General features: G+C 39.5%; 1 protein-coding gene across 1 annotated transcript; it reads left to right on the top strand.

Annotated features, from left to right (window-relative positions):
- Positions 1-7,021: 7,021 nt before the first annotated feature.
- Positions 7,022-109,307, top strand: LOC114662141 (hephaestin-like). Its single transcript, XM_028815495.2, has 22 exons — positions 7,022-7,146; positions 9,825-9,938; positions 12,942-13,190; positions 25,445-25,665; positions 40,198-40,410; positions 43,425-43,604; positions 43,693-43,947; positions 73,674-73,842; positions 74,272-74,411; positions 74,564-74,695; positions 75,813-76,024; positions 81,595-81,745; positions 82,013-82,225; positions 86,739-86,949; positions 95,242-95,381; positions 95,581-95,712; positions 99,581-99,687; positions 103,576-103,801; positions 106,288-106,427; positions 106,579-106,741; positions 107,535-107,567; positions 107,782-109,307. Exons 3-22 carry the CDS (start codon positions 13,015-13,017, stop codon positions 107,985-107,987), a joined length of 3,420 nt encoding a protein of 1,139 aa, XP_028671328.2. The 5' UTR covers positions 7,022-7,146; positions 9,825-9,938; positions 12,942-13,014; the 3' UTR covers positions 107,988-109,307.
- Positions 109,308-144,179: the final 34,872 nt, after the last annotated feature.

The following is a 144,179-nucleotide window of genomic DNA, read 5'->3' on the forward strand; positions in this document are numbered from 1 at the left end:
GAGGTCATACCAATCCCTTATAGCTCTACCTGAAAGGACCCAAGAACCCCAACAGGCCTATCCCATAGGGCTACAATTCCCAGCCTGCCCTGTGGATATTACTATGGGTGTCCCACCAGTGGGATGCTTCCACCTTGTGTATGTGGAAAGAATATAATTTTGGTTGGCAGATAACTCTTGTCCTTCTGTTGTGGCTTCCTTTTCTGTCCGGAAGACATTCTTCATACTGGCCAAGACACCCATCCATTCCCCATGACACTCACAATTGTCATGGGTGAAATTTAGCACAGCGTCTGTTTATTATTATTTACTACCATGTCATTCTGTTTTGATATTTAGCACAACATCTGTTTATTATTAGTCTCTACCATGCCTTTATGTTTCTGGATGGTTTTCACAATCATGTCTCTTAAGTATTAGTTGGTTACCGCAAAAGAAAGCAACTGTGGTACCAGAGATAGAAGAATTTATTGTCAGGCTACATGGATGGATGCTAATTTCAATATTGTTGCACCATGACTTCTGGGATTCCCAAAGTTAGGAACATTTCATGGTTTCGTAATTTATTTTATCTGTCCTTATTTTCACTTCTTTTTGATAATTCTTTTTCTGTTAATGGGTATGTTATACTCTAAGTTCATTTCTGCTGTTAGTTTTTTTGGGATTATGTTATTTATAAGGGTTCTAAAAATATTCTGAATGTTCCTGCAATGCCATTTTATGCATTTTTGTTCAATCAGTTGCTATGACATTGCTATGCGTGTCATCCAGGGTCATGCTGTGCCTGTCGTTGGGGGTCAAGAGTTTAAATGTCAGGTTCATAAACTTTCTGGTAACTGACATTGGAGCAGCCATCTGTTCATTAAATTGCCATCACAGAGGAGGTACAGGTTTATTGCAACCTGAACTATACACAGTCTCTGCAGCTTCTTTCCTCAAATTATTCAGACCCTAAATAAACTTAAATAGGGCTACTCCTAACTGTTTTTGCAACAAATAACTGGTAACTGTGCTGTTTGTCTGTTTGTAAATACTTCATACTTGCTTTTGATTTTGATGTCTATATTGTGTTGTATAGTTTTTCTGTCTTACTTAACCAATGAAGTTTGTCAATATTTTGTTCAAGAACTTGTTGTATTTGCACAGTGGCTTAAGTCAATTCTGGTATGTTTCACACGTTAGCAATAAAGTGATTCTGATAATAACATTTTTTTGCTGTATAATATAGTATGGGATGGCGAACTCCAGGCCTTGAGTGCTGCAGTGGCTGCAGGTTTTCATTCTTACCATCTTCTTAATTAGTGACCAGTTTGTGCTGCTGATTACTTCTTTTAATTAACTTGACTCAGGCCCCATAGTTGTTTCTTTTTCTTTAATTAGCAGCCAAACAATAATGAGACACTAAACAAGCCACCACATGACAAACTCCCCTGTGCCCATTACACAATATCTGAAATTAAAGAGAGGTGATGGTTTTGGTAAGATTGATCTCTCAGGTCACCAAAACATTTTGACGGTGCTCTTAGAAAGAACAGAAAAACAACAGTTTTCGAAATGTGTGCTGTGGCAGAATGAGAGGAGCAACAAGCCATGGAATAAAATAACGGGTTTAATTAACAGCAAGAATTGGCTTCTCATTAAGAAAGTGATTGGAGTGAAATTGGTTGGAGTTTGAAGCCCCAGTTTATCTGGTCATCTGTTATCTCATTTCACATCTCATTTCTGCTTGGTTGTCATTTAATGAAGAAAAGAATCAATTCAGAAGGCTGAACTCTTCTAACTGGGCTATTAAAGTGATGGGGAAAAAGTTAATTAGCAGTGAAAACTGGTCACTGATTTGGAAAAGGGTTAGAATGAAAACCTGTAGCCACTGCGGCACTCCAGGCCTGGAGTTCACCACCCCTGATATAGTTTAATGGAATTCAAGCGTCTCTGATTTTGATTTTTTTAACAATCTCAGTTTTGGTGTAAGTTAGAATGGACTCTTAGTTAAAGAATCTAGGCTTGACTTTTGATAATGTTTAATCTTTCGGTCAGACAATTGTTTTTTGCTTGTCCCTGTACAGGCAATAGCACAACAGCTGTCTACCATAGTGATTCATGTAGCACATAAATAGCAAAAGAGGATGCACACCTCTAAACAAACCACTGAATTGACCTCACCCTAGACAGCCTAATCCCAAATCAAAAGCAGGCTTTGGGGTGCACAGACCTGAAAATGGGGTTAAGGCTTTTAAAGTTCAGAAATGCCCTTTTAAGAACAGAGGTAAAACTGTTAAAAGAATCTGTAATCCAAAGGACAAATAAAAACAAAGCTATTTCATATTTAAAGATTTTATTAAAGAAATCAAAAAGAACACAAAAAGGCCCATGAAAATCCAAAGTGCAGTGCTGAAACTACAGTAAGGACTCTCAGCTGCATAACCAGGTGGCCCTGCATCCTTTGAATCCAGATAAAGGAGACAGGACAAATAACAACAAAAACTACAAATAACAAAATGCACAATAAATTATAAATATCACATTATTACCTAAATACAATAAAGAGAAAATGAACCCAAGAATTTGATTAATGACAGAATATACAAAACAATATTCTAAAAACAAAAACAAATAAGAAAAACAGAAAATACACTTGAAATCTGTGTCTTAGTAGTAGTGCTCAACATTGAAGAAAAAAATTATCAAAATCATAAATTTAAAATGAAATTAAAAATACAAATACAAAATAAACAAGCAAAATGAAAGCAAAACTAGAATCTGCATGATAAAAAGTCTCCAGAGAAAAATACAGTAACTTCTGAAAAAGTGTATTCATAAAAGAAAATTGTAATTCTCTAAGACTGTCAAGATTTTGTGAATGGTCAGCTGACTGTTCTGACAAAGTAGGAGAAGAAGGAGCAAATGTTATGTAGAATAGCCTGTAATATCTATCTTGTAGAATGTGCCTTCATTTTATTGAAGCAAATATTGCTTCAGATTATAAAATAGCAGTCACAGCCAGTATAAACTTCAAAACTCATCTATGAATGATGGATGATCATCTGGCTACTGTTTCTGGAAATACAGCCTTCTGCTCCCCTTTGAAGAAAGAACATACAGTAGATGAACCATTAACAATGTATCACTCCACTGGGCTTGTTATTTGGGAGTGAAACACTAGCATTAAAAGCTAATTACACATATTGCTCCTTCTGTACCCTATGTTATTAATTTTCTAAGGTCATGGTGTTGTGGCAAAAAATTGTCACCAGAAGGCTTTTTACCTGAAATGAAGGCTATTAGGAGACTCGGGATAGGCAAACAGAGTCTATAGTTTCATTGCAATAAAATAACCATAATAATAACAAGGACTCAACCTAATACGGCCAAACTGAGCTGAGTCCCAAACAGTTCAAAACCCAAAACTTATATATCATTTTCTTATCACTTTGACCTCGTTCAATTAGCTCATTCTGCACCTGGCTTTACTGTCCATTGTTCCTCTTTAGTTTCTGTTTTGCTTATTTTTGATTGGTTTAAGGCTGGGCAGATTGCTTCCTCTTACCATCTTTGGGCTTTCTTATGTGATTTCTTTTCCTAAGCCTTCCAAACTTTTTTATAATGGTGGCCTGAAGCTTAAGCTTTAATTTAAAGTGAACTATGGCATGTGCCTTTATTTAATCATCTGCTTGGCATGCTTGGTTTGCATTAATTTCTATGCTAAAGTTAATTTCTAATATATTCTTCTATATTTATTGCTAGTCTGAATTTACTAATGTTTCTTTCATACATTACATCAGTGTGACCTTGCTTATAGCAAAAGCCTTTTGTTGCCTTTCTGCTGATTCATCAATCCAGCTGGTTTCTTTACGTGCCTACCAGAGCCATCTTTTCCCTGTGGTATCGTTCCTTTAGCTTCCTATCCTTGGACACAGGTCTTCTCAATCTTCTTATCCTGTTCTAAGCTGGTTTCTATACATCATTTTTGTTCTTTTTTCTGTTCTTTCCCACACTAGCAATTCTGCTGTAAACTTAAAAAAATAATGCAAAATGACTGATTTTTTACTTTTATTATTTACTTGACCGATCTTATTTTCTTAACACTCTAATTTATGCTTAATCTAATGTTCTAGAAGCTTTTAATTACTTTTATTGGCTCTTTATGTTAATTTGTTATTTTTATGCTAATATAAAAAAATTTCCTTCTACAATGGTTGCTGTGGAAGGTAGGGGGTTTGTTTATTTTAAAGCCCCTTCTAATGGGCACACTATCAATAATAGGAGATGCATCTGATGAGGGAAAAGTATGAAACAAATACTGTAAGTGTCATTTTTTTTCTCAAAAATAATTGATAATCCTTTGGAGTCAATCCATGATTTTTGTCCTGTAACTCTCAATACACCAATATGTGACAGCTCAAAAGCCTCTTTGTGATATATTATTTTTTTGCATATATTGCTTTTCAATGTCCTGATACATGAATGTAGATGGATTCTGTGTGTAGTGAATGACCATTCCATCACCACTAAACAATAGCTTGAAAGGTCTGGAATTAAGACCAGTAGATCAAATATAAATCAGAACAAATGCCAAGGTCAAAAACCAGAAAATCAGACCAATATTTAATCAAACCAAAACAAAATTGTAACTCATAGTCAAAGAAACAGCAAAAAGTCGTAATTCTGGCAAAACAATAACTAAAAATTTGTACAGGGACATCTTACACTTGGATAATGAGGATATTCACAGTGTTAACTTTATACAGGGAGATGCTAATGGGTGGGCCTCGAGTTATGATGTGTTACTCACATAATAATGAAGTGACAGAAACAAAATAAGTACAGTGCATACCTTGATAGATGTGTAAATGATCCAATCACATTCGGTGTTGGAAATGGATGCCTTCTTCTTGTAAACACAGATCGACACCATGCTCCACACTGGCAATGGTATCTGCAAGCATTGTAGGGATGATGCCAGAAATTTCCTGTTCAGTGTTTTACTGTAATTGTTCCAGTGTACAAGGCTTGTTCTTGTACACTTTTCCTTTCAGCCTTCTCAAAAGGAAAAAATCCGGAGGCAACAGGTCCAGGGAACCAGGTGACCATAGTCCCTTTGAAATGACCCAATTGCCAAAAACCATTCAATTTGCACCATGCTGAGAGCTGATATGTGACAGGTTGCCCCATCTTGCTGGAAATAATCTTCACTGATCTCACGGTCATTCAGTTCATTCACAAGTCAAAACGTTCATATACTTATCCAGGAATACTGTGATCTTTATTTTGTTCGAATTGCTTAATTATTAAGACAGTAATACATCATAACTTGTGGCTCCCCCCCATTAAATTCACGCTGTACTATTGACCCGGTGATGTCATGTGTTCATACTAATGGTTCATTTCTATATCAACATCAAGACAACACTGCCACAAAATAGCGGTGATCAAAATAAACAAAACAGTGTCAGGTGAAGATGCAAAAAATGATCAAGCATATCAAAATGAAGACAAAGAAAAAATATTTACAACATGTTCATTCTACAGGGGACTGACTACAGTGCAGCATGTGTACTTTAAACATTCTTATATTTCATCCTTGGGTGTGTCAACAGTTTATCGAGAAGCTTTGCATCCATAGAAAAGTCAGCAGAGTAATTGCTTTTAGTAACTCAGAATGCCAAGTAGGTTTTCAACTTTTTCATCTTTTTGGGCCTTTCTTTTGTCAGAACTTGAATATTTTCAACCTCCTTGGGTTCACATGATATTCATGTTCCAAGATTAGTTATTAAACATAACTTATTTGCCTCTTGAAATGTTGCATGTTTCAGGTTTTTTTAGTATACTAGTCATAGCAAACGCCAGGATATCAGTCAGTAAGTCAGTCATTTTCCAACCTGCTATATCCTAACACAGGGATACGGGGGTCTGCTGGAGCCAATCCCAGCCAGCATAGGGTGCAAGGCAGGAACAAATCCCGGGCAGGGCACCAGCCCTCTGCAGGATATCATCTAGGGCTTTTATCAAAATGGTTCCAATATATTTTAATGTGATATCACAAAGTATTTCTTACCTATGTAGGTTAGGTTAATTTGAGACCTTAATTGGCATGGCAGGTTTATCTATATATAAATATTGCCTATTATTTACTGGTGTTTCTTCCAGGGAGAGTCACTGTCTAGTTGCCATTGATTTTAGTGTAGGCTCTGGGTTTCTGTCACCCAGTTTGTTGGAGCAAGCAGATTAAGTAACAAAATTGATGGATTGAAGTCTTATTCAATTGAACTTTATGGTATCCATCTTGAATAATTTGTTATGTTACCATTTATGAACTTCAACCAACTATATGTTCTGTTAATGTTCAAATAAAGTTGTTGATATTTACTTTCCTTCTTTTGGAAATCAAAATATCTTGCAAAACACATTGCAGTCTCTTCTACCAAGCCCAGTTCAAAAACAGGAGCGATCTCATTATACAATAAGTTAGGGTATGGAGAGGTAAAGATGTGATGCTGCTCTGAACTCGTGACACTTAACTAGCACCTTAATTTCAATTCAGAGTCACAATGACATCTACAGTATTTTAACTTAGGTGCAGTGATTTCATTTATAGTTTAAAGTAAATGTACAAACTGAGATGTTCAAGAATGTCCTAGGCATCAGAACACTGGGGTAACCCTGCACATAATTGCAGGACAGTCCGAGGAACATGGGAAATGATTCTTTGATAAGCTCCAGCCAAGTGATGTCTTTTGTAAGCTACGAATATACTGTATTGTTAGTTTTTTTTATGTTAATTCTTGGTGAGGGTGACAGATCTAGGTGACCCTATATTGAGTCCCAGTACAAAGGCTCCAACACTCCAGCTTTCAAACAGTGCTACACTGTAGTAGCCATTATCTGGGCCTCCCTTGCACTATAAAACTCCTGGATTATCAAAGCCACATCCCTGCCTGCACTTCTTATTGATCTTTTAGTCTGTCTGTGCTCACCCAGCATAAAGTAGAGGAAACTCTAGGTTATACATTAATCAGCGAAAAGCTTTCTGAAAACTTTGTACTTTTAGACCTGGCCTTCCTGAATAAGCGGTTCACTGAGCTGTTGAGGAGAATTAGAGTGGATTGAAGGTATTTGTATACATGACTGGCCACAGTTCACACGCTGGTAAGTTACACTTTTTAATATGCAGAGTTTAAATTCTTCTCCAGGTCTGCTAAGAAAGTAAACCTGATGTGTTGTGAAATGCAGGATCTGAGTGACTCATTCAATTTTCAGGTTTTCATTCAATCTGAGAACTTCATAAAGCCATGTTAGTGTGAGTGGGTATTCATTCATAGCAAATCTGGTACTGTTTGCTGTGTGTTTTATGACTGAATAAAACTGCATTTTTAGAATACAGTTCAACTCAGGAACCAAACTATAGACCTACTGCTTCTAGGAAAGGTTACTTAGCAAAAGACTCAAATAAAGATTAGAAAACAAAGAAAATTTATAAGCCAGTGGGTGTCCATTCATCCTTTTTCTGAACCCTCTATATTCCATCTCACGGTCATGATGTAGAGCAGCCTATTTGAATTAAGTTAGGCACAAGGATGTGGTGCCAGTCCATAGCAGGATACACTCGCATCAGATTAAGTCAGAGAAGCCTATCACCACTAGTCACATTAAATGGGAGTGCATCAAAAAACCCACACAAACAACATAAAAACATTTCAAAGACATTCATAAGGCCGGGAATTGAACCTGGCTAAAGCACTAGCCACTATATCAATCACAAGTAGATACAATGATAACCCACTGGTTTTATGAACGCATTTTTATTCCATTACAGAGTTCATGGAGAGTTGGGGTCTATACCAAATGTTTAGGGGCCAAGGTAGCTACCAACAGAGATGGAACACCAGCCCACCACAAGGCACACACTCACTCCTATGCCAAATATCTTTGGAGAAGGCAATCATCCTAATGCATGTTTTTGAGATGTGGGAGTACCCAGAGAAGAACAGAATAGACAATTTGTGCAAACTCCATTGGCTACATCAGGATTTCAACTTGCCTTTTGGAACTATAAGGTAGAAGCTCTAAGCAATGCAAAATAATGAAGTCAGACTATTCATCCATCCTATCCTGACAGCACTGTTCACATAACATAACCTTCCCAGTCAGTTGCATGGTGCCATCATACATGCATACACACTCAGTTATAGGGTTTCATTTTAGAGTTGCCAATTAACCTTGCATTTTTTTTTAATTATGATGAATAAGTAGGTATGCCAAGAGAAACCCTATGCAAGCACAAGAGAGCAAACTCCCCACAGTAATTAAACCAGGATTCAGTCTCAGGAGCTATGAGGCAGCAATGTTCATCACTGGGAACTATGCCTTTGTAATAATGATCTAATGTCATAGGGAAACCAGGGTTCAAGGGGCAAGGGGTTGCCAGGCAAGAGGAGCTGGCAACAGATATTGGCAGGGCCTTTGATGGCAGGAGAAGAGCAGGAGCTAAGAGATGTATTGTAGGTGAGGGAGTGCAATGTAAGGAGCAGTCCCATGTGCCGCTTAAGTAAAGAGTTCCTTAATTAATTACACTGCAGGCACAGATGCAAGTGATGGGCTGGGAAAATTTGCTCAAATAATCATGGGGCAACAGTTTGGCCCAAAATGGAACAGGTGTCCCCTGATGTTTATTTGGTCAGAAGAGGCAGACAGTTCTAGGGCCATTGAATTTGCCTGCCTCTTTAATTTGTATTAGTGTTTACAAATATTGGAATGCTTGTAAGATCTGAGAAGATAACTTCAGGATTTATACAGGTTGTTTTGATCATTAAAATAATCTGGAAAATAACCCCAGAAGTTACTCTAGGGTGGAATTTGAAGGATGCTTCTAGTGATGCATTGAGTTCAGTGTCGGGAGATGAACTAGGCATATCTTGATGACAATAAGAAGAGAGGGTAAGATTCAGAAAGTGTGAGAGACAGAAGGGGGATATATCAGGGCTTATTTGTAATACTGGAGACAAGTGACATAATTAAGGAGGGGCTTCTGGGGCTTTAGCCATGGTCTCAGGCTTCCAGACCCTCATCTGTGAAAGCACCGTCACCCTGTACAATTGGCTTAGCCTTCCAAACCCTAATCTTTGGGAACTCAGCCCCCCTTCTTGATGTTCTGTGTTCTGACATACATGGAAGACTATACAAAAACTCTATGGTGGAACTCTCTCCACCTACACTCTGACTGCACAAAAAACTTCCTGGATACTCATGCTCCCGTTTTTTCCATCTAACATATATGTTGGACTAATGTCATTAACAGTAGGGGTGCTAAGTGCTGAAGTTAGCAACGTCCCTTATGGAGAGGGGGGCCCACGTGGTAAACTAGGTTAAAGATTCATATGGGTAGACCCAAAGTGCTTGTGGAGTTCCATTGTTTTTTTTTGTATTCTCCTGATATGTATTATGTCCCTCATATTAGAACACAACAAAACATTCTTAAACCCTCACTTCAGACATTTTTCCCTTGTGTTAGTGTGGTTTAATAATACATGTATTATTGTTATTTATGACCTGCTTAATCTCATTCTGCATCAGTTAGTGTGCTATAAGAGGTCCCTCTACAATTATTATAAATCGCATTAAAGAATGTATAAAGTTCAATCAGTTTAATCTTTGATTCATTAGATCAGAGAATCTTGTTTTTCATACTCTAAGAGTCCTTTAGATGCCTTTTTAGGAACTCCAAGCACCCTTTCTAGTGTCGTCTGCCCACTCTGCCATAAAGCCCAGATTAGTGCAGTGTTGAAGTGGTAGTTGACATTCTACAACTTTATTTCATCTCCAAACAGGTTCTCTGGAGCTTGGGCTGAGTGAACATCAGGTTCTTGATTACCTCTCTTACCAAGGTCCTTCTCACTCAAATTCTCAGTTTGGCTGGATGGTCAGCTCTAAGAAGAGTCATGGTGGGTTCAAACATCTTTCATTTAAAAATTATGAAGGCCACTTTGGTCTTGGTAACCTTCAATGCTAGTTTTTTTTTTGTAGCATCCCCCTCTGCAGGTAATTCCTGTGCCCTTGTGACTTGGTTTTTGCTCTGATACACCTTGTTAACTGTGGGACCTTTCATAGACAAGTGTGTGTCTTTCTTAATCAAGTGCAATCAAATGAATTGACCACAGATAGACTCCGAACAACGTGTAGAAACATTTCAGTGATGATCAACAGAATGGGATGCACCTTAGCCAGATTTCAAATGTCATTGCAGAGGTTCTTAATACCTGTGTCAGCATGATAATTCAGTTTTTTTTTTTAACTAGATTTGCAAAAATTACTAAAATTGCTTTGTCATTCTGGGGTATTGAGTGTTGCTTGCTTTAGTCAGTTTTCTGGAGTCATCTTTCAAATTTTGAAAGTGATTGGAGAATTTCAGCAGCTGCCCAACACAGCAGAAACACCTGTGTTAACACTAGAATTACCAGAGTCTACGAAAAAACTCATAGATCCGGCCCACCTTAAAACCGTTCTCACCTCTCTTTTGTCTTCTAAATGTGCCGATTAAGACAAGTAGCAAAAAGCCAGCTATTCCTTCCCCCACCATCGCAAAACGTTCACTAAGTTTTCCCAGCTCATGCCTTGTTTGATTATCTGGGAGTGACTGAACTGGAGTTTTAGAGTGGAAATAATAGATCGTTATTTGGAACACACGCATTTCATGTGTGTTCCGTTTCTACAGTAATCTGTATAAATACATTGTTAAAACAGAAACTTTTTCATATTTTAGTAATAAATGTTACAAAATGTAGGCATAAACTATACAATGTGTGAAGCCTGATGGCCAAACATCAAATAAACACTTTCACAAAAGGTTCAAGGATGTAACAACACCTTCCATGGTGTAACGCTGAGATTTGCTGACTCAGAGCACAGCAGCCCTGCCGCACTGTAGAGACTTTAGTTCGATTCCCCGCTGGGGAGGAAGTGTTTTTTTTTCTTTGTAGCCTCAAACGGACATAAAATTTATAAATTGGTATGCACTGTAAATCGTTAAGTATAAAATGTCGATCGCGGTTATTTCTGTTGATTAATTCATGCTTTTTTACTTAAAGTCAGAACAGGAGCTTATTCAGCTTATTCAGCTTCTGATCTGACTCTAAGTAATAGCGCCAGTATAAATCACACCCAATCTGACGCTGTTCGTTTTCAAATAATATTGCATTACTTCAACGATGTTTTCTGATTGGTACTATTCGTGTCATAAAATGATTTCTTCAAAACGTCACATATATTTGTTTTGAGATAATGAATAGAGCTGCAAATTACAGGTGCTTGTTCAGTGTAATAGAAACCATAGCACAGAGAGGTGTGTTCACTGCAACAAGTACACATGTCGTAAATGTAGGAAGGGCGCTCCTTGGGTGAGCTATAGTGCGTCTTTATGTGAAAACAGCAGTGTCAGATGGGGAGTGTCTGATGATTGCATATAGCGCTAAAGTTACTGCTCTTTACTTTGCTTTCCTCTGCATGTCCTGGAGTACAAAAGAAACAACATACAGCAACATGTGGGGACTGGCAAGATTGGGGGAAAAAAAACATGCGGCCATATGTATCGTGATACACTGCAGAACTATAGCGCGTCTTTATGTGAAAACAGCAGTGTCAGATGGGGTAGGGAAGGATCCTGAACGCGACTGAGAGAATGGAAAGTGAATAAAAAAAAACAAAAACAAAGCTAACCTTTACAAATATCATAAATTACACCGGCTGTTACAGACTGAAAACAAATGTATCTTTTTATTCTAAAATAGTAAAAATAAGAGCAGTTCACTTCTCAAAACTGAGTCGAGCAGGATCGAACTCGTGACCTTTTGATTCCCAGTCAGCAAATGATACTGTTGCGTCATGGGGCCGATGTAGTAAATGAGTGTTAATGTCGCACACTAAGGCAGCTTTTTTTTTCTGCAGTTATATTTTTGAATAAAAGCGCACTTGTTCTGTTATATTTGTATCTTTCGTGAAAGTGTTTCTTTGATATTTGGACTTCAGGCTTCATACATTATATAGTTTATGCCTACATTTTGTCATTTACTACTAGAATATGAAAAACGTTTCTGTTTTAAAAATGTGTTTACACAGATTACTGCAGAAACGGAACACACATGAAATGCGTGTGTTCCAAATAACGATCTATTATTTCCACTCTAAAATTCCTCTGCACTCCCAGATAATCAATCAAGGAATGAGCTGGGAGACGTTCGTGCATGTTCTAAGTCGGTGGGGGGATGGAATAGTCGGCTGTTTGCAGCTTGTCTTTATCTGCACATTTAGAGGACAAAGGACGTTGGCGGAGAGGTGCGAACAGATTTAAGAAGCGATTTAAGGTGGGCTCTGGTAATTCTGGTGTTAAATTAACAATTACAAGTCCATATTCAGTTCATACCAATATTAATCAAATACCTTTAATTTTGTGATGAAGCTCTTTGGATTTTATGATGACTCTTGCAACAATTTGTGTCTAAAAGTAGTTCACACCAGAATAAAGCCTGGTTCTTGACTGGACTGATCTAGCTATCTGATTCCCACAGTGTCCTTTATGCATTTGGATGTTTGATCATTGAGGATGACTTTCAATTACTTCCTTGATGTATGAGAAATAATATGCAGATGACCATCTTGGGATCAGCGTTGGCAAACCTCCTTTTGTTTCCACTTGGTCCATCTATCACAAAGATCTAACAGTCACTCCCTCTCTCCCTGTCCTTCTGCTCTCCTTTGCTTCAGACTACTGTCTATCAGTCAATTTGTGGCTCTTCTGAGCTTAACTGATGGCCCGTCCAGGCAGGTACCGGTTTTCACTGCCTTTCACTTGGCCTCCCACCCCCTTTTCTTCATGTTGCTCTCAGTGACTGAGTTGAAATAATCATAGAAGTCAACTAGTATCCACACTCAAGGCCTGCTTTGTTTTACAGCTGAGAGGCTCCTGGAATGTGAAGAAGTGAGTGAAAGCTACTGCCCTTAATTAAAATCATACTGGGCTGTCTTATGCTGACAAGAGCAGGCTGGCCAGCAGGAGACATGAAGGCTGCTGTACTGCTTTTGTTTCTCAGCATTGCGCTCCCTGTGCAAGGCAGCACCCGTCTCTACTACCTAGGAATTGTTGAAACGCAATGGGATTACTTCCCCAGTCGGAGAGACCCCCCGGACTTTGGCAAAGCAAAGTGAGTAAATCTGTTTGCATTGAATGGGTTTCAGGTTTAGAAGTTGTGAAGATTTTCTCAGCCGTGCAAGGAATTGCTTTTTCTTCTCACATTAAGACATTCATTCACTTTAAAAAATAAGAGGTCATACATGGCTGTACCTATACCTACTCCTTACATACTGCTCTAGGGCACTAGGTCAGATTTATATTTCCTATCACATTTCACTGTGGCATAGTTAGCTACATTGCACCCATAAATATTTTCAGTATGACTTTCACACATCATCTATAAGGCAGGGTCCAGAAAACATATCTAATCTGATCTAGATTTGTTGACTGGGCACACTGGGCCTCTCATTTTTGAACTATTATTTCAACATTCGCCACCCCTTTCATCCATCCGCAGGAAGAAATCTAAAGCGAAGTACTCAGAGAAAATTCCATGGAGTGACTGGTATTTTTTCTTTTTCTTTACAAAAAGGCTAAAATGAGTGATTAATGAATGGGTCATGTAAATAAAATCTTATGATATTATGACATATAGATATAACCTCTTTTCTAAAAATGGAGAATGCATGTGCCCTCTCAGATTCTTTTTGTATGAAACAACCGCAGTGTGGTGTTGAGAAAAAAAGGGAAAAAAGATTTATAGAATAAATTGAACATTTGAAGTCGGGGTGATTAAGCAGTTGATTGCAGTTTCTGACATATGTGGGTGTTTAACCAGCCTTACTTCTCTCACTTTACACAGATGCCTCATTTTATATATACATCCTATTTTGTCTTTAATTCACTTTTTATTTTATAGGGTGCCTTTGTACAGTGCACACCATCTTAAGCGACTCTTGAAAGAAAATAAAAATACTATAAAAGTAACACAAGTCAACATGGTATGTTAAACATAATTTAATCCATTTACCTATCCATTTTCAAACCCACTTATTTAATTTATAGAGTTGTGGCAGGCCAAAGTGTGTAAGAGCAGCATGAAGTGCAAGGCAGGAATCAGTCCCAGTCGGGCTACCAATGCATCACCTAGCACTCTCGCAAACACATTTTCATGTAGTTTATTGTCACTAGTTAACTTGCAGGAAGAAATCTAAAGTGAAGTACTCAGAGAAAATTCCATGGAGGAAAAAGCTCTACACAGGCGCTGAACCTGACGCTCTCATACTATAAGGCATTAGTGTTAACTACTTAACCACAATAATGCCTTCAGAATATTTTAAATCCATCCATCCATCCATTATCCAACCCGCTATATCCTAACTACAGGGTCACGGGGGTCTGCTGGAGCCAATTCCAGCCAACACAGGGCGCAAGGCAGGAAACAAACCCTGGGCAGGACGCCAGCCCACCGCAGAGCACACACACACACACACCAAGCACAGACTAGGGACAATTTAGAATCGCCAATGCACCTAACCTGCATGTCTTTGGACTGTGGGGGGAAACCAGAGTACCTGGAGGAAACCCACGCAGACACGGGGAGAGCTTGCAAACCCAGGAGGACCCAGGAAGCGAACCCAGGTCTCCTAACTGCGAGGCAGCAGCGCTACCCACTACACCACTGTGCCTCCCCTATTTTAAATCCACAATAAATAATTTAGCAGTACTGTGATTCTCTTAATAATGTATCTTTATGTTAATTTACAAAAAACAAAAAGTGTAAGATGTATATCATAACTGATTAATTGATTGATCTGGTAATCTGCTCAAGTTCTTCATTAGCACTGTAAATGTAACTCAAGTAAATCCTAAGCCACTTATCACCAAACAAATAAATAAACTAGGGGATTCATGGTAGGGTGTTGGTTACTACTGCCTGTCTGCTTCTGTTTGAATCCCAGCTCAGTCACCGTTTGTGTGGAGGTTGCATGCTCTCTCCATTGGTGTAGTGGTTTATTCCAAAGACATGCATGTTAAGATAATTTTTGGCACTTAAGTGGTGTGGAAGTGTGCATGAATTTTTGTTGCAATAGATTTGTACCCCATCTGGCACTGGTTTCTGCATTACACCCCATACAGCGTGGCATAGGCCAACAGATGGGAAAATTCTTCAAAATCGACAAACATACCTGTATGCCATGATCATGAATGCACTTAACAAAAGATTGACTGAGAAGATTTTTTTAAGGTGTTTACCTCTCCTATGTGGTATGTGTGGTCTATTAAGTGTAAAATCATGGAGTCCCACATTAGGAGGACCTTCTCGGGGTTAGGGTTGCACTAAAGAGGGTCCTGGGTTAAATGATTGAATAAGGCAGGAGAGCAGTAAAAAGTTGTTGCTCTATCCATTTATACATATATGAATCAGGGTAAAAAAAGGTGTAAAGAAAAATAAAAGTTGTAAATACTAAATTGGGACTGAAATCTATAAATCTAATATTCTTATAGAAATTTTTCCCAATATACAGATTCCAAATGTGCTGCCTGAGCTCTGGGCCAATCTCTCCATACTGGCCTCACTCCATCCCCACCCTTGGTTGGCCTCATGCTGCCCCCTAACCCCAGTCCCATATGTGCCTGAAGGAATGTATATTAATGGCTTACTTCCTGTATATTCGTGCAAAGAGTGAAAGCAAGAGTGGGGGTCTGACTAGCAGTGTGGGAAACTGGGAAGCTGCCAGATTTGGGATGAGCACCAGAGGAATTATGGAACTGATAATAGTAGCAAAATTGTAACTTTTATAAAGAAGTTGACTTCTTTTACCTTTCAAAGACCAAACACACTAGAGGAGATAGTTTGATTCTAAGGCCCTGCCCACATTATTACGTTTTTAATTAAAAATGCAACAGTTTCCTCCTTTTTAAAGTAGAACATTATAAACTTCATCTTAAAATTGATGTTTACTATAGTTTCTCAAATCCCGTTGTAAGTAAAGTTTTTTTTTTTTTTTTTAATATTTTTATTTTATTAATTTTCATTGTAATCATTCCATACAAACAGATCAATTTATAACCCAACAAATTTGAAAACAAATCAAACCCCACCCCTGAGAAGGAGAGCTTAGCTAAAGGAAAATTTCTTTAAGCTTTTTAATAAGGCAACATTAGACAAAAGAAGGGGAGAAGTAAATATCTATATAAATAAGAGATGGAGAAGGGAGTTAAATGCAATAATAGTTATTTCTCTTATTCTAAAATAATATTGATTAAATCCTGCCATGTTTTGAAAAAATTTTGTACAGATCCTCTAACTGAAAATTTGATTTTTTCCAATTTCAAATAATATAAAACATCGGTTTCCCACTGACTTATAAGAGGAGAATTAGGATTCTTCCAATTTAACAAAATAAGTCTGCGTGCCAAGAGTGTAGTGAATGCAATCACCGTTTGCTTGTCCTTCTCCAATTCCAGTCCATCTGGAAGAACACCAAACACAGCCGTTAGTGGGTTAGGAGGGATTGCGACACCAAGGCTGTCTGAGAGGCACTCAAAAATTTCTGTCCAAAATGATGTTAGCCTGGTGCAGGCCCAGAACATGTGACCCAGTGAGGCAGGAGCTTGGTTGCAGCGCTCGCAGGTTGGATCCTGGCCTGGAAACATTTTGGACAGTTTTAAGCGAGACAGATGAGCTAGATATATCATTTTTAGTTGAATAATTCTATGCTTTGTGCATATAGAACTCGAGTGAATTCTCTGCTTTGCTACCTTCCACTCCTTTTCTGATATATTGATTAAGAGATCTTCTTCCCAATGTCCTCTTGGATCTTTGAAAGGTAGGGACTCTAATAAGATTTTATATATTGCGGAAATAGTGTTTGTTTCCTCGGAATTGAGCAGTATTTTTTCCAGCATTGTGGAGGGTGCAAGGTGGGGGAAATCGGGCAATTTCTGTTTAACAAAATTTCTAATTTGAAGATAGTAAAAGAAATGTGAAGTTGGGAGGTTAAATTTTGAATGTAATTGTTCAAAAGATGTAAATATGTGGTCTATATAAAGATCTCTGAGCATTTTAATCCCAAAACTTTTCCAGGTATTAAAAACTGGATATACTTGTGAAGGTTGAAAGAGGTGGTTCTCTTGCAGAGGTGCCACTGATAAAAGATTTTCCATCTTAAAATGCTTCCTAATTTGGCTCCATGTTCTGAGTGAGTGAAGCACAATTGGGTTATTAGTATATTTGCGATAACTTTCATTTATTGGAGAGCAGAGCAGGGAGTATAAAGAAGTACTACAGGATTTTACTTCTATTGCGGACCAAGCCTGTGTATGTGCATTTATTTGTGTCCAGGTTTTTATGGCTAGTATGTTTGCTGCCCAGTAATAAAACTGAAAATTAGGTAAAGCCATGCCACCTTCTGCCTGAGGTCTTTGTAGGGTCGCTCTTCGGATACGTGGGTGTTTTGAGTTCCAAATGAATGAGGTTATTATTGAATCTAACTGTTTAAAAAACGATTTATTGATATATATTGAAATGTTTTGAAATAAAAAGAGAAGTTTAGGAAGGATATTCATCTTAACAATGTTAATTCTTCCGGCTAGAGTGAGATGAAGGGTTGACCATCTATGCAAGTCTTGCTTAATTTTTTCCATACAGACGCCAAAATTTTGTTGATAAAGAGCTTTATGTTTACTTGTGATATTTACCCCTAGGTATTTAAACTGATCTGCTATGGTAAAAGGTAGGGTGTCTAGTTTAATATTATATGCTTGTGAATTCACTGGAAAGAGTATACTTTTATTCAGATTAATTCTAAGACCAGATATCTTTTGAAATTCTGTTAGTGCTGTTAAAACAGCAGGGACAGTGTTTTCTGGGTCCGATATATATAAGACCATATCATCTGCATATAGAGAAATTTTCTGTTCCAGTCCTACCCTGACAATCCCCTTTATCTGATAAGAATTTCGGCAGTGAACCGCCAGTGGTTCAATAGCGATTGTAAACAACAGTGGCGACAAGGGACATCCTTGTCTGGTACCACGTTCTAGTTTAAAGTAGTCTGAGCAAATGTTATTAATACAAACTGAAGCTTCTGGACTGGTATACAGTAGTTTGATCCAAGCACAAATATTCGGGCCAAACCCAAATTTCTCCAATGCAGTGAAAAGGTAATTCCATTCGATCATTTGAAATGCATTTTCTGCGTCTAATGATAGTAATATCTCTGGGGTGTTTGATTTTGCTGGTGAATATATAACATTAAACAAGCGTCGGAGATTTGAAGATAGATGTCGGCCTTTAATAAATCCAGTTTGATCTTGTGATATTACGGAGGGCAGCACTTTCTCCATTCTTCTAGCTAGGATTTTTGAGAGTATCTTAACATCATTATTCAGGAGTGAAATTGGTCTATATGATGCACATTGTAACAAGTCCTTATTTTGTTTAGGAAAGACGGTGATTAATGCTTGTCGAAATGTTTGAGGTAGTATTTGGTTGTCTTTAGCTTCTGTAAATGTTACCAATAAGAGTGGAGCTAGCTGAGTGGAGAATTTCTTATAAAACTCTACGGGGTAACCATCAGGGCCTGATGATTTCCCGCTTTGTAGTGACTTTATAGCGTCTAGTAATTCTGTTAGCGTTAGAGGTTTATCCAGTTCCTCAGCACTTAAAGCATCTATTTGTGGTATTTGTGAATTATCCAGAAATGCATTAGATTGCGTATTGTCTTCTTTGGGCTCAGTGGAATATAAAGACTTATAGTAATCTCTAAATGTGTGCATTATTTTATTATGGTCGATGATTTCTTCTCCATTCCTGTTGGTGATTACTGGTATTGCATTGTGAACTTCTTGTTTATGAATTTGTTGAGCTAAAAGCTTATTAGCTTTTTCTCCGTGTTCATAGTAATGCTGTCTAGACTTATAAATAAGTTGTTCAGTTTCTTTAGTTGTTAAGATGTTAAGTTCTGTATGCAGGGCCTGCCTTTTCCTGTGAAGAGCTTCACTTGGACGCCTGGCTTGTTCTTCATCTATTCTAGTAATTTCATTTCTTAGCTCTGACACTTTCTTGGTTTCTAATTTATTTCTATGGGAAAGATATGAAATAATCTGGCCTCTTAAGAAGGCCTTTAAAGTTTCCCAGAGTGTTCCTGCAGAAACCTCTGTGGACGTGTTTGTCTCTAGGAAGAAGCTGATTTGTTTGGATATAAATTCTGTGCAGTTCTCGTCTGCCAATGAAAGAGGGTTAAGACGCCATCTGCGAGGTGAGTGTGAGGGGCTTAATGATTTTAGCTCCAAGACTAGAGGGGCATGGTCAGAGATAACAATTGTGTCATATTTGCATGATTTAATTGTAGGCAGGAAATTATTATCTATAAAAAAATAATCAATTCTTGAGTAGCTATAATGCACTGGTGAGTAGAACGAATATGTTCTTGAGTTTGGGTTAAGAAACCTCCAGGGGTCTGATAAGTTGTGATCATTTAAAAACTGTGTATTTATCTTTGCAGTATTAGATGTCGTCCCCCCTGTCACAGGAGTCCTATCTAAGAGTGGATTTAAAACACAATTAAAGTCCCCAGCCATTATAATTTTATGAGTGTTCACATTGGGAATGGATGCAAATAGATTTTGCATGAATTCCTTATCATCAACATTGGGTGCATAAACATTTATCAAAATCATTTTATTGTTATATAAGTTGCCCATGACCATCACATATCTCCCTTCAGGGTCCAACACTACCTCTGATGCTACAAATGGCACTGTTCTATGTATGAGAATTCCCACCCCTCTAGTTTTCTTTATAAAGCTAGAATGGAACATTTGGCCAGTCCAGTCTTTTTGTAATCTGAACTGATCCTTGGTTAGTAAGTGGGTCTCCTGTAGAAATACTATTTTAGCGTTTAAGCCTGTTAGGTGAGAGCATACTTTCTTTCTCTTTAATTCGTGATTCAGGCCTTTAACATTCCAGCTCACAAAGTTAACTGTCCCATCATGGAGACATTGATTCTGAGTTTTTAATGTCATTTATAGTTTTAATTGGTAATATGGCAGTTTTAATCTTAGTTTCAAGATTCCCCAAGAGTTATTGCATTTTAGCCTATTGTTGCATTGATATTTATAATTATAAGAATTACAAGAATAGATTAGATATAACCTGCTCTCCTTCTCTCCCCCCTTTATCCCCCCACCCCCCCATTTTGCCTCCCCACATGAGGCTAGATCCCACTTCGCGATGTTCCAGTCCTCTGACATACGAAGAGACAGAGCACGTCCAAAACAGAACAAACCCCACCCTGCAGCGGCGTAACAGAATTAAAACAGAGATATCTTTTGCAGTTAAATTCTTAATACTATCTGCCGAAAATGTTCTCATTAACAATATTTAAGCTTGAAATAATCTTCAGCGCTTTTAAGTTAAGATATTAAGATTTAAAAAAAAAAAAAAAAAAAAAAAAACAACCCTGGGAATGATTTTAAAAACTAGTCTAGGATAAACCTGGTAATTCCTACTGTAATAGTATAATGGTAATTATATAAATAGTAGAACAAGCAATAAACCAAGGGTATGAAGTTAAACAGTCTACTTTAAGGTATAGTAAAATAAAAAAAAAAATAAAAAAAATAAAACGAATCCTACTTTAATCACTTCCACATTTTCACACTCACGTCTATAACTCTGATTAAAACATAAACATATAACATATAAAGTCCAGATAAAAAAAAAAAAGAAAATAAGGGATGTATAATTATAATACCAGTCTCATTAAACATGGATCCGGTGATCAGATCATAGGTCCTTCCCGTGCCTTGATAGAATACGGCTCTTTAATTAACTTTCAAAAAAGTGTCGGAAACAGCTTCTTTAATTCTTTTTCAGCTTCTTCTTTGCTGAAGAAAATATAATGTCGATCTTGAACTTCCACTTTCAGTTTGGCAGGATACAAGAGGCTGTATTTGATATCGGCTTCCCGTAGCATCCTTTTAATGTCGATGTAGGATCTGCGTTTTGCAGCTGTTGATGGTGAGAAGTCGGGAAAAATACGAATAAGATTATTTTCGAATATAATCTCTTGCTTGTGTCTGAGAAGTGCCATCACATCAAGCTTACATCTTAGTCGCTCGAAGCGGACAATAAAAGACCTAGATTTAAAGGCGCTTGGTATCTTTGTGCGATAAGCCGTGGCTATCTCATTGTCGAGTTTAAAGTCATCTCCAATTATTTTAGACAGTAATTCTACTGCAAATTTCACTGGGCTTGAGCTTTCTCGTTTCTCAGGTATACCCTCAATTCTTATATTATTTCTTTTGCACCCATCCTCCAGGGCTGCAAGTCTGTCTCCAAGTTTTTTGCATTCCGAGTTCGCAGCTGTGGCTTTTTCATCGGCGTTAGATGCCAGTTGTTCCGCTGTTTCCACTCGAGCCGTGAGTCCCTGCTTAACGTCTTCCAGCTGATCTGAAACGTCATTAATATGATCATCAAGCCTTTTCAGTTTGGAATTAGTTTCTTCAATGTGTTCCACTAATTTCTCCAACATGCCTTTAAAGTTCACGTCAAAACGTTTAAATAAACGCGTTTCCTTATCTTTGTTATCCTTCTTGAGCTCAATGGCCACCTTCTTAAGATCATTTGTGTTATCTTTCTTAAGCTCCTTCATGGCCGTAACCATGGCAGTGGACTGTGTAGCGATCATCTCTTTCTGTGTAGCGATCATCTCTTTCAGTTCGGACAGTTCGCTTCGGCTTTCGTGCTCCGCAAATGAAAATGCAGCTCCTGTTACAGGCTCGCGATGAGTAGATGAGAGCACGTCCTGCAGAGCCCTTTCTAGTCTCGAATGATCCTCAGAAATCGGCGATCCCTCGCGACCTATATCACTTGCGCCTTCGCTCCCATTTTCACTCTCGACTGGAGACGATACAATGGAGCGGGGTCCCAGGAATTCTGCGCACTCTTCTGCCTGTTCCAGGTCAGTCTCCGTGAGGCCATACCTTACACTTGCACTCAGGCCGGAAGTCTGTCCGGACTTTGATGCAGCTTTAAGTTTCTTTTCTGGTTCTTTCTGACTTTTCTTCTTGTTACTCATGCTTGTATATTGTAGTGGAAGTTCCTTGGTCGGGTTAAATACAGGATACCTCTAAATAATATGAAATACGTGGGAAAATAAAGCCGCTGCTAGCGGAGCTCTGCTTCAGGCGTCCATCTCCTATAAACGGACGAAACCAAGTCCCGTTGTAAGTAAAGTTAAAGGTTTTGTATTGTATGTGTTCCATGACCCACTTATTAATCACTACATGCTTCTTAAATGGGATTTCTCTTATGCCAACAAGAGCCCACAGGCAGTGATCGCCACACAGAATACATTACATTTATGATATTACAGATCTCTGAACACTTTAGAATACTAAGATGTATACTGGATATCATTTTCATGATGAAATGCATTAAAGCATGTATAAACATGTGAGGATATGGTGGTGGTGCAGCGGTAACAATGAACTGGCTCCCAGGGATTGTTCCTGACTCCTGCAAAATGCAGCAGTGCTGTGTCTGTCAAATGTACCAACCTCCCATTCCTGTCCTTCTGTTTTCTTTCTCCACATAACCAATCGCCACACAATAAGCGTCTGTAAAAAATCTAAAATCAGCTATTACCTTAGAACGCAGATTCTTCAAAACTTTTAAGGAACATTGAAAAATCTTTGTTATACAAGTTTAAATTATTCCATCCATCTATCTATCCAGGGTCACACCCGTGTCAGCAAGCATACAGAATGAGGCAGGAACAATCCCTGAATGGTGCGCTAGCTCATCATAACTGCTGCGCCACCATGCCCCCACATGTTCAATTATTAACAGTATACATTATTTAAATGAAGTTAACTATTTATCTGTAAAATGTGTGATATAGGCGCTTGGTTGGCGCTGACCCGAAACAGACTGACACCAGAGGCAAATGTAATATATATACTTTAATGCATTTCATATAAAAATTATATCAAGTATACATCCTAGTATTTCATTAGCATACAGCTCCAAGAGGATAGCCCTTGGAAATCTAAATCGACTTAGAAGCCAGTCATAATTATCTGTAAAAATGTGTTCTCTTCTGTTGAACTGAACTGAGTTCCTTTATTGTCATTGTTCAATGAGATTCAATATGCAACTCCTCCATAAACTTATTTTCCTCTAAAATGATGCAGTAAGTAATAATAATAATAATACGATAAAAAATAATGAAAAAATACTATATGAAAGCATAAGTACAATATACATATGCATATAGTGCAGATAGTGTAAATGGTTCATAAAGTGGCCCAGGTTGTGCAATATTACTGTTGTAGTGCAAGTTTACAGTGAGGTAATTGTAATTGTAAGTACAAACAGTTCTACTGGGAGCACTTGATGGACTGATTGATTGTGTTTATAGCTCTGGGGATAAAACTGTTTCTGAGCCTCGAGGTTCATGCAGGAAAGACTGAAGCATTTGCCAGATGGGAAAAGTTCAAACAGATTGTGGCATGGGTGAGTGGAATCTATATAGATGCCAGTGGCTTTCCTGTAGCAGCATGTGCTATAAATGTCCTCCAATGCTGGAAGCTGTATCCCGATAATGCTTTATCCTATTGACACAACCCGCTGTAGAGCTTTCAGATCAGCTGCTGTGTAGCTGTGACACCACAAACACATACAATGGATTAAAATACTCTCAGTGTTGCACCGAGGGTAACAATGCTAAAGCAACTATAGTATTTGGAATGGTTTGGTCATTGCGTGCACCATTATATTGTGAATTTCCCCTTGGGATTTGTGAATTTCCCCTTGGGATTAATAAAGTATCTATCTATCTATCTATCTATCTATCTATCTATCTATCTATCTATCTATCTATCTATCTATCTATCTATCTATCTATCTATCTATCTATCTATCTATCTATCTATCTATCTATCTATCTATCTATCTATCTATCTATCTATCTATCTATCTATCTATCTATCTATCTATCTATCTATCTATCTATCTATTGTTACATAAGGATTACAATCAAGTGTCTTCCTTATCCTGCTTGACCACCTGTCTGCTCCATGTTAGAGTATCACTATGTTGCTATTGATTCTGATTATTCATACTCGTACAATAAGGTGAAATCAATCATCAGTTGTGAATTAGTGTCAGTGGATCTCGCTATCCTGACACTTCATGATGAGAGAATGGGATGTTGTTCCTCAGTTTCCATTAAACTGCGCTTTAAAAGGAATGAAACAGTTACTTCTGATTTAGATCAATTGATAGATCACTAGAATGAAATGAACAGTCATCTTTAATGCAATTTGTGAAATACATTTGGAAATGGCAATACTTTGATGTTAAGTTGTATAATTTTTAACTGGTATTTCAGTTCAATGAAGAAATCATCTTTAGTTTATGTGTATTGTAGCCAAAAAATTAGGAAACGAGCTAGATTTTTGAAAAATTTGCATCCGTGGTGAGTTTTGGGACGAGTTTTGAAAATTGACATCAATGTTCTGAAACTAGTACCAAAGTGATTATAAAAAACTGTATTACGTGTCTTCTCTCTGATTGGGCCCTGCTCATTACAATGTCTCATTCTCTGATTGGTTACCCTTCATGGAAGAAAAACATATTTCTACATAGCAGACATACAAGTGTTGCTTTCCATTACGCTTGTTGTGTTGCTTACCTATATGCATCTATACTGCATTTTGTACAGTTTCAATGCTGCATTCTTGTACAAAGACACATAATTTACCAATTTGAATGCTGCATTAATGCACAAAAGAAAAATAAATTATCAATCACTACAGGTCTGTGATAAATCCTGTGACTGGTGGCATTACCATCCATACAAGGATTGCTGGTTTTGGGTAAGATATCTATGCTGCTTGATTACATTTTCAGTCATTTTGGGTTGAACATATCTTTCATAATGTGAAAAAGCCAGCATGGTTTTGTTTAAAAGTGCCATTTTTAAAATAAAAACGTTGTAGTTTGGACATAGCCTAAGACACACAAGGAGCAAGCATTAAAACCTTTGTATAATTGGCTTTGGCAATTGTGATTAGGAGTTGTGGGTTAAGGGTTAGGGCTCAAATTTAATTTATAATGTTCTAGCTTATTTTGTAAAGTACCTAGTGATGGCACTACAAACATTTATTCAATTTCTTAGTACAGAAGCAGCTAAATACAAACCAGGTATGCACATTTGCATTTGCCGATGAGGCGTACCTTGCGGTAGTACACTCTCTATGAAATCAGTTTGTGTGTTATTTAACATTCACCCTCAGAGTCTGATTGACCTTGCTAGGCAGGAGTCTTAAGTATTTCTTGACTCTCTTCATTTTGGTTTCTTTCTGCAGTTGCACACACGGTCTTGGCAGCATATTAAAGAAAGCAGTTTACAAACAATATCATGACGCCAGCTACTCTGTGGAGGTGAGTCAGCCAGCTTGGCTTGGCTTTCTGGGCCCAATTATCAAAGCAGAAGTCGGCGACCAAATTATCATTCATCTGAAGAATTTTGCATCTCGGCCATATTCCATCCATCCACATGGCGTCCACTACGAGAAGGATTCAGAAGGCAAGTATAATATTAAACATTAAAGTCTGCTGTACTGAACACTTGTCTTTTATGATGTTGAAAGCCTGCAGGCAGCTGCAGTCCCAAAAGGGCAGTTAGATAAATAGAGTGGTTGAGAACATGTTAGGGGGAAGAAAAAAAAAAACAATAAGGAAAAAATGAAAAACCAGAGAACTCATGCATGCTGCTGGAATAGAAAATTGGAAAAATTTTGACATGAAGCCACCCCTCTCTTCTAGTTATGAGAAATAATGGGCAATGCTGAAGACAAATAGGAGTTATAAATGCATCTCCTATCCAGCCAGGGTTCATAAAGTGTGAGACCAGGAAAGATCTTTTTCCCTTGTAAATAATGAATGGAACAGGATACATAGTGTAGATCAGGGTATTTATTAGTCTAAAATTTTTATAATTAATGTAATAAGGTTTTTAATTCCAGAGGGGGGCCCCGGTGACCCGTGTCCTGGTGAAGGAAAACGGCGTCCAAATTTTTTATTCATCATAGAAGGTCTGTTGCGTTTGACCGTGTCCCTCGGGGAATCCTGTGGGGGGTGCTCCGGGAGTATAGGGTACCGGATCCCCTGATAAGGGCTGTTTGGTCCCTGTACAACCGGTGTCAGAGTTTGGTCCGCATTGCCAGCGGTAAGTCAAACCCATTTCGAGTGAGAGTTGGACTCCTCCAGGGCTGCCCTTTGTCACCGATTCTATTCATAACTTTTATGGACAGAATTTTTAGGTGCAGCCAAGTTGTTGAGGGGGTCCGGTTTGGTGGACTCAGGATTGGGTCACTGTTTTTTGCAGATGATTGGCACCCTACCCGGGATTGGTTCCCTGCCTTGTGCCCTGTGTTGGCTGGGATTGGCTCCAGTAGATCCCCGTGACCCTGTGTTCGGATTCAGCGGGTTGGAAAATGGATGGATGGATGGATGTTATCCAGTTTGCTTCATCAGGCCGTGATCTTCAGCTCTCTCTGGATCAGTTTGCAGCCGAGTGTGAAGCGGCTGAGATGGGAATCAGCACCTCCAAATCCGAGACCATGGTCCTCAGCTGGAAAAGGGTGGAATGCCCTCTCAGGGTTGGGAGCGAGATCCTGCCTCAAGTGGAGGAGTTCAAGTATCTTGGGGTCTTGTTCATGAGTGAGGGAAAAATGGAACGTGAGATCGACAGGTGGATCTGTGTGGCGCCCGCAGTGATGCGGGCTCTGCATCGGTCTGTCGTGGTGAAAAAGGAGCTGAGCCGTAAGGCAAAGCTCTCAATTTACCAGTCGATCTATGTTCCTACCCTCACCTATGGTCATGAGCTATGGGTAGTGACCGAAAGAACGAGATAGCGAATACAAGCGGCTGAAATGAGTTTCTTCCACAGGGTGTCTGGGCTTTCCCTTAAAGATGGGGCGAGAAGCTCAGTCAACCGGGAGGGGCTCAGAGTAGAGCCGCTGCTCCTCCGCATCGAGAGGAGTCAGATGAGGTTACTCGGGCATCTGATCGGGATGCCTCCTGGACGCCTCCCTGGTGAAGTGTTCCAGGCACGTCCAACCGGGAGGAAGCCCCGGGGGAGACCCAGGACACAGTGGAGGGACTATGTGTCCCGGCTGGCCTGGGAATGCCTCGGGATTCATCCCGGAAGAGCTAGAAGAAGTGGGAGAGGGAAGTCTGGGCATCTCTGCTCAAGCTGCTGCCCCCGCGACCTGACCTCGGATAAGCAGAAGAGGATGGATGGTTGGATGGATGGAGGTTTTTAACAAAGGTGGATGAATTGAATGGGATAGGATGATTAATCTTGAAGAACTTTGGTCTGCTCTCTAGGGTTCTGGTGAAGAGATGGGTTATGAAATTCTATCTTACTTTGAGGTTAATACACTCTTCCTTGATTACATTTAAGTTTAAATCTGCCAACTAAAGTGAAATGTAAGTTTAGTCAGATTTTGTTAATCTATTTCTTATTAGTTTGAATTAAAAATTGATCTGTTTTATACAGTATAACATCATCACAAATGTAGAGATTGAACTAACTAGAAATATAATTCATTACATATATTTTAAAGAGTTATTTAACAGAATTTGACTATTAATCATATGGCATAAGTAGATTGGAGCCCTTTTTATTATTTTTATTGACCTTAAAGATCAAATTAGAATATGCAAAACAAATCCAATCAATAATACAATCAATACAAATGTAAAGTGCCCCTATAAATAAAATACATTTTTATTATTATTATTATTATGAAGTATACAAAAGGAAATTAAGATGAATCACATCAAAATCAACATTTACCTACCCATCTTACAGAGCTATGTGAGCAAAAAGTCCATTGTAAGATAATTCTTCACATAAATTAAAGCAGCAAATGGAAAAGAAAACAGAGGCCCATCAAGCTTATTTTAGAACAATGTTAGTACATTCTTGCCAAACTTGGAAAAACTTGGCAGCGTTCCTCAAAAAGAAAACTTGATTTTTCTAGTTTTAGATATTATAAGACATTGCTTTCCTACTGAGTTATACAGGATGGGTTAGGTTTCTTTCACTTGAGCAAGGTAAGTCTACATGTAATCAATGTAGTTTAAAAAATCATAGTTGATTTATCGTTACATAATGTTATCCCTTTCAGTGTTACTCTGAACTGTACCATTAAAGGATTAGGCATAACTTTAAATCCAACAATTTAAATTTACCCCACAATGGTCTTAATTTAGGATAGTCCCAAAACATATGACCTAGTGAGACTAGTGCTTGATACAATCATTCACGTATTGGGTCAGGTTCCTGAAATATTGTGGATAGTTATAATATTTATATTATGTGAATGATGCTCAGTTTTAAGTTGGATTACAGAATGCTTTGAGCAGACTGATGAATAGTGTATTCTATGAGTTATTGAATTCCATTCCTCATCTGAGATATTAACTGACATGTCTCTTTCCATCATAGCCTAGGATCGTTTGGATGTTCAGACTGTAAAAATAATTGATAAAGTCCAGAAATACAATCAATAATCTCCTCATTGATGGATAAAAGAAAGGGCAAAAAAGGCTGTAGCAAGATATTAATGGAAGATTAACATAGAGAGGCAGGTTTCTTAAGACAAATTTTCTAACATGCCAATAAAAGAATTGGCATGTTGCAGAAATTCCATATTTAAGGCATAATTGATCAAAGGGTGCATATACACTGTCAATACAGAGGTCTCTGAAAGTCTGGATACCTAATGATTTCCACAAATTAAATTCTGTGTAGGTTAAAGAGAGATGGAATATTTGAAGTTTAAATTACTTTGCTGTTATTTTAAGAGAAAACACAATGGATAATAAAAAGACTTAATTTATTCTGTAATATTATGAAATATCATGTTGAGAGTAAGAAAATGATGGCATAGAATATATATGTGTTATCACTTTTAAGAGTTTTTGAACAAAAACTAATAATAAAACATGGTATAAATGGATATAAATGGACCATCTAATTATTCATATTCATTTTATGACCTGTACTAGGATCAAGGTCAGTCCTTTTCAATTTTGTGTCTCTCTTGTAAGATCACTTGTTACTCAGTTACTCTTATGAATATAAAAAACAGAGAAAAACTGAAAAGGCTTGGGTATCTGTTTTATTGTGTTATCGGATCACCTGTAACATCCACCAAACATGAAAGGTAAAAACTAAACTCTTAGGTTTTTTTTCCTAATGGAGGATAAAAAAATGTAAGACCCAGTTTTACAACTGTTACCTAAAACGTCTTACCTGTCTCATCGTCTGTATTGTATCCCATATATGTAACCCTAGGGCCCTCTAATGGCAGGCTGTTTGCTGACTAGAACTGCCTTTACTTTCAAATCTTTAGTTCAAGCCAATTTTACCACCAACAGAGATGTCCCCTTGTGCCCATTAATGGACCATAGCCAGGCAAGGAGTGGATAATCTAGCTTCGTAGGCTAATAGTAATCAGAAAAAGAGGCACTGGCCTTTAAGCTTTCATTTGCAAATAATATTTGTTTGCATTTTAACCAATAGCAGCAAATATAAGCAATGCAAAGTATAATACAACCTGAGTGGGTTCATGCAGTCTTCATTCAGACCCAAATGACATATCCAGATGGTCCAGTCCCTTAGTTACAGATAATACATTGTTAATTGAAAAATGAAAAGAAAAAGATTTATTGCTGGAGACAAAGCTCCTTGGAAAGTGTCCAGGAGTTAAACGACTTAAAAAGTTCCATGAAAGCGCCTGTGGCTCATCTCAAAGTGTGCATTTTTGCAAATGAGCGGAACTCTTTACAAGTGTCGAGGAAAAAAAAACTGAACCAAAAGTTTCCATTTTTCAAGCAGTAATTGAGAGAAAACATTTTTTGAAAAAAGTCTCTCCCAGAATAAGATCCTGGCTTACTTGTTTTCTTTTTGTTAGCAGAGCGTACAATTTCTCCAACACACAAAAATGTTGTTAAATCATTATCCTAAAGTCAAGGCAATTTTCCCATGGAAATCAAAAGCAGCACTTTCTAACTAAGAAAATACTTTAAATTGTGCTTTGTCTTTCAGCTTTCGCAGAATACACACACCTGTTCAGCATGATGAGACTTTCAAGTTTTGACTTATTATCTAACATCTGTCAGTTGAAAAAGTTAAACTATTTGCCATACCGGATCCAAAGGACCCTATGTTGCCAATTCGCAAATAATATTTCAGAATTGAAAATTAAAGATTGAGGGCACTTTTTGAAACACTAATGCTCCTACTAAACTTCTCCTGGTCTTTCACAGGACAATTTTCTGTTCCATTTGTGCATTGAGAAATGTTGCAGGGAGGAAGGGGTTGATTAGAGATGCCAGTAGGTCTAGTGCTTGGTGGTCTAGGTGGTCAGTTTTCTGTCAAAAGAGTAATAGGGCAAATAATTAAGGTGCATTGCTTTCATCATCCCCTGCACCCCATTCAAAATCTGTCCTTGCAAGATCTTACGAGTGCTCACATCTATCTCATGTTAATCCTTTTTAAATGAACCCTTCCACTGTACTGCTTGAATTCTTTCAGTCAGTTCGGAAGATTTGTCCATTTGTTTTACTCCCTAATTCAGACTTGCTCCTTTAGCAAAGAAAATGTCTGTCAAAATAGGTAATGCATCTTATTCACACAGCAAGTGTTTCTCAGAATGATTGACAATGATTCAAGAACAATAACTGTCATTTTGTCAAAGCTGTCTTAAATTTGATTGATGGAAACATAATAAAAGATAGCTCACGACAAAAATGAACAAAGGAAACCAAAAATAGTGATTAATTGTGAGCAACGTGGGACTTACTCATGAATCAATGTTGCAAAATTCAAGATAGGGAGAACACAAAATGAAAATTAACTAAAGAAGACAAAACCCTACTGACTCTCTAAGGCTTTCTACTTGGGTCTTAACCGTTGTATATCAGGTAGGGTGGCTCGACCACTTGCCCACCTTCTCATTCCTATAGTAAGCACTCCCTTCTTCAATTCTTCTCTTTCTTGTTCCCGCTCTCTTTTACACTTTTTCTAATCCAGTCTCCACTCCTTCCACTAGTAACCCCTTCCCCAATTAATTTCCCATTGTTTAGCTTAAATCTCCATTGATCTTCTGGGTTCTCTTCGAGCTAATCCCACAATCACTTACAGTATCAGAGATGGCCGTATAAAAAGTGTGTGCTTAGTGCACAGTCACAAAAAGGTTTAGGGATGGCCACCCTGTATACTTGAAAAAAGATTGAAAAAATATAAACATGTCTTCACAGACAGGAGTCCAAAACCGAACTGACTAACAGGTTGAAAGCCGCTTTATAAATACGGCTGAAAGGAGGAAGAGGTGGACTCAGGGAGGCTGGAACAGGAACTGAAGTGGGAAGAAGATGGATTCTGGGTATCAGATATGATGTTATCAGAGGGTGCCAGAAATGACGTCAACAGGGCCAGACTGGTGGTGATGTCATTGAGAGGCAGGTTCTTCGGCTGATCTGCAGAAGGACAAAAGGAGAAAGGATCAGGTGACAGTGCCAACCCCTGAGCCAACTGAGAAATAACACTATTTGAGCTTGTAAACCGTCTCCCAAAGCCCAGATCTATCGCGTTGGAGGGCCTGAACCTAAATGTCATGAACCAGAGAAAGAGCTTCACCGTTGGCCTGGGGAGAACCCTGACGATAAAGGACAGAAAATTTACAAGGTTGGAGGTCCAAAAACCAACAAGTGACATGTGGGTTGAACTCCTTGTGCACTATCATCCACTGTAAAGCAGCATGATCATTGACAAGGGTGAAATCATGGCCCAAGAGGTAGCACCTCAGTTGTGTTACTGCCCATTTTATCAGCCAAGGCCTCCCATTCCACTCCTGCATACCTGGTTTTCCTGTCCAGCAGTTTCCAACTCAGGAATACGATGGGGTGTTCGACACAGTCATAGCTTTGGCTTAGCATGGCACCCAGTCCTGTGTCCGAAGTGTTGGTCTGGAACATAAAAGGCAGAGAGAAGTTAGAAACCATTGAAACATGTGCTGATGTAAGGACATGCTTCAAATCATGAAATGCACCGTCAGCTTTATTGTCCCATACCACAGCATTGGGGGCCTGCTTCTTTTTTAAATCTGTCAAGGGCACTGCAATTGCTGAGATCTGAGGTACAAACCGGCAGTAATACCTGGACAGCCTAATTCAATGGCAAATGGCATTTACCTTTGAACACTGTGGTCTGACTGACCAGCCAACACCAGGGAGCCTAAATATTTGGCCTTGTTCAATACCAAGGATACATTACTTAGAATTGATTCGAAGTCTGTCTTTTACAAAGCCTGGAGCTCAGCCTGAACCTGCTCTAAGTGTTTGTCTGATGTGTCTTAGAATACTGTAGATGACTATGTTATCCATTTAGGCAACACTATAGGAATTGTAGGGCCGTAGCACTTCATCCACCAGAAGTTGGAAGGATGGCAGGGTCCAAATGGAAGAGCACGATATTGCCAGTGCCCACTAGGGGCGCTAAATTAAAATTAAAGGGCCGTTAAAGAAACCTGCCAGTACCTGTTTGTCATGTCAAGAGTGGTCAGGTACAGTATTACGCTTTTCCAAGAGGCTCGAGGAGGTCGTCCACTCATGGCATCGGGTAAATATCAAAATGGGACACCTGATTAAGTTGACGGAAGTCATTGCAGAACTTTCAACTTCCGTCGGGTTTGGGGCCAACACAATTGGGCTGGACCAGAGACTATGACTTTCCTCAGTTACACCTAGTTCCAACATTCGTTTGATCTCAATCTCCACTTCATTATATTTTGCCTCCTGGAGGTGATAAGGCTTCTCCTGGATGATTATCCCAGGGTCTGTTATAATATAATGTTCAATCAGTGAGGTCTGACCTGGTTTCTCACTCACTACCTCAGGGACTGACAGGATGACTGCTTTGAGTTCCTGTTTCTGTTGAGGTGTCAAATTAGGACTAAAGTTAAGGGTGTTTTTACAAGCGAAAAGAGAACGGGGATGGCCAGAGTAAGGATCGGGGTCCCTATCCCTCCACGGCTTCAGCAGGTTGACATGATGAATCTGTTTGCCCGGGCGACGATTAGGTTGTTTAAACAGATAATCAACAAGCCCGTTTTGCTCCTTAAGTTTGTATGGGCCCTGCCAACAACAACAACAACAACATTTATTTATATAGCACATTTTCATACAAAAAAGTAGCTCAAAGTGCTTTACATAATGAAGAAAAGAAAAATAAAAGACAAAGTAAGAAATTAAAATAAGACAACATTAGTTAACATAGAATAAGAGTAAGGGCCGATGGCCAGGGAGGACAGAAAAAACAAAAAAAACTCCAGACGGCTGGAGAAAAAAATAAAATCTGCAGGGGTTCCAGGCTACGAGACCGCCCAGTCCCCTCTGGACATTCTACCTAACAAAAATGAAATAGTCCTCTTTGTATTTAAGGTTCTCACGGAAGGACTTGATGATGATGGTCATGCAGACTTCTGGCTTTTAATCCATCAATGTGCCATTACTTTAGAGTATGAGGTAGGAACAAGTACAATGACACGGTCTCCTAGGTGGAATTCCCTAAGTACTGTCCCACAATTGTAACATCGAGCCTGTGCTGCTTGTGCCTTTTCCATGTTTGTTTAAAGATACGTCTAATTTTGGAGGATCTGTTACAGAACTACATGATATATTCCAGAACGTTAGTAGAAGGGAGGGCCTCCTCCCATGCTTCTTTTATGATGTCTAATATCCCATGGGGTTGATGCACCTCCCGATAAGCAAAAAGTACAAGGGGGAGTAGCTGATCCCAGTTCCTCCAGTCCTCACTGACCATCTTATGTAACATTTGCTTGAGAGTCTGATTAAACCTCTTCTACAAGACCATCAGTTTGGGGATGATACACTGTGATCTTTAAATGTTTGATCTTGAGCAACTTGGCAACTTCCCTGAATGCCTCTGAGGTAAAAGGCATCCTTTGGTCTGTTAAGACTTCTTTTGGGTTTCTGATATGCACAAAGATCCCTACAAGTTCCCATGCGATTGTTTCGAATTGGCTACTCTCAACAGGACAGCCTCAGGAAAGAGAGTAGCATAATCTATGAGGATGAGAATGTATTTATGTCCTCTTGTTGAGGGATCAAGGGGTTCTATGATATTGACCCCTTTACTTTCGAAAAGGTGTCAATTAGTGGAAGGGGAAACAACAGTGCACAATCCTTTTTAGGAATCCGACATAAATGACACTCTGGAAAGGAAGAACAGAAATGCTGGATCTCTTCATGGATTCTCCATCCATCCATGCATCCTCTTCCGCTTATCCGAGGTCGGGTCGCGGGGGCAGCAGCTTGAGCAGAGATGCCCAGACTTCCCTCTTCCCAGCCACTTCTTCTAGCTCTTCTGGGAGAATCTGAAAGGCGTTCCCAGGCCAGCCGAGAGACAGTCCCTCCAGCATGTCCTGGGTCTTCCCCGGGGCCTCCTCCCGGTTAGATATGCCCGGAACACCTCACCAGGGAGGCGTCCAGGAGGCATCCTGATCAGATGCCCGAGCCACCTCATCTGACTCCTCTCGATGCGGAGGAGCAGCGGCTCTACTCTGAGTCCCTCCCGGATGACTGAGCTTCTCACCCTATCTTTAAGGGAAAGCCCAGACACCCTACGGAGGAAACTCATTTCAGCTGCTTGTATTCACGATCTCGTTCTTTTGGTCACTACCCATAGCTCATGACCATAGGTGAGGGTAGGAACATAGATCGACTGGTAAATTGAGAGCTTTGCCTTACGGCTCAGCTCCTTTTTCACCACGACAGACCAATGCAGAGCCCGCATCACTGCGGATGCCTCACCGATCCGCCTGTCGATCTCACGCTCTATTCTTCCCTCACTCGTGAACAAGATCCAGAGATACTTGAACTCTTCCACTTGGGGCAGGATCTCACTCCCAACCCTGAGAGGGCATTCCACCCTTTTTCGGCTGTGGACCATGGTCTCGGATTTGGAGGTGCTGATTCCCATCCCAGCCGCTTCACACTCAGCTGCGAACTGATCCAGAGAGAGCTGAAGATCATGGCCTGATAAAGTAAACAGGACAACATCATCTGCAAAAAGCAGTGACCCAATCCTGAGTTCACCAAACCGGACCCCCTCAACACCCTGGCTGTGCCTAGAAATTCTGTCCATAAAAGTTATGAACAGAATCGGTGACAAAGGGCAGCCCTGGTGGAGTCCAACTCTCACTGGAAACGGGTTCAACTTACTGCCGGCAATGCGGACCAAGCTCTGACACCGGTTGTACAGGGACCGAACAGCCCTTATCAGGGGGTCCGGTACCTCATACTCTCGGGGTACCCCCCACAGGACACGGTCGAACGCCTTTTCCTTTTTTTTTTTAAATTTTATTTATTAATTTTATTGTAATCATTCCATACAAATAGATCAATTTATAACAAAAAAAAAAAATTGAAGACAAATCAAACCCCACCCCTGAGAAGGAGAGCTTAGCCAAAGGAGAATTGCATAGGGCTTTTTAATAAGGCAACAATAAACAAAAGAAAGGAAGAAATATATATAGGTAAATAAAAAATGGAGAAGGAAAATAAATGCGGTGATAGTTATTTCTCTTATTCTAAAATCATACTGATTAGATCCTGCCAGGTTTTGAAAAAATTCTGTACAGATCCTCTAACTGAGAATTTGATTTTTTCCAATTTCAAATAATATAAAACATCGGTTTCCCACTGACTTATCAGAGGAGAATTAGGATTCTTCCAATATAACAAAATTAGTCTGCGTGCCAAAAGTGTAGTGAATGCAATCACCGTTTGCTTGTCCTTCTCCACTTCAAGTCCGTCTGGAAGAACACCGAACACAGCTGTTAATGGGTTAGGAGGGATTGTGACCCCAAGGCTGTAATGGGTGAACGGCTGTAAGCCTTTTCCAAGTCCACAAAACACATGTAGACTGGTTGGGCAAACTCCCATGCACCCTCCAGGACCCTGCTAAGGGTGTAGAGCTGGTCCACTGCTCTACGACCAGGACGAAAACCACACTGTTCGTCCTGAATCTGAGGTTCGACTATCCGATGGACCCTCCTCTCCAGGACCCCCGAATAGACTTTTCCAGGGAGGCTGAGGAGTGTGATCACTCTGTAGTTGGAACACACCCTCCAGTCCCCCTTCTTAAAGAGGGGGACCACCACCCCAGTCTGCCAATCCAGAGGCACTGTCCCTGATGTCCATGCGATGTTGCAGAGGCATGTCAACCAAGACAGTCCTACAACATCCAGAGCCTTGAGGAACTCCAAGGTGTATCTTATCCACCCCCTGGGGCCCTGCCACCAAGGAGTTTTTTGACCACCTCGGTGACCTCAGTCCCAGAGATGGGGGAGCCCACCTCCGAGTCCCCAGGCTCTGCTTCCTCATTGGAAGGCATGTTATTGGGATTGAGGAGGTCTTCGAAGTACTCCCCCCACCGACCCACAACGTCCTGAGTCGAGGTCAACAGTGCACCATCTCCACCATATACAGCGTTGATACTGCACTGCTTCACCCTCCTAAGACGCCGGATGGTGGACCAGAATCTCCTCGAAGCCGTCCGAAAGTCATTCTCCATGGCCTCCCCAAACTCCCCCCATGCCCAAGTTTTTGCCTCAGCAACCACCAAAGCCGCATTCTGCTTGGCCTGCCGGTACCTATCAGCTGCCTCCAGAGTCCCACAGGACAAAAAGTCCTGTAGGACTACTTCAGCTTGACGGTATCCTTCACCGCTGGTGTCCACCAACAGGTTCGGGGGTTACCGCCCCGACAGGCACCGACCTCCTTACGGCCACAGCTCAGGTCAGCAGCCTCAACAATAGAGGCACGGAACATGGCCCATTCAGAGTCAATGTCCCCAGCCTCCCTCGGGATGTGGTCAAAGTTCTGCTGGAAGTGGGAGTTGAAGCTACTTCTGACAGGGGACTCTGCCAGATGTTCCCAGCAGACCCTCACAACACTTTTGGGCCTATCAGGCCTGACTGGCATCCTCCCCCACCATCTAAGCTTACTCACCACCATATGGTGATCAGTTGACAGCTCCGCCCCTCTCTTCACCTGAGTGTCCAAGACATGTGGCCGCAGGTCCGACGACACGACCACAAAGTCGATCATCGAACTGAGGCCTAGGGTGTCCTGGTGCCAAGTGCACATATGAACACCCCTATGCTTGAACATGGTGTTCATTATGGACAATCTGTGGTGAGCACAGAAGTCCAATAACAAAACACCGCTCGGGTTCAGATCGGGGGGGCCATTCCTCCCAATCACGCCCTTCCAGGTCTCACTGTCATTGCCCACGTGAGCATTGAAGTCTCCCAGCAGAACAAGGGAGTCTCCAGAAGGTATGCCCTCTAATTATGGAAAAGAGTCAAATCATGAATCAGAGAGAAATCATGCATTCTCAGCCAATAAAATCTGTGTTTAATCTTCTCTAGTGTTTTGGTGGTTCCCAGAGGGGCACCTAGGAGATGGGTATGTGCTAGTTCACAGACCTGTTGCTGGTGGGTCCACGGTACCAACAACAGTAACCTCGTTTCCCCCTCATGCTCAGCTACCTGATATAATAAATCATTGTTAATAACAAAGTGGAGTCTGGATGGCATGGGATTTAAAGTGCATTGACCATTCACTGAGACTACTGCATTTTTGGCAAACTTAAGGGAATCATCATTCCACTGTTCCTATTTAAAGGATGCCGAGGTTTGCAAAAACTGAAACTGCAATGTAGTAAGTGGGTCTAGACTGTCCTCAGTGCGTGGAGCATCAGACCGTGGCATCAAAGACCCAGGCTCTGTAATTCCGGTGTGTTCGTTAGGACTTCACACTGGGTAGTCATGTGACTGCTTGTTGTCAGCGGTGTACACAGCATTGCTATAGTTTGGGGTGGTTTACTAGGCCCAAAGACTTAACAGGTGGGTTTTGTGTCATACTGCTTTTAATCTTAGACCAGTCTCTGCTGAGTATGACAGGAAAGGGTGGATTTCGCAGCACCAGTACCTCTACAGCCCTTTTCATAGCTGATCACACAGGTAGCAGACCAATACCACCGATTTTTCCCATCAATACAGGTCAGACTGATCTTTACCTTAAGCTACTGTTGCAATAAGACATAACTGTGAGCGAGTGTCTATGAGTACAGTTACCCTATAGCCATTCACCACTCCTATTCCTGTTCAAGGAAAAGATAAGGAGTTAGCAGTGTCACAAAAACGACCATAGGACACTGAGAAGGTTTGGGGCAGCCACCCGTATAATTTTTCCCATCTGCAAACTTGGGTCCAAAGAAAAGACATGTTCACATAACTGAGTCCAAATCAGAACTGACTAACTGGAAGCAAGATGGCGGCTTTAAAGGCCAGTGGAGGAAGTGATGTCATCAGGACCGGAACCAGAAGTGACGTCGTTGGCTGCCCCTGAGCCGGGCGGGATTTTCCTAGAATTGTCTGTAAAACATCAAGAGAGAGAATTAGTGTACTTCGCCACCCCTGGTCCGGCATGGAATTACATGTGCTCAAGACCTTTAGTTGTCTCCTAAACACACGTGGGTGACAGCAGTAACACAGTACTTTTCACCTGTACCCTAACTACACTCTGTTGGCTTGCTGAGTTGCAGGCAGTTGGGGATGGTGTACCCTGGCTCCCCACACTTGAAACAGCACAGAACTGAGGCGTGCTTCTCCATTGGAAACTGTTCCTATTCTCTACATCACGGCGTGAAGGCTCAGGGTTAGCGATATGCCCCTGTTGGGATTGGTGCGTGGACATTTCTGCATGCTCGGAGACCTGGTTGACATCCTATGTCTCTCCACTGTATCAATCAAGGCATTCAGGTTATTATAGGCTTGCCTGTGGACTGGCTGGGTGAGAAAGCCGGGGAGGGCGTTTGCCCGTAGGTTGCAGGGAACTTGCTCTTTGACTTCTTTTGAGCTGTTAATGTCTGGCCTTAGCCAGCACCCTGCTTTTCTCCACAAATCATACTCCTGAGGTCTTGTCGGCTGCTCTGCATCTAACCTCCACTCATGGCAGTGCCTTGCCTGCTGGTCAACGGAAATGCCATACCTTTTATCGTGGCTTTGAGAGTATCATAGTTGACGGCATATTCAGTCTTGAGGTCATAATAGGTCCGTTGTGCTTCACCCTTCCAGAACGGCTTTAATATGTTAGCCTACTCGGTGTGCTTCCAATGGTGTCTTATACTGTAGCTGTACACTCAAAAATTAAGAGATGCGACTCTATGTCTTTGTTCTCTTGTAACAGCATCAGTACCTGGGAGGAAGCCCTTCACCAATCCTGTTGGAGGGTGAAGTGTGCTTGAGCCCGTGATTCCGCCTCAGCGAGCTGGATTCTGGTTTCACCCAATTGGACCTTAAGTCCCTTTATTTCTGTAGCCATGCTGTGTAGCAACAAAGTCAGGTCTTGCTCTTCAGTCATTTTCAAGCAATAATCCTACCGACTACGGCAATGTAATAAGAATGATGAAGAGTCACAAAAAGGTTTGGGGATGGCCACTCTGTATACCTGATAAAAGATCAAAAAACAAAAAAGTAAACACATCTTTACAGACAGGATGAAAGCCGCTCTATAAATATGGCTGAATTGAGGAAGAGGTGAAGTCAGGGGGGCTGGAAGAGAAACTGACATGGTAGGAAAATGGTTGCTTTGTTTAATTTTTAATTTCATTTGTTTTCTCTTTTGCACACATCTCCCAGCTTAATTTAAGAAATTGGTTAATTGTGAAACTCTAATTTTGACAGGCTGCTGTATTTATGATTCACTTGCACATATTAAATGGATTTATCATCACAGGTTGACAAACATATAAAATAGTCTTTCTAAATATGATGTCCTACTTTAAGCATTTATAGGTGGTTGCTAAATTAAAAGCAATTCTAACATTTTTAATTGCTCTTAAAATATACAGTAGTTTCATTAGGCCAGAACTGGAAATATGAATCACCAAAAACCATGCTATTCCAGATAAGTTGTGTCATCATCCATTAAATAATTTATTTCACTCTAGGATCTTTGTACCCTGACCAGACCTTTGGAAAAAATAAGCTTGATGATGCCATTGCACCCAGTGGGTCCCACACTTACACATGGACTGTGACAGATGAACATGCACCCACGGAGGATGACCCAGGCTGTCTGACGTGGATCTATCACTCTCATGTGGACGCTCCACGGGATATCTCCTCAGGACTTATTGGGCCATTGCTCACCTGCAAGAAAGGTGAGAAAAACATGCTTCTGTGAATGTTTAAAAGTTATTTTATGCACTCATTTTATGAACATCTCAGTTCATTTAATATAGGATTATAGGGTGTTGGCATCTATCCCAGTGACATTTGGTACAGGACACAAAACAATTACTAAATAAAGTGCTATGGCACACACTCCCACAATCATTCATGCTGTGGCAATGTAGATGTTCCACACTAACAAGAATGCAGGAGAAATCAGAGTATCACGAGAAATATCCACAAGAACATATAGAGAGATCATTCAAACTTGACATAGACAGTGGCCAGGCTAGCATATGTAGCCCGGAACTGTGAGACAGCAGTGTTAAACCACCATGCTACCATACTTCCAAGATCATTTTAGAATTTCGAAAAGATGACCAATTGAAAGGGTGGCACGGTGGCGCAGTGGTAGCGCTGCTGCCTTGCAGTTCGGAGACCCGGGTTCACCTCTCGGGTTCTCCCTGCGTGAAGTTTGCATGTTCTCCCCGTGTCTGCGTGGGTTTCCTCCGGGCACTCCGGTTTCCTCCCACAGTCCAAAGACATGCAGGTTAGGTGGATTGGCGATTCTAAATTGGCCCTAGTGTGTGCTTGGTGTGTGGGTGTGTTTGTGTGTGTCCTGCGGTAGGTTGGTACCCTGCCCGGGATTGGTTCGTGCCCTGTGTTGGCTGGGATTGGCTCCAGCAGACCCCCGTGACCCTGTGTTCGGATTCAGTGGGTTGGAAAATGGATGGATGGATGGATGACCAATTGAAAATATGGCTTGAGTCACACTTTGCAAAACATCATTGACATCCTCAAGTGAACATGGTTGTGGCTTACTGAGGATTCATTGAGCCTTCACCCAAACCATTCTCTTAATGGTTATATGGAAACAAACAGGGAGCTGATCATAAATGCTCTGGTTACCTACAAGGAAGACAAAAAGTGATTCTCTGTATTTAATGTTTGGGAATAAAAAAAGAAAGCTATTTATTGTTCTCCTTGATTCCTTAAGGGTTAGGGTAAAGGTTAGTAGCTGCAGCTTTTATCCTAAATGACCATTTCATCTCAGGCACGTTCTTCCTGGTAGACAAACCTACACTTAATTAAGCCTTTTGTTGTTGTTATTTTTTCTGAACTCAGTAAATAGGTTCACAATTATACCTAACTTATTTAATTATAATGTCTTTACAAGTTTAGCAATTTAGCACACTGATCTGTATCCAGCCTCTTTAGAAATAATGGCTTTTCAGTGAGGCCCATTTCCAGTTTACAAGTAGGCATCCACGTGACATCATGCAGCAGCATTGGCACTTTATAACCCAACGACTTTATGAGGTCTACCATGACTTCATCATAACTTAGGAATCCTCTTCTAATCAAGGATTCACTGGTTGCACTGCATGTGGACGTGCATGTTTCAGGACCCATCTTTTGAAAAAAAAATGCAAAGTTAATGAGCATTCCTGCTCCCACTGACTAATGAAAATCGGAACAAGAGGCTTAATTAGGCAACTAGTCTAATTAATGGCATGCCTCTCATTAGAGAGTGTGACCAGAATGAAAACCAGCAGATACTGCAGCACTCCAATAGCTGAGCTTTAATGAGTTCTGAAAAAGGGAAAAATGGATTCATTAAGAATGGATTGCTATCAGAAGACAGAATTAGCTTCTAAAGACTAAATGGAAACCAGGCCTTCTAGAAGATGAGGTCAAGGTCATGAGAGTATAAAGTTTAGAAAACTCAAAAGAATGCAAAAATAAATAATATGTTTACTGGCCAATAATTCCATGAGTAATATTTGAATATTCTCATTATGAGACAGGGAAGACAATTTCTTGTTGGAGTACCTGCCTTGGCAAGCACTGCACTTTTGTTATGCTCACACGTTCCTGAAGACGTGATTTCCTCGAGCTTGAGAGGAGCTGTCAAGTCCTCCCATGGAGCTCTCTTTATAGGGACTTCAATTGTCTCAATCCCAGTCAGAGTATGCTATACCACTGTAGCTGTATGTAATCTGGCATTTCTTTATAAGAAGGAAATATTTACAAAAAATAAATCAAATGTTCCTTTCATTCCCCTGAGGCACACTAGCATAGGGATTCATTTATCTGTCTTCCCCATCTTCTACCCATTAACCTCAGTAGCTATTCTCTCTGCATTGGCTTGCTAGATAAACTGAAAAGTTACTGAACCACTTTATCCACTTAGTGATTTTCTGTGATTATTCCTGTTACCTCTGCCTGGATCTTCCACATCTCCTTCCATTCAGGTCCATGCACCATCATCTGCCTCTGGCCCTGTCTGCATGCACGTTATGCACGTTCATGTTGCAGGTTATACCTTGTACCACTTATTTGGGGTCAGATGTAACCCCAATGGCTCTCATGTTCTACAACCAGACAGATGGCCACAGCTTAAATATAAACATAATAGATGGATAAATACCACACAGGTACTACGTTTCCTTCAGTAAAACTTGCAGTAAACATCTTAGTATAGTTAGTCCAAGAATAATTATATGAACTACTTTTAAATAGATAGATAGATAGATAGATAGATAGATAGATAGATAGATAGATAGATAGATAGATAGATAGATAGATAGATAGATAGATAGATAGTGTAACTAATAAGGTCCTCCCCCTACAGCCCCCTCTGATGGTACCCAGTGAGTCAATAGGGCTGCACTTCTGAACTTCAGCTCCCATGCACCCCTGCAGGTGTCCAAACTGGGGTGCCTCAAGGACCACTGCCATGTGGCCTCCTGTTTGTGCTGGTTCATCCCTTGTATACTCCTGGCCAGGTAAGAAGTCATTCTCCCATCCAGCTGGGATGCCCATCTGTTCTCCATGGTACGTACAATAGATAGATAGATAGATAGATAGATAGATAGATAGATAGATAGATAGATAGATAGATAGATAGATAGATAGATAGATAGATAGATAGATAGATACTGTATGGTGTCTGCCAGGGTAGTGGCTCATATTTTTACAGTTTATTTACTCCTTCTCAAAGGTATCCTAGATGGCGTGTCTCTAGCTCGCCTGGATGTTGACAAAGACTTCATTTTGATGTTTATGAACGTGGATGAGAACTTGAGCTGGTATCTGGATGAGAATATTGAGAAGTTTTGCAGTGATCATGAAGATGTGGACAAAGAAAGTGAAGATTTTACAGCTGGCAATAAAAAGCACTGTAAGGTCATCCCCTCTACCATCCCCTCTCACATTATGTATATTTCAATGATGCAGGTGCTGTGTTCTAACTTCTGCTTTATGTGCAGCTATCAATGGATATATGAATGGGAGTCTACCAGGTCTGGAGATGTGTGTTGGAAGCACTGTGTCCTGGCATCTGTTTGGGATGGGTAGTGAGGCAGATGTTCACACAGCCTTCTTCCATGGACAGACCTTGACGGTGAGGCATCAGCGCACAGATGTTGTCAGCCTCTTTCCTGCAACCTTTGTGACAGCCAATATGCACCCCAGCAATGCCGGAAAGTGGCTGCTGAGCTGCCAGGTTAATGAACATCTAGCAGGTAAACAGCTCTTATTTTTATATCAACGTTGCATTGTGTACTGTATATTTAACCATTCAAGGCAAATTACCTCTTTAGTATTTACTATATTTAAGTGTGTGTTTAAGCATGTAAATGATGTAAGATTTTTTTACTTTACTGTTACTATATAAACACTTCAAAGATAGATAGATAGATAGATAGATAGATAGATAGATAGATAGATAGATAGATAGATAGATAGATAGATAGATAGATAGATAGATAGATAGATAGATAGATAGATAGATAGAACTTTACTATTTCAGAGAATACCTTCACTTGCTCGGGCAGTCATAGTGCAGAACAAAATCCAGCTCATGTTCATGGAGAGGCAGAGCCTGTTTTAGCAGCACTGGGTGTAAGGTAGGAAAAAGTATAATAAATGCAGATTATTAAATATGTGCAAGCCCTAGAACTACACACAAAATATACCTGGTAAACATTTAATATATTTTATCCCTAAAGAAATATTGTCTCTTTTTCAATGTATCTGTTATTATTGGCTGAGGAAATGAAGAGTGGACACAAAGGAAGAAGACATTACACAGCCTCACAGCCATGCACAAAACAATTTCTGAGTAGTGCCTTTTAACACACTTTTGTTGAATGAGCTGGAGGCTAAATGACCTACACAATAACATGGAATGGAGAGAATGGGAAAAATTACTTTTGTTGCCCTATAATTTTGCTATTATCTTCTTTCTTTTCTCTGCCCCGACTGCGTAAAGTTTAGTCCTGTACAGCCGCTGGCCTTCACTATCGGATTACTCAGACATCTGCTATCCCCTGAATTGGTGTTACTCCTCCAGCAGCAGATTACAGACATTAAATGACCTGAGTGTCTCTTTAAAGAAGAGCCTGCTCTGACAGGTCTTTGCTATCCGCCCAGCCCATTCGACTGTTCAGATGAATCTCCCTGGTATTTATAAGTCTGTACTACCTCTATTACAGTGACTGTCCTCTTGGCCTCCCTGGCACATGAAATATCCCTTCCAAGTCCTTTATCTTTGTTATATTCAGTTACAGATGGTTGTTTCTGTGCCATACCTCATCAGCTTTTTATTCTCATCTTCCCCACTATCAATACAGCCTATAGCATAGAAGACTATTATGGCTGTAAGTATACAGTGCGTATAATTCATAATTGTTGTATTTGTAATTAATTTCGGTCACTTTTGAAGAAATCTGTTTTCAGTTTGACTTTAAAGACTCTTTTTACTGTTGATCAACAACAAAAAACGCCAAATGAAATCCACTATGATTAAATGTTTTATAACTATTAAAAGTAACAACTTTCAAGGGGTGAATACTTTTTTAGGCGATTTTAGCCATACCTCAGTGAAAACTGCTATACAAGAATAAATTAAATTGAATATTTCTTTTGTTGATCATATTTAATTAAGAGCTGCACTATTCTTGGACAGCATAATGGCACAGTGGTTAGTTCTGGTGCCTCATGGATCCATGAATTAGGTTTGAATCTTGCTCCTGGTTGTAGACTGTGTGGAGTGTGCATGTTCTCCACATGTCTGTGTGTGTGTGTGTGTGTGTGTGTTTGGGTCTTATTCTAGGTAGCCTGTTTTTTTCTGCCAAATATGGTGATGTGCATATTAGGCCTTGTGTATGTGTGCATGAAGGGACCTTGTAATAGGCTGGTGGCTCTGTGTGAGGCCGGGCTATGCTCCATACACTAGCGTCTCTAAATTAGATTTGTCATGTTTAGAAACACAAACTATTCTTGCAGAATTGAAATGTTTAAAAATTCATTGATTAGAATCAAAGTGCTGTAACAAAAGTTAGATGCCTCAGAATTCGAGCATGTGTTGTCAATGCCATAACATCCTTCACATTTAGGAAAAGGAAGGTGCCAGATAAGAAAATGTGCCAGAATTTCAAGTAATATAGACAATGTTCTTCATGAATCCCAAACTGTTTGGTAAAGCTGTAGTGTAAAACAAGTCAGTAGAAACATTAGATGATGACCCAGTCGATCAATTACTGAGCGGAATCAATCAATTTTTATTTTTAATAAGTGCTTGGCTAATCAGTTTATGATTAAAAATATGACCTGCATACAAGTGCTATATAGAAATGGTGTCATATTTTAAAATAAAGATAGTTTAAGAAAATGGATGAAGCCTGAGAATTCTTCAGTAACTTCTAAAGGAAGCAAACCAGAATTTTACAAGTTCTTGACGTGAATGGCACAGTGAAGTGTTTGTGAATGATTCAAATCAATGTCTACAGTGAAAGACCCAGGCAACTCTTGGGAGAGACGTACCCATTCTTAGCTTGTGCCAGTTCTTTTAGTACTTCCGCCCTATTAGGAATTTAAACTCAATTAACAAAGTGTCCATCTCCTCAATGCCAACAGTCCACTGCCATTTCTGATACAAATTGCAAATTGCATTACTTATTCAGATACAAATGATCTATTGCCATATTTGCAAAGTAAAAGCAGCTGAATACTATACCTCCATTATCAGTAGCTGACTGCTTGCTTCTTCTGCTGCAATATCAAGTGGAACTAAAGTAATTTTAGCAGTCACCCCCTCTCCACCCCACCACACACAATCTCTTTCTGCTGCCATCAATAAATCTCTGAATTCCTGTTTTCACTCAGAAAAGAGCTATGCATTTCCATATCCGCTCAAACAGAATACAAGCCATCCATTCTCATGAATACTAATGTGTATTTAAATAGCTCATTATCATATCGGCTTCAATATCTATAAAATATTCCATTCCATTATCTGTTATATTTTCATACAGTGACCCACATGGGGAACGTAAGAAGTTTTATACATTTGGGGCAGACATTCACTCAATGAGATTATTTAGTTTGCTAATAATTAAACTACATACTTCAGAATCTCATGTTGTTTAAGTTGTCAAGGACTTTATTTCAGCTCCGCAACTCAGTAGTGTGATTCAGATTTCTAAAAGTTATCACTTTCATTCTCACCACTCTCTTCAAGTACACTATAAACCTATGTAAACCTATAATTATTATAAGTACCAGGCAGGGTTATCCAGCATCCCTCCTCAGAGAAAATGTGGACCCTTACCAAGCAGGAAAGCTGGAATGGAAGAACAGCAATGGACTGGCATCCCATCTTGGATGGGTATGGGACCCTTACCTGGACAGGATGACAAAACAAAGGAGCAGTGGGGGAAGGCTCCTATTTCAGAATATTTTTCTCTTCTGTTCAATATACAGCAGCATCTCAGGACCAAAGTAACCATGTGGACATCTGCAGGGCATGATGGGAATTGTAGTGCTGTGTCAGCCCTTCTGGGTCCCATGTGTGCAGCCAAGGGGTGCTATGGAGATTCATGATCCCTGTTTCTCAGAGCTTCTCCTTTACCCAGAAGTGCTTCCATCGGGCTAAGCCCTGGCACTAGAAGTACACTTGGGTCTGACATTAAAAGAAGCTGTCCAGCATCCTCCAGAGTTGGGAAGAAGGAAGGCAACAATCACTGGAGGGAGTTAGACAGAGAGAAAAGAGATGGAAGGAAGAAGAATTTGCTGGTAATTGTGTTTTTGCAACCTTGGAAGAAATCTGTGTGAGGTATTTTGATAATAAAATGAATCTGTGACTGCATTTGTATTGATTGTGTCCAGGGTTTGGGGCTTGGTGGCGCCACCTATCTGTCACAGTATTTAGATGAATTAATTCTGCAGCATTAACCTTATCAATACATCTGACAAATTTGAAGACCTGGTCAACAGAGTTGACCTGCAATAGTCACCAAAATGTTTTTCGTAATGAATTCGCTGCAGACAATATTTGACAAATTTGTCCCTTAAAATTCAACATTAAGCCAGCTTAGGTGAACTTTTTTTTCCCCAGTTTCCCATGATGCTATATGAGGCCAGTGTGACTATAAGAGCCAGTCTTAGAAAGTTAAAAATGTTAAATTCAATTACGTGTCTGCTTAATTTCAATAGGATATCAGTTTCGCATAGTTATTTGGACTATTGTATAGTCTTTTACCCCCTGTAATTTAACATGAAATAGAACTTTCTTAGCTATATCTGTAAAACTGAGTTTTAATTAAGCCAGCTATGAAATATTCTCACTGCTAGCATGAACTGTTAGATTAGTTTACAAATAGAGCATTGGCATACAGTTTTCTGACCAAATGTACCGCTATTTATGTAATATGACTGTATGACCAAACACAGGGAAAAATAAAACAATATAAATAAGCCTTAAACAGAACTTTCTTTAAACAAGAATTTTTCTTTTCTTTAATATCAATTTTTTCACTATTTTTGTGGGAATTGGTTTGCTTTGAGATTTTACTAAAAGTATTAAACCGAAGATACAGTATTTGATCTGTGGAATTATATGAACACATATCACACTATTGCCAGAATTGTCCTATGAAGCAAACAAAAAGCTACAGAACTTTGGTAATTTGGGACAAACATAGCTACAGTGACAGCACAGGGTTTTAACAGCCATGTCGGACAGGGGTGTCACTACTTGAATTGCGCTGCCTCCCTGATTTGTATCGAGCATGTATAGAACTTTCAGACATGCATAAACTTTATGGTGCTGCCTGATCTGCTTCACATGTATGTGAATAATTTGTGGCATATACATGCATTCTTGATGTCACTATCCAATTAGCATTTCAGAAAGGTTTGCACCATGCCTGCATTTAAAAACAACAACAAAACAACCTGCAGTCTTTTTGACTGAGGTCTACATTAGATAGATAGATAGATAGATAGATAGATAGATAGATAGATAGATAGATAGATAGATAGATAGATAGATAGATAGATAGATAGATAGATAGATAGATAGATAGATAGATAGATACTTTATTAATCCCAAGGGGAAATTCACATACTCCAGCAGCAGCATACTGATACAAAAAGCAATATTAAATTAAAGAGTAATAAAAATGCTGGTAAAAACAGACAATAACTTTGAATAATGTTAATGTTTACCCCCACCGGGTGGAATTGAAGAGTCGTATAGTTTGGGGGAGGAACGATCTCCTCAGTCTGTCAGTGGAGCAGGACAGTGACAGCAGTCTGTCGCTGACGCTGCTCCTCTGTCTGGAGATGATACTGTTCAGTGGATGCAGTGGATTCTCCATAATTGATAGGAGCCTGCTGAGCGCCCGTTGCTCTGCTACGGATGTCAAACTGTCTAACTCCATGCCTACAATAGAGCCTGCCTTCCTCACCAGTTTGTCCAGGTGTGAGGTGTCCTTATTCTTAATGCTGCCTCCCCAGCACACCACCGCGTAGAAGAGGGCGCTCGCCACAACCATCTGATAGACCATCAAATTGCAGATGTTGAAGGACGCCAGTCTTCTAAGGAAGTATAACCGGCTCTGTCCTCTCTTGCACAGAGAATCAGTATTGGCAGTCCAGTCCAATTTATCATCCAGCTGCACTCCCAGGTATTTATAGGTCTGCACCCTCTGCACAAAGTCTCCTCTGATAATCACGGGGTCCAGTAGGGGCCTGGGTCTCCTAAAATCCACCACCAGTTCCTTGGTTTTGGTGGTGTTCACGTGTAAGTGGTTTGAGTCGCACCATTTAACAAAGTCCTTTATGAGGTTCCTATACTCCTCCTCCTGCCCCCTCCTGATGCAGCCCACAATAGCAGTGTCGTCAGCGAACTTTTACACGTGGCAGGACTCCAAGTTGTATTGGAAGTCCGATGTATATAGGCTGAACAGGACCGGAGAAAGTTCAGTCCTCTGCGGCGCTCCTGTGTTGCTGACCACAATGTCAGACGTGCAGTTCCCGAGACGCACATACTGAGGTCTGTTTGTAAGATAGTCCACGATCCATGCTACCAGGTATGAATCTACTCCCATCTCTGTCAGCTTGTCCCTAAGGAGCAGAGGTTGGATGGTGTTGAAGGCGCTAGAGAATTTCAGAAACATAATTCTTACAGCACCACTTCCTCTGTCCAAGTGGGAGAGGGATCAGTGTAGCATATAGATGATGGCATCCTCTGCTCCCACCTTCTCCTGGTATGCGAACTGCAGAGGGTCGAGGGCATGGCGTACCTGTGGCCTCAGGTGGTGAAGCAGCAGCCGCTCCATGGTCTTCATCACATGTGACGTCAGAGCGACAGGCCTGACGTCATTCAGCTCACTAGGACATGATACCTTTGGAACTGGGGTGATGCAAGATGTTTTCCAAAGCCTCAGGACTCTCCCCTGTTCCAGGCTCTGGTTGAAGATGCACTGTAGAGGACTCCCCAGCTCCAGCGCACAGGCTTTCAGCAGTCGTGGCGATACTCCATCTGGACCTGCTGCTTTACTGGCACTAAGTTTCCTCAGCTCTCTGCGCTGCTGTAATTGTGGGTGGGGATGTCTCTCCTATGCTGGTATCAGCAGAAGGATGGGTGGAGGGTGCAGTACTCCGAGGTGAGAGTGGGTTAGGGTGGTCAAACCTGTTAAAGAAGTTGTTCATCTGGTTTGCTCTATCCACGTCTCTCTTGATGGTGGCACCCCGCTTCGAGCTGCAGCCAGTGATGATCTTCATCCCATCCCACACTTCCTTCATGCTGTTATCCTGTAACTTCTGCTCCAGCTTTCTCCTGTACTGCTCCTTCGCCGCTCTGAGCTGGACTCGGAGTTCCTTCTGCACCTGCTTGAGCTCATTCTGATCACCGTCTTTAAAAGCCCTTTTCTTCTGGTTCAAAAGGCCCTTCATGTCACTTGTAATCCAAGGCTTGTTGTTAGCATAGCAGCGTACAGTTCTTACTGGAACTACAATGTCCATACAGAAGTTGATGTAGTCAGTAATGCAGTCAACTACCTCCTCAATGTTCTTAGCTGACCATAATGAGAATATTATGAAATAACTTTGTTGTTCTGCATAGATTTATTGTTCGTTGTGTCCTTATTTCTGGCCTAACCGTATTATGCTCCTTGCTATGTAGCGTAGATCAGGTAGTGACAGAGACTGGCTCTGTGAGTGTTAATTAGTCATAGTGACAGAAGCTTGGGAGGTACATAGAAAGTTAAAGGAGAGCATTTTGTCTCAGGGAGGCACAGTGGTGCAGTGGTTAGCACTGCTTCCACACAGTTTTGGTCACAATAATCAGTCCAGCATACAGTAGCTGGCCGATGCTTCTCTAGCCCTTAGAGACACTTGCACCATTATAATCCACTCAACTGTAATTCAGTTTCTCATTCCCCACTGACTTTAACGTATTTTGTAGAGTGTGCTGAAACTTTCCAACATTTCCACATTTTCACCAAACTCAAGGTGATACAAATTCAGAGGAGTTTGCTTATCACTATTTTGTTCTTTATTTCGCCTTATACAATTTCTTGTATTAGGAATTTGGTAGTTTTCGCATACCCCTTGGGGTCAGAGCGCAGGGTCAGCCATTGTACAGCGCCCCTGGAGCAATTACAGGTTAAGGGCCTTGCTCAAGGGCCCAGCAGAGCAGTGGCCTTTTGGCAGTGACGGGGATTCGAACCAGCAACCTTCGGGATACCAGCGCAGATCCTTAGCCTCAGAGCCACCACTCCGCCCTTTTTTTTTTTTTTTTTTGTTTCATTTGTAGCAAGGTGAGCACAATGTAATGAAAAAGTTCCATAGGCAACCTAACTAGAAAATTATACAGTTGGACCAAAATGTGATGTATATACAGTTATGATGATATTACCTGGCATTTCTTGCCTTGTTAACTACTTCAGCACACATTTCAAGTGGAGAGGAAGAGGAGAGCAGGTTAATTAAAACTAAACAGGGATCCTGTGCCTCTTTTAAAAGGCTGACACAGGGCTTATGGATATTATACTGTGTGCAGTTTTGTGTTTTGTACCCTTATTATCTGTGTTTATTTGCTAGTTTAATGCTGTCAGATTATTTTTGCAGCTATTAGACTTTGCAGGGCATGACATTTCATAGCACACAACCTGGCATTTTTGACAGCCTCTTAAATAGAGCGGTTAGGAGGAGCTCACTCCAGAGCATTTTGATGGTAGGGTAGGATGGTACAGGGACTGGCAGGATAGAGATGAGGAGGTGGAAATTCAAAAAGAAACAAATAATGATGAGGTAGACTGTCAAGGTTAAAGCATATCTAAAATAAACTATATTTTTATGAAGATAAATAGTGTTAAATTTAAATTCCTTATTTTTTTAGTAACTTTGCCTTTGTAGTTTCATTTACTGTGAGGTGCAGTTCTGTTATGACCCTAATAGATTATTTTCATGCAAAATGGATCTCAAGTTGGTTAACCCGCAGGAGACAAAGAGTACAGATAAGAGGAAAATGCTCCACGTGGAATGAGGTCATCAGTGGAATCCCTCAGGGGTCTGTCTTGAGACCGTCACTTTTTCTGACTTATATTAATGACATTGATTTCAGTATAATTAGTAAACTTGTGAAATTCACAGTTGATGCTAAAAGTGGAGGAATGGGCAGACACTGAGGAGGCAGGAAAAAAGAATTCAAGTAGACTTGGTCAAGCTTTAGAACTGGATGAAACATCTGGAAAATGCAGTTTAATGTAGAAAAGTGCAGAGTGCTACATGTGGAAAATAGGAACCTATTGACGGGAGACAATGTCATACAGGAAGCAACCTCTGAAAAGAATTTAGGGGTTTATGTTGACACACCATATAAGCATTATGCAGAAGTGTTCAAATAGACAAATAAAATGTTAGGTTATATTGTAAAAATTGTTCAGTATAAATCAAAGGATATTATTCTCAGAGAAGAGCAACTAGGTACATTCCAGAACTTAAAGTTACATCCTTAGAAAATTAAACCTGTTTAGTCTTGAGCAGAAGAGACTGCATGGGGATCTAATCCAGGTCTTCAAAATTCTCAAAGTCATTGGCAAAGTAGATCCAGCAGAATTTTGTCAACTTATTGGTTAACCACGTACTTGATATTAAGGACAAATGTGTTTATTGTGAGGCCAGGAAGCATTTCTTTAGGCAAAACGTTGTGAGACTCTGAAACAAACTACTGAACCGTGGAGTTGAAGCAGAAAGCTTGACAACCTTTAAGAAGTACCTGGATGAGATTTCAGGACAGCTTAGCTATTAGTTACACAAACAAGCTTGTTGGACTGAATGGTCTCCTCTTGTTTATCAAATTTATTATGTTATCTGTTCTAAAATCTTTTTGTGAATTGTATTTATTTATGCATTAATGTGCTCTTTATATAAATACGTACCTATTTTGACTGTTTGTCACGATTATGATGGCTTATGTTCCTTCAGTGCTGTCTCATTGTACTGTATGTGCCAACAGATCAGTGCAGACTGGGGTCACACTATTGTCAGCCTGCTCTTCTGCAGAGTTAATAAAGTTGGGCAGATTCAGCAGGCCAGACCTAAAACATGATCTAAACAACTCATGTTAGCACAGTTATGGTGTAAGAATTACATTACCAGTCTGTCTTGTCACTGTAGGGGCCTTTCAAAACAAAAATGACTAAGCAAGGCTCTGACTTTTCTTTATGACTTTGTTGTTTCTTTAAAATGCATAAAGAATAAAGACAATAATGAATGTCAAGGGTGACTATGAACTTTATCTATGGATGAAAACTTGTAAAAAAGATTAATTTTAAGTCTCGTTTAAAAAAAGAAAGAAGGGTATGCTAGTTTCTGGCAGGACTGGTGCAACAACAGCTTGGTGCCCAAGTAAAAGAAATATTCAATATCTATAAAAAATCCACAAATGACCCTGTCCAGGAACCTCACACCTAGCCCCCTCACATTATGCCCTTTAGTTTCTTGCAGCACATTCTGTATCTTCTTTAAAAACTGTCCATTTTCAAACCTTAAATCAGGAGTTGGATGGAAGGGTGAAATGAAATGATAGATGATTGGATTCATAGAGAGATGCAAGCAGATGCTTTTTGTATTATGCTGTGTTAATGTTGCATTTAATTTTTCATATTACATTTTCAAATACTGTATTCTGTGCTGTGCGCTTAATAAGAATAAACTGTACTAGAAATTGAAATATTACTGTCCATCCATTTTTAAATCCTATTTTCCAGTTCGGTGTGTTTAGGTCAGTACAAGTTGCTCAATGCAGGTGACCTCTTATACTGCTGACCGCCTTTAGTCACAGCTAAGGAATGGTTCTATTCAGGGGGCATAAAAATATAATACAGTCTTTTATGAGCTAGTCAGTGTGGAGGAGTACATAAAAAGCTGGGCTGTAAATCACAAGGCTGCAGCTTCAGCTCCACACACTGACTCACTCTGTGACCCTGAGCAAATCATTTCACCTGCCAGGGCACACTCTGCATAAACATGGAGACCATTGTGATTGTAAGCTGATTTTGCTACTAACCAGATCTTCATCTTTTGTGCTCAAATATTTTATGATGAGCAAATGAAATTATTACTTAGATTTGACAACATAATTAAATTACAAATCCTCAAGAACAGTCAGTAAGAAATAATAAAAGTCAGTAACTGCTTATAAGCCATTGGCAAAGTGCCAACTAAAGTGGTGATACTATGGCAGAAGAAGCTCTGATCAAGAGCAATTTAATTTTATTAGCTTGTACAATCTGTTAACCCCTTAGTTTTTCTGATTAATGATCTGGTCTATTTGTCAACACAAAGGCAAAGTCTGAGACAGTATAAGTCACCCTAATTTAGGGTGTTCATAAGAAATGTAATGATTTACTTCATGAGGTAGAAGTACATAAACAAGAACTGTTGCATCAGATATTTGAAATATTAAAATATGTGCTTCAGCTTAAAAGTCTACTGTCTACAGATTGTAGATTGTAAAAGACGTTTGTCATTTTCATCTTCTCATAGAGATACATGAATGGCTGCATCTGCAGTAAATGATGTGAGCGTCAGTAGGCTTTGTGGCCTAGGAACCAAATTGCCCAAACTATTCTACAACATTTCAGTAATTATTTACAACTCTGTTGCTGATATTTCTGATCATACAACAGGTCATTACGATAGCAACTGACGATAAGAATTCATAATTAATTACAGAATTACGATATTTGAGGGTTCCTCTAGAGGGCCTCTTTCTTTTACACGAGTTGGCTCAAAAACTAATCAGCACATCATCATCTCATAACACATTTTACTTTCGACTTTGGTATTTTTCCATCCAGTCATTTTAGCTCTAGAACGTCCTCAAGAACCTGTGACACACACATACACAAATAGACACACACCCATCATCAAGATATCAATGTTTTCAGTATCAGGGGATCCTAAAACGTCAAGATCTGTAGAAAACCGGAGATCAAAATTTTTCATGAATCCAAAGCTTTCGCTCCCTCCTATAGATGATAGGTTAGGGTGAGGGAGGGCACAAAGCAAAAATAACAATACATTTGTAATAGATGACCTTGAAATAGTCTAAAGTGACAACCACATGCTTACGTTTAAAATTTGTCATTTTCAACCTTGTGACTTTTAAAGGGCTAAGACCACTGGTAAAGTACCAGATATTACAAATATTATCATTATGATAGCAACATTGCATAACATAAAATAACACTCCACACACCTATATTACCAATCTCTATTTTTTCAAACCTTTGTGAAAAGGAGTTACTTTGACTCATCATATTTACACTAGGGGGCTGACCACTGGACCTTCAAGTACTTGTGAACATTTTTGCTGAAGATATCTGTTGGCTTATTCTCTATCAAAAGGATGCAATTTCCAGCACAAAATATGGTCCAAAAATGGCCTACAAATGAAATTTCTTTGGGTACAGAGGGCCAAAACAATGGGGCATAAAAAGACTTGATGTCTTGCCTAACTAGATATCAAGATGAGTCAAACAGTACATCATATGTGGGGGATTTCTTGTACTAGTGAGTCAGAAGGTTATGGATAATAAAACTAAAGTGATTTCAATTTGTTCCTAAGTAATTCTTATGAAGACAATAGCAAGGTCATTCCACCAATAGCTTAAGTTCTCTGATAACAGTTAAGATAACAGTTTTAAGACCATTGGCATAAATAGAAGCTGCAGTCCTCTTTCTGTAAAGGCACATCATTTCCTCAGTGGCAGGTCCATCCACTTCTCAAGTACACAATGGAATATTTTAGTGTTTTGTCAAGACTTCTTCTTTCGGCTGCTCCCATTAGGGGTTGCCACAGCGGATCATCTTCTTCCATATCTTTCTGTCCTCTGCATCTTCTGTTACACCCATCACCTACATGTCCTCTCTCACCACATCCATAAACCACCTCTTAGGCCTTCCTCTTTTCCTCTCCCCTGACAGCTCTATCCTTAGCATCCTTCTCCCAATATACTCAGCATCTCTCCTCTGCACATGTCCAAACCAACACAATCTTGCCTCTCTGACTTTGTCTCCCAACCGTCCAACTTGAGCTGACCCTCTAATGTACTAATTTCTAATCCTATCCATCCTCGTCACACTCAGTGCAAACCTTAGCATCTTTAACTCTGCTATCTCCAGCTCTGTCTCCTGCTTTCTGGTCAGTGCCACCGTCTCCAATATAACATAGTTGGTCTCACTACCATCTTGTAGACCTTCCCTTTCACTCTTGTTGATAGCCGTCTTTCACAAATTACTCCTGACACTCTTCTCCACCCATTCCACCCTGCCTGCACTCTCTTTTTCACCTCTCTTCCACAATCCCCATTACTCTGTACTGTTGATCCCAAGTATTTAAACCCATCCACCTTCGCCAACTCTACTCTCTGTATCCTCACCATTCCACTGACCTCCCTCTCATTTACACACATGTATTCTGTCTTGTTCCTACTGACCTTCATTCCTCTCCTCTCTAGAGCATATATCCACCTCTCCAGGGTCTCCTCAACCTGCTCCCTACTATCGCTACAGATCACAATGTCATCAGCAAACATCATAGTCCATGGGGACTCCTGTCTAATCTCGTCTGTCAACCTGTCCATCACCATTGCAAATAAGAAAGGGCTCAGAGCCGATCCCTGATGTAATCCCACCTCCACCTTGAATGCATCTGTCACTCCTACTGCAGACCTCACCACTGTCACACTTCCCTCATACATATCCTGTACAACTCTTACGTACTTCTCTGCCATTCTCGACTTCCTCATACAATAGTAGTAAACAGAGCTCTTCTCGAGGCATCCTGTCATATGCTTTCTCCAGGTCCGCAAAGACGCAATGCAACTACTTCTGGCCTTCTCTAAAGTTCTCCATCAACATCCTCAGAGCAAACATAGTATCTGTGGTGCTCTTTCTTGGCATGAAACCATACTGCTGCTCACAAATCATCACTTCACTTCTTAACCTAGCTTCCACTACTCTTTCCCATAACTTCATGCTGTGGCTCATCAATTTTATCCCCCTGTAGTTACTACGGTCCTGCACATCCCCCTTATTCTTAAATATCGGCACCAGTACATTTCTTCTCCAGTCCTCAGACATCCTCTCACTTTCCAAGATTCCATTAAACAATCTGGTTAAAAACTCCAATGCCATCTACCCTAAACACCTCCATGCTTCGACAGGTATGTCATCTGGACCAACGGCCTTTCCATTTTTCATCCTCTTCCTTACTTCCTCCTTGCTAATCCGTTGCACTTCCTGATTTACTGATTCTCCACATCATCCAACCTCTTCTGTCTCTCATTCTCTTCATTCATCAGCCTCTCAAAGTACTCTTTCCATCTGCTCAACACACTCTCCTTGCTTGTGAGTACGTTCCATCTTTATCCTGAAATGAAGGGATTGTGTTAAAAAATGCTTTAGTTGCCTCACATTTTCATGCAATCGTTTTGTTCACCCCACTGAATTAAAGCTGAAAGTCTGCACTTCAACTGCGTCTGAGTTGTTTCATTTAAAATTCATTGTGGTAATGTACAGAACCAAAATTAGAAAAAAGTTGTCTCTGTCCAAATATTTATGGACCTAACTGTATGTTTCGATTTAAACACTTTAAATTCCTCAGTTTGTCTGAGTTTCTAAGCTTTACAGAATTAAAATTACCAGCTGCAAAGCCATTTAATAGCAGTGATCCTTGTAAGCCATCCATATTTTTCACTGTTTATTAAAAGTGCTACTCTTCATTCCTGACAACTGCAGAGGTAGCTGCCATCAGATTTTATTTTATTTTGTTCTATTTTATTCACTTGGAGCATGAAGATTATTATATACAGTATAACCTGTCTAAAGTATGTAACTGTCTAAAATGTTTCATTCTTGTTTTTGGTTCCCTGTAATTTTCATTTTTATTCTTATATGTTTATATTTCTTATTTTGTCAATCAAATTGTTACATTACAATTTAGTAAATTTGCTTTATCATGCTTCACATCATAGGGTGGTGTAATGCCTTGCAACAAGGAGACCAGTATTCACGAACTGAGTGCCCCCAGTGTGGAGTTTACATGTTATACCCGTGTCCTTGTTGGTTTCCTCTGGGTGATTCTCTCTCCTCCCACAGTCCAAACACATGTAGGTTAGATACATGGTCATTGTGTTCACCCTGTGATAGGCTGGCACTGTGTCCAGATGTTGCTTCTGCTTTACACCTGATGCTTGCTAGGATAGGCCCCAGCTGCCCCTTGACCCTGCCCTGGATAAGCAGGTTGAAGAATATGGATGTTTGCTACCATTTTATGTTTTGAGATTCCTTGGGTTCAACCATTTTGTGCATCTGGTTGCTATGATTCTACATGGTTGCTAGGCACGTAACCTACACACTATAATACCTGTGGCTATGATGTGTAAGAAGGCCTCTCACGTTAAGCAAGCATCTGAACTTTGAGATCTGGGAATACTTTAATTTAGATACTGCAAAAATGCATCTATTACTCATTTACTGTTACAGTATGTAACAATTCCTTAGCAAAGGCTTCTTTTTGTTTTCATATCACTTACAAAACATCAGCATAGTGGCTTTTCATACCTGTACAGTGTGGTATAAACACATGATGATATCGTTACTTATGAATATGAAGGATTCACAAGTCTTATATTGAATTAAGCAATATCAAGAGAAATGTGTCTCAGTTAAGCCACTTCAGATCACTCCAAAGTTACACTTTGTTAGTCAGTCACATTGCAGAGATGCTTTGTAAGTATTATGAACACCAAAAGAAGCGTATGTTAAGGTCTTGTTACATAAGAGGAAATGAGTAATAGATTGACTTTTGCAACACCTAAAGTGTTACCACAGATCTCAAAAATGAAAGATTATTTATCAAAAACAAAATGTTTAAGAACAATTCTTAAGATTTGTGATTTTAAGTCTGGTTTTGGGAAAAGATAACACGATTCTCCATGTGAAGACCTGCCTAATGAGTGGACATTCCTTTTGCTTTATGCTTAAATGAAATATTTATTCATCTCTGGTGCTCCTCTTGTTAATATTTTGTCTGTTTGGACACAATTCTCTGCCCAATTTGAACATAACATGAATAAAATCAGGAGCAGGAGCTGGCACAAGAAATAAATAGCAGCAAAGCCTTTGCAAAGACTGTTTGGCACCCTGCAAGTGGGTGTCTTAAATTGGTTTCAGGACACTTAATCTGACAGTCTTTATTAATCTTCCCATAAAAAAGGGCCAGCATATTTACAAGAGTAAGTTGGAGGTCTTTTATGGCCAACACAAGAACAGCAAATGAGAAAGGAAAGAGGGTGGTTCACAAAAGTCTAAGAAATTAGATGAGCTCAAAGTCAGACTCCAATGTCAAACACAACCTTGAAAACAATTTACAGGAAGAATTAGCTTTCTGAAACTAAGGAAAATGTCTTCCCTTTTACTTAAATAAGACAGGCGCCACGACATCATACATGGGATAGGCCCCTAGCAACATGCACATGCATATATGTGATATTTAAGTACAGGGGAAGACATTTTGTTTAGTTTCAGAAAGCTAGTGAAAAATCCAAGTGGTGGAGCGATCACATCATCAGCAGATGACACAAGAATGACAGAAAACAAATAGAAATTAAAAGTGAGATCTAAAAGTTAAAACTGGAAAGGTGTCAATTTTTAAAAAAATTAGCCTGCAAGATGAGTAATCTGGGTTATGTTATTCTGTGATTATTTTCATTTTAACTCATCCAAACATCTATCCATTTTTTTTTTGTATCCCACTTTATTCGAGTTGAGGGCCACATCTATTGTATGTTACTGCTTAACAAGGACTCTCGCACTGGTTTGGGTGTTTTTTCTTTTTATTTCTTCTTTTCTCTGCTATTGAACTTGTTATTGTGAATATGGTTTTGTTTATTTATTTAATATTTTGTTATGATAATGTTATAACTAGTAATTCCTTAAATTTGTACTGGCTCAAGGCGAGACAGTAAAAGATTTTAATGAAAAGGGATTGGGAAATGAGACATGGTCAAGGAAACAGGCAAAAGTCAAAACCAGAAAAGACAGCAGAACAGTTGTCAAGTTTAAAGCACTAAGCAAAAATCTATGTTTTTTAATCAGAAAAATATTAGTTCATAACTGGGAAAAGACAAATCAATATAACGCAATGCACACCGACATGAATCCTAATAACAAATATGTACTCTGGAATGGAAAGTGTCAGTCTTCATGCCAACACTCCGAATAATGTCACATGTCGCATATTTCCAGGTGACTCAGGGAAAGATCACCAAGTCAATGGTCAACACCCTACTATAAGAATATAACGTCGCAATAAGACAATATCAAAATTAAACTTAGCATATAATTTATTAAATGAATGTGAAAGTAATGTTCCTTGGGATCAAAAACCCCGTACTTCATATGTAAAATGTACTCAGATCCTGTAGGGAAGGCCAAACAAAAGAAAGAAAAGAGCACATTATGAAAGAATTATATTGCTTGTACTCTTTATGTGGAGCCCAGGGGGTAGGATCAAACTGAATCTGCAGACTGGAGGTCAGCACCAGTGCCATTTCAGTGCAAGCAGTATATGAAATGGCTGCTTGACCACAGATGTTATCGCCTGTTCTTTGAGTTTTGATTTTGCATTTATATTTGGATTTCCTGGTTATTGACTTCTGACTTTCATTTCAAGGTACTGTTTGCCGGGTTTGATTAGATTTGTTCACTTCCTCTTTTACCTTAGAGCCTGCCTTATACCTTTTAATTTATTTTATCCTTTGCTTTTTTGCACAATTTTTGAATTTGATTTTTAAATGTGAAAGGAAATGTGTTTTATTTTCCTGGATTAGAGTTTTTTTAAGGTTTTCGTCTCTCCTTTTGGGGATTTTTTTGATTTTGAAGACTTTGTCCACTGTTGTTTGGGCCTGTGCAGCCCAGTAAACCTTCCACTTGAGCTGGGAGTGAGGCTAAGTCTAAACTTTGAATTCACACCAGTACAGCAGTGCAGATCTGGTTTTTTGTTTTTGAGGCCTTCACCTTTTCTAATGCTGTAAACAGGCAGAATCTGATACATTGTGCCTAAGATGGAAAATAGACTGGCCATGGGCCAAAAACATAAGGTGCAGATAGGATTAGGAGAAGAAGAGTGAAGAATTTGTAGGCAAAACTAAGGAACAGCTGGATAAACAGGTCAAGGTATGAAGCCAAAAAAAACAGTAAAAACGTAAAAACTTAAAAACAGTGCAAAAGCCAAAAACAAGGTGCAAAAATCAAAGTCTAAAATAACAGTTAAATTCTAACTAATACCAACAAGATTCATAGCAATTGTCACAGACCGTGGCCATGCAAAGTCACATACCACACCCACGTGACAGGCAAAAATGTTCATTATTATAAAGGACATGGCTATGGCCAAGAAAACTAAAAGTGGTTTTCGTAAGAAAATATTGAAATTCAAGCATTATTACCCATTCACCTACTTTTATACCTTCTTATTCAGTTCAGGTTTTCAGGGAGCTGGCACCTATTCCAGTAGCACTTAGTACATATATGAAGACAACAGTGGGTAGGGTGCCTTTGTATTCTAAAAGAGATTAAAGTAAGATGGACAGTGTGGTGTGGTGGCTAAGGCACTGGACTTTGTTTTACCATGGAATGGTTTTGGGGTGATTCTATCCAACATTGTTATGTAGACCCTAAGATAAAGAACTTTTGTTGTCTTATTCTTGTACTGACCTGGGACCTTATGTATAACGCCGTGCATAGAATTCACACTAAAACATGATGTACAGACAAAAGTGGAAATGTGTGTACAAACAAAATATACATAAGTCTGTGTGTACGGCAAGTTCCACACACTTCCCCTTTACAAATCCTAACAAACATGAAATTTAACGCATGTGCACACACCTAAAGCCCCACCCCAACTCCTCCCTGAATTTCACATATTTTAATATGCAAATCAATAGAAATATCAAATTTTCTTCAATGTTTGGTTAAAAAGCAATGGAAAAGGCACTTGAAAAGAAGAAGAATTTCAGTGAATGAGAAGTGGAGGCAAGGAAATATGTACTATTTGTTGGTTTACACAGTGGTATAAGAATTAAAAGCGTGGTGGAGACACTCGAAAGTTCAAGTTCAGAAAGATGCACAGTGCCTGAAAGAAAAAAGAAGTGGTCAGATATCACAGTCGATGTGAAAAGGCGAACTGCAGCCCACTGTCTCTTTATTCTGTTTCAGACAATATTATAAAAACTGACTCCCATGTGATGATGGTCAGTCGGTGATAATACTGCTGTGCCAAGTATGTTTTCGGGCGCTGGCTACACATACACCTCTGCCTCATAAAAATTGTTGGGAGGCTATCTGGCTGTGCGCTGATGGACTGTTCAGCAGTCACAAAATGTCATAGTGGATGCTACAAGAGATGTGGCCAATTACCTAAGGAATATAAGGGCTGTACTCAATGATACTGACCACAAATTAAATGAATTGGTTAAAAAATAAATGCTGCATTTGATTACCTATTTTTGCATTTTACTAATTACATTCAAACAAAGTTGGAACGCTCCCCAATCTGGCTGATCATTTGGTGGGTCAGAGTCAGGTTCATCATAACGCATCTGTTCAGGTACATAGCACATCACTATAGAACTAGGGTGTGGTACTGTGTTAGCCATTATTGATGTGGTGAGAAGTTAAGCAAAATTACACCTTTTATTGGCTAACTAGAAAGATTACAATATGCAAGATTTTAAGGCAACTCAGGCCCCTTCTTCAGGCAAGATGTAATCAGTGTATTATAAAGCAGCACATTAATAGAATGGAAATGCTTTCTATTTACATACATTAAGCAAATTCATTCTATGAAGGTGCCTTTATAGCATAGTGATGGCACCAAGAGCCACAACGGATAGATTCTCTCCTCTTTACTTGGAGGTGACTCGCTATTCTTAAAAGGACTGATTGCCTGTTGTTGCACTAGTTGGAAGAAGAACCTGCGACTGTACGGAGTTGCTGTTTTTAATAAGCTTTCCTGCTATAGATGATATAATGCCAGCTAATTCCTTTGGCGATTCATCCCTGACTGATATAACTTGTCCAGCGTCGTTGCAATAGTAATGTGTGTGCAGATGACAACACCGATTGCATTTGGAAAACCAGACATTGCTGCAAATTGCACTTTTATGTTTCCCAGTTCAACCACAATGTAAGGAAATATTATATATCTGGATGACAAGCGGATAATACTATCCTATACAGCTGGCATGGCATGACTCAGTGATGACTGTAAATAACCAATCAGTCAACAAGTTCAAGTTGAAAAGCTCCTGAGGCTAAAAATCTGAAAGTGGACAGAACTTGCAAAGGAGCAGGTAGAGCACAATTCCTCAAAGTCTGCCTTTGTAAAGTTGGTGCCAGTTCAGCACATAGCTCAAAGAGGATAGCTGTTGGAAACTGAAATTGACTTAGAAGCCAGTCATCATCATCTGTAAATACGCACTCTCTTCTAATTCTTACATTTACTTTGTCTTCTAACAACACTAAAATAGCCATGGTAGTTGGAATAATTTGGCCATTCCATGCACCATTATATTGTTACAGAATGATTACAATTAAGTGAATTAAATTTGTAAACGATATGCAATTAATTTTGGTGTATTTGATAAATCCCACATTATAGATGTGAATCTAAAAATGAAAAGTGGACCATAGAAACAGTAGCACTGCTTTGACACTGGGTACCATCAATTTGCAAAACAGAGCAGAAAAGTGCATACACAAGGGGGGGACCCTGCTGTGAACAAGTGTGTGGCTTTACACCAAGTTTAGTTATTATGCATCTCGAAGTGATTGTGGAAACGGGCGTACGCAACATTTTTGTGCGTAAGAACCTTTTATAAAATGAAGACCCCTGGTCTAGAAGGAGACATGACAATGTAACTTGAACACATTGGGTTTGTTGACCAGCGTTGTCTATGACAACTCCTGAAATATCCAGGTTATACTGTATTTTGATTTGCCACATCCATTTACTTTAATTGTTTCTGCTTTTTGACACACTAAGAATATTTAAGAATGTTAAAGACCATAATAACTGAATAAAAGTTTCTTACCTGCTCCCCTAGCTTGCATTTAATATTTGCTCTATTATGCTGCTTTGGGTATAAATGAATAAAGAGAAGACATCTTTTAATAGGGAAGTGAAGCTGCCAGTTCTGTGTGCAGAGCGAATCCATTAGTTCCAGGTGGAAGTGCATTGTGATTCCTGGGCTGTGTCTCCTTCCAGGCCAAGTTAAGGACATATTTGTGTGTATATATGATGAGGTTAGGACAGAAGTGATGTCATCAAAACAGGACTGGAAGTGGATATTGTTGTGGAGTTGTTTTCCAGAGTGAGATTTGTTGATGGTGCGAGTAGGTTGTTTTCTTCCTTGGTTCTATAAGAGTAGAAAGAGAGGCATTATTACCACAATACAACCCCCTGTCAGATAATAAATCGCTCACCTCTGGGCTTGTTGACTGTCTCCTAAGCACACGTGTGTGACAACACCCATCATCCAGTCAAATGATATGCATTTTTTTGTTAAGCTGTTATTAACATTTACTTCTATTAAAGTCAGCAATACAACACATTCCCAAAATTCTGTCTTTTTGAATTGAGGACATGGCTCTTGACCAATGAATGAAGGGAAGAGGTGGGTCCTCATGTCTTCCGCTCATTTGAAAGTGCATGTGCATTCCTTTCTTGTTCACAAAGTGTTTTCCTGAAGAGGAATATTGAAAAATATTTTGTTAAAAATCCATGCTTGGAATGCTGTGAGCAAATTAATGGATGACTTTACGTGTGGAGAAGTAATGTAAGTTTTTTCATTAGATATTTTTATATCGTTTGTTGTTGTACCGTGTTGGTCACCTACTGTGACCATTGAATCATGAACTTTCTTACCTACTTTCTGCATATTTCAAGATTAGATTGTTTTCAGGTGGAGTATTCCTTTAATCTGACAATAAAAAATCTATAAGCTGCTGTAACATATTCTACTCTTGTGATTTGCCTTAAAAAAAGATGTCATCCAAGTATATACAGTAAGTTTGACAATGTATATATGGCATAACATTTGGGTACATTTAAGGGCTGCACAAGCACTGTGTTCTTCAATGGGCTGAGTTTAGTAGGCCAGTTCTAGAAGCTTCTCAATTGATTTCAGGGTTGCAGGGACCAAAGACAATTAAATTAGGACTAGGAAAAGGTTTGAAAACAGGCCTGGACAGGGACCACTATCACTCACACACATACACACACACGCACACACGCACACACACACGCACACACACCATATTCACACACTGGCAATTTGCATTTGGCAATTAACATAACCTAAATAAATAAAAAAAAGAAATTATTATTTTGTAATTCTTTATAGCTTTGTGCATGTCTGGCCATTATAATTTTAATGATATGGGACTTGCAATGCTTTTCATTTATGACAAATTTTAAGGATTGACAGAAGTGAAAGGCAAACTTTATTACTTTGAGTGACAATTATGGATACCTGGTGAATGTGGCACTGTACTGGTAAATTACAGTGTGACCACATAGGATTCCATACCGTGTTTGAAGTGGAAAGAAGTAAATGTCAGTACTGTGTGTTTTTGTCTACTTCTTGGTCATCCTCGTGATGCTATTCAAATTTAACACAAGATCTTAATCAATAATTTCCTTGTAGAATTTCTGACTATCTATTATATGTATATTACATCAAACTGGGAACAGGAGTATGGGGTTGGTCCCCTCTGAGTTTTGTATGTGCTTTTCAGAATATATTTCAGTAGAAAAATGTTTTGTTAGATGGGCAGCTTCTTAAAACATTTCGATATTCTTCAGTTATTTGTCATAATGTATAGCCTGAAATTAGAACTGTCTTTGTCATCTGGGTGTCTGTCCACTCTACTAAATTAAACTGAGAGTAAAATATTAAATTATTATAACCTGGAGATAATGGAGGTGTGAGGTTGGTTTAGTGTATGGTAAATATTGACTAAATGTTTATTTGCTCTGTGCACAACAGCATACATGCCACAGGGTACCTCATTCATATTTAAATAACCTTTTGTTTTCCTTGGTTGTATTTAATACTTGTACGGTTAATAAAATCATTTAAATTACGTATTACAAGTTAAAGCTTTGGCAGGAGTGAGATGCAAGCAGAGGTTTCTCCGCATGCCCAGCTGAGGACTGCCGTTTTACTGTATGTGTGTGCAAGCGGGCAGTGACAATAACTTCCTTCCCACACGTACAGTTTCTTGGGATTTCATTAACTTGTTTTGTAGATCTGTTTGCTATCAGTGGAAGCTATTGGATGTGAAAAAGAAAGAAATATACAAAATATACAAGTTGGTGTAACCGCTATCAAGATAAAATTGAAACAGTGAATACATTCATAGTTGAGGTCACACATTTCTCCAGTTTAAGACAGAAGAGTTTTCAAATTCATTATTACTTTTCAAAGGTAGATTTTGAAATCTCATTACTATGTACAGTGTGATCTGTATAAGATATCTCAAAAATGAACTGCTTTGACAAATTGCCCTGAAGATTTAGCATGACACATTTCAACAAAAGTGGTCCATGTGGGGCCAAGTGGTTTAATGCAGACAGACAGACAGACAGACAGACAGACATGGCTATCACAATAGGTACTCAAGACATTATATGCATACGCACCTAATAATGGCTTCAGAAGCAGTCCAAGGTAATGTACAGTGTGGCAGTGTCTCTACACTCACAGCGAGTAACTTGTAAATCTTGATGGTGTGTTCTGATCTTATTGATGGTGGACACTTACTTGAAGAATGATTACAAATTGAAAAAGCTGGAGGACTTGAATTTAATTACAAAGAGAATTTAATTGGTGGTACTTTTACAATTTCACTCTTGCTGAGTGGATGACAGAAAGAGAGAGGAAGATGTGCAGATTATTTATTTATTTTTGTGCAGTTGCTATCATTTGTTTGTCCTCTTATATTCAATGTATCAGTGCATGCTCCCTTTGTATTATTCCCCATTTGGCTAGTTAATGTGTACTGTGATGTCATGTCATCCTGCAAGACTCATTTAAGTACCAGATAATGACTTTAGCACAGGAAAATGGAAACTCTTTGTCTCAAAGGCCCAAGTCACATCTTGCAAGGACTGGAGCTTAATCAAAATATTTTTCTGGAGAATATTGTAATTGACACTCTTCTGTGCTAACTGACTTTTCCTGGCAGTTTGCCTGCTCACTCATTATGACATTTTTTCAAAAATAAAAGGCACATAAAAGGAGCCAATGGGCTTTTAAGCATGCCTGATATTTAAAATGTTAGACAAAATGTGAGGGTGTTTGCAAAGGAAGGGGAATAATGCTTTGCATTGATAATTTTTTCAGCCCTCACACATGCATAGATTAGTACACAATGATGGGCTGTTAACACACTTACCTATTCCTCGAGTGGTAGTTTAATTTTCCAGTTCTAGCTTTGAATGTGATCTTTTTTAAACATGAAGGGATGGCATTATAATTGGCTACAGATGAAAGGAACAAATAGTATTTTAGCATTCCCTTGTGAGGCTGGAAGGAGTGAGAAATAAAGTCAAAGAAAAGTGACTCATTACTGACTGATAATGTAGAGTTAAAGCTAAATGGACCTGGTTGCAAACTGCCAGACTTGAACTTATCTACCTGTCTACAGGTTGAACAAATTAACAGACTGCATTACCACCAGCTTCCGATAGTAAGCAGGTAAAATGACCATAGATCTATCATTTAACAAAACCAACAAGCCACACCACAAAATGCCTGCTAATATGTCACCAGAAGCAGCACATCCAAGAAACCCACAGCCCATGAGTTGTGGCTAAGCAGTATCCATAGTAATTAGACTGTTCTTAAAGAACCTGTCCAAAAGCCGACGTCCTACATCCTCAACTAAAACTTTAAAGATTAATGCAACTCAGATGTGACTACACTGACAAGTCACATTTTATTATCCTAAGTAAAACTGAATTCAAGCTTGATAAGGCAAAACCTTGAAACCACACTCTATTACTCCAGGGTGAAACTGGTCTATAGCCTGATAGGACTAAATATGCCACATCTCTGGCTATGCCCAATGCACTTAACTCATTCCAGTAGGACCAAACCAATAAACCACAACTAGTCAGTTCTAGGTAAACTTGATGCCCAGCTGAATATGAACCAACAAACCCTACTTACTCATTGTTATGGTCAAGCCAAGATTCCTCCTTGGTTTTTATTGCTTCTTTTAGTTTTCTTTGTTCACTTTTCATTATCATTCATCATTTTTCCATTGTTTATTATAATGTTGTTTTGTTCATTTATTATTTGCCTAATGATTTTTTACCTATTAAATGTATTCTGCTAAGTTGTTTTATAGTATCTATAGCCCTTTTTGGATGGGATTAGTTTAACACCAGGAGGATTGGTAGAGTAATAATTACAGGACGACCTCTGTAACTTTAAAGCTTTATTCAGATGGGATTAGTTTTTACACCCAGAGATGGCGTAAAGTCAGTGATTTACCAGTGGTACTTTACTCTGTACCAGCATTTCCCTGTTCTTTTTATGTCAGTTCAGACCACTTCAGCAGCCCTTATTTGTAAGAACAATATGCCCATTTGCTTCTCCAATGGGGGGCAGCCCCGCATTCACTTGCTTTTCTGTACAAATTGTGTATATCGGTGCACCAGCGGACCTCCAGGGGGATGTAACACCCCTAGTTATTCAGCATACACAACAAGAAGTACACCAACAGTTCTTTTTTCCACTTCAGGTCCTGGGTAAAGTAATTATTACCAGGGGACCACTGAAACTTTAGTCCCATTTGATTCACTCACATTTTGATTTGCATGGGGACTAGTTTAACCTGCGGTTATTTTTTATGGATTTTTTGGTGAAGGTAAAAATCTCCATCATTTTTATTGAGACATGAACATGCACTCCATGATAAGTTACTGACATGAGCAATTCAGACTGAACTAAAATTACAAAGGTCCTCAGGTAAAATTTACTTTACCTCACCTCCTGGATCAAAGCTATGTGTGTTTTTTGGTCCTTTTATATTTCTTGCATTTTGTAGGTGGATCCCAAAGAGGTGGGCAACCTGCCCATCACCATTGACCATCTGCCCCTTCCATAGAAAGGCAGGCTGGAAATTAAAGTCCAGGGTAGTTTATTTTGAATATGCCCTGGTGGATTTTGGTGTCATTTATGAGGATTGTATTTTGTTTGATTTTGATCTTTGGCTTTAAATTAATTGTTACTTCTGTTTGTTGTTTTTTCTGGTGGAAGTCATACTAGGGCTCAATTGCTTTGGATTATCCGTTAGGCAGGCCTTTAATCTTATCTAGCTATCTAGTGAACGAGAAAACTACTTAACAGATTTATATTGGGCTTTTTTCTATAATTTGCTTGAACATTCCGGTTGATTTTGCAACTTCTCTCATTACACTATGTATCATGGTTTGCTTGCGGTACCGATTTATTTGCGCAAAGACAAAAGACATGCAGTGGGTCAAGGTTACCTCCTCACTCAAGTGCCAGGCTCGGGGCATTCCTTACCTCTGTTTAGCTAGCGAATGAGAGAACTACTTAACAGATTTAGATCATTTTTTCTATAATTTGACAGAACATACCGGTTTTTCTGACTTCTCTCATCACGCTAAGAATCACAGTTCGCCTGCAGGAGCGATATATTCACGCTAATCCGAGACAGAGGCTGCAGACCAAGGGGAGGGGGAAGCATGACATCAGGATTTGGGAGCTGGACAGGGCCCTCCTCACTGTCCTATGCAGGCGGAGCTGTGGGGGGACGGCTAGTTATGTTATAAAATGGAGTCTCAAACAAAGCAAAAATGATTGTGATGCCTCAATAATGCCCACAAAGCTGCTCGGAGCTTTCAATGGCCTGTTTATATATAGCCTGTCCCTATGGCAGTCTCCAACTACCAACTTCAGGCTTCAATCTAAGCAGGCACCAAAAAAAGAGAACTAGCTTTAAAAGTTCAAAATACGAAAACAGTCCCAAAACATATCAGAATGTCCCAGAATAACTATAAACTCTGATTTGTAGAGACAAGTTAAATAAGAATCCTTATAAATTAAAAATATAACAAAATACTCAAACGGTCAAAAAAGGAAATCCAAAACAAACAAGCCCAAGGCCGAAATCCAGAAAACAGAGCAAATAAATCACAATTAACCTGAAAATCCCTAGAAACAGCAATAGCTACACTAAACTCCAAACAGCACTCAATGATCTGCTGCTGAGATTCCCTCTCTAGCTCAGTATTTAGCCTGAGAGAGATGCCAGCATCTAGGTGTTGTTTTCAGAGTTTTAACAGCCAAGGAATCTAATTTTGCAAGCAGAATTTTAATTAGGACATCAGTTTAAAAGTTGATTATTTTTTACTGTCCTTCATGGCGATATTTTGTTTTGACTATAAGCACCACCATTTTGTGGCTGTTGTGTCACCTGTTTCCATGGGGATTTTCCCATGATGCATCAGGTCTGCACTGTTTGTGATGTCATCGGTAAAACAGTATAAATGTCACCCCTAAACAGTCTCCAGTATCTGAAATTGGACCAAAACTAGCAACTCACTTCTTTGTGCTCTTGATTACCATTTATTTGAAACAAAGCTCTGTTTTTTTTATTTATTTTTGGTTTGCGATTTGCTTCTGATATTTCTCAGTTGACATACAGTTTTGACCTTTGCTTTGCTCTTGACTCCATTTGTTCTCTTATTCCTCACTCCTCACTTTTTAAGTGACTGCCCTTTTCTCAGTCAATACCCCACCTTTTTGGGTATCACCCACATAAAACAAGGAATGTAAGAACTTTTAAAGAGACAGTATGTAAATGTTAAGTCATAAGCAAACATAACAGAAATGACATCAAAATATAAAAAATAATATTTCAAAAATAACTGAAACAGCTATAAAACATAAAATACAGTACATTCAGACTGCCACGTAACAAATCAGGTCTAGGGTTTTTATACATAAATGTACATAAAGAATTCAATTCTTTTATTTGCTTTACATTTTTGAATTGAAATTAAACTCATAATGATTACCATCTTGATTTTCATTGTTTATGTGACGCATTAGTACTGGTCTCGTGACTGGGTTGTCGTGCTTGTAACATCATGAGATAATACATACTGTATAAATATAATGTGCATTCAGGTAATCAATTTAAGAAAACAAAAACCTTTTGTTATTAGTGATTTCTAACTTCAAAGCAAGTAGGTCCTAGTGTCAGGTTTTAGTCTTTTGGCTTTGAACTCTTTGATCTTCAACTCTTGATCTTTGCATTCTTGATCTTCGACTATTGATCTTCCCCGTTTGGTTTTCACTACTTAGTTTCATTTTGCTTCATGGTGTTTTTGACCCTTGATTTTCTATTTTTGACTTGGATCACTGTCTCTCACATCATCTTTGAGTCCTTTAGCTCACAATAATCCACAGCACCTTAACTATCATAACCAGCCAGATATGAGCAAATCAAAAGTACACAAAATGTCAGAGCTAGGTGGTCTTTGACCACAACCTCAACAGTCAAACAAACCACCCTTAATATGTCAGCCCTAAGTACACTTAAATTCAGCCAGTGTAAGAGAGCTCAACCTGGCCGGAATGCCTCTGTGATGGAAGAGTAGGGGAAGGCAGATTTTCAAGGACACTGCCTCCCCCAAAATGCTAGATGGCAGTTCCCCTGGAATGTAATGGTGCCCCGGATTCTTGCAGGGCATCTTGGGACTTGGAGTTCGGTTCCTGAGCCCTGTTGGGTAGCTTTGAGAGGACTGTAGGAGCCATGCCTCATCCATAGCCCGGAAGTACTACCAAATCATGTGGACGGGAGCCGTGAAGCTGATTAAAAGACTTTAGTTCTCTGTCTGACCCAGAAGTGCTAGCAAGTCACATGGATGGAAGAGTAGAAGCACTTCCGGGTCAAGAACTATATTAAGGACCACTGAAGATCAGCAAGCGAGCCAGAGTTGGGAGGAGTAGGACAGAGCTTGCTGGAAGGTGTGGAGGAGAGAATTATAGTGATTTGTGTTTATTATTATTATTATTATTATTGAATTTCTTGTCTATTGTGGCTGTGGTGCTTTGGGCACTATTAAAGAGAAGAAAAGCATTAAAATACTTCTCATTGCTTCTACCCTGTGTCCTGGGCGTCTGTCTGTTGGGTTGAAAGGGGCAACAGCGACCCCTAACATCCACACCAGATGTAGCAAAATCAACCACCCATACCAGGTTTATCTTACATACACTTGACCATCAGTCCAGTATTCTTGGACACGCAATGGCTTGCCATACCCATAGAATCAGGAATATGTGTGACTCCATTGAAACAAATTTTCTGACAGCCAAGAGTATGAAAAAAGAAACTCTACATGATTTGCCACTCTGGAAAGTTTTAATTGACCATGTGCACTAAATTTGACTAACAGTTCCGGATAATGAATTAATATTGCAGATGTATATAATAACAATTTTGCCCAAGATCAAGAATAGCAAGAGGCTACAAGCTCCAAAATCAACATAAAGAAATTTGTAATTTCATTGTAATGTTTTTTTCACAATGACAATAAAGGCTTTCTATTCAAATGTAAATATTTGTTTAAGTAAGTCCATAATCTTGTATCAGACTAAACAGCCAGGTTATATTACACTAGCAAACAGATGATAAAATTAACAAATCCATAAGGGTGAAACACTAACAGTGCCCAAAAATAAAACAAGGCCTGAAAGAGGAAATCCACAACTTGAAAACCCAAAAATAAAAGCAAAGGTTAAAACACAAAAGGGGGGCTCTGGACAGAGTCTGTTGCAAAAGTAAGAATGCAGATTGTTTAAGCTGTGCCACTAACTGAGGATCCTTATTCCCACCAACCCCCTTTAATACTCCACAATCCTCTTTCATGTTTTTCAAGGTGATAAGCAACATACACAGAAGGGGTGTGGGCCAGAGGCTAAAGACAGACGAGGGGAGGGGCTAGAGACAGTGCCCTAGCCCATTCCTGAGCTATAAGACCAAATCCGAAAGCCACAACTCATCAGTTCATCAATTTCTAGGTTAGCAGTGCTAATCTAAGGGGCAATTGTTGTATCTTCCAACAGAAGCTAGGGCAACAACCAATAGTCTACATGAGAAAGCTAATGACTCTTAGGGTCCTAATCTGATCATAGCAGTAAATATCCATTCTGTGAACGTGAGCTAAATTAAGATGTGGCAGAGCCAACAAGCTACATTATCGTCACTCCTTGCTGGTAAGGGCCTGAAGTGAATTCATCTTTGATAAAGATCCCTACATTTTTCTTGTGTTTTGTAGCAGGTATGAAGGCCATGATGGAGGTGAAAGAATGCTTTAGAACATTTTCAACCAATCTTCTTACAGAAAAGATCCGCCACTATTACATTGCTGCCAAGGAGGTCATGTGGAATTATGGGCCCTTGGGCATTGATGGAGAGACGAAAGAGAGTTTACTGAAGGAAAACAGGTAGATCCATAATTCTTGTTACTGCAGAATGTCTTTGGTAATCTTATTCCTCATTTTTACTATTTTGCATCACACCATGCAGTATCTCTACATTACCTATAGGTCAAAAAATGTATCTAATAAATCATTCTTTGACACTTTATATCTCCTGTGTTGACTCCTGTGATCTTCATCTTTTTTTTTTTTTTATTAAATTAAGGTTTTCTGTCATTTTCACATCCTGGTCATTGCACAGCATCACTGCAGTTAGCACATAAAGAGTTTTGAGGTGAAAAGATCAACACAGCTCTAGCTTTAATACAGGATCATTAGTGGTGCTGCATCACATGCTTTAATGCTTTCACTTATTGTATATGCCAATCAGCGCAACTGTCCTTCTGTAACCTGTTTTATAACTGCCCATTTACCCCTTATGGTGCTCTCTTGCAGCTATTCAGAGATTTTTTTCAAACATGACAGCAGCAAGGTTGGTGGCACGTATGTAAAGGCAAGATATGCAGAATTTACAGATGGGACATTCCAGACTGAGAAAAATCAGACAGCATCTGAAAAGCACTTGGGGATTCTTGGTAATATGCATTCTGATCTAAAGTAGCTCTATTCATTGACTCAAACAACACACATTTTCAAGTGGAAAGAGAAGACAAGTCTCTTCTTGTGAAAACTGCTAACAGTGATGAAATTGCCTTCACTAATGGCGTCTTTTCTATTCCCACCTTAGGCCCTGTGATACAGGTGGAGACGGGGGACAAGGTTCTGGTCACATTCCGTAACATGGCATCCAGACCATATAGCATCCAGCCACATGGAGTAATGTATGAGAAGAAATCAGAGGGCACAACATATAAAGATGGTATATGTTTTTGCATCATTTATCTTATTTGAGAAATTAGAGTGCAGTTGTATATTCAACTTAGTGTCTGTTATAATATATTAGTACAGCTGAAAAAAGATTATGGAAAGTACAACATAAGTGAGACCCCTGTGCTCCAGTTTTTTGAGATAATCTGATCATCTCACATTTGCAGGAGTGAACAAGTGAAATTAGTTCAAAATTAGCAGAACAATGTGGACAAATGGTACTTCTAAAAGATGTTTGGAATGTGTGCATCCTAGGAGTTAAATGAGGAATGTGAACCTTGGTATAAAACTAGTACAAGGGTAACCAAATCACATATCAGTCCCAATGACTGAGAGGCCTGCTCCAACCTTTTAGTGCAGCTCTTCCTCCCTGTCCTGTATAATGGTGTGCTCATTATTATCCAATCCTTCCAGCAGAATTACTATATTGGACACTGTCTCTAATATAAAGGTGCCCCAGCTGCCCAGTTTGCAATGCCCTGCTGAACTGATGACTGGCATCTTGTCAGTGAATTTATTCAGTAGATACTCTGGACGCATTCCATGAACTACCAAGAAAGGTTTTCGTCCAGTCTTGACTTTGCTTTTTTTTTAGATTACTCACACATCTGCCTACCACACCAACACAAATAATCTTAACTCCACTTGAGCTAATTTATCTGGTGCTTTCTTTGAAATTCCATCAGAACTGAGTGTAAAATATGAACCTGTGGGATTAGATGCTAGTCTTATTTGGACTAGACTCTTGCATTTGCTCACATTCACTCATATCAAGTCTTTTAAACTCACCTCGATGCCTTTTGCATGTTGGATGGAATCAGGAACAAACCGTTGCAGACACGGGGTCAACATGCTGTCTTTAAGCAGAAAAAGACCAAGCTGGGAATTGATGTTAGTACTCTGGAGCTATAACGTAATGGTGCTAATTACTCTGCCATCATTTTACTCTCCTTTAATTTTCCTAAGGTTAACTTTACTGTTTCCTTTCAATGCCTGTAACATTTTCTAAAACTGATTGGCGAGTATATTGTTCACTAGTGTCTCACTATTAAAACAATGCTGTTCTCAATTGGGATGTACTGAGCGTTTTGATTTTCTCTCTTTTGCAGGTGTTTACAAAAATGGAGCTTCTGTTGCACCTGGACAGTCTTTCACCTATGAATGGACAGTCCCTGATGAAATTGGGCCTACAGACAATGATCCACAATGCCTGACCCGACTGTATTACTCGGCAGTAGACCCTGTGAGGGACACCAACTCTGGCCTTGTTGGTCCACTAGTGGTTTGCAGGGCTGGCACTCTGAATGCAACCACATCACAGGTCAGATTATTTACCAAATAAACTACACTGCAGAGTAAAGCAGGTTTAGAAAAAACTGGCAATGAGTTGGTATTAAGCTTTCATCTCTGCTACTGGTTATACTCTTGGGTAAAAATTGCTTATCTTTATAATTATTATCTCACAAAAGTGTATTTTTAGGACATTTCCAACTAAGAACTTCATTAGGAATACAAATCCTCGATGCAGGCCTATTAACAAAATAAGCGAATTATCGCATGCTGGTATGGTACAGTGCTGTAGGCTGCTTGGCTCAATCATAAATGCTGTTTCTGTATTATTATTTAATTTCTGAACCTGTTCATGCACTACAGAACTATGAACAACTGGACTCTGCCTTAATGAAAAACAGTATCTGTGCAAGAATTCAAATAAGCTAATCCAATTTTGAGCTAACTCAATCCTGTTCACTGTCACACAGATCAACCCAAAATTTGTCCATCAGAGGATATACTCTGACTTATACCCACATACCTTCACTACGGACAAATTTACACTAGTAAATAGAGTAGAATCTATTTAGGCTCTAGAAGAAACCACAGGAACACAAGCAAAAATGTCTGTCTCAATTGAAGGGATCCTAACTGCAGTACTACCCTGCCCATCTCTGTATTATTTTCAGGAAACAAATACAATTTTTTGTTTATATACAATACATTGTTGCTCTTATTGCTGTTTCTTGGGAACTTCTGTGATGGCAGCTAACATTCCTCCCCAATTCCTTAACCAGAGGTCAATTTCTGCATTTAGCTAGGCACCTGTTTTAATTAGATGTGCTATTATTTTTCTGATTCTACAGCTATTGCCAATCAATAAGTATCCAATAATTGGTGCTATTTTCACAAAGTGTCAGCAAACAACTTGAAGGCTGCTCAGCTGTTTAGATGACCCCTACTGGCTGTTAATTTTTATGGATATTTTATAACTGGAATTAATTTAGATTTAAATGAGCTCAGTTGGCCACACAAATACATAAGATTACCAGGGCTAATTAGGATCTAAATAGTCTCAGGTGGACAAGCAGTCCTTTAAATGTCATTGCATGCCAATATAAAGTAGTGAGGGAAGAAACTGGAAGGAGGGGAAATTAGGATTAAAATTAAAATTAACATTGAAGATGAGATAAAATCAAGACTAAGTGTGAGATTAAGAATAAGGTGGAATTTAAGATAAAAGAAATGTTAAGATTAAGAATGATCTTGAGGTTGATAGTGAAATTAAAATTATGGTTGAGGTTAAGATAAACATTAAAATTACGATTACATTTAAATTTAAGATTATGATACAAGCTAAGGTTAAGAATAAAATTAAGAGTAAGACTGAGGTTAAGATTAAGAATAAAAAAGGAAGGTGCCTGCATGCGACTCAGTAGAGACTAGGGTGGTATAATTCAGTACACTCAGAATGATGGTAGAAGATGAGGCCTCTCAAAATACCCAGAAACCAGTCCATGGCCTTTCATAAACTGCCCAGAAATAGGCCTCACTCCAAGCAGCCAGATCCCCCACTCTACTGTACTGGCTGGCTTCAGCCTACACTGGCCTGAGAGGGTTTTTGGCTTCAAAAGTTCAAAATATATTACAAATGTTTCAGAAATTTAAGCAAAATGCCCCTCTAAGGGGAGGAATTATATAATCTCAGGCTAGATGAGACTAGTCCCAAACAAAATCTTTATAAATGAAGAAATGTTAATTAGCAATTTTTTTTTTTAAAAAAAAAGAAAAACAGCAAAAAAAAAAAAAAAAGGGAGAAAAGGATTTGGCTTGAAAAGTAATTCAGAACAAATTATTTTCAATATGTAATCAAATAAATAAAAAAAAAAGCATAGAAGCAAGAAACCACGAACATAAAAAATGAACTCCTAAATGATTTGAATCCCAGCCCTAAATATATAAGTTGAGGCAGGTTCTTCAAGAGGACACCAGGGTGGCCCAGCCTTTTGAAGTTCCACCCACAAAATACAATGAATAAAGAACAACACATAATACATAGACTGGAAATAAATAGTAGTGTAAAACTAAATAAATAAAATAAACAAACAAAACACAGAAAATGAGCATAAACATAAGCCAGGAACACACCTGGCTGAAACATTACACAGGGAATGTGCAGATACTGAATGCTGTTGGAAAACATCTACAGAAAACAGGGTGCCTGCAAAATCAGAGGTAACCACTGTGAAAGAAATAGCCAGACACACAATGAAGGTTTGGGGAAGGCACCCGTATAGTTTCCCTGGCTGCAAAAGCCTTAGATTTGAGTACAATGTGTACAGCTTAGAGTCCAAAGCAGAACTGCCCAAGAATGGAGGATGGAGGGTTTTTAAGATGGTTTAAGGGAAGTGATGTCATCGGGACTGAACCGGAAGTGACGTCCTTGGGGACGGGACAGGAAGTGATGACCTCAGACTGTAATCGGACACAGACAGAATTTCTCGTGTTTGATCTGCGGATAGAAAAGAGAGAGGTTTATTGCAACCCACCACCCCCTGGCCTGGCATAGAATTGGCATCTTCTGGTCCTTTTAGTTGACTCTCAAACGCACATGTGTGACACCACTAAAAAGTATAATGTAGGGTCTAAAGAGACCCCTGAATTGGAAGTCATGTTTCATTAGATAGTTACGGTAACTGCAGATGTTTTTGTTTTCTCAGTTGTGGCAGAATTGATAGATAGATAGATAGATAGATAGATAGATAGATAGATAGATAGATAGATAGATAGATAGATAGATAGATAGATAGATAGATAGATAGATAGATAGATAGATAGATAGATAGAAACTTTATTAACTGCAGAGTTACAATAGCAGACAAAAAGGCACAAATATTCATGAGTTATAATAGTTTTAGGTAAGGTAACAAAGTACAAACACACATTTAACATGAATTATCTGTAAGTAGATTAACAAAGTGTTGGTATTTACTGTGTAAAGTAACTAGAATTGAAGAATTTTAAAGTACAGGATGTCAGTCATTGATATAGTGTATTGCACATAGCATTATTTTCTGTTAAGATGTCTGCTAGACCAGCTCAGCACTTTTCAACAGGCAGGGAACAACACCTCCTCTGCTGAGAGGTAACTGATTATGGAGACATTAAATAGTGCTTGGAGCAATGCATTTCTGTCAGTCTGTTACTGAATGTACTCCTCTTTTTAGGTTAAATTTCGCATACAGTACGTGGTGAGATTCACTGTCCATGATAGCAGATTCCTGAGTAACCTCAGCTCTACCACATCCTTCAGTGAGCTCAACCTTGCTAGCAAGTTTGAACTAGCTTTTCTGATCGGTTTATTTAGTTTGTTGGCATCACCTGCAATACACTGGAAAAGAACCTCAGCCTTCTCAGGAATCAGAGGTGATTCCATGTTGGTACTCCAAACAATCATGCTGTGCAGATGTCCCCCAATATCCTCACCACCTCCAAATTTTCACCATTAACAAAAACTGGGGCAGAGTGAGTTAGGCCATCCTGAAATTATCAATAATCTCTTTTGTCTTACTGATATTGAGGTGAATGGAAAGGCTGTTGGTTCAGATGACATACCTTTGGAAGCATGGAGGTGTTTAGAAGGTATGTCGGTACAGTTTTTAATAAAAATTGTTTAATGCAATCTTGGAAAGTGAGAGTATGCTTAAGGAGTGGAAAAGAAGTGAAATGGTATCGATTTTTAAGAATAAGGAAGATGTGCAGAACTGTTGTAGCATTAGAGGTATAACATTGATAAGCCACAGCATGAAGTTATGGGAAAGATTAGTGGAAGCTAGGTTAAGAAGGGAGGTGATGATTAGCAATCACCAGTATGGTTTCATGCTAGGAAAGAACACCACAGATGCAACGTTTGCTCTGAGAGTGTTGATGGGGAAATATAGAGAAGGACAAGGTGCCTAGAGAGGAGTTGTGGTACTGTATGAGGAAGTCAGGAGTGGCAGAGAGGTATGTAAGAGTGGTACAGGATATGTATGAGGGAAGTGCGACAGTGGTGAGGTCTGTGGTAGGAGTGACAGATACATTCAAGGTAGAGGTGGGATTACATCAGGGATCATCTCTGAGCCCTTTCTTATTTGCAAAGGTGATGGGCAGGTTGACAGATGAGATTAGACAGAAGTCCCAGTGGACTATGATGTTTGAGGGTGATTGTGATCTGTAGCGATAGTAGGGAGCAGATTGAGGAGACCCTGGAGAGGTGGAGATATGCTCTAGAGAGGAGAGGAATGAAGATCAGTAGGAACAAGACAGAATACATGTGTGTGAATGATAGGGAGGTCAGAGGAATGATGAGGATGCAGGGAGTAGAGTTGGCAAAGGTGGACAAGTTTAAATACCTGGGATCAACAGTACAGAATGTTGATTTGTACAAGAGTGATTTGTGACAGACGAGTACAAGCAAGAGTGAAAGGGAAGGTCTACAAGAAGGTAGTGAGACCAGCTATGTTATATGGATTGGTGGCACTGACCAAAAAACAGGAGACAGAGCTGGAGATGGTAGTTAAAGATGCTAAGATTTGCTCTGGGTGTGACAAGGATGGAAAGGATTAGAAATGAGTACATTAGAGGGTCAGCTCAGGTTGGATGGTTGGAAGACAAAGACAGAGAAGCGAGATTGTGTTGGTTTAGACACGTGCAGAGGAGAGATGCTGGGTATATTGGGAGAAGGATATTAAGGATGGAGTTGCCAGGTAAGAGGAAAATAGGAAGGCTTAAGAAGGGGTTTGTGGATGTGCTGAGAGAGGACATGCAGGTGGTGGGTGTAACAGAGCAAGATGCAGAGAACAGGAAGATAAGGAAAAAGATGATCTCCTGTGGCGACCCCTAACAGGAGTAGCTGAAAGAAGAAGAAGCTTTACTGATATTGAGGTGCAGGAGGATTTATTTGCACCATTCAACAAAGTCCTCCATAAGTTTCCTGTATTTGTTCTGCTGCCCATTGCAGATGCACCCAACTATGGCTGTGCCATTATAAAATGTCTCTAGATGACATGATTCAGTAAAGGATGCTACAAACTTTTGATCACAAGGACTCTATTAAATTCCATAATATCTTACCAAATACAACACAAATTTGAATGTATTATGATATGTACATTAACAGAGTTATTATTTAACATTTTATTCTACCTGTTTCCCCCCCCAATTTGTGTATTACTACATATGCAAATACCTGAGCAAATAATTGTGAAAGAATGTTTTTGTTTAGCCTACCTTACATCTGTGCTTCGTTTGGCAGTTTTGTAAATGCAGTAACTGTGTAGCTGCATTAAGGAACTGAACCCTTTTGACCTGTTAAACTCCTCTTTGTACATTTTTAGGAAGATTAATTATTTATTGAAGCATATAATATTTCTCCGTCTTCATTTGAAGGCAGAAGCAAGCTGATTAATTAAGCAAAGACTTCATTTACACAAGAAATCAGCCTCTGGTGATGAAAGTGACTGGCAACTGCAGGGGTCCTTTAGGACTGGTTTCAGAAATGTGTATCTTCAAGCTTTTATATTGTATTCTAGCAGAATTTAGGGCACAGCTCTAAATATTTTTCCTTCTCTGATGCAGCAAGAGATGGATAAGCGGTTCTTTCTTCTGTTTGCCAAGTTTGACGAGAATCTCAGCTGGTACCTCACTCAGAGCTTGGTGAACGCATCCCTGAATCCAGAGGAGACAGATACAGAAGACAGCAGTTTCAGAGAATCCAACCTTATGCATGGTAGGATGCTACATAAGGACCCTTGTACATGCCTGTCCAAATCCCAACAGCAGTCCACCATTTATTTTACCACAAGTAATGTAACATTTCTTAATGCTATGGATCTACAGATGCCCTAAGAACAAATGTATAGGGAAAAATGTTTGGAGCAGTAAACAATAGGTGCATAAAACAGTATAAAATATACTTGAAGAAAAGGGCCAGAACTGCATTTAGTTGGCACATCTGATAGATGCTAATGAATAACTGGCATTGTCTTCCATACAGCAATCAATGGTTTCATGTATGCAAACCTTCCTGGGCTGGAATTGTGTTTGAAGAGCAATGTCTACTGGCACCTCATGGGTGTGGGTAGTGAAGTGGATATTCATGGAGTGGTTTTCCAGGGAAACTCAGTGGAGATCAATGGGAGACACAAGGACTCTGTGGCGCTTATGCCTCACACCTTTGCTACTGCCTTCATGCAACCTGACAATGTGGGTATGTGTTATCTCCTGCTCTTTCAACCTTATGAATACATTTTTGTACATGAATATCTTATAACCACTGAACTCCAAACTTTAGACACCAACACACTCAACACCGGTTTAAATATTGTCCTTTTTATTAATCATGGTAAAATTGCAAAGAGATGAACACAACCAAAGTACCACAAACTCTCTCCTTCTACTCCTTCAAAAAGTTTTGAGTTCTTCCTTCCAAAACTTAGTACTTGAGTAAATCAGAGAGGCTCCATTTAAACCAGACCCAGGAGTACTTCCGGGGTCAATGCATCATCTGTTGGAAGCACTTCCGGATCAATTGGAAATCTGCGAGAGTAGGGATCATGAATCCCAGTATCATGCCTTGGCAGCACCCATGGAGCCCAACAGGGCTGCTGCACTGTATTACAGTTCCCAACATGCAATGGGTGCTGAAGTCCAGGGATGCTGTCATCTAATGTAGAGGGGGAGCAGAGAGTCAGAGCTGATTGCCTCCCCATATCTCTCCATTATACTGGCTTACCATTCAGGTAAGAATCTTCAGTGCATCCCAGCCTAGATGCCAGTGAACCCACTTTCGCATCTCCTGCCCTTTCTTCTTGTACCTCTGATGGGCTGGCCCCCCAACCAGGTGAGGAACCTTGTCCCATCCCAGATGAGAACACGCCCATACTTTTACAGTAGGAGTATCTATGTTACAGACTCTGGTTCAATCTATGACACCAGATTCATGAGCCTTCAGCAGCTACACCTTATTCTTTAACTATAAGTTGAGTTGCCATATTTCTTGTCTTCTTTTAATAAGAATTACTAAGTTTGGAAAATGTATTGCAAATGTTTAACAACTTAATTTACTTCATACAAAACTTGGTCTGTTCTCACTAAGTGGTTTGTTTTATTGTATTTATTGATTTAAACCCTGATGTGCTCTAAGGCCAGACATGACAGCATGTTGACATATTTTATTCCATTATAAATCAGACACACGCCTCTACACTGAAGTTTATGGGGAGCCATCATTTATTGTGTATTCATCAGTATGTTGTTTGTTCTTTTTAATGCCTTAGGTGTTTCCAATCTGGGAAATTTTAATATGATAAATTTTCGTGAACTGCAATGCATAGTATGGTTCACTAACATCTAGTGTTGTATAGCTGAGTTCATTTTCTGGCAAATGAGTGTGACGCTTAACAATTTCAGTGAACAAGGCCCACTTTTCACCTTTTCTCACTGAAATCCATCTGCTTGCCCCAAATGCTGTCAGTTTCATGAACTTGGGGCTCCTAAGCACAAGAGTCTCAAAAATATCTTAAAATGACCACCACAGCTGGACAACTGTTAAATCCCAGCTAGTAATGAGAGGGCAAATGTTAAATCTTTCTAAATTAAAAGATTTACTTTTATTTAAAAAATGCTTGTTATCAATGAAACACAAAAGGCAAAGCAGGAGTTGCCTGCAAGTAACAAGACAATCGAAGGCAAACAAAGTCCCACAACACAATCCAGTAGAGAGGTCAAAAAATGAGAAAAATGGTTAAAAACCCATAAATACACAAAAGTCCAATAAACCACCAAACCTACCAACCCACCAAGAATATTCAATGAACTTCAGAGCTGAGAGCAGTACATTGCAGGGATGGGTAGGTGGATCTGCCTCTTGGGGAACTAATAATATTAATTAAAAATTAATAAAAAGAAAATAAAAATGGCTGTTGAAAAACAGCTGTTTGGACCCTGGCTGAAACTCAACAGTCACTATCAACTGTTCTGAGGTTTTCCTAAAAATAGTGCACAGCTTTCATATGTTGTTCATGTTGTGAGGGTGGTGATACACATTGGCCTCTGTCTATTTTTATAGGATAATGGTGTGAGTTTGGTTACTTCATTGCACCCATCGAATAAAGGAACCTAGGATAACCGCAGCTTAGCACCATCAGTTATCATTGTTACTTTTTTTACTTTGCCAGAGCTGCTTTATTAGACATGATAGGCTAACGTGATGAACTGGCACCAGGCTAACAAGTGGACTCCAATTTACCATAACCCTTCCATGACACCTCTAGCAGATGACTTATACAATTCTTTGGTGTTCCTTGGCATTTTGCTAAGGGGCTATCAGAAAATTAGCACTCAGTAGGAAGGCATCTTAAATTATAATGGCTCTCGTTTACATTTTGCATGTTGTCCTCCCACCATGCGCTCTTTCCACAATGTAGAACTGATTGCACACATTTCAAAATGCAATGGATCCGTAAAATGCTCAAATAACTAGCATAAAGGGAGAAGAGGCTGGTGTGCTGAATTACAAACTATTATAAACAAAATTTAAATTACCTAATGGACACAAAGCGGAACATAATAGCATCCTCAGCAACTATGATATACAGAAGGGAATACTGCTGCCTTAACATAATGAACTCCTGAGCAGTAGGTTGTATAGAGTGTTTTTCAGCCTGCTGTGCATTAACAAGACACGCAGGCACACAGGAGTCCAGGCACTGCTGAGCCATAAGCTAAAGACTATTATTATTATTATTATTATTATTATTATTATTATTGTTATTTTTATTATTATTATTATTATTATTATTATTATTATTATTATTATTATTATTAATATGTGGGACATCCCTAAACCCAAAGAAGAAGGCCAGAGAAGTAAAACTGAAGATTGATTTATTAAAGGAAGGTCAGACCCACAAAGGAGACATGATGTAGTATGCTATCATATGAAATCTGCTTGCTGACAACTCTTCAAACAGTCCAGTCTCTGGTCTCCTTTTCCTCTGGCCAGTTGATTTTTTTTTTCAACAGTTGTCCCAAAACCAAGCTCAGCTGTCTACTGACTGGATGAGGCCTTTATAAGCAATCACTTCCGTGAAGACCAAGATGAACTACTTCTGGGGGTTTCAGAATTTATATAAAAGCCTTAGAGCTACTATCAGCAGTCCCAGGTGCTCCTGTACTTCTTGGGTGTGGGCACCATACAATAATACAATGAATCCCAAAAAGGAGCCCAATCATAGGTATAGGGCTCCACACTGAACTATAACGGCTCCTGCCACTCCTCTTATTTTCATAGAAGTCCTGACACTGACCCACAATATTTGTAATAGGGCTTATAAAACCTCTGTGTCCTGGTAATGGTGCTCCTTCCTGGTAGACAACAGACTCTTGAACTGTCTTTCTTTCATAGTAGTTAACAGCACTTTAAAATTAAACAAAGCTCCACTTCACACTTTTGTTCTTTTATTGGCTTTGGTATTAAAATGTTCCTCTGGCTTCTGGTGATGGCACTTGCTTGTAAAGTAGATATGTATAATGAAAAAAATGGACTAGCTGTCTTCACATGTATCTCCTGGTTTTGCTCAAAACTTTACCTGCCAACTTGCTGTCAGGACAGTGAGTGTATGTATGGCTGGGCAGTAAGATGGAGCGGCTTCATGTGCAGGACTGTTTACTGCTGAAATAGATGTTGGTCTTCTGTGAACCTTAAGTACTGTATCTTTAATAATGTAGGTATGTGGCTTACTCTATACAGTATATATAAAATCCTAAACCTAAAAGTGCAATGATTTTGTGCAACGGTGTTATGTGACATTTTTATGTCATGTTTTTTGTCACGCTTTATTTTAAAACCTACATATATACTGTATGTTTGCATCACTCTTTTCAGATTTTATCGAACTTTAATGTGATGTTGTTAGATTTTCAGATTCTTATTCTGTTTTTAAATTATAAACTAAAAAATATCACGAACTCACGTCCAACGAGACAGGACTTTGTGACAAGAGATTTAACCATGCCCAGGGGCATAAATAAAAGACAAAGAGTAGGACAGCTGCTGTACAGGCTTTTAAATGTTTGAAGTGCTGCGCGAGGTGCAGATCACACAGCATGGCAGCAGCAGCAAGCCAGCAGCTGATCGAGCAAAGAGAATGTAGAAAAACCGTATTTGTTTCTCATTGTATCACTGTTTAAGAATGGGTTCAGCCCCCCTCTTCACAATGCAAGTGGCAGAGGTGTGGAGTAGCTGGCACACAGTGCAGGCTGGGGGTGTTGGCGAGTGAAGTGAGCAGGGGGCGAACCCCTTAGTAGAGTCTATAAATACAGCATAGAGTAGGAAGCATGGATCTTCAATTAGCTAATGTGAGGCAGCACTTTTGATATAAGGATACAGTGTACCTGTCATCCACATACCAGAAATCAAAGGGAGTGCTAAGACAAAGGGGCCCCTAAAGTGACTTATTCAACAAACTGTTCGGAGTGGATGTCATAAAGAATTAAGACTCATTTAGTGCCAACCCATTTTTGCTTCACTCTGGTCCTCATTGTTAGCCCCTTCACTGCCATTCCAGATGCTCTTTAGTGTATTTTTCATAAGTCATAAATCCAACTGTTTTAAGATGACTGGACCTTTTGTAGGATTATTTCTGTGAGCCCCTTTCTTCTTTGGTGTCCTACATTTTTTAACTTCCTAACATGGGAAAATGCTGTTGCTTCTTTGCTAGGCACATTTGGAATTGTCTGTCAAACTAGTGGTCATTTCCTGGCTGGAATGAAGCTTGAGTATCGGGTTGCACAATGTGGACACGAGGATCAGCCGTCCAAAGAGTTCTCTAATGTCCGGATTGTGTACATAGCTGCTGAGGAGCTTGAGTGGGATTACTCTCCTGACCGGAGTTGGGAGTTGAAAAAAGTCAACAAATCAATGCAGGACAGGTAATGCCCTATTTTTTCTTAACAATGCAAATATGACTGTGCCAATTGGGGTTTCATCAGATTGTTGTCTACTGGGAGGTCTCATACTTTTCTCATTCTTAACAAATCCTGCCATGAATTCATTTCATGTGCCATATTTCAACGATATGGGCAAAATGACAGGGTTGAGTATTCACCTTGTTAGACCAGTGGTTTCGATCTTCAGTCCAACACTCTTGATTGGGACACCCATGTATGTCACCTTAATCCAGAATAAAAGGTCAAATTCCTTTGAAATGATTATTTATTTAATAAAGCACACTCAAGAGGAATAGGACAACAGAAAGTTTAAAAGCTTATAATTACAAAACTGCTGCTCCACTGAGTCTGACTAAACTAAATAGTGATAAAACTGAGATTCTCCTCATTGGTACAAAATCAACATTATTCAAATCTGATAATTTTTCATTTGTTATTGATAATTCCTCTGTCTCCCCTTCCCCAAAAGTTAAGAGTCTGTGTGTTATCCTTCAGTCACACATCAGTAATATCTCCCGGCCTGCATATTTCCATTTGCGTAACATTAATCGTATTCGCCCCTCCCTCACTCCCCACACCACTGCTATCTTTGTTCACAGCCTTGTCATTTCTTATCTGGATTATTGTAATTCCCTTTTCTTTGGTCTTTCTCGCAAATCTCTTTATAAACTTTAACTGGTCCAGAATTCAGCTGCCCGCATCATTACTAGAACCCCCTCTATTCACCAATCACTCCCATCTTTCAGCAGCTTCACTGGCTTCCAGTTAAGTTCAGCATTGAATTCAAAATTCTTCTGTTAAACTTTTAAGACTATCCACAGCCTTGCCCCTCCATATCTGTCTGACCTCTTCCATGTTGCCATTACTTCCCGCACCCTTAGATCCTCTACCTCCATCCACTTGACTATCCCTTTCGTTCGTCTTACCACCATTAAGAGCAGAGCATTCAGTTGCTCTGCTCCCCAGCTCTGGAACTCATTACCATCCGAGCTTAGAAGCATTGATTCATTCTCACTTTTTAAATCTAAACTTAAAACTCATTTGTTTAAGTTTTTTTCTTTGATTATAATTGCTCTGTCTGATTTTAAATTTTGTATTTTAATTTTGTTTATAATGTGTATTTTATCTATTGTTCAGTGTCCTTGAGTGTTTAGATAGATAGATAGATAGATAGATAGATAGATAGATAGATAGATAGATAGATAGATAGATAGATAGATAGATAGATAGATAGATAGATAGATAGATAGATAGATAGATAGATAGATAGATAGATAGATAGATACTTTATTAATCCCAATGGGAAATTCACATTCTCCAGCAGCAGCATAATGATGCAATAAATAATATTAAATTAAAGAATGATAATAATGCAGGTGAAAAACAGACAATAACTTTGTATAATGTTAAATGTTAACGTTTACACCCCCGGGTGGAATTGAAGAGTCGCATAGTTTGGGGGAGGAACGATCTCCTCAATCTGTCAGTGGAGCAGGACAATGACAGCAGTCTGTCGCTGAAGCTGCTCTTCTGTCTGGAGATGATACTATTTAGTGGATGCAGTGGATTCTCCATAATTGATAGTAGCCTGCTGAGCGCCCTTCGCTCTGCCACAGATGTTAAGCTGTCCAGCTCCATGCCAACAATAGAGTCTGCCTTCCTCACCAGTTTGTCCAGGCGTGAGGCGTCTTTACTCTTAATGCTGCCTCCCCAGCACACCACCGCATAGAAGAGGGCGCTCGCCACAACTGTCTGATAGAACATCTGCAGCATCTTATTGCAGATGTTGAAGGACGCCAGGTTCTAAGGAAGTGTGACTGAATCACCACAAGACTCTCTTCTACGCACCGCTCACTGTCTCTTCGTATTCTAGTCGCATTACATAACTACCAGTTGAGCCAGCGCCTCAACTCACCTACCAAATTTAAACTCACTTGTTTACCTTCAAGGAAATCCACATAACTACTTCTGGGGTTAGTAACACACACTGATAGTCCAGCAGTCATCCACCCAGAGCTTCCTCTGACAGCAGTGAATGTCCCCTGTAAAAGAATACACAAAACAACGTGAAAGGTTTGGGAATCCACCCCATATACTTGAAAGAAGGTTGGTTAAAGTTGGTCTTTACAGACATGAGCTCAAAACAGAACTGAGGAAAAAACAAAAATGGTTGCCATATATATTTGGTAGACAGGAAGTGATGAAATGGGAGAATGGTATTCTGGGAACCGGAAATGACATCAGAAGGAGGTGAGATCTTGAGGACCGGAAGAGGAAGTGATGTTGGCTGTCTTCTGAGGATCAGAAGTTACATTAGGCTGAGAGTTTGTTGGCTGGTCTGCAGGGATAGAGGAGAAAGAGTTAGAGGGCAGCACCAACCCCTGGTCTGGTGGGAACATACATTTATTCAAGCCCATAAACTGTCTCCTAAGCAAACATGTGTGACACCTCATATGCTTAAATTTGAATTATCAATGCAAGGGCAAAGTTCCCTGAGTAGCTCCCAAGTTGCCTACCCTCCATAATACAGCAGGAACTGCTCAATGTTATTTTGCTGTCTGAAGTATTTCTCTTAGCCTTGAACCAGCCCCCCATAACCTCTGTTCCATTTCAGTGATCATAGAGTATTTACTGTATGCTATACAGACACTTAGTGGATATTTAACCAGACTTGGTGAGGCTTTCTAGTTACCAGCCCACTTTCTTTTATGCTCCTGTTCCCTTGTATTACTTCTTCTATCTTGCAACATTCTACCACCTAAGCAATATTTTACAGAAATGTACCTCAGTGTTATCCAGGTACCCATCATTTACAGTTACAGTCTCTCATATTTCTGAAGTTCTACTCCCCCATCACCACCTCAAGGAACACCCACTTAAGTCTTGTAGGATCATGTAAAGGACTTCTAAATTGCCAGTGCATTAATTCTTGGTCAGTCACTAGTTCTGATAATTCAATACAATTCTGGTCCAGTTTGCTGTGAAAATGCTGAGTGGAGAAGGGTAAGTCCATTGATTAACTTTTGTCTCCCTCTTGAAGTTTCCATTATAACCCTAGATGTGCTCAGAGAATTATACAGTATTTTCAGGTAGCCTTTTTGACCTGCTTCAATTTGTTTCTTTTTTCAAAGTTATGAAAATTGCTGTAGCTTAGTTACTCAGGTGTTTTATTCATTTTGGGCCACCTTTAAAAATTTTAACTGATATCAAATTATTGCCATTTTGATTGATAATGTCAAAGTATGCACCACTACTTTGTTATTTTCATTGTGTGAGAGCTACTTTTGCTTATAGTAATGGTGCCATTTGTCCACTATGCCCACTAGTTACATTGTGTCGATTTTCAATGATTTTTGAGCCACCTTAAAAAGAGGTGGCTAAATGTTAATTAGAACCTCTTGAAGATAATAATCTTTACCAAACTGTCTTCACATAAACAACACAGGGTTGGCAGAAGGACCTCCCTCTGGGGGTTCCATTCTGGAAATTAGGGCTCAGACATATTAGTCCTTAAACCATTTTGAAGCAGGATGGCCCAGTTTGCTATAAGTTTAATTAAATTATCATATCAAAATCAACTTTACCTTTCATGTTTCTAGGTCCACCTCCATGGATGTTAAAGGTAATCTATACTAATAAAAGGCAAAGCCCTCACTGAATCACTCATAACTAATTCTCCAACTTCCCGTGTAGGGAAGACTGAAATTTGGCAGGCTTATTCCTTACAGCTTACTTACAAAAGTTAAGCAGGTTTAATTTCGATATTCTAAGCGTAACAGTCATAACGGTCGACAACGTCTGCCATGTTAAACTTTCTTATTTATTGCCCCATCTTCACGAAATTTGGTAGGCGGCTTCCCTGCGCTAACCGAAACCAATGTACGTACTTATTTCGGTGGTATGACACCACTGTCGGCCGCCATATTGAACTTTCCAATGGTCTTTGTTACTTATGGGCCCATCTTCAAGAAATTTGGTACGTGGGTTCCCAACGCTAACTGAATCCTACTTACGTACATACTGTATATATGTCCATAGCCTGCAGCTCGGTCGCCGTGTGAGACGGCGTTGGGTCCCTCACCCCCACGCCTCCCACATAGTTGGCTGCCTGCCTATATAAGGCCGTCCATCGCTTTGGTCTCTTCATTCCCTTCCTTGCTTCGCCACGGTATTCAAGTCTCCCTGCTGATAACTGCAGCCTTTTTATTTAATCCACGGCTTCTCCGCTGTTTTATTGTTCGTTTATTATGATTATAGTTATTGTGTAGGTATTTTAGACTTAGTTTACATTGTTCAGGTACCCATTTCCTTTATCGTTCCAACCGTACCCCCATTAACATGTCTATCAAGGTGATCACCATCAATCAAAAAACTGTCACTTACCGAGTGGTTTCCATGCCCGGAGATGGTGACTGCTTTTTCAATTCTCTGTATTACATATTGCACAGCCATATCAGGCTCACTCTTGATATCCAGAGGAACATTGTGTCTTATGTATTGAATAACTGGGACAGGTTCAAGGTGTGGACTGATGAAGGTACAGGAGATAATTATACTACACAGGAGCACTATAAGAGTGAAATGCTTAAGCCTTTCACCTATGGTTCTGCATGTGAGTTGATGGCTGCCTGTGAATAGTTTGGTTGTCGCTTTTAAGTGTACTGAAATGGCCAAATATTTTACACCTTTGGACAACTGCCAATGCCTCTTAAACATCTTAGATTCACAGGTGACAATTTGAGTAGTGGACACTTTGATGTTTATGAATGTTTAAACTCTCAAAAGCTGGATGCGAAGTTATTGATGAAACCCTTTTCAATTCAAACGCCTCCAATTTCCAGTAAGGCTCTGCTTCGCAATGACAATTAATAAGTCTCAGGGACAGACCCTACAAAAGGTTGGCATTGATTTGAGGCAAGATTGCTTTTCACATTGCCAACTATACGTTGCATGCTCAAGAGTAAGCTCAGCGCAGCTTGGTCATATTACAACCGGAGGGCCGAACTGACAACATGGTATACAAAGAGATCCTTAACAAATAATTATTGGTATATTTTCCCTCAGTTTAAAAAGGTTTTCTTTTCTTCTTAATAAAAATTTTAAAGTAGTACTTTGCCACTGCGAAGCGTGGGTATTTTGCTAGTCTAGAATATTAAGTTGAACATATTCTGGATTCCAAAAAAAGAGGTAGATGTTTGCATTGCCTCGTACATTGGCAAGGTTACAGTCTAGAAGTATGCTCCTTTATTCTGGCATTTCATACTGTTGAATCACAGATTTGTGTCAGTTTCGTAGATGCTAACAATGGAAACCTTGTGGCCTTTACAATCACCCGAGTCCATGCCTCAGGAAGGAGGTTCTGTTGTTTCTCTGACTATTTTCAAGTCTTACAACACTTTTACAACTTAATTTTTTTAAGTTATTAGTACATTTTCAACCATTTTGAGAATTTTATTTTGTTTTATAATTTGTTATTTTAAATTTGAGCACAACTTTTTTTGTGTATTTTTCTTGATGTTGTGACTGTTTTTTGTTTTTGGTAACAGTGCATTTGCTGGTTTGGTGATCACCACTGCCGTAATGTGTGACATCACCAGTCATTTCCTATATAAAATGGCAGTACACTGCACCATGTATCCTAACTTTTCCATAAATCTGAAATGCTCAACAAATCTTTGTTATTTAGAGAACAAGTCTAGTTTTGGTTTTGAAGGAAACTCTAGTATTGTTAGAAAGTAGGTTTGACTTTACTGTTATGCCATTCCGACTTTTTATATACATTAAGGATTTTGATGCGATTAGTTTTTAATTTTAATAATAATTTTTGACTTGAAAATTCATTTTAAATGGTTGATTTATTTTTGCACCTCTTCCCAATGCTATTTTGTTCAGTATGGGTGGTGGCATTTTGTGGAGCAGTTGCTACAGCGTTGCTAGGGACTCATTCCAGCAGAGTCATGACCCTTGATGTCATCGGGTTAAAGTTTGACATGATGCACTTCCTGCAATCCAAAGTTGTGGATATCTTCCTTAAGGCATTGAATGCAAATTTCTTCTGTCTAGTCTTTCCTGGTAAAAAAAACTTTAGCTACAACTTTTGATTTTGACAACAGTGTATTTCAGTCATCTGGTATGGACTTCTGTGTGGTTATTTTGACTACATTTCATCTTCTGGCCCATGTCTATTTATATCTGCCCTCTCTCAGCTACAGCAGAAGCAGTATGTTGATTTGCTAATGGTTTTGGGATTTTGGTCAATTGATTTAGATTTTTGGCGGCACGGTGGCGCAGTGGGTAGCGCTGCTGCCTCGCAGTTGGGAGACCTGGGGACCTGGGTTTGCTTCCCAGGTCCTCCCTGCGTGGAGTTTGCATGTTCTCCCCGTGTCTGCGTGGGTTTCCTCCGGGCGCTCCAGTTTCCTGCCACAGTCCAAAGACATGCAGATTAGGTGGACTGACGATTCTAAATTGGCCCTAGTGTGTGCTTGGTGTGTGGGTGTGTTTGTGTGTGTCCTGCGATGGGTTGGCACCCTGCCCAGGATTGGTTCTTGCCTTGTGCCCTGTGTTGGCTGGGATTGGCTCCAGCAGACCCCCGTGACCCTGTGTTCGGATTCAGCCGGTTGGAAAATGGATGGATGGATGGATATTAAGCAATTGTAATAGATTTATTTGTTAAAAGTTAGCACCTTAATGTGCCCACAGAATAATTATATTGTGTTGTAAATTATATTTTTCATGGTTTCAGAAACAAAAACAGGTTCAGCCATTTTTTAGTTTTTACACCATTTATTTATATTTATTGATTATTCCTTTTGTCTTGCTGTTGTTCTCTACTTTATCTGCTGGTTGGTTTCTTGAAAAATAATCATTTATTCTGTGTAGACTTCCTTTAATTCTCCTTGGCACAACAGAACCCTGAGTAGACATAAACTGCTTTACATTCTACTTACTGTCCTACTTATGACAATCTTCAAGATTCTTCAGCTTGCTTCTGCTTTCTCATTTTTTGCTTTAGACATCTATGTCATCGCTGATGAAGTTGTTAGTCCAGCCACCTCACTGCCTGTGTGGTTTTCTTGTTCTTCCCATGTCTTTGTGGATGCACTCTGCATTTCATATCCCATGTCCTTAAGATACACATTAACTGGCAGCTCTTAAATTTCCCCCCTTGTGAATAAGTGTGTCACAAAATAAATTAATTCCCATCCATGGGTGATACGATAGGCTCTACAGGCGTCCTCATCCTCACCTTTCTATTTTGACCACATCATCTTGTCATCTGGCCGTCAGCCCCCAGGTCATTTTAAAGTTGCTGATTAACTTAACATGCAGGTCTTTTGCAGTTTAGGTCAAAACTGAAGTACTCTGAGAAAACATGAGACCAGAGACTGTGTTTTCCAGACACATGGTGAATAGGTCACAAACAACCCATATGCCTAAGGCTTTCATTAAAACTGAAATTTTAGGATAATGGGACACCTGTCACCAGCCACTGCTCATGATCAGGCACACCCAAAGAGGCATTAAGTATAAGAGGTGAAGGTGAGGTGAAGATCTGAGTCTATGGAGACCTGGTAGCATATGTTAGCAAGCAACTCAAGCTTCTTATGACAATAAGGATACACCATTGTGTGCATTCTTACACAAGCCACTTGGGGTCCTCAATCAGCTTGGTATGTTATTTTAAAGCAGAAGGTTTTCTGGGTTAACATCAGCTACTGCTTCTAGTGATCAGGACTGTTTTTAATGCATTGGCAATCAAGCCTGCAAAGTGATGCCTATGAAGTTTTATATTTATTCATCTATCCAATACGGGAGGAAGCCAAAACCAATCCCAGAGGCGTCAGGTAAAAAGCAGATGGCAGCCTTCATAGAGCACGCTCTCACTCCAGCCAATTTGAAGTCACTGATTAACTTAACATGCAGGTCTTTTGCAGTTTAAGAGGAAACTGGAGTACTCTAAGAAAACATGAATATAGAGAGCATTTGTACTCCACATATATGATGAAAGAGTCAGTCTCTGAATACAGAATACGTCAGCTGTCTGGCTGCAGTACTAATTTGTGCCATCCTGCCATCCATGCAGCTTATTTTCTTTTGTATTGTTAAGTATTATAAAATATGACATTTAATTTATACATCAGGAGATACATTCAAATGCCATCATATACAAAACTTCAATATGCAGTGTTGAGTGCTTAATGATTCTTTCAAATGAAAAATAGCATAGTTCTTTCAAAGGTAGTTACTATATTTTGCATTTTGTGTTCTTCACAGTTATGGTCATGTCTTTGTTGGCCAAGAGGAGGGTCTCATAGGGTCGAAATATCAGAAAGTGGTGTACAGGGAGTACATAGATGGCACTTTCACACAGCGGAAAGCAAGAGGGCAGAGCGAAGAGCATTTGGGAATCCTTGGTAGGTAGACATTCCAGATTTTCTCATAACCTTTAACATCTCCTCGGTATCCTCTGTGGTCACCTTCCAGTTTAGTTTTTGCTTGCTTTGATGTTCGTGTTTGTGAATTGAGACATCAGTGAGAGTTCCATTTATAACCCAAGTTCAAGTACTCTGGGCCTGATTGTGCAGCAGCCATCTCTGCCCTTATCTTCCTTAGGTCCTCTCATTCGGGCTGAGGTAGGAGATGTCATTCTCATCATCTTTAAAAACAAGGCTTCACGTCACTATTCTATACATGCTCATGGTGTCCAAGAACCAAATAAGGGGAATGTCTCGGCTACACGACCAGGTAAGTTACTTCAGGATATGTCTTCCTATTTCTTCATGTACTTTAGCTACTCAGTAATAATTTCTTCAAAGACTTATTTTATTTGTTCTCACAATGTCACAGTGACTTCTTTTGAATGAAGTTCCCATTCAGTGTATTTCTGTATTGTGTCAAGTTTCATGTCATCCCTGCTGTGTCTCATATTTTCCATTACACAGACTGACTGATTTAGATTTTGTTCTTTCAAGAATTTATCTTTGTCAGGTTCTGGGGTTCAAGTCACCAAGAGTTGTGACCAATTTGATCCTTCTTTAAAAAAAAGTTAAAAAAAAGATCAAAAAGTTTTAAAATTGTCTTTATGAGTAAGATACAAAATTCTTTTAAGGATAAGAAGGGTTCATTTACCAAATCTTGTGAACCCTACGAAGTCAAAAAGGGCAACAAGAATATACAAGCATTGAAACTTAAAGGAAAAAAACACAAAAAGAAACTGGCTGAAAACATTGTTTTCTCACACTTGAAAAAAATGTCTCATTCTTTTATTTTAAACAAAGCATACAATTAATGAGTATGTGGCCTTCCTTTTAATAAAATGGGCTGCCAAAAAATGGGATTACACCTATATAACATCATATACAGTTAGGTCCATAAATATTTGGACAGAGACAACTTTTTTCTAATTTTGGTTCTGTACATTACCACAATGAATTTTAAATGAAACAACTCAGTTTCAGTTGAAGTGCAGATTTTCAGCTTTAATTCAATGGGGTGAACAAAATGATTGCATAAAAATGTGAGGCAACTAAAGCATTTTTGTAACACAATCCCTTCATTTCAGGGGCTCAAAAGTAATTGGACAAGTGACTCAAAGGCTATTTCATGGGCAGGTGTGGGCAAGTCCGTCGTTATGTCATTATCAATTAAGCAGATAAAAGGCCTGGAGTTGATTTGAGGTGTGGTGTTTGCATGTGGAAGATTTTGCTGTGAACAGACAACATGCGGTCAAAGGAGCTCTCCATGCAGGTGAAAGATGCCATCCTTAAGCTGCGAAAACAATATTACGAGTGGCAAAATCTACAGTTTGGTACATCCTGAGAAAGAAAGCAAGCACTGGTGAACTCAGCAACGAAAAAAGACCTGGACGTCCACGGAAGACAACAGTGGTGGATGATCGCAGAATCATTTCCATGGTGAAGAGAAACCCCTTCACAACAGCCAACCAAGTGAACAACACTCTCCAGGGGGTAGGCACATCGATATCCAAGTCTACCATAAAGAGAAGACTGCATGAAAGTAAATAGAGAGGGTGTACTGCAAGGTGCAAGCCACTCATAAGCCTCAAGAATAGAAAGGCCAGATTGGACTTTGCTAAAGAACATCTAAAAAAGCCAGCACAGTTCTGGAAAAACATTCTTTGAACAGATGAAACCAAGATCAACCTCTACCAGAATGAAGGCGTGGAACAGCTCATTATCCAAAGCATACCACATCATCTGTAAAACACGGTGGAGGCAGTGTGATGGCTTGGGCATGCATGGCTGCCAGTGGCACTGGGACACTAGTGTTTATTGATGATGTGACACAGGACAGAAGCAGCCGAATGAATTCTGAGGTGTTCAGAGACATACTGTCTGCTCAAATCCAGCTAAATGCAGTCAAATTGATTGGGCGGCGTTTCATGATACAGATGGACAATGACCCAAAACATACAGCCAAAGCAACCCAGGAGTTTATTAAAGAAAAGAAGTGGAAAATTCTTGAATGGCCAAGTCAGTCACCTGATCTTAACCCAATTGAGCATGCATTTCACTTGTTGAAGACTAAACTTCAGACAGAAAGGCCCACAAACAAACAGCAACCTAAAGCCGCTGCAGTAAAGGCCTGGCAGAGCATTAAAAAGGAGGAAACCCAACATCTGGTGATGTCCATGAGTTCAAGACTTCAGGCTGTCATTGCCAGCAAAGGGTTTTCAACCAAGTATTAGAAATGAACATTTTATTTCCAGTTATTTAATTTGTCCAATTACTTTTGAGCCCCTGAAATGAAGGGATTGTGTTAAAAAAATGCTTTAGTTGCCTCACATTTTTATGCAATCGTTTTGTTCACCCCACTGAATTAAAGCTGAAAGTCTGCATTTCAACTGCATCTGAGTTGTTTCATTTCAAGTTCATTGTGGTAATGTACAGAACCAAAATTAGAAAAAAGTTGTCTCTGTCCAGATATTTATGGACCTAACTGTATGTGCAGAGACAAATAGTGTCTTGGAAACCAATTCTAAAATTGTGACACTTGATGATATAATAAACATGTAACTGAATAACAGCAAATATAAAAAAAAAAAGATGAGAACGAAGGAACTAAATACTGTATTATGCCAGGAATGAACTGTGGATCTATCTCTAGTGTTCATCTAATTTAAATTTTAAGCCAGGACAGGGCTGGGTTCCTGCTCCAGGTTCCTGTTTTTGGATGCCCCGGTGCCCTTGCTCCTCCTATCTTTCGCAGTTGCTAAGCAACCTCTTTTAGGTAGCAGTCATATGATACTGTGCATGGGAAATAAAACTGAGATGTTCAGGAGAGGCCTTGTCTCAAGCATTGTGTAATTCTTTAGTGATGCATGCTAGGGGTCCATGGCATTGTGTGAGTTTTTAGTTAAAAAACAGTGTGCTCAGGCTCTGTGGATGTAGGTTTGAGTGGATTTGAAGTAGAGAGGCCCTGGAATTGTTAATGAGGAATTTGGCTGCTTGGGTTTGCACGTGAAGGTGCGATTCGCCCAGCTGGTTTCACTGACCTTGAAATAGTCTAAAGCAATACCCCACATACTTCTGTTTGAAATTTGTAATTTTTAACCTTCTGAGAGTGGCTTTTACAGGGCTGGGACTGCCAGTAAAGAATCGCATATCAAAAATATGATTATATTTGTGATCACCAACCTTGAAATAATATAAAATGACACACCACATGCCTATATTACTGATACACATTTTTTCAAAGTTTTGCAAAAAAGGTGTAAATTTGACCCCTTGTTTCCTATTAAGGGAGTGAACATCTGGGGTCGGCTGATGTAGAATGCACAATTTCAAGTCCTCTTTATATCACCATAAAGGTGTAATTTCCTACACAAAACATGCTTCAGAATTGCCTATTAGTGAGAATTGTTTGTGTCTAAAAGGCCAAAAATAGAGGAGAACTCACAAAAATCTCAATGCCTGACATAACTGGACATCAAGACACATTGAATGGTATATCAAATGTGAGGACATTTTCATGCAGGTCACTGGACAAAAGTGATTTCAAAGTATACATAAGTGATTCTTAAGAGCACAAAATACATTAAAATGTCTAAAACTAAATATAGACTGAAAGGAAAATAAAACCACATTCAGCATATTTCAAAATGACCTGAAAAATGGCATAATGCTAAGAAAAAATGTATAAAGCCTTAGAAAAAAATGACAGTACAATAGAGCTCCTGCCTGTCTGTTTGCTTATTATAGACTTTCAAAAAACAGCTTTTGTTTTCAGACTTTGCCAGGCTTGTTTCAATGTCAGTATGCTTGTGTTTGCAGTTTAATTTTAGTGGTTAGCTGAGTTTTGCAGTGCATTGGGTCACACAACAATCCTTCAACTTGTTCCTTCCTGCTGGAGACCTAGTGCTGGGGGGCCGCATTGTATGCACTCCTCCTTCTGTGAGGGCAACATTTCATTGCAACTTTTAATATAATCATGACATTGAATTCTACTTTTTATGATGTACAATATCTTTTTTCACTTAAACAAAATAGCTTTTCCCTTTAATTTGTAATACTGTCTGTTTTAAATTATGGAAAAACATCCAGTTGTGCCAGGGTTTTCTCCACTCAGATCATTTTTCTTTGTTGCCACACAGGAGAGATTGTTACTTATCGTTGGAATGCCCTTGAACGCTCCGGTCCTGGCCCAGGAGATTCAGCTTGCCTCACGTGGGTGTACTACTCCATGGTCGACCCAGTTAAGGTCATTTAGCATGTTCATTTTTGTAATCTTGCTAACTGAACCCCTTCTCCTTATATCCTAAAATTTTCATTTTTCCTTTTTAACATCCCACAGGAATGAAAAATCAAAAAAGAGATCTCCTTAATATCTTTGTGGTTTCTCCTAGACAACAATGAGAACAGAATGAAATTAAATTGAGACCTTTCCTTTTGTCTCATTCTTCTCATATTTTTCTCCTGAGAAAAAAAATGCCACGGTATTCTCATAAGTGTCTCCTCTTGAGTTTCACCAGAGATCTCAGCAAACTCACACAATATTTTCCAAGTAGTGTCTTGACATTTACATGGTGTGCTCAGTAATATATTATGAAATTCATGGGCAGTTGTTTGTGGTAATAAAACCCTTTACTATGATTATAAAACTGTAGTCCTTGGTTTTAAATAATATTATTAGTTGCTCTAATTTATATTGATGTGCTTCAATTAGATCATACTCATCTGAGAAGAAAGGGCAGACAGTGTGACGTAGTGGTTAAGGCTTTGGATTTCACACCCAGAGGTGTGGGGTTCAATTCCCACTGCTGACACCAATATGTGACCACAAGAAAGTCACTTCAACTGTCTGTGCTCCACTTGGAAAGATAAATGTAACCAATTATACTGTAGCTCAGAATTTGAAAGTCACCTTAGATAAAGGCATCAGTGCAATAATAAACAAAAAAATATGAAGTCTGGAAAGAGATTAAAACAAGAATAGAAAGAGACCTTATAAAACCTAACATGCTTTTCAAACCAAATTCTCAATTTTGACTCCTTTTACCTCAATTTTATCTCATGTCTCCTTTTTGCCAGAAGCTATTTTGCTTAATGAATTTTAGAAGAAACATCGATGAAAAAGTTGATTCTTAAATGAAACATAAATAAAAATCTCTTAAGTCTCATGAGCCATTAAAGATGTGTTACTCCCTTTGTTAAAATGTATTGGAAAGCCAGCTCATCTTCCCACTTAATTTAGGTAAAGAGTTCCAAATCAAACAGCTCCCAGCTGAGACGCTAGTCTATCATCTTTCTTATCAACAGGGCCTCCTGATTGTTTAGCAGCGGGACAGTCAGCCATGGCTGGTATGCTCATAGGATTTGGTTATTTATATCATATAGTACAATGATAGAAAATCAGGATAGGGTGGTATTGTTAAGGCATTTTGAGTACAGTGCTTCTGAAAGTAGTTATCCAATTTACATGAAAGCAGGCAACCAAACCTGCTGTGTAAGGAGTGGTAATCAAATAACACAATTACAGTAACTGATTGGTCCTGAACATGACTACATATGGAGGCCATTGGTGTTGGGTTGGAACCCACAGTTGGTAAAACAATGAGCTATGTGTCATGTCTTGGTGTCCTATGACTCATCCAACCAAGTGCTGTGTCCTCAAGATACCAAAATGTTCATGGAGGGTGGAATGTTAATGCCCTACTAAAACTGTACTAGAGATAAATCCAGGGACATTTCTGTCAAGAAAGAGATGCTAACAAAATGTAGACATTACTGGGAGATGGTAACCATGTATGGCTCATTGTCCTCCAGGACAATGTCTTCAGGAAACCATGCAATAGAATGCAATAGGAGACAGAAATCTTCACTGCCCATAACAAAGGAACTAGATGTTGTAATCTATGAAATTTTACTTAATGACATCTTCAGTTATGGCTTTGAACCATTTGAGAATTGTGTTTGTATCATACAGTTTTCTGCATCATCTTAAAGTGTGAATCCAGTAAGGTCATAATCTCAAGGGAGGAGTAAAATCTGTTGGTGCAGAAGACTTGCCACTAAGTGTCCAATACAGTCCAAGCTACTAAATTCTGTACAAAAAAATTAAATTATCATGAAGAAGTGTATATGAGACAGAAATGTTTTTAAACAGTTATTTAACCCTGGTGATCATTCTTTGTGCCAGTAGTCCAAATTTAGTAGCAAGCCATTAATGGCAAACATGGAGTATCACTTTTGGGAGTGATTGTATGGTGGAAGAAGCTCCATGTTTGAAGACAGTAGGAAATATTGATAGGAGAACTACAGCAGCCTCCTGCATTGTAGTGATGTCCTTAGCATCCCAAATTCCCCATTCTGCACCCATCAACATGAGCAGTGTCCCAGTGTCTAATCCATATAGTCAACAGGTACTACTTAGTGTATGTTAACCTGACTCACAAGCATTAGATGCTGTCAAGGCACTCTTGATGAGCCGTTATGGCACTTCAAGAGTTCTGAGGTCACCATAACCATTTTCTGTGCAATTATTGCCTTTTCATGTAGACCCCAATATGTGGTCTTCAAGTTATGGCTGGGGCAGCATGGTGGCACAGTGGGTAGCGCTGCTGCCTCGCAGTTGGGAGACCTGGGGACCTGGGTTCGCTTCCTGGGTCCTCCCTGCGTGGAGTTTGCATGTTCTCCCCGTGTCTGCGTGGGTTTCCTCCGGGCGCTCCGGTTTCCTCCCACAGTCCAAAGACATGCAGGTTAGGCGGATTGGCGATTCTAAATTGGCCCTAGTGTGTGCTTGGTGTTTGTGTGTGTCCTGCGGTGGGCTGGCACCCTGCCCAGGATTGGTTCCTGTGTTGGCTGGGATTGGCTCCAGCAGACCCCTGTGTTCGGATTCAGTAGGTTGGATAATGGATGGAAGTTATGGCTGTGAATGTCATAGACATGTAGACTACTCATCTGCAGGCCTGGCCATGTGGAAGTCCCTGATAGTTTTCTTGCAATTCAGACCATTGCTTTTAGGTGCTAATATTTTCTTTTACCATAGAATGATAATGATAATGGTTCAACTTTATCATCATTGCATGGGTACAATGAAATGCAGTTATTGCATGCCCCTTTATTACATTACATGGCTGAATGGCTATGTAGATTACAAAAAGACTGACTCTTATGTTTGTAAGTGTGTTTTTGACTACCAGGATGTTAAATTTCCAAGATGTAATTCTTGACTCAGTGCTTGCCATGACTGACATAGCGTATGATTTGTTTAGAAAAAAAATAACTTCTAGGAAGGATGAGATGAAAACTTTAAATGATAATAAGTTCTTACTTCTGTCCATTACTGAATTTTATGCAATGTACAGTGTAAATATGGAGTTTACGACCACAATTCAAACTGCCTGCAAAATCCTGTGGTGTACCACATCACCTCTAACCCAATATGTTCCACAGTAGACCATATAGAAGGTTTGTGTTATGAATTGGAGTCACAAACCTGACAAAATGGAGTTCTAGCCTTCAAAAGAAGCTACACAGGCAGGAAAGGGCCTTTACTGGCCAACACAGAAGGTAGGCTTCGGCCTGACTAGGTCCAAAAATGGGATCGTGGACTTAAGTTAAAAATATAGGATTTAACTGTTCCAACGTGTCTCAGAAAAGGGAGACACTGAGCAAAACACCGGCTTATAGCCAAAAGGCCACAATGGCTCTTTATAAATGGAAATGTTTATAAAAAAAATGAATAACAAAACAAGATGTAAATCTGAACAGCCAGGGAATTCAAAGAAATGACAATACTCATGAAAACAACTCCTAATAGACTTCAATAAAAATTCTGCTGATCCAGGCAGAATAAGTAGTCAGAGCATATCTCAGCAGCAGTGACATTATGGGGGCCCCACCTTCTGGGGTCCCACCCGCAAAGTACATGGAAAGATGGCACAGTTAAAAAGATAGTTCATAATTACAAGCTAAGCAGGAATACATGCATACAGTAATAGTTCAAAAAGAGAAAAAACAATAAAACACATACACTCAAGTTGATATTTAACAGTTTGACCATTTTGTTCACATGCCTGTATATTAATATTTCTTTTACGCTCTCCAAATATTTTTAAGGTATTTACTTCTGTTGCTCTCTCATTAGGATCTTCACAGTGGTTTGGTAGGACCACTGGTGATCTGCAAGAAGGGAACACTCATGGATGGAGGTATCAGGCGAGACATTGACAGAGACTTCAGCCTTCTGTTTTTAATTTTCGATGAAAATCAGTCCTGGTATCTCAACAAGAACGTGGAATTGTACACGGGAAAACAAGTAGACCAGATTCACATGGAAGATGAAAGATTCCAGGAAAGCAATAAAATGCACGGTAAGTTTCAGCATGTAAGTAAAGCATGTCCAGATGAGGGCTATAGTGTCACTGTCAGTATCACGAAGCAAGACAAAAGTACCAGACACAGGCAGATGAAAGAGGTAACAAATAAGCAGGTCATTTTTATTTTCTATTGCACATTTCATAGCAGACACCAGTCTAAGCACAGCATGGTAATACATACATATAACTGAGAAAATAAGGAAAAAACCTCAGTCAATAAGGCATGGGGCCAACCCGAGCCACCAGAGTAGCTTCAGTGTGCCTTGACATCGATTCAGCAAATGTCTGGAACTGCACTGGAGAGATGTGACAACATTCGTCCATATTAAATCAATAATAATAATAATAATACCAATAATAGTAATAATTTTATTTAACACATTTCATACTTTGCATGCAATTTAATGTGCTTTACACAAAAAATTGCAGAACCATTTGCCTTAAGATATTATGGGTATATAAAGAAAACACATTAGAACAATTTTGAAAAAATGGGACATTCAGACCAACAGGCTCACCAATATTTTTACATAATTTCACCAAAACAGACTCTGGTAAGAAGGTATTGAAGTAAAATATATTATTATTATTATGAAAATGATAACTTTACAAAATTATAATCATTATGATCACTAAGTGGTCAATGATAATTATTAAGGGCTAAAAAATAGCCAGGAAATGGAAGGATCAAAAAGAGGCAAGCAGAGACAATGTCAGAAAACAAGCCAGGATCAAATTACCAAAGATAGCAAGATAGCGGACTTTAAAAACCTCCAAGTCATGGCTGACCATGGGTGTTGAGACCATAGACAGTACAGCTGCCGCTATACTCAGGTAATCACAAAATGGCAACCACTATCTGAAAAACTACAACACAAAGCAATAATGTTATGATAAAATAAGTAAACAATAAGAAAAATACATATAAAGGTTCCAAAAATGATGAAATATTATTTCTAGGACTGCAAAAATTAGGATTCATTACAGCAATAATGAAATGATATTCCACCATTTGCTAATGGTTGTGGCGAATGCTACACTAAAAAGCTTGCATTGTTCTCCTTCATTGACTGCTGGAGCCTGGTGGATTTGGCTATTCTCTTTCTGGAGATTTCTACTGCCATCATATTGGAAATGCTGAATGGAACTAATTCTCTCATTCACAGTTGTGGACTTTTTCGATTTTGATCACATACATCTCCAATTATTGAGAGCAAAGAGAATGAATAAACAGATGATTTGTATTGTTTCTCCCAATATTACCTTCAAAAGTGCAGTTTTGGGTGTAAAATTGTGATATGCCATTTCTGAACTTTATGACAGACTAGTTTCCCCTAGTTGATGATGAATATCTCTTCCATGCCAACATCTTTCATCTCTGTAAAGAATCAATAAGTCTGAATTCACACTGTAGCTATGAGTGACTAAATTCTAATTTGTGGCTTTTATCTGATTTTTTTGTTTGACTGATCAACCAATACGAGTGTATAGAGATATCTGTCCTGTTCATATGCATGTGATGCAGACAAGATATCAGAAACCAATAACACACTGGCTGTTGCACTGCTTAATACTGTTATAATGAATGATACCTGCAAAACTGTCAAGTCTTGATGGCATGAAAGAGAAACAGAAAATGAAAAGCTGTTGCTTTGAGTGTAATTATCCCTGCCTTATCTATATGTTGAAATCTGTGGATTGCTGGCACCAGTCACCTCAATTGTGTTTTAACTTCATCACCTCATGTTATTTTCACTGGCAAACTGAGTTGGTATTCTCATCCATTTTGATTTTCAATGCAGACATATGACAATGGTCACGTAGGCAATGACATAAAATTAGTTGGGGAGTGTAAATTTGCAGACAATTCTAATTTAAGCGCTCAAATGCAGGTCACATTCCAGGCCTGTATTTGATTTAGCACCACATACGAAAGCGGTCTAAATCCAATCTTGTGATTCAGCGTGCTTTTTTTTTTATGTTAACGCTTCCCTTAACCAACTAGATCTGTGTCACATATGCTTGAAAAAACTGGAATTGAGCTTCAATGTGAGCATATCCTAGTCACTGAGATTTCTTCTTTGAGCCATGGTTGGACTTAAATGACTTTAAACATGATAGGAATTTCCATATATAATCATCTTAACAACCACACCCCATGCAGAAGCACCTGCTTTCGACAAAATTGTGATCCCTCATTTATTTTTTATGCTCAGTACTGTTTGTTATGTTTTATCAATAATACATAATTTTCTCCCACTGTCACCCTCTGATACATGAAGAGACATTGACTGAAATATAAAGATAAGCAAATGTGTGCCTGTAGGCAGGACTCTGAATCAATGAGTAACCATTCATTTAATTAAAGTCTATTGATGGCTCTTGCAGTGTCATGGAGGTGGGGTGAATTCTTCTGAATGCATTTGCCACTGGGGGTTCACAGCTACAGCAGCTCTAATGTATCTGCTCTTCTTTTCCAGCCATCAATGGGAAAGTTTATGCAAATCTGCATGGACTGCAAATGTACGAAGGTGAGCGAGTGGACTGGTATCTCATCGGCCTGGGACAAGACATCGATATGCACACAGTTCACTTCCATGCAGAGACCTTCACCTATAAAGTAAGCCATTATTTGGTTTGCAGGTTTTTAGGTCTTCGGGGGTCGACATTAGTATCATTAGGATGGGGTGGATGGGTCTAGAAATGGCTAGTTTGCTACTTATTTTTTGGTGATTTTTTCCCACCTCATCATTTGTCCTTTTATTTTACAGGATGGTAAACGCTACCGAGGTGATGTGTTTGATTTGTTTCCAGCCACTTTTCAGACTGTAGAAATGGTGATGAGCAACCCTGGCACTTGGCTTCTACACTGCCATGTCTCTGACCATGTCCATGCTGGCATGGAGACAGTTTATACCGTCCTGCCCAGGAAAGGTAGAAAATCTGTACACACTGCTATTTACATTTTTTATTATTCTGTTAAAGCCTTACCAAAGCATCAAACTGTTATTGGAAATCACAGTAAATCAAATTATATTCAGAGAGTATGAAAAGGGTGCACAGTGGTTACACATGGCTCATGGCTCTAGGGCCTGGTTTTAAAACAGTGATGTAACTATAGGCTGCTGCACTGGGACCCACCGGGGTGGGGTACCTACAGTGACTATATGATTCTTGGTTCACAAGTCTTTATTATAAGCATGTTTGGCTTCTTGACATCAGAATGAAAAAGTTAATGGAGCTGTCATTCCCACAACCCAATAAAACTTCATTATGACCTTTCATGTAGCTTATATCTTTGACGTATCTCACTGATGGTGGTCATTCTACCATTTGGATTTAAATTAATTTCTCATGTGGGTTGCTAATTTATTTATTTTTTTACACCAGGGCCCATTAGATTTTAATCATGCCACTGGTTTGAATCCCACCCCATTCACTTTCTGTTTAGATTCCTCTGCCAGTTTTCTCCCACATTCCAAAGATGTCCTGTGTTTATCTCATATGTCACTTTAAGCTGACCCAATGTGTGTGTATGTGTGTGTGAGAGAGAGAGAGTTTGACCTGTGCTGGACTGGTACTCTGCCCAGGGTTGGTTCCTGCCATATACCCAAGGCTGCCAATATAAACTTTGCTTACACTACAATGAACTGGATTAAAAGGGTTTGAGAATGGATGGATGGAAAAGATGTTAAATAAACCTCAAATCATTTTTGTTTTATTCTAGGAATGAAAATAACTACAAACAATTCTGGAAAAGGTAATGTAATTTAATAAAAAAAGTTGGTTAAATGTTTTTGTGTGTCAGGTTGTAGGTGTACACCATGTTTTCTAAGTGTGCTAGTTAAGCACATACAGTTTAGGAGCCTGTGTATGCAAGAGCATGTGTGTACAACGGTGAGTGTGTGTGTGTGTTTATATGTATACGAGCCCTGGCTTCTGCTAACCGCATTCTCTTTGCTTCTTTATTTTAGACACACAGGGCACTTCAGGGACGGTGGCCCTTTTAGGAATTCCGCTCTCACCAGGAGCTGCAGAATTGACTCTTGCACTCCTTTTTGTTGGATGCATCGTCTTGCTCATTATCATTATGTTCCTGGTCTCTTTGCACTGTATTCTTTCCCAGCAGAAGAAGCCAGACAGAGACTACCTTCAGCCATTGTCCTTGAGGACCTTCTAGAGCAGCCATGTTCCCTATCAGTATGGGTTTGAGAAGAAAAGAAGCCCCTGCTATGGCTGTGAGACTGGAAGTACTTACTGACATACTCAGGCTAGCATCGGTTCTTTGTCCGTTAGGCTGAACCTACTCATCTCAAAGTGTCTGGTCAGTATCACAGATGCAGCTCTGGAATAAATGTTCATTTGTCAGTTGGATTATTTCACAGGAGCAGGACTAACCACCAGCCTTACTTTGCTACTTCAGTTGGTTCTCGCAGACTGACTGATGTGGTCTATGCTGGTCTATTATGCAGATTCCCACACGTAAAATAATGGCAAGTTTTGTTCAATAGGGATGTGTTAGTGTATGAGATGGAACTACCCCTGCAGGTACTATCATCTGGATTGCACTTCTATTCATTTGAGGAAACCTACATAAATTCCCATCTGGTCTTCAGTGCCCTTACATAATTAAGAGATGGCCATGTTAACCGCATTTCTTCGACGTCCTAATTCACTGAATGCAATATGTCTCCATGTACTTGTGCCCACCCCACTTTAATTTTGTTTTTATTCCAATTTTTTGAGCTTAGATTATACAAAAGTATTGACGACCTGTATTCCCTTGTAACTACAACCTTTACAAAAAAAATAACAATGATAATAATAAGGTGATCCACTGACCAGGGGCCTACACTTTTAGCTTCTTTATTGGATTCAGCTATCATGTTGTGCTACTGCTCATCTTCAAATCACCCAGAGCCTTGTCATTATTGATTTATTTCCATTGATGAGTTTCTATTTGATCAATCCTCTTTACAGAAATTAATTGCACTCATAAGATGCTTTTATAAAATATGTATATCATTTAGTGAGCTCAAATTTGGCCTCATTTTCACATATAAAATCAATTACAAGCAGATAAGGTTTTTAATTAGACAGTTAACCAGTTTTTATTGTAACTCTTGCTTAGCATCCACAGTATTGCCTCTCTAAATATTATCACAGTAACAAACAGAGTTTTAACAGGCTGCTGAGTGCCTTATATAGTTAATGGCCACTTTTATATACTGTAATTATCTCTACACCAAGAACCTTAAAATTTAACCAGTAGGTCTCATCTTGAACACTTTGAATGTTTGGCTGTTTCTTGCCTTGTGCCCCCCTGCATCCATGAATTGAATTAAGCAGGTTTGAGAATGGTATGTTATGTAACGTAAAGTGTCCCTGATGATTTTGTGCTTGTTAGTTTGCTACGGGCCTTCATGTGAATTTTGGACTTTTCTTAACTGCTGCATGGCCAAGACATTTGACAGGATGCTTGAATAAAATGACCTGTGACAGACCATTATATAACTAGAAATAAAACTTGCCTCTAGCTGATTTTAACCTTTAACAGTTTTCTACATGAATGTTACAAATGAATAACTGCAGGTTTATCATAGTCTATTACAGGTGTTGTGAGGGTCTACTTACTAATTGTAGGCTGAATTGCACTGTAGGATTTTAAGATGCCACTTGGAGATCCAAGTATTGGACAGGATTTTATGTCACCTACTGGCTTCTATTTCACCAAATCTTTAACAGGCCCCTACAGGACAATTACCACTGACAGACTGCCATGGACTTTGACGTTTAAGAGGATGTTGCTGTGAAATGCTCTTCCTTTCCCTAGTTGATTCTTCGACTTCTTTTTTCCACTCCTGGTGAACTAGTTGTACAAGAGTGAGGCTGTTCATTAGCATGGAGAAGTCATCCACCATGGTGTTAATGAAGAAAGAGTGCATAGCAATGAGATTGACAGCTAAAGACAAAGGGAACACAGTCGAAGTAGGAAAGGTCAGTAGCTTATCAGTAATAATAATTACAAAGTGTAGGTGAGGATGTATACACAAATAAAGGGGATAAAGGAGGTAGTCACAAGTACAGGCATAATGGTCATAAATAAGTTAAAATATAAGCAAAACATTTGACACAGTCAGGTACAGTATTTAGAAAGAGTCAAACCAATAGAAGAGACTGAGACTTTTAAAAGTGCCTGGAAATATTGAATTCAATGATTGAGCAATAAAGTGTGGAGACAAGGAGTTGAAGTTATTCAGTCTTTGTTGTTCAGACATTGAGTTGTTGATCTGTTTTTTCCCATTGACTTTACTGACATCAAGATCAATATAACAGAAATGCAACAGAAGGTGGAAGGTGTGGCAGAAATAAACCACAAGATAAAGCTAGGCAATGGTTGTGTACAAGTGTGTGACAAGACTATTCATGTGATTCAGACCTTGGACAGGCAATTATATTGACTACAAGGACTTAAGTGTCTCCTAGTTAATTACAGCCTTTGACATGACCATTATCCCTGGCCAATTGCTAATTGACCTTGGCCTTTGACAGGAACACGATCTCTGACTAACTGCTGGCTAGCAGTGACCTTTGATGGGCCTCGATATGAATTTTAACAGTGAGTGACTTTAGAGTCACCTGGGGCCTCATGTATAACGCCGTGCGTAGAACTCACACTATAACATGGTGTAAGCACAAAAGCGGGATTGTGCGTACGCACAGAAAAATCCAGATGCAGGAATCTGTGCGCACGCATACTTTCACGTTCTTCCACTACATAAATCCCGATCAGCGTGAAAAGTAACGCACGTACACGCGCCTTCTGTCCCGCCCCAACTCCTCCCAGAATTACGCCTCTTTGAATATGCAAATCAATATAAATAGCCTTCTGTGAAAAGACAATGGGAAAAGCACAGGGGAAAATATAAGAATTTCAGCGAATACCAAGTGGAGGCAAAGGAAAAACGTACTATTTGTTGGTTTAAACAGTGGTATAATCAACAAAAGAAAGTTGATCGAGTGACAGAGTGTCGGAGAAACTCGAAAGATCAAGTTCACAAAGTCGCACAGTGCCCGAAATAAAAAAGAAATCACATATCAAAGTCGCTGTGAAAAGGCAAGTCGTAGCCCACCGTCTGAGTGTCATATGAAAGCATATTAGTGTACAGACAAAAAACATAGGCACACAGTGGGAAAAAAACACGAAATGTCAACTTTAATCTCGAAATTTCCACTTTAATCACGTAGTTTATTTTGCCATTAAAGTAGAACATCATAAACTTCATCTTAAAATCGTTTATTTTACTAGTTTCTCAAGTAGCATGTTAAATGCTTTGTTCTGTGTTTGATCTTCTATGTGCTCTATGTGTGTGAATCACTATGTGCTTCTGTTCTTTCTCTTTCTCCGACAGGACACAGAATGCATTACATTCGAGATATTACAGCTCTCTGAATAATTAAAATACTGAGATGTATACGTGATATCATTTTCATGATGACAGGAATGAAAGCATGTTATTAAACATGGGAACACGGTGGCGCAGTGATTGTTCATATCTCACGCAAGAGGCTTGCTGCACCATGTGCGACCTTCGATGAAATAATTTATTACAGAAGTACTGTCTCTTTCAAACGTACTAACCTCCAATTCCTGTCCATACTTTTCTTTCTCCAATCGCCACACAATCAGCTCTGTAATAGACGTTAAGCCATTTGTAAGATTAGAACGCTGATTCTTCAAAACTTTTAAGGAACATTGAAATATCTTCGTAGTACATGTTTAATTATTCTATTCGTCTGTCCTTCCAGTGTCACGTCAGCACCAGCAATAATACAGCGCAAGGCAGGAGCTATCCTTGAACTAGCTATACGCTGCGGCACCGTGTCCTCACATGTTTAATTATTAACAATACAGATTATTTAAATGAAGTTAAAGTTTTATCTGTATACTATAAGCAACATATTTTGTTGCATTTCATCTTAAAAATGATATTGTCATCATACGCGCTTTATAAAGTAGCGCAGGTTGTGCAATATTATAACTGTAGTGTAAGTTTACAGTGAGGTGATTGAACTTATAAGTACAAACAGTTCTACAAGGAGCACTTGATGGACTGATTGAGTGCGTTTATAGTTCTTGGGATGAAACTGTTTCTGAAACGCGAGGTCCGTACAGGAAAGGCTTTGACGCTTTTTGCCGTGGTTGAGGTAGTGTGTAGCCTACTTGAAACTGTATACCGATAATTCTCTTTCCGATCATCTGCTGCTGTGATTCACACTCAGATACAGTGATATAAATACTCCGAGTCGTGCAGTGAGAGTAATATGGAAAAAGATGATCCGCAGTGGCAACCCTTAACGGGAGCAGCAAAAAGAAGAACAAGATGCAGTGAGCGTAACAACGCTAAAGCAGTTATGGTATTTGGAATACTATGGCTATTCCCTGGCCCATTATATTGCTACAGGTTAATTACAATCAGATGCATTACACTAATAAACAATATGCAGTTAATTTCAGTGTATTTATAAAGCTGCGTCAGGAATGTGGAGCTAAGAAAGAAAGGATGAGCACACAGGAACAGTAGTTTGACCATTCTGTGGACCATTATATTGTTACAGGTTAATTACAGTCAGATGCATTAAATTTATGAACAATATGCGGTTAATTTCAGTGTATTTGATAAAGCCGCCGCTGTGGATGTGGATCTAAGAAAGAGTAACCACACAGGAACAGTAGCACTGCTTTGACGCTGGGTGCCGCCAGTCTGCAAAACCGAGCGGAGAAATTGCGTACGCCAAGGTATGAGTTAACTGTGGAAATGTGCGTGGCTTTACGCCAAGTTTAGGTTTTATACATCACGATTTGAGCATGGAAAGGTTCGTACGCAACATTTCTGTGCGTACGCACCATTTATACATGAGGCCCCTGGACTTTTTAAAGAATACTGAAAACCCAGACCTTTAATAGGCCTTTGTTAAGGATGCTTGTAAGATGCCCAAGGATTATTGTGAGGAAGAAATACGAGGAGAAGATCAATATACCAAAAGAATGAGCCAAGGATGAGTCACAGATCAAAACTTGGAAAGTCAAAATATCATAGGAAAAAAATCCAAAGAGGCAAGATCAAGAAAGTAGTATGAAAGAACTGAACAGAAGTCAGAGTCTAAGAAACCTAACATTGTGTCCTACTTGGTAAATAAGCTAACTAACACTAAGAGGACTGATGAAGGGAATATCCACTGAGGAATACTGGACAAACCATGCTGCCATAGTTATACTGGAAGTCCCAGTGATGTCATAGATCTGAATTCTGTGAAAATAAGAATGGCAACAGAACAACAAGTGAACAAAACGGTGTCACATAACCAGTAAAATTTAAGACGGTAACTTAAATCTATCACCTTACAACACAAACTAAATTGAAAACTAATTACAAAAATTTAATTTTTGTAACAAAGAAACAAAATAAAACAAAACAAATGAGACAAGATCACCTGCATTCAACAAGACACATTTATTATATGGTTGTTAAATCTTAACTGCCTGAAGGCTGATTATAGCCATTCAAAGGACTCCCCTACCATTAAACAATTGCACTTTCTGACAGGCTGATTCAAGAGCATGACAACTGAATTACTGTTGACAGATAGTGACCTTTGGCACGTCCCTACATGACCATTTGCTGAAAAACTTTTAAATAACCTTAAAACCTAACAGTCTTTTATGAGATTATGCAGGCTTAATAGTGGCTTGATAACTAAAACCTTCAATTTAAATTCACATATCTATTACTAATGACTTACTGGTTAACAATGGCCATCAACAGCCAGTTTGGGATGTGTGATTATTTACAATTGCTACCCGACAGGCACTTACATGACTACCATCACAGATTGACTTCTGATTGGCCTTGAATTTCAACAAGATCCAGTAGACCATGACCTTTAACAGGACTTTATGTGAGGAAAGTAGGAAAACAAACTTGCTGTCTGTTGAGTATAAGCTTTGACAGGCCTCCATGGGACTATTAACAGTAACTGCTGATTGTCCATGTTTATTCGCAGCCAGCTAAGAAAATGTGATCATTTTTAATTGAAAAGGTTAGTAATGACTATTAACAGGCCAGTGGATGACAGTTACCACTCATGGACGTTTAACTGCAATATAAAGATTTTTAACAGGCTTCTATGGACTTCTTAAAGGCTAGTCGAATTACCTGGTGGTGTTGGATTAGATAAACGGGGAAAAACAATCTTTTACAACTTTATCATGGCTAAACCAACCCACAATGATCAAAAAGATATACTCTTAGACAAAAGCTGAAATCCCACTAGACAATGAAACAGTTATCCAGATTAGTTGAAAAGAAAACACTGTATGTAGCTGCTGTCTCCTAGATTGTGCTTTGGCCATTAGAAAACTTTGTGTATGATGATTATGATTTCCTCCATCAGCTCTGCTCTCCTGTGGCCTGATGGGAATTGTAATCCCTATGTCACTGCTGTTTTTTGGACTGCTCCCTCCTGTTATAACATTCTCACCAATATAACATATAGCCTACGTTTTAAGTCTGACAGATGGTGTTGTGATGTGAGATTTTGCATATAAGTTGATAAATATTTTGTATGTTTTTATGTGTAACTTAGGCAAAGCAATGTGATACTAGTTTTACACTAATGAGAAGCATTCTTGTTTACAACCCCGAACCCCACCCCCCACCCCACCAGGATTGAGTCTCTTTGAATTTTACGGCAGGATTTGGGGGTGCCTGAAACAAGTTTGGTAAATGTTTCTCTGAAGTCTCTCAACTCCCACACAAAGTCAGGCTGCCCAACTGTCAAGCTTTACCTTAACATATGGTTTTGGGGCCAGGTGTGAAGATGTTATATCCCCCCATTGGTCTGAAGTATCGCTGTTTGGGACTGGCTTGTATCAGAAGCCTTTAAGTACCATGACGTCCTATGGGCTCTAGGGGTTGGACAGAACATCTATAAATTTGCTTGCTTACCTCACACTCTCTCTCTTACCAAACTGCTGAATGACCATCTCACACCAAGAACTGACAAGGACAACACAATGAAGAGCACAGCTCGACAGCCATATTGAGACAGGCATGTGGCTTGTTCTGAAGAAAGCTGACCTCAAATGATGCCTTAACTAGAGACATTGTAAGTAACTAACAAGTCTGTGTGCCTCCTGAAACTACACATCACCATTTATCAGGTTGTATGGTTGCCAATATTCAAATGTACTTCGTATATTGTTATTATTTATGAATATTATCAATAATACATTGTTTAAATTTTAATTTAACTCCTGCTTGTCTTTTACTACACCTAATTGCCTGAGGTTATAAATGTAGAAAGGAAGGTGGGGAGAAGTTATATACTATAATACGTTATAAACAGTGATAAATCAGTGAGATTTGAGGCATTCTGACAAAGGCTACATATTAATAATACAAAAGGGGAAAGTAGAGCAATATATTACTCTACAAAGACAAAACAGATGGCAAGGTACATGCGGAATTTTCGTAAGCAACTGGCTTAGCCATATTTGCATGATAAGTGAACAAACAAATAGATAAACAAATAACTAAATGGCTTACAGTTTTATTTATATAGACTAATGGCTGCTGATTGACTACGACAACTCATAACTAATCACAATGGTCAGGTGTTCATTACCCATGATCATGGTTAGTTTGGGAAGTGTGATCACTTACAATTGCTTCTTGATGGTGCATGTTGACTGGACTCCACTTGAGCCATACTACTAATGAACTTTTAACCACTTACTTAATGCCTATAACTGACTTTTATTCAATGTTATAAATTGCACAAAAAAAACTAAAAACAGTGGCCTAGACAGAAAATCCATCCGGCTCCAAACTCGAGAAGCAGGTTTTGATGCCTGCACAGGCTAAACTGGAGCCAAGGCTGCAAAAAGAAAGCATAAAAACCCCTCCAACAATAATACAATAGAGTTTTTAAATATATTTAACAATAAATTAACAAATAACAAATGTTCAAAAAAAAGAACAAAAACAGAAGCAAAAAAGTACCTGTCAGGAGATTGCTAAAATGTAGACCTGAAAATAAAATAAACCAGTCTGTGATCCAGAAATCTACAGTCAGAAACAGAGCAAAATGAGATCCAGAAACTAAACCCAATTAGTAGGAGGAGAAGCAGGCATATGGGAATGCCTCAGTGTTAGCACATATGCTGCAATGTCAGGGGGCACTGCCCCATTAGGCTCAAGATAAAGACGACATGGAGCAAAAGTAACAACTATACAGTCAATGTAATATAATAACGTAACATAATAATATAGATATGAATAACAAAACACTAAGAAGAAATAAAACACAAACAACAAGAAAACTTGAACAGAATTTATAAAATAACACTGAAATTACACAGAGAAGAATACATAAAAAGAAAAGGCACTTGAGCCAGGGATGAAACTCTGGTTATCACCAGGGTTGGCCCTAGCATTTTGGCTGCCCTAGGACAAGCTGCAAATGGTATGCTTAAACTTTATATATATCCATTTATATATATAAAACCATGTATATATGTATAAATATATATTGTATACATGCTGTATATAAAAATCACAAGTGATTATATGAAAAGATTTTTCTAAAATATTTACTAAGTTCATGAATTATTTACATATTTACAGTAGTAATATAAAATACTTATAATAAATACTAATAATTATAGTAATATAAAACAGGCATAATATATATAGTATTAAGTATGTAAATGAAGAAACACAAAGGTTATAAAGTGTACTGTATGCTTTTCTTTAGAGTTAATTAGTGATAATTCATCTAACTTGTCATGCTGGAGTATTTTTGTTCCGTAAGTAGTCAGGATTCGTAACAAACACATAGGCCATCCTTCTAAAAGTGCTCATTAAGGCAATGCACTGTGCTTTTAAAATAAAGAAAGAAACAAAAAATATATGTATGTATTCAAAATCTGCATCAACCCAATGTCAAAATAAAAACAAAACTAAGATAAAGAGCAAATTTGCTGAATGGAAAACGGCACTCAAACAAATATTAAACTACAAGTGTGCACCTGACAAATATAAAGAAATAAGGATGTTCAGTATAATGTGAGCACAGTGCATTCTGGCATCTGGGAGACCATTCCTGTAGTGCCTCAGATGTTAAGATAAAACATTGTCAGTACGTGAAAATAATATAAAACAGTGTAATAGGGCTGATTAGAGTTGGACAGTTGTATTGAGTTTGAGTGTTTTTAAGTCAAGTTCTATAATGTTTAAAAAAAGTCCTGCACCCCAGTTTTTGCCACCCTGGGCAACTGTCAGTTCACCTAAATGGTACAGCCGGCCTAGTAATTAATGTAATGAAGACTTAATAGCTGCTGGTAGAAAGACTTCTATGAGTCCATTACCAGTGAGTAACCGCTGATTAACTATAGCCTTTAACTAGTAATTAAAAGTGCATGAACACTGGGTAATTGCTAACTGAAATTGATCTTTGATAGGCCACTACATGACCATTATCAGTTATTGACACCTCTGTAGTCTCATGGAGACAGGCATACATGAAATTCTCAAATGAGAATGTACGTCTGTTAAGAACTTTCTAAAAATTTTGAAGTGAATAGCAGTGAAGTTTACTTCACCCGACCCACAAAGCACCTTCCAAAAACACCCACTCTCATTGCTCCAGTCCATGAACTTTAAACTGCTGAGTTTTTAAAGGAAAAAATAAAATGAACAAAAGACCTGATCCATCCATCCATCCATTTTCCAACCCGCTGAATCCGAACACAGGGTCACGGGGGTCTGCTGGAGCCAATCCCAGCCAACATAGGGCGCGAGGCAGGGAACCAATCCTGGGCAAGGCGCCAACCCACCGCAGGACACACACACACACACCCACCCACACCAAGCACACACTAGGGCCAATTTAGAATCGCCAATCAACCTATCCTGCATGTCTTTGGACTGTGGGAGGAAACCGGAGTGCCCGGAGGAAACCCACGCAGACACCAAAAGACCTGATGCTGAGAGAAAATAAATCCTAAATTTGCTGTTATCAATTCAGGAGCTCAGTAGCACAAGATACCTAAAGCTTAATGATTAATGTGTACATTGTAATGAGAGCTGCAACAAAGGAGACAGACAGACAGATTTATTGACACACACACACACACACACACACACACACACACACACACACACACATACACAAACGTAGACCAATACAGCTACTTGGCTCGATGCATTTAAGAAGTGACACTCAATGAGTCACCTAATTGCTCCCACCCACATTTGTGCACAAATCACTCATGGTTGTTTCCACACATATACATTGCACATCTAGCTAAGTAAGACTAACATCTCAGTGACATTGAGAAGTCTGAAGACTAACTGGATGGTGGGTCACTATAATCTTTAAAAGACCTCCATATAATTATTATGACTGGCTTGCTGCTTATTGATCATAATCTTTAACAGATCATAGCTGCTGATTTACTCCTCGCTAACACTGACCTTGGTTGGAGCTCAATATGCCCATTCCCATTGACAGACTTCTGAGTGACCTTAACTCAGAATTATGTAACCATGGTGATCTACTGACCACTGACAGTGACATTTGATTGGCTCAGACCCATCCTCTTGGCTCCCTTGGTCCTAAAAATTTGTCCTTTTCTGTCTGCCATTTGTCTACCTTTGCATTTCCTTCCTTCCTAATTCTCTCTGCTCCCATGCTGGCATTTATGATTGTATTTTTTTAGACCTGAATATCTTTTTGCATTTTAGGCACATTTTAACGATAGCCATCTTTTTGAGAGCCAAGGAAACAGAATGATTTACTTCTGCTTAATTTCCAGCAGTGCCTGCTACTTTTATAAATGGATATTCTCCCTCATTAATTCCCAGACAATCTGATGTTCCTGTCCTTTACCCACTCTCAATTCCCTTTCTTTCTCTCCAAGGATTTCAGATGTTGCTTGTCAGCTTATTATTTGGGCGGACATCCACAGCAGAGAAGAAATAAAAGAATTCTTTGTTCAGCCTTAATGCAGGGCTTGAATCTTAAATGGCTTTTACTTCTGATAAGGTGTCTGCTCCTGAAGGCTTCAGCTCTGGCAGCTCAGAAATCAATTTAAGCCCCTTGAGAACTGCAGCACACACCTGCCTGTGGGTGAGGAATTAACCATTGGCATCAGAGGAGGCCAGAAAGATCGGTGCAGATTGAGATTTGTAAAGGATGGACTTGAGGGGTGGAAGGTTAAGGTCCACTATCAGTCTTAGAGGGCCACAGTGCCTGTGGGTTTTGATTTCAGCCTGCCTCCAATCAGATAATTTACTTTGCCGTCTAGTTCTACAGCTTTTTTATTCCCTCATTTATATTAGACTGGCATTTGTTATTTTAGTTTGGTTATTTTTCTCAAAAGATTGTTAATAGGATCACAGGGCAGCATTCAGTATCCTCAGTTTCTGTCAGGCAATTTATTCCCTTAAAGACGGCCTGCTTTTGATAGAAACAAGCAAGGCTGCTCTACATTATTTAACATCTTCTCATTCAAAATGGTGCATATTCATTACTAGCTATGATGCTTTAAATGGTGACACCCCATTGAATCAAACAGTCCACCAAGATACACCTTTGATCTCATCAATGACAGAAATCTGCACAAAAATGTTTAAAATAAGATTTATAGTGTCAGTTTCTATAAGCAGGAGTAGTTAACACTTGACTAGAATTAAGCAAGTACAGCAGTTCATCCACAGGCATAATACAGCTGCTTAAATGGCTGCAATAAAAATCTGCAGCCTGCTGCGCCAAGGTGGGACACACTTGATGTGAAATGTTTGAAAATACAGGAGTCCCAAAACTGTCTAATTGCACTATCAAAAGTGGTCGCCTGTTTGACGTTGAAGTCATACCACAAGGACATCTGAGTAACGACTTGTCATGCATGGCCTAAAGCAGGTATACAGATTAAGAAGAGTAGGAGAGCAGAGTGACAGACAGGAACAAATCATATTTATGAAAATCTGAATTCCAGTAGAGTGATTCCTAAAACTATCAGGAGTCAAAATACAGTGTGAACTGCAAGCACTTTGGAGTCATCACTAAATCCTGAATTACGTTAAGAGGCCAAAGGTATCTATAAATAAAGCAGAGAGGTGTAATGAATTGGGTTGTTCAAAATATATTATGGCTGTTTGTGTATTAAACGGCATATTCTTACACTCCTTTTGGGTTTTATTTAGGGTGAGGATTCTAATTTTGAGGCTTCTAGTTTATTGAACTATCATTTACTTTTTGTGTTGTGAATTATGCTTTGTCAGTTATGTGCTTAAGAGGTTTAGTCCGAAAAACCTCCAAAAATACCCACTGTGGATGATTTACCATCAAACCCTGGCTAGTAATAAGGGCAAACACAGGATCTTAATAAAATAATAAAACAAAAGACTCATTCTGACAAAAAAATGCTCTGGACAAAAGCATGCTCCGTGCAGCACAAAAGGCAAAAGGAATGGCTAAAAAAGACAATCCAAGACAAAAATATAATTTCCTATTTAGTTAAAAAGCTGAAATTTGGCAGGATTGAACATCCAGGACAGTAGAAATATCCTGCCAAAAAAAGATGTTTCAATATTTCAATATTTAGAGGTAAAAAAAAAACCCATAAAGGAGAAAAATATCTCAAAATCTAAAAATATTGATTGAAATTTGGTGATGTTATAGACATTAGTCGACACCTGTTGTGATATTTGTTGTTATTTGCTGATAAAAATAATGTAGCAAGTCCAGTAAGGCGCCACATAATTTTTTTTGGCTAAGCACTGAGGGGGACTCGTGCAGAGAAATGGGGCTTGTCACATTTTGCAAATAAAGGCTGCCAGCAGAAACAAAGTGGAAAAACTGATTCTATTATTGAAAGACCCCAATTGTTCTGATCCTGTTTTGTTTGCCCCGGCAGTGGTCAGTTCTGGGACATTCTCTATTTCATCTAGCTAGTGTGATAAATTTTCATTTTGGCAGTCTTGAAAACAGCTTTGCTTCATTTTTGGATGGCACACACTTTTCTTTTTATTTGTTTATTTTATCAATATTATGGGGTTGTTCTCACAGAACCATTTTATATTTGATTTTTTATATAGTGACTCTCTCTGTATGGCTACAGTCATGTTAGCTATACTGGCCAACTGGTGGACACTGAGGTCACATGATATAATGAGGCATTATTCTTCACCTATATTTGGTATCTGAACATTGCATCAAAGAAAGACAAACAAACTAGTGATAGTGAGAAGTCAGTAGTATTTACTCCAAAGATTTTGGTTATTATTTTGTTTTGGAGTTCTGGTTTTTGGATGCCTGGTTCTGTTTATTTTATTTATTTTTTTGGTATGTTGAGCCAAGCCTGTTTTCTGAAAGCATCTTGCTTCTTTCTCATCTCCCCATTTCCTGGTATTTTTCTTAGAATTTGTCAGCTTTACACAATTGGGTTCTGTGCAAGTTCATAAGATGGGGAAACACTGGAGTATGAAACTCTCTTTTAACCTAGAATAGAGGACACTTACTGCGGTGGGTTGGCACCCTGCCCGGGATTGATTCCTGCCTTGTGCCCTCTGTTGGCTGGGATTGGCTCCAGCAGACCCCCGTGACCCTGTGTTCGGATTTAGCGGGTTGGATAATGGATGGATGGATAGAGGAGACTTATGATGCCATTTCGTGTCTGACAAAGGAAGTCTTGCCATGTCCATCATGTCCACTATTTAAACCAAACCCACACAGAAAGGTTGGGATTCAGAACAGAATTAGATTTTGTTGGAGAAGGAGTTGCCATCTCAAGAGCATTTTGTTAACTGTGAACCGAGATTTAAAAACACCTTTACAGTCCACATGGACTTTGTTTCTTTGTTATTGTTTTTCTTTTGGCACGTTGATATTAAATGGGGCTTATGCCACAAACCCCAACACTTCATCAGTGTACCTCTATTTTTATTACACTGATCAGTACTCAGTTCTTAGTAATCATAATATCCTGCTAACATGGATATGGATGTCTGTCGTGCTGGAGGTTATGTTCTTATCATTGTTGACGCCGAGTAGAACTTTGTTCCTGCCATGTATTAACTTTCTACATTTCTACCTTTTACCCCTGTACAAAAGAAAGAAGGCAACCACAAAAGAGGCAGAAGATCCAAAGATCAGGTAAACAATCACTTAACTACTAGGAGGAAATGCAAAGAGGCACCAAATGACTTGCTTAAAGTAGTGGAGACAGACACCTCAAGGTCACTCTAGTTCTGGAGCCATCATTGGCCACAGCATTTCAGAGCTCTGCAAATTCATATTTTATATCATCACAGAGGTGCAGAAATATCTCCATTAAGCTTCTAGGACTCCCGATGAAATGCAAGCTGTTTTGAGTCAATGCCACTTGCTACAGTTCTTATTAACAATTCTGTAATCATGGCAGAAGCATTCATTTCCATTTCTGCAGTAGCTGAGATGGTCAATTGATTTACACCATTGACTCATTTCATTTTATTTCATTTTGGAATTTTCATCTTCATCATTTCTCACTTTGTTAGCAATTATAAGTCATTTGCTTCTCTTGGGACTACTTGGCTTATGTACATTTAATCAGAGGCTGAAAGCACACATTGTGACATTTTAAAATTGCCTTGCCCAGCGCTGACGGTCTGGGCACAGACATGAGAGAAAGACACCAAACACACTTGTGAGGGTCAGGGGCAAGGCAAATCAATGTCTGTAATGGCCTCATGAGAGAGCAACAAATCAATATCTCATACTGGTGGAGAATCATAAATATTGCATTCCAAGAAGTGTTGACCTAATCCATGAATTTCTTTTACTGTATTTGATTTTAACTGTATCCTGTGAAGCAGTCTGATGAAATGAGGTTAGATGAATTAACTGACAATTACCATCTTTTGATTATGGCTTCTAGGGGAGGCTTTATTATTAAAAAAGCAACTGATGCGGCTGTTATGATCTATTGTCAGGAGAGAAAGTGACTGCCAGATAGGAAAGGTCTGCATAATCTCCAAGAGAAAATTGCATTTTTTCCCCAACATACCGGAGGTATATCAGGCAGAAAGGGAGATATCACCAGAGGGAAGGCTGGCAGAATACCTCCTAGCTGATATAGGGCAGCACATTGTTGGGAGTACGAGTACGTAATCCTGTTGAAAGTGGGAACTGAAAGGGGCCAATGACCAAGTTTTTTATTCATGTTTGTGATGCTTCACATGGTTCATGAGTATAAAATTTGGGTGCATCAGCCTGGGTACTACCAGATAGGCTTGTGCCGTTATTTATCAAGAGCTTCAGATTAGAAAACGGTCCTGACTGGCTCAAAAATCTCAAGAGTGATGCCAGTTTGGTCCTTCTATTAAGAGTAGGATTAAAAGCGTTTTAATAATTTTCCTGATTTAGGAAACGACTCCAAATTTCAATAGGACTTATTGAGCTCTCCTAACTGACTAGGAGCTGCCAGAAGATGGCGTTTAGGTGGACTTTGGGGCATACATCCCTGGAAAGGTGGAATGTTTTGGAAAAGCCAAACAACAATGAACATGTAGAAATATATCAGTTTGATAGAAATGGAATAATATTCATAATAAGTCTTACACATCATGTGATTGCTCCATCTACACAAAGAAGCCATGTGCTGTCAGTTGGTGTGTTGGTACCATTACATTTTTGTGGGAACAAGGAAAATGCAGTTTTGCAATATTGATGGTCCAGGATTTTCATAACCAAAAATTTCTTGAAACTTTGAATGCCCTTAAAATGTGTGAGGTAATATGCAGATTTTTTACATTCTCCACCACTTTGTGTAATGTAATATTAAGATGATGCTGCATTCATGCACATCACTGTTTGCATGATTAATGGCACACATACTGTATAAAGATTATTGCCAATGAGCACGCAAACCCTGATTCACACATATATACAAGTGGTATCACAGTATCGACACACGTGGTCTTGTACGTGGTATTGTATAGCCAGCATATCACCCTGAAGATAGACAGGACACAATTATCGATTAACAGTGAAATGTCACACAAGTCTGCTGAACTCTGAATTCCACAAACCTCTGGAACATTCACATTACAGTTTACAAGCCCAGGTAAGTTCAAGAAGGCATGCAGATACTCTTGGAGTACTGGATAAATGGAACTTCGTAGAATATAGCTGAGGACACTGGAAATGTGAACACAACTTCAGAATAGCTGTGGCTAAATTCAATACCTTTTATTATACTGAGGCCTTTGCTCTTGGCCTTAACAATGGGAACGTGATTCCTTGTAAAGTATGGCTGTGGATAATGCATTGTTTAATAAACATTCCCATTATTGGAATTCACTCTCACTGGGTATGTGTCTTGGTTTTTGGGTGCCTGTTACAGTATTATTCTTGATGTTGTTGTGACGTTGCCTGGTTCAATACATGACTCTAAAGTACTACATGAGAGGGCATAAACCTGTTATTTGAATGTAATTGCTTATTATAGTTTGAATATCCATAATCAGAAATGCCTGGGACCAGAAGTAATTCAATTTAATATTTAATGGATTTTGGAATATTTGCACTTAGAGGAGAGGAATGACGGTCAGTAGGAACAAGACAGAATACATGTGTGTAAATGAGAGGGAGGTCAGTGGAATGGTGAGGATGCAGGGAGTAGAGTTGGCGAAAGTGGAAGAGTTTAAATACTTGGGATCAGCAGTACAGAATAATGGAGATTGTGGAAGAGAGGTGAAAAAGAGAGTGCAGGCAGGGTGGAATGAGTGGAGAAGAGTGTCAGGAGTGATTTGTGAAAGACGGGTATCAGCAAGAGTGAAAGGCAAGATCTAGAGGACGGTAGTGAGACCAGCTATGTTATATGGGTTGGAAATGGTGGCGCTGACCAGAAAGTAGGAGACAGAGCTGGAGGTGGCAGAGTTAAAGATGCTAAGATTTGCATTGGGTCTGACAAGGATGGATAGGATTAGAAATGAGAACATTAGAGGGTCAGCTCAAGTTGGACGGTTGGAAGACAAAGTCAGAAAGGTGAGATTGCGTTGGTTTGGACATGTGCAGAGGAGAGATGCAGAGTATATTGGGAGAAGGATGCTAAGGATAGCATGTGGTGAGAGAGGACATGCAGGTGATGGATGTAACAGATCAAGGTGCAGAGGACAGAAAGATGTGGAAGAAGATGATCCGCTGTGGCAGCCCCTAATGGGAGCAGCCGAAAGAAGAAGAAGACATTATGATATGTCTTGACGACATCCTTGATCAAGTAGAGAAATGCAGCCAAAACAGCTAAATGACGACTAGCGCATATAATAAATCAAATCACTGAGCCGTTATCATAATGTGTGTGGATGTGGCAAACATAATAAATCTCATAATTGATGAGTATGATGTATAGACTAAATTTAGTTCCCTTTTAAGAGGGCCAATGTTGCATATTTGCACAGAAAAAGCAAAATGTGCGTACTCAACTTTCCATGAAACTTTCAGTTTGAAAGTCTGACCCTGGGTGTGAAATTTTGCTCATGCGGTGTCCTATGTTTTTATTTATTTATTTATTTTTTTAAAACAGGTACTGCAAAGCACTTTTGTACTGCTGCACAGGTGTTATTGATTTACTCCCCACCCCACAAACAACATTTTTTAAAAAGCCAAGCTGCAACTATCTTGTGACAGACGATCAAGTGATGGTTCTTATTGGTGCTTGCTTCTTTACTTTGGACCCCTAACCTGGTCATGCCCTAGCTTCATGGTGATTGATGCTTCACGGAGGACCTAACAATCCCTTTGCTCGAATGAATAAATCTATTTAGCATCTGCACATTTGTTTCTCACATCTACTTAGCAGTAAAAAAAATTAGAGGGATCACAGGTGGCGTCAAAAAAGTTTTAGATTTTGGAGCATTTCAGATTTTGGAATTTCAAATTAGGCATACTCAACCTGTATTAATAATATTATTATTATCTTTATGGTGAAGTCTTTGCATTAGTATCAGAAAACTACAACATGACAAAACGTCATCATGGGTGCCATTTTGCAGCTCAGATGCTGTAAAATTTTGGCATCAATTATTCTCAAATGTGATCTCCTTCTCTTGTAGTGGATGTAAGACACTTTATAACTACTTCTCATATTCTACTATGAAGTAGAGCAAATTTTTATCTTAGGCAGACTTTTAGTGCAATTCCTTGGAGTAATTCTGAGACAATTGATTAATATGGACACTGGACATTGATGGGCTGCTGTAGAGGGGTTTAGGGCTACTATAGACCTGGTGACCCAAAGACTTCATAGATCAAACAATGATTTTAGAGATAATACTGGGCTTAGCTACAATTAACTCTGGTAGATGATTTAATGTTATCACAATGTGGACAACCTATTGGGCTTAAAGCTAAGAAATGAGCTGGGGCAACAGTTATGACCATTATTTGAGGGAACGTTTGCCAAAAGACTAGAATGGAGTAACAGAGATGAAAAGTGACAAAGGATCTCTTGTTAATTTTGAGCTATCAAAGAAGTTGTCAGGGGACAGTCAAGATCAGAATACTGGGAGGAAGATTTCTGATTCTTCTAAAATAGTTAGTTTTAATCTTTGAAAATACTGTAAAGCAAGAAAAAAATTTCAAAGTAACTTTAAAGCACATAGATTGATTTTTTTTATGCCTGTATCTTTTACTAGGGACAGGGGTGACATCATATGTTACAAGACACTTGAGTAGCAACATGATTGTTACAATAAATGGTATGGCAGTTCCCTTGAACCCCCTTGCAAAATTCCACTGCTTAAGCAAGAAGTTTTCCATAAAATGGTGGCATACACAAATCACCCTACACAATGTTGAAAAAAAAGAAATATGTAATGAAAGCATGCAAAATAAATGTTATATCTTTTTATAAAAAAAAAAGCCTTGGATTCGTGACAGTAAGAGTGTAAAATGACCAGGCAGTACAAAAATAAAAGTGAGAGAAAGGGGAGGAAAGGAAGAGACAGGAAGTGAAGTGAAGAAGGACGTGTTTTTTTTCTGAGAAAAGTGACAAGTGGGAGAGCCATCACTCCACCTGATAGGGACCAAGAACCACGAAGGGTGGTCCAGAGAGAGAGACAGCAGGGTTTTATGTTCTATTTATTTATGTTTTGTGCTCATCCTTTACTCGTTGGTCTATTGCATTTATTTATTTATTACATCATTCTGAACTAGGACATATGCTATGAGAGTTCCCCTGTTTTCTGTTACACTAAATACTAAATGCCACATATAATAAAGCTTGTAAGTGATGAGTATGATGTATAGACCCTTATGCCCATATGCACTGTTATGCCTGGTAAAAGTATTAGCTTGCAAAAAAGCCAAGACAGTCATGAAGTGTCCTTACCCAAAAGTGAATTCAGTCTGTGCTTGGTTCCATTTTCCTTGTGAATCACGATTTTGTATGGAGTAAATTAGGTACCATCGATAATAATACTGCCAGCCAGTGGCCAGTATGCCAAAATGAATTCTTTATGCTTTACATGGCTCTTTTAGGTGTCTCACTGTCCTTAAAAGGCTGCTCACCATTGTCGCTATTGTTGCTATTTTTACAGGCCCCCCAGCAGCTGGCTCTGAAGCTACTCATGTGCATCATTTACATTTGCCAGCTCATTCTATGGGTGATTCATCTGTAGATGATGTTGTTACACTACAGTATGCTTAAAAAATAAACTCAGAACTTTCTCAAGTGAGTCCCAACTTGTTCATGAAGACACACAGAGTCCTATTCTACCAAGATTTCCATGAACGGAAGAAATGTTGTGGAATTTTCTTTAGGAATTGCCGATAGAATCGTCAATGACATTTTGCAGGATCAATACAATGAAATGGCCTTTATCTTTCCCTATGTATTGGTGAAAAACAAGTTCTAAGTGACTAAAATGAAGCATCATTTGACACCTGTAATTTTTGAAATTTTTATTCTCACCTAAATGCCAACTTTCATGTAAGTCTTCATTTTGTTTTTGATCAAGCTTATAATTTATTTTTTATAATGAAAATGTCATGGGTGTCACACTTGTGCATTACATTGCCTGACAGGTCTGTGAAAAGAAAGTGACAACTTCTATGCTTTTAAATGTGGAAAAAGTGAGTGCTCAAGGGAGTACCTGGACACAAAACGGTGACTCACAAGCAATAGGAATACAAACAAATAAATATCAGTCATATTAACAGAACATAAACCAGATAAAATTAATTCATTATACACTCCTAACAAGCCCAAGTGAAATGTTTCATATTTATTAGGTGAAGAGAGATTATCGGCACTGAGTTCACTACCTATCAGCAGCTTTCCACAAGCATAGAAAACAGATGGAACTCTGGGTAAGTCTGATTCATGTTTTTTTCCATAGTGCTTTGCCCTAAAAGGTTTTTGGAATCGCCCATCACAGATGTATCTCAGCCATCTAAGATCTAAACCATCCATCCATTTTCCAACCCGCTGAATCCGAACACAGGGTCACGGGCATCTGCCGGAGCCAATCCCAGCCAACACAGGGCACAAGGCAGGAACCAATCCTGGGCAGGGTGCCAACCACACACAACACTAGAAAGCTAAGGTTTGATCATGCTGCCTAGAAAATGTTGAGCAAGAACAGGATTCTCTACTTTGTCATATACTCATACATGAAATGCATTTTTCAATAAAACTGTAGGTAGAAAAGTGAGGCACTCATTTTTGAAGAAGAGTAGACATGGCATACGGTTAGATACACACTGTTATGCTGAACTATGTTACAACTTTAAAGTGCAATATAAAGTGGGGGAATTTTACTTTGTCCAAAGTTTCCATGTTTCCACTATAACATTAGTGACCTTTGTCCTGTAAGCCATTTAGTAGCCATGATCCTAGACTTTTTGGGGTATACATTCACATTGAAGAATTTTCTTCCATCCTGCCTGTAGTGACTCCACTCAGTTGGGCCCTTGAGCAAGTCCCTTAACTTGCAATTGCTTCGTCCTGAGTTTGATGTTAACTTGCATCCAGCTCTGCAAGGAGGTCCTCCAACGTGCTGAGAAAACTTGGGGATTGGTGGTTGGAGGCACTCCAACTTCTTTAAAAAACCTGACACTTTTCCAGTATGGTGCGATGGTTCCACCCGTTGCACGGCCGCACTCAGGTCCCAATCTGGGTGGTTCATCGTGTGGTGGGTGAGGCAACATGCTGTATTCAGCACATGCTCACAACCCTCCTCCTCTTTCTCCTCCTGCCTGTAGTGTGTGTGTCTACAAAGACTTGGAGAGTATTGTCAATAAAACAGCCAATCAGGAGGCAGCAGCCCCATTTTGTCCAGTAAAGCTCATAAATGGATGTCTGTAAGTTTACACTGCAGGAATGATTTCCAAGCTGAGATTCACTTTCATATCCCAATGGAGGATGTCTGAATAGTTCATAAAACAATTAAAGTGATTGATAAATTGCATTAGTTAAAAGACTCTAAGGTGTACAAAATCTTCTGAGACCTGCTGGCTGAAGATATTGGAATAAATCAAATGTTTTGGAGAATGTGACCTAGTGTATTATTTACAGCATAATGTACTAATGCTGGTATCTCCCATTTGTATGTTGCACATATCAATGTTTGAGTGTAATAAAGACTATGGATCAAATAACCTTTATTGAATTCCGGGACTTTTAGATCAGAACTATTGGCTGAACCGGTTTTTGTTTCTGAAAACATGAAAAATATAATTTACAACACAATATAATTATTCTGTGGGCACATTAAGGTGCTAAATTTTAACAAATAAATCTATTACAATTGCTTAATATCATGAATGAAAATTTTAATTTTCATTCTTTCTGGCACCCTTCCTGGAATTGACTCCTACTATATGCCTGAGGCTTCTGGGATGTGAACGTTCTTCCTGTGATTCCAGATTGGGAAAGCATACTAGAATATAGTTAATGGCCCATGGGAATTGCTTACCATTACAATACTGTTTTTGAAATAGATAAGTCTAATTAGTAGATATTTGTTTGTATAAGTGGGCCTCATTACCTAATAAAAATGCAGCTCTGTAATAGTATTGATTCATCTGGAGGTAACATGCCCGTATGCTGGAATGCTTAGTGCTTTTGGCCCTAGCACATGTCAAACCTGGGTACCCCTTGCAGTTCATAAATGCTAGTGAGCGACTGAGTGATACAGACAACAGTAAAAAAAAAAAACAATGAAAGTCCTTTCTTAATTGTCTTCTTTTATAATTAACTTGAGTCACTTCTGAATCTACACAGCACAATTCATTAATGGCTAATGAAGAAAAAAAAAAAAAAATGCTTTTAAAAAGCAGCGGAATAAAAATGAAACAATAAAAGTAATCCTCTCCCAAAACTTATATAAGCTAATGGTACAGGAATCAACATAACTCAGCACCTCTCCTGTGATTGGTTCCACACCCCTATTACTTTGGTTCCTCACTGCTATTATTTCTGTCCTTCAGAGACCCAATTGCTTAGCATCGCATATTATCTTCCTTCATTTCCAAACTTTTCCCATTCGTTCACACGTTCTCCATATAACACACTAGCCATTAGTTCTGCATGTTACTGTAAGTCGGATGTCAGTTCACAAATTTCTCTCCTCCCTTCTCTCTCTTCAGTATGTTCAGCAGTTAGGATCATAATCTGTAGGACTCAAGAACACAAACAGTCTTCTGACTATCTTCTCTCAGAGTTCCTCTCTCATTTGGAGAACCCCCCCTAACACTCTCAGCTAACTCAAGATTGTACTGTCCAGTTATGCACAATGCTAACAATGCGGCATACCCCCTGGCAATATCCAACACTGCTAATCAGTCTTGCCATCACGCTCATTCACTCATAGTATATGTGAGACCTCCATCCATGGTATCTAGTAGATTGCTATCTCACTCCAGGCCCCTTTCATTAATGTTGGTAATCAAATCTACGCTACCCTTTCACTGAGACAAGCCAACACCAAGGAGCCAATGTGCGCACCCATGCCTGTCTCATCTCAACGCAAGGCACCAACCCACCTCCTGGTATGTGCAAGTACACTTGACTCTTTATATTTCCTTTGGTCTATAAATATTTCTTGTCAAAGGGGCACATCTGGTTTGTAAAATAACTGATTATGGTTTCATTGTAAGTGTATCATAATCTTGTATTCAAATTTAAAGAAGAAGCGTATGAGTAAAAGAAGGCACAAATTAATGAGTGACATTTGCTGAAAGTGAAAATTTTATGTGCTTTGGGTGTTTCTCAGTATGTTCACTCAAGTAATCCAAGGCTTGACATCTGCATTACATTTATGTATTTAGCTACTGGTTATAATTATGTTTAATGCACATATTCATCAGAACAAATTCTTACCTGGTGCTGTTCACTAGACACTGGGCCATTAATGTTTATTATGTGATCACAGTGTCAATGATACTTTTATAGCTAAATCACTGCCACGTATCTTAAGTCTTAATCAAACTGTCTTGTGCTTTATACTCCAACACTTTAATCACTAGGCCATATTGTATTAGGACGTTAAATGTGTTTTGGTAACTGCCATTGCCCTAAAGCAGGGTTTCTTGAACTATAAGTTGCTGTATTTAACGGCAATGGGTCTCAGATAGTTTGCAAAGTGGGTGACTTTTGTTCACCACAGATCTTCATGGGTTGCTTAAGAAGTCGACATTGCTCCACTGATCATCGTCGATCCACCCCACCCCATTCTGATTATTGTCCCTGAATCTCCATGGGGGATACCTCCTCTTTTATGATCATTTTCAATTATCCAAGGGTGTCTTCAACCCAATTTTAAGCTTATGAAACCCTGACCTAAAGTGATACCAGCCATTGAATGGTTTAATGAATTCCCAGCAGCAGTTTAACAAAAACAAAGAACCAAAGCTAATCTATCATAAGTCTTGCTTGCTTCTAGGTGGGTTTAAAACTACACACAAATCACCAGCAGTCAGTCAGGAACCTGAGTGATAAACTCAATCTTCTCAGCAAATGGTCACGTCTGTAATTTGTCTCCTCCTACGTGGCATGAGCTAATAAACACCAGCGGCTGTGTCTACCTCGCCTTAGCGAGTAAATCAGCGCAGCATATATCAGGTAATGACAGATATTAAGAGAATGGTGGAAAAGAGCACTAGCATTCTTAACTATCACAGTATGTTCACTTAAATTCATAGGCAGAACTGATGTTAATGGCATGCAGTAAGTACCATTTATGGGATCATTTTTCAGATACTGTATCAGCATCTTTTAAAAATTGTTGGAAGACTTTAAATTGAACAAAATCTTCTCACTGACTTCTGAAACTTTAATGCTGAAGATACTGGAATGAACAAAGTGCTTTTCTGGAAAATGTTACCTAGTTCATTTATTGCATAATACCCTAATATCTCACCTTTGTGTTTTAAAAATAATATATTGCACTTTCTTCATTTTTGTTTTTGCTATTTATTTTCTCAAAATAACACTGTGGATTTAATTTGTGTTTTTGATGCTGATCAACAAAAAAAGATTGCTTAATGTCAAAGTGAAAACAGACCTCTGCAAAGATCTATAAAACACAAGATAACTGTTCACATAAGTATTCACCCCTTTAATATGACAGCCACTGTGAGACTGTGCAGGCAACAGCTGTGCCCAAGTGCGTCACTAGTCAGAGCTTTATGGGAGAGTGGAAAAGAGAAAGCCACTTTTAAAAAATGTACATGACATGTTGGTTAAAGTCTGACAGAAGGCATATAGGAGGCAGTTAAATCCACTAGGAGAGGATTGTATGCTCTAAGGAGATTAAAATTGAGCTTTTTGGCCATCAGACTAATAAATATTAACAAAAGCACAGCATTTCCGCTCTGAAGCATGGTGGTGTTGTAGTGGAGAATGGCCTCGCTATTACTTCTAATTAAACGTTCATAGTCTTGGGATGGACAAGCAGGATAGACTTTACTGCCAAGCCATCTCAGTTCAGTGAAGTGAGTGCCTTTTGTTGGGAGAATCTTACATTTATTACAATTCTTATCAGTATCTCGTTTTCTCTTGAAACATTTTTTAATTATTATCTGACTCCAAAAACACAAATCCTTCATTCCAAAACTGAAGGATATCTCTCACTTCTTTTCTCACGCTTTATCATAAATAATTGCTTTTCTGCCCCCTTAGTATGCCACCATTACTCTTAAAACCAAAACATAGTTACCACCCACCCTATGAGTGATCTTCCCTCTATGTCCACTAAATTACTTCTCACACTCTTTACCTAGGGCTGGTAGATAAGGGTGACTTCTCCATGCATTAAGAAAAGTAAAAAATACAGGCATGAGCCTTTAATGGTTTAACTCTTTCTTAGCCCGAGGCTAGCTACTACTATATATTCCATTTTAATTTCAATAGAGATTAAAAGTTTTAAATCCACTACAGCGGTGGCATCATGCTCTAAAGATGTTTCTCTGCAGCAAGCCCAAGAAGACTTGTGAAGGAAGAGGGTAAAATTAATGCAGCAAAATTCAAGGAAATCCTGGGGAAAACCTGATGCAGTCTGCAAAAAACCTTCACTGTGGGAGATTTGTTTCCCAGAAAGGCAACTACCCCAAACATAAAGCCAAAACTGTACAGGAATGGCTTAAAAACACCAAAGTTAATGTCCTTGCCAAGACGTCAATCCAATTGAAAATTTCTGGCTGGACTTTAAAAAAGGCTGTTCACTCATGATTCCCAGGCAAAATAAAAGAACTAGAGAAGTTCTGCAAAGAAGAATGAAGGAAGTGACCAGGGTATAATGGCGTGTGTAGAAGTCACACTAAAACAAGGCATAAGGACAAAAGTGGAAATGTGCGTACGCAGATAAAAATTCAGATGCGGAAAACCACGAGTAAGCCAACTTCCACGTACTTCTGCTCCATAAATCATAGTTAGAAATGTAACACATGTGCACATGCCTGCCGCCCCACCCCGACTATGTAAATACTGAATATGTAAATCAATATAAATAGCCCTTTCAGTTGAGAGTTTTGGCAAAAGCATGTATAAAAATGAAGAATTTTACCAAATGCGAAGTGGAGGTCCTACTCAGTGAATTGGAGGCAATGAAAAACATACTTTTTAGGAGCAACAAAAAGAACTTGATGGAATGACACTCAAAAGTTCAAGTTCAGAAAGTCACACAGTGTCAGAAATAAAAAAGATGTGGTCAGACGTCAAAGTCGATGTGAAAATGTGAGTTGTAACCCAATGTCTGAGTGTCATATTAGGGCGTATTAGGGCACAGAGAAAAAAATAAATAGGGACACAGTGAAGAAAAACAGGTTAAGATTTCCAGTTTGATCTCGTAGTTTATTTTATCATTAAAGTAGAATGTTGTAAACTTCATCTTAAAATCGATGTTAAATTTACTAGTTTCTTAAATCCCATTGTAACTAAAGTAGCACATTAAATGCTTTGTATTCTATGTGTTCTATATGTGTGAATCACTATGTGCTTCTTAAATGGGCTTTCAGGCAGTGATCGCCACACAGAATACATCACATTCATGTTATTACAGCTCTCTGAACATTTTAGAATATGAAGATGTATACTAGATATCATTTTCATGATGAAATGCATTAAAGCATGTATTAAACATGTGAAGGCACGGTGGCGGAGTGGTAACAATGAGCTGGCACCCCGTCCAGGGATTGTTCTTGCCTTCCGCAAGATACTTGCTGAGATATGTGCAGCCCTCAATGAAAAAAATTATTACTACAGTACTGTGTCTGTCAAACGTACCAACCCCCAGTTCTTGTTCTTCCGTTTTCTTTTTTCACGTAACCAATCGCTACAATATAAGCTCTGTAATAAATGTAAAACTAGCTGTACGCTAGAAAGCCGATTCTTCAAAACTTTTAAGGAACATTGAAAAAATCCTTGTAATATATGTTTAATTATTCCATCCATCTTCCCATTTAGGGTTGCACCAGTCCCAGAAAGCATAGTGCGCAAGGCAGGAACAATCCCTGAATGGGGTGCCAGCTCATTACTACCGCTGTGCCACTGTGCCCCCACATGTAACAGTATATACATTATTTAAATGAAGCTAACAATTTATTTGTAAACTGTAATGTACATATTTTAACACATTTCATCATAAAAATTATATCCAGTATATATCTTCATATTCTAACAGCAAACAGTGCCAAGAAAGAAGAAAATCTCAATCAACTTAGAAGCCAGTCATCATCATCTGAAAATATGCTCTCTCTTCTATTGAATTGAATTCTTTTATTGTCATTGTTTGGTACAATGAGATCCAATATTCAGATTCTTCATAAATTTATTTTCCTATAAAATTACAAAATAACAATAATAATAATACGATAAAAAACAACGAAAAATAAATAGTATCAAAGCATAAGTACAACATACATGTACATATAGTGCAGGTAGTGCAAATGGTTCAAAAGGTGGCACAGGTTCTGCAATATTACAACTGTAGTGCAAGTTTACAGTGAGGTAATTGTAATTATAAGTACAAACAGTTTTACAGGGAGCACTTGATGGACTGACTGAGTGCATTTATAGGTCTTAGGATGAAACTGTTTTTGAGCCTCGAGGTCTGTGCAGGAAAAGCTGTGAAGTTTTTACCGGATGGGAGAAGTTGAAATAGACTGTGCGCATGACTGAGTGAAATTCATTCAGAAGCTGGTGGCTTTCCTGAAACAGCATGTGCTATAAATGTCATCCAGGGCTTTCTGATCAGCTACTGTACAGTGTAACAAAAGGCGCTATACAGGCGGCTGACCCGACACAGATGGACACGGAGGTACCTATAAAATAAAAAGACTTTTATTTTTCTTCAGCTGGAGGGCACGTCTTCCCCGTGTCACCCAACTACAACACAGTCCCAAAACACCAACACACCACATACTTTCTTCTCCTGCACCACCACTCCTCTCAGGCAACCTCGTCCTCCTCCACCCAACTCTCACTGCTGAGTGGTGGTTGCAGGCCCCTTTTATTGGGCACCCGGAAGTGCTCCAGGTGTTTGATTGCCGACATCCGGCTGCACTTCCGGGTGTGGCAAAACTAGTGCCCAGAAGGGTCCAGCAGCTCCTGCTGCAGCACCCCCTGGTGGTGCCTGCGGATCCCAACAGGGCTACACCAAACTCTACCTCCCATGAAGCCCTGTGGGAGTCAGAGACAGCCATCTAGCATCCAGGGGCGTCCCGGCCGGGCATGGGAACCGGCCACCCGTCACAACAGCTATAATACCACACACAAATACAATAGGTTAAAATACTCTAAGTGGTGCAATGAGAGTAACAACACTAAAGCAGCTATGGTATTTGGAATTGTTTGGCTATTGAGTGCACCATTATATTGTTACAGAATGATTACAATCAAGTGCCTTAAATTTGTAAACGATGCGCAATTAATTTTGATATATTGGATAAATCCCACGTCGTTTATATGAATTTGAAAAATGGGAGACCACACAGAAACAGCAGCACTGTTTTGACGCTGGATGCCACCAGTTTACAAAACCAAGCAAAATGTATGTTTGCAATGGGAGAGGGTCTTGTGAAAATGTGCATGGCTTTATGCCAAGTTTAGTTTTTATACATCTCAAAGTGTACATGTAAACGGGCATACGCAGCATTTTTGTGCGTATGCACCATTTATACATGAGGCCCATAATGTGGAAAGCTGACAGAGAGACCTGTACACACAGACTCAATCCTGGAATGGCTGTCAAATGTGCATTTATTAAATGTTGACTAGAAGGGGATAAATACTTGCAATCCAATGCAAAAGCGTTATTTTGTGTTTTAAATCTCTAATTAATTTAGACCACTTTGAAGGATCTGTTTTCACTTTGACATTTGTGGTGCCCGACGGGCGTTCATGCCTGGCCGGGACGCCCAGGAGGACCGGAGGAGGGCTTGTGGATCCTCCGGGACACGAGGGGGCGGCCTCCCTGGTTGCTGTAGGGACCACGGGTACAGCGCTTGGAAGCTCATCCCTATAGGGGCCCGTGGTCACCGCCAGGGGGTGCCCCAATGCCTTGGGAGTGTTGGACCTCAGTACTTCTGCCACACCGGGAAGTACTGGGGGGAAGAGACTTGGAGACACCCGGTGGACTTCCAGTTTCACCACTGGAGCTTCCACCACACAGGGGTGTGGCTACGAGCCCCAGGATGCAGCTGGAGCCCTTCCGGGGTGAATAAAAGGGGCCGCCTCGCTCCAGTCGGGGGCAAGAGTCGGGTGGAAGTGGACGAAGCTTGGTGGAGAGGAGTGGAGGCGGACCAGAGACTGAGAGGAGGCATTGTGTTGTGGCCAGGACTGAAGGGGTGATTGGTGCTGCGGCACTGGGTATTGTGCTCACTACTGTTGTAAATATTAATGTAAATAAACGTGTGTGGTGAATCAACATGTCTACCTGTCTGTGTCTGGGCTGTTCCCCACACATTAAAGAGACTTTTTCTTTTGAGTAGTGATAAAAAAGCCAGATTAAGTCCACTATGATGCAATGTTGTGTAACAATGAAATATTTTTATATGCAATGTATTTACAGGAAAAAAATAACTTGATGAAATTGACTCCGTAAAAGTAAAGGTAGATGCTTGAATGAATGGACTGACACTCCATCCAGAGTGCATTCCTGCCTTTAGCCAATGGTGCCTTAACAGGCATAAAACATTAGCATGTAAGTGAACAAATTAGTTTTGTTAAGTGTGAATTTTTTAGTTTATGTTCACTGGGGGGGGGGGGGGGGGGCAGCACGGTTGCGCAGTGGTAGAGCTGCTGCCTCGTAGCAAGGAGACCTGGGTTTGCTTCCTGGGTCCTCCCTGTGTGTAGTTTGCATGTTCTCCCCGTGTCTGCATGGGTTTCCTCCGGGTGCTCCGGTTTCCTCCCACAGTCCAAAGATATGCAGGTTAGGTGCATTGGCGATCCTAAATTGTTCCTAGTGTGGGTGGGTGTGTGTGCCCTACGGTGGGCTGGCGCCCTGCCCGGGGTTTGTTCCTGCCTTGCGCCCTGCGTTGGCTGGGATTGTCTCCAGCAGACCCCCGTGACCCTGTGTTGGGATATAGCGGGTTGGACAATGACTGACTCACTGACTGTTCATTGGGTCCAGGGTTATTCACATCATATTTATTAAGGATCTGAAGTGAAGGGTACTATTGATACTTTTAAAGCCAAATCACAAGCAGGTGAAGTGACAATGTATTTTTTAATTCACTTATTTCTCCTTGACTATTACATTTTCAACTGCATGTTGGCAACATTGGGTATTTCAAATAGAAAATGAATAAATAAATAGAAACAGATAAACAATTCATAAACAAGCAAATAAATAAACAGAAATGCCTAAAGCTTCTGGCGCTCCCCAGGATTCTAGAAGGTGACTGCCTGCTGTTCTGCAGCTCCTCTTCACTCATTTCAGGTGAGGAGAGCAGAATGTAAAGTAACCCATTGACCTGCCTACGGATTTTCTTCTCTCTTCAAATCAGCTTTGATGCTGTTGTCACTGAAACATCAAAGAGGTCTGATGAATACAGCAGAACTTTCATTACTTTCCAAAATACTTCAGTATTAAAGCTACCTGCATATTCATCACACAAAAGCTTTGATGTAAATTGCTCAGTTCGTATGTAAGCATGATGTCCAATTGAGAACTGAGTGGAGGCCAAAGGAGGAATTTTAAAATACTGATGATTTTCCATGGAATTAATCCTCTCTTTGGATGTCTTCAAGTTCTGGGAAAGACTGAAGAATAAAGTCTTCTTTGGGGGATGTCCGCGCTGCTTCCATGTGTCCACAGACATTTGGCTTTTAGAGTCAGATGAGGATTGCACAGTGGTGCTCATCGATGACCTGCTTCTTCATGTGTTAGCCAAGGAGAGAAGAGAGAGAACTAAAGACCCTTCACTTTACTAAGTAAAGGAGAACATTTTGTCTCATTTAGTTTGCATTTTTAACATGTATTTTTCCTATTTGTTTCAGACATTTTCCAGAAGTAGGCAATGGCTAACATTTTCCTCTCTCACCAATATGGTGCTGGAGAGAGGCGTAGTATTACATATTTGCTCCTTGTAGACTTTTTGTTTTTGTGTCCGTATTTCTGTTGCTGTCGCTGTTTGTAGTTACCTGTTCTCTCTTTTATTATGTATAACCACAGAACATTGGTAAGCACTGGAACAATATAGGGACAAGTCTCAACTTTTGAAGTCATCAACCCAGACCTGCTCACTACAATAACCCGAGACCAACATGGCAGACTTGACTGACCCAACTGTACCTGGGGGCCACGGAGGAGGAAATGTGGCTGGCGGTGCTGAGATCCAAGCGAGGATGAAAGGCCAAGGACTGTGACTTCCACTGCCCAGCATTTTCCTGGCCAATGCCCAGTCTTTGGAAAACTTTGATTCGTTTGTTTTCAGCGGGATCAATGTAACTGCCTCACTAAAGTATGGTACACCGCATGCAATATGGATTTGGCTGTTCAGTCAGATGGATTTTCTATTCATTGTGCCTATTGGGCAGACACCTCTGGGAAGATAGAGAGGTGGTGGGGTATGTTTCCTCATCAACAATGTGTGGTGTACAGATGTGGAAGTCATTTCACAAAGCTGTTCCTAGAGTATCTGCTCATAAAGTTCTACCTACCTAGGGAGTTTACAGCTGCATTAATAGATGCTGCTTACTGTACTGTACTGTACTTGTTCCCCCACAAGCTACCACCAGCATCACACTTAAGGAACTGTACAGCATCATTATGGACTGTGAAAACACTCACCCCATAGGACTGGTCATCATTACCGGGAACTTTAACAAAGCAAAGTTCAGGTGAGTTTACCCCAAATATTACCAGCATGTCTACTGTTCCACTGAGGGTGCTAACACGCTAGAGCACAGCTACAATGCACACAAGAATCTTGGACAATCAGATCATCACTCTGTGCTGCTCCTTCCTGTTTACAAGCAGCAGCTGAAGTGCACAGAGAAGGCCCTGCGAGAGGTGCTATGTTGATCCCCAACACTAGAGGAGAAACTTAGGGACTGCTTTGAATCAATGAATTGGAACATGTTCAAAGAGTCCTCCGATAATCTGGACGAGTATGCCGCAGTCATCACAGACCTCATCAGGAAATGTGTGGATGACTGTGTGCCCATAAAATCTGTATGCATATTTCCCAACCAGAAGTTCTGGATGTGTGCGAATCAGTAAGTGCAATAGTGCATTTAATTCTGGAAATATGCAGGCATACAAAACAGCAGGTATGATCTCCAGAAAAACATTAAACACGCAAAGTGCCACTACATCCACAAATGGGACTCTCAGTTTAAAAGCACAGCAGTATGCTCGTCAGATGTGGCAGGGCATGCAGATTATAAACTCCAGACGCATGCAGCTAGAACTACTGCTGCTTCACTCCTGGATGAGCTAAATGCATTTTCTGCCTTCTTTGAGCTTGCTAACTCAGACATTCTTGTACGACTTCCCGCTGTTCTGTAAGACTCCAGCTTGAGCATGTCTGAGAATGACATGAGGACGACTTTCGCCTGAGTCAGCATCCACAAATATCCCGCCCAAATGGAGTTTCAGGTCGGGAGTTTAAAAACATTCTTCATCCAACTAGCTGCTGTCTTTATGGACATTTTTAACACATCTTTGAGAGGTTCATCTGTCCCCACCTGCTTCAAGAACACAACCATTATTCCTGTACCAAAGAAATATAAAGTGGACTGCCTTAATGATTACCGCTCAGTAGATAGATAGATAGATAGATAGATAGATAGATAGATAGATAGATAGATAGATAGATAGATAGATAGATAGATAGATAGATAGATAGATAGATAGATAGATAGATAGATAGATAGATAGATAGATAGATAGATAGATAGATTAATCCCAAGGGGAAATTCACATACTCCAGCAGCAGCATACTGATATAGAAAATATTAAAGAGTGATAACAATGCAGGTATACAGACAGACAATAACTTTGAATAATGTTAACGTTTACCCCCCCGGGTGGTATTGAAGAGTCGCATAGTGTGGGGGAGGAACGATCTCCTCAGTCGCTGAAGCTGCTCCTTTGTCTGGAGATGATACTGTTTAGTGGATGCACTGGATTCTCCATGATTGACAGGAGCCTGCTCAGCGCCCGTCGCTCTGCCACAGATGTCAAACTGTCCAGCTCCATGCCTACAATAAAGCCTGCCTTCTTCACCAGTTTGTCCAGGCGTGACGCGTCCTTCTTCTTTATGCTGCCTCCCCAGCACACCACCGCATAGAAGAGGGCGCTCGCCACAACTGTCTGATAGAACATCTGCAGCATCTTATTGCAGATGTTGATGTTGAGTAAGTAGCATTTACTCCCATAGCCATGAAGTGAATCGAGAGGCTTGTGCTGGAACACATTAAGGACATCATCCCTGACAGCTTGGACCCCCTTCAGTTTGCCTATCATTGCAAAAGGTCCACCGAGGATGTAATTTCCGTAGCACTTCATACTACTCTGTCTTACCTAGAACTATCATGCTAGGCTGCTGCCTGTGGACTACAAATCTGCATTTAACACCATCATCCCATCCCAGCTCATTGCTGAACTCCTGGATCTGGGGGTCAGTTCTTCACTGTTTAACTGGGTCCTGGACTTCCTCACTGGTAGCAAAACCTCATCCACCATCATCATCAACACTGGCTCCATGCAGATCAGCATGCTGAGGGCCCAGCTTTACTCTGTCTTTACCTATGACTGTGTGGCTAAGTCCAATTCTAATACCATCCTTAAGTTTGCTGATGACACCACCGTAATCGGTCTGATCAGCACGGAGGATGAGACAGCTTACAAAGAGGAGGTCATACTCCTGGCAGAATTGTGCGAGGACAACAATCTCACCCTCAATGTTAGCAAAACTGAGGAACTGATAGTGGATTTCTGCAAGCAGATGAGAGAGTATCATCCCGTTTACATCAGGGAGACTGTGGAGCAGGTTGGCAGCTTCAGGTTCCTTGGGGTGACCCTCACTGATAACCTTAAATGGTCAAGTCACATTGCAGCAGTAGTTAAGAAAGCCCGACAACACTTTACCTCCTCGGGTCACCTATAACTCTATGCAGATTCTGCAAGAGTGCTGTGGAATCCATCCTAACAGGATGCATTACATCCTCGTACAGAAGCTGCTCAGTTCAAGCTCACAGAGCTCTGCAGTGTGTGGTGAAAACAGCACAGCAGATCACAGGCACTCAGCCCCATGCGATCCATGACATTCACACAACCCGCTGCCATAGGAAGGTAAACAGTATCAGGTGGGACTTCAGCCATTTTGCACTGTCACTTTTCACCCTCTTCCGATCTGGGAAGCATCTTAAATCAAATCTAAACAAGCACCTCCAGATTCAGGAACAGGTTTTACCAAAGTGTAATTAGGCTCATGAATAACCAGTAATCAGCGGCACGGTGGCACAGTGGGTAGCGCTGCTGCCTCACAGTTAGGAGACCCGGGTTCGCTTTCCGGCTCCTCCCTGCGTGGAGTTTGCATGTTCTCCCCGTGTCTGTGTAGGTTTCCTCCCACAGTCCAAAGACATGCAGGTTAGGTGCATTGGCGATTCTAAATTGTCCCTAGTGTGTGCTTGGCGTTTGGGTGTGTGTGTGCACGCCCTGCAGTGGGCTGGCGCCCTGCCCAGGGTTTGTTTCCTGCCCTGCTCCCTGTGTTGGCTGGGATTGGCTCCAGCAGACCCCCATGACCCTGTAGTTAGGATACAGTGCATCCGGAAAGTATTCACAGCGCATCGCTTTTTCCACATTTTGTTATGTTACAGCCTTATTTCAAAATGGATTAAATTAATTTTTTTCCTCAGAATTCTACACACAACACCCCATAATGACAACATGAAAAAAGTTTACTTGAGGTTTTTGCAAATTTATTCAAAATAAACAAACTGAGAAATCACATGTCCATAAGTATTCACAGCCTTTGCTCAATACTTTGTCGATGCACCTTTGGCAGCAATTACAGCCTCAAGTCTTTTTGAATATGATGCCACAAGCTTGGCACACCTATCCTTGGCCAGTTTTGCCCATTCCTCTTTGCAGCACCTCTCAAGCTCCATCAGGTTGGATGGGATGCGTCGGTGCACAGCCATTTTAAGATCTCTCCAGAGATGTTCAATCAGATTCAAGTCTGGGCTTTGGCTGGGCCACTCAAGGACATTCACAGAGTTGTCCTGAAGCCACTCCTTTGATATCTTGGCTGTGTGCTTAGGGTCGTTGTCCTGAAAGATGAACCGTCGCCCCAGTCTGAGGTCAAGAGTGCTCTGGAGCAGGTTTTCATCGAGGATGTCTTTGTACATTGCTGCAGTCATCTTTCCCTTTATCCTGACTAGTCTCCCAGTCCCTGCTGCTGAAAAACATCCCCACAGCATGATGCTGCCACCACCATGCTTCACTGTAGGGATGGTATTGGCCTGGTGATGAGCAATGCCTGGTTTCCTCCAAACATGACACCTGGCATTCACACCAAAGAGTTCAATCTTTGTCTCATCAGACCAGAGAATTTTCTTTCTCATGGTCTGAGAGTCCTTCAGGTGCCTTTTGGCAAATTCCACGCGGGCTGCCATGCGCCTTTTACTAAGGAGTGACTTCTGTCTGGCCACTCTGCCATACAGGCCTGATTGGTGGATTGCTGCAGAGATGGTTGTCCTTCTGGAAGGTTCTCCTCTCTCCACAGAGGACCTCTGGAGCTCTGACAGAGTGACCATCAGGTTCTTGGTCACCTCCCTGACTAAGACCCTTCTCCCCTGATCTCTCAGCAGATGGCCGGCCAGCTCTAGGAAGAGTCCTGGTGGTTTTGAACTTATTCCACTTATGGATGATGGAGGCCACTGTGCTCATTGGGACCTTCAAAGCAGCAGAAATTTTTCTGTAACCTTCCCAAGATTTGTGCCTCAAGACAATCCTGTCTCGGAGGTCTACAGACAATTCCTTTGACTTCATGCTTGGTTTGTGCTCTGACATGAACTGTCAACTGTGGGACCTTATATAGACAGGTGTGTGCCTTTCCAAATCATGTCCAGTCAACTGAATTTACTACAGGTGGACTACAATTAAGCTGCAGAAACATCTCAAGGATGATCAGGGGAAACAGGAGGCACCTGAGCTCAATTTTGAGCTTCATGGCAAAGGCTGTGAATACTTATGTACAAGTGCTTTCTCAATTTTTTTATTTTTAATAAATTTGCAAAAATCTCAAGTAAACTTTTTTCACGTTGTCATTATGGGGTGTTGTGTGTAGAATTCTGAGGAAAAAAAATGAA

Source organism: Erpetoichthys calabaricus, chromosome 12, assembly GCF_900747795.2.
Source record: "Erpetoichthys calabaricus chromosome 12, fErpCal1.3, whole genome shotgun sequence".
Taxonomy (NCBI): Eukaryota; Metazoa; Chordata; class Cladistia; order Polypteriformes; family Polypteridae; genus Erpetoichthys; species Erpetoichthys calabaricus.

Excerpts from the sequence above, each read along its gene's own strand:
- LOC114662141 (XM_028815495.2), top strand. The coding sequence starts at position 13,015 with ATGCTGACAAGAGCAGGCTGGCCAGCAGGAGACATGAAGGCTGCTGTA. Across the intron at positions 103,802-106,287 it reads GGAAAGCAATAAAATGCACG|CCATCAATGGGAAAGTTTAT; the intron begins GTAAGTTTCAGC and ends CTTCTTTTCCAG. Across the intron at positions 106,742-107,534 it reads TACCGTCCTGCCCAGGAAAG|GAATGAAAATAACTACAAAC; the intron begins GTAGAAAATCTG and ends GTTTTATTCTAG.